The 116,724-nt window shown below is 44.5% G+C and overlaps 3 protein-coding genes across 3 annotated transcripts; all 3 read left to right on the forward strand.

The window, feature by feature from the left end:
* Positions 1–2,787: 2,787 nt before the first annotated feature.
* On the forward strand, positions 2,788–22,820 carry LOC311141474 (cell division cycle-associated protein 2-like). Its single transcript, XM_084176815.1, has 14 exons — positions 2,788–2,934; positions 3,262–3,496; positions 3,728–3,858; positions 4,125–4,290; positions 4,551–4,750; positions 4,985–5,209; positions 5,427–5,544; positions 17,178–17,497; positions 17,768–17,822; positions 17,924–17,995; positions 18,154–18,242; positions 18,518–18,595; positions 20,293–20,455; positions 21,310–22,820. The coding sequence occupies exons 2-14, from the start codon at positions 3,322–3,324 to the stop codon at positions 22,437–22,439; spliced, it is 2,922 nt and encodes a 973-aa protein (XP_084032941.1). The 5' UTR covers positions 2,788–2,934; positions 3,262–3,321; the 3' UTR covers positions 22,440–22,820.
* Positions 22,821–48,651: 25,831 nt separating this feature from the next.
* On the forward strand, positions 48,652–86,963 carry LOC311141935 (histone acetyltransferase KAT6A-like). Its single transcript, XM_084177451.1, has 16 exons — positions 48,652–49,505; positions 67,737–67,845; positions 67,967–68,082; positions 68,328–68,409; positions 68,778–68,892; positions 69,368–69,705; positions 70,165–70,277; positions 72,476–72,591; positions 72,732–72,873; positions 73,751–73,912; positions 78,578–78,671; positions 79,169–79,400; positions 79,641–79,824; positions 79,945–80,646; positions 80,805–81,048; positions 81,224–86,963. Exons 1-16 carry the CDS (start codon positions 48,849–48,851, stop codon positions 84,589–84,591), a joined length of 6,774 nt encoding a protein of 2,257 aa, XP_084033577.1. The 5' UTR covers positions 48,652–48,848; the 3' UTR covers positions 84,592–86,963.
* Positions 86,964–88,195: 1,232 nt separating this feature from the next.
* On the forward strand, positions 88,196–99,555 carry LOC311141449 (AP-3 complex subunit mu-2). Its single transcript, XM_084176786.1, has 9 exons — positions 88,196–88,276; positions 88,800–89,077; positions 89,327–89,498; positions 89,787–89,924; positions 90,066–90,151; positions 94,023–94,156; positions 96,917–97,124; positions 97,315–97,459; positions 98,136–99,555. Exons 2-9 carry the CDS (start codon positions 88,805–88,807, stop codon positions 98,234–98,236), a joined length of 1,257 nt encoding a protein of 418 aa, XP_084032912.1. The 5' UTR covers positions 88,196–88,276; positions 88,800–88,804; the 3' UTR covers positions 98,237–99,555.
* The last annotated feature ends 17,169 nt before the right edge of the window (positions 99,556–116,724 follow it).

The following is a 116,724-nucleotide window of genomic DNA, read 5'->3' on the forward strand; positions in this document are numbered from 1 at the left end:
TTATCTGATTTGTCTTACAATAATTTATTTCATTTCTTCCTTGGACATTATGTCTGATAAGTCATAAAACTGTCTTAGAATAAGGTTATCCATCAAACTCACAAAAGGGATGTTAGGCTAAAGCTATGAAAATAAATTTTTGCATGTGTGACCTGTGTGTAACAATTCTGGATCTACATAGGCAAGTTATTACACTATGCCTGTCAAAAACAATGCCTTCCACAGTCTTCTCAAGGATTTTGATTCTTCTGTTATTCAATATTATTATTATTATTATATTACCATTATTATTCATTTCTTCCTTTTTGGCTTTAAGTTACAATGGTTCCTCTGCATGTTTGTTCACAATCTTTTGTTTGTTTTTTAAAGGATGTTAAGTAACTTATTTCGGTTGTACAAACATGTCGATATTTATTATCATTGTACATATGTCCTTATTTTTTATATGTGTATATATATACATGAATAAAAGTAGAGATCTACTCAAATTGTGTATGTGTGTGCTGGTGGTTCATGCAAATGAATATCATCAAACCAAGAGTATGGGTATAAGCATAAACATCTCTGTTATACAACATTCAAGGGTACAACATTATACAAATTAAAATCTGAGTGTGCTTCAACTCATTAGTGAGATATCAGCCTGAGCATTCAGTGCATTAGAGGCAGAATCTGCAAAGGATGTAGTCGTATACTCTCACTAATTGAAACAAGTAGCTATGGGAAGTGCTTTACCAGCGGTAAAATATAATTAACAGGAAACAAACATCACACACATATTATGTAAGAACTCAAGTACGATACCTCATTAAAGATTCGTCTTTATCGCACAGGGGAATTATAATGATGATATAAGGGCTTCATAAAGAAGCAGAGACTATTTGTAACATCTCAAAGGAGGCCGACTGGCCCTGTCCTTTTGGAGTCCTTTTTGAACATTTTATTCTATTAGGCCTGATATTAGACCCAAGCCTATTATTATAATATTGTATTTAGCCTCTGGCACAGACTTGAACCTCACCTTGAGCAAAGGCAATATTATATTAGGCCTGATTCCATTTTATTAGGCCTAATATAAGGCCTATTCATCTATTGTATTAGGCCTATTCTTTCTCCAGTTTCAAGGCCTGCATTACCATGTCTAGCGTTAATCCGGTCTCCTCTTCCCTGTTCACGTTGTGCCTGCTGCTTGCCTGTACACCTGGTGCTAGCAAGGCCACATGCTCTCAGTGTGCCAGACAGATAGACCCAGCTGTGGGGAGGGGTGGGAGTGTGATGTCACGGTGTACACAGCTGGGCCACAGAGAACTGCTTTAATCTCCTCTTTATAGGTCACCAACCATGGCTATGTCATCTCATCACACTCACAGGCAACAGAGAGAGAGAGAGTGAAAGAGGAACAGGAAGGAGGTAGACCGTGGGTGTACTGTATATGGAGCGTCAGAGGGACATTTACATTTTAGTCATTTAGCAGATGCTCTTATCCAGAGCGACTTACAGTTAGTGAGTGCATACATACTGGTCCCCCGTGGGAATCGAACCCACAACCCTGGTGTTGCAAGCGCCATGCTCTACCAACTGAGCTACAGCAGGATAGTAGAAAGGAAGGACATAGTAGGCCTGCATCGTTTTTTCTGAAGAGATTTTTTTCAACCCTGGATCAACGTCCTTGGTCTTGGATTCAGACAAATACTACAGAGCTACACTCTTAGAAAAAAGGTTCTCCAAAAGGGTTATTCGGCTGTCCCCATAGGAAGAACCCTTTTTGGTTCCATGGAGAATCCTTTTTGGTTCCACGTAGAACCCTCTTGGGTTCCATGTAGAACTCTCTGTGGAAAGGATCCTAAATGGAACCTAAAAAAGGGTTCTACCTGGAACCAAAAATGTTTCTTCAAAGGGTTATCCTATGGGGATAGCCGAAGAACAATTTTAAGTTCTAGATTGCACCTTTTTTTCTAAGAGTTTAGGCACACAAACTCTCCCCTCCCTGTTTGGCGGTAAATAAAGATGCTTGTGAGGAGACTGCAACCTGTCTGGCTGACAGATTGGATGTTGGAGGCAATTATCAGGTCAATTGTCAACGAGGGGGAAAAACAGTGTTTGTATGAGTAGCAGCAGCAGACGAGTCTGAGTAGGGGCCTACCAACCAGAGTAGCCCAAAGGCCGTCTGACGGACTTTGGGCTACTACCAGAGGGTTCAATTAATCTAACCAATCCAGCTGTTTTTATCACAATTTCTTTAAATGTTAAAGTTATTTTTTTGAAGTTATTTTAAGGCTATGTGAGACTAAGTTTTAATACAAAGAAGAGCTTTGATTTGTTTTTGGGAAGAAGTTGGGAAACTTGGGAATGGATGAGCTGTTCCTACTTCCTACATCAGTCCGTAAGGATAAATATTATCGACAAAGACAATTTAGATAGAAAACTACGTTATATTCGCCTCTTCCTCTTTGCTAGTATAGGAACACATTTTGGAGCACTAAAACAGATGTGATTCATTGGATATTCTAGAGACACGTGACATTTGCTTTCACATTCATTGGCCAGTTCGTATGAAATTAGATGATTTTGTAGACATACGAAATAGTCCCCAAATGTCCATAACTATCGATTTTTCTCAGTATTTTGATATGTTTTAATGAAAATGTTTTTGAATTTGGTTTTGAGTTTGTTCAACGTACATGTAATGATTTTGTTGGACATTTTAACGTTAACCAACATTTGTTTAGGTCGCGGAATGATCTTCGTGCCACAGCTACTGTGAGTGGTGCGAAATTTGAAAATTACACTAGTGGGACTAGCTAGCAAGCATGTTAGCTGTCAGCTAGCTGGAAAACGTTTTTTCTCGTAGTCATTTAGCTGGTATGTTTAGCAAGGTCTAGTTGAATTCATAAGGGTGGATATTGTAGCGTTAATAAAAACATTCGTATTAAGGTAAGATGTTGTCGATTAAGTGAATGTTAGCTTACGTTAACTGGCCAACAAGCTAACGTTAGCCAGTTTGTAACGTAGGTAACAGTTAAATGTGAACGTGTAGTTAACTTCAGAGTTGGTTTATAAAGGTTTTAAGTGGCTTTGTAAACTTTGTTTTAATTTGTTTATCAATAACTTGCAAGCCACAAATGCCTGTCACATAATAAACCACTTGTTTCAGTGTGTGATCATCAGTTGTTGCTTGTTTTGTCAGCCTTGCCTTCCTTGAATGCGTTATCGATCCAATTTGATCGACCGTTAAGAGCATTTGGGTGATCTCTAATTTAGGTGACAGACCCCACTGAAGTCGCTTGGAATCCTTTCTGTTGTAGCTAGGTAAGTTATATCATGGCCAGTTCAGAGCTGAAAATGGACAGCGTTGAGGGAACTGAAAACTTGAATCAACTGGAGGCCTCTTGTCCTTCTCCGCTGAGCATCACAACACCCTTGGATTTCTCCCAACTCACACCCTCCCAACCGGATATCTCCCTCCAGAGCTTCACTCCATCTTCTAACGTCAAAGGTAATTCAGACATTGAAGAAGTTAGCCAATTCTGTTTATCATTCCACTGGGTCCACTGCTCTCTCTGACGTTACCCTGTAGCTAATCAACTCATTATTATAACCCGAAACACACATTTTCCTAGGCAATGTAACGTTATATGTTATAGGTCTACACAGTGTTTTGTCAAGATATGCAATAAAATGTTAGTTTTCTGAACCAATAAATGGTGCTTCTATTGTCTTTCCCCAGAAAAATCTCGCCTGGCTCAGCTGAAGGCAAAGCGGAGGTCGAATGTTGGTGTACGGGGTTCACCAGAGACCAACTCCCTTATCTGCTACATAGCCCAACAGAGGATGAAAACTCCCCCCACAACCACACAGGTGAGATGTTTGCTCATGCATGATCATACTCAAAGATTGTGCATAAAAAATACTGTAGGTAGTGCACTGCAGATAAAAGTTGCTCTAGGACTGCTTGTGTTAATCTGAGTTGGAGCTAGCAATGCTCCTAGCCTAGCCAGAGCCAATTCAGGCCTATAAACTGTCTCTCTTGCTACAATGTATCTGTCATTTGTCAAACAGCTTGGTTTGAAACAATGAATTAGAAACAATGTGTTTACCATGACTTTCTCTTTATCTCTTCATAGCCTACCCAAACCAGCTCCTTCTTTCCAAGAGTCCCCTCTACTCTAAAGCAGAAGATGGCTATTTTCCAGAGCATTATGGCTGTGGAGGAGAATGAGAATGAAACGGTGCCAAAACAGAACAATCACACCGGGGGATGCATCAAGACAAGAGATTTTCTGTCTAGTGGTGAGTCTGCTTCAGTGACAAAGGATAAATCATTTATTAATCACTTATTACGTGAACTGAAATTGGTGCTTTGTCGGAGTATACTATTTCAAAGTTTTCAACTAGTTAGAATTTGAGGGAAATGTTGAAGTTTTAATATATTTGTTATACTTATTTGAGGGCATGGAGAAACATCCAGATACTACATATTGCCCCTTATCTTCTATAAGGGTTTTCTATTCTGGGCTGTAGTTGTTGATGGGTGTTGTCGTAACTCTCAGATGGGTGGAGCTGTGATGATGGCAGTGGTGGGAAGGAGAACAAGACCCCAGTGAGCCAGCCTCCATCTCTGACTCCACCACCCAGTAAGAGGCGCTACACAGCAGGCCCCCAGGGGTACTGTGTGGAGGAGATTGGCGAGGCCAACACTCCTGTCCTTAAATGCACCAGCACCATACTGAAGCAGCAACAAAACAAGGAGGTAACCTCATCACACACTCACCAAACATTTCTCTGTCCATTTAATGGTAAATATAACTTGGCCAACCATTCAGAATCTGTTGGTGTGTGTTTTGTGATTTTGGCTTGTACATGTTGATCAACTGGTAAGAAATATTGAAAAGTGCTTATTAAACTAAATGTATTATTATTAACCATTTATACTGTGACCACAATGTTCTGACATCCACTAACCCACCATGACCCCCTACCCCAGGTTGCAGTTGTCCAGAACAAGGACCATCATCCAGCTATCACTCTAACACCCGGAGCACAGACACAGTCCCAGAATGACACTGAGTTCTGTGGTGAGGTAGAACACGCTAGTGTGTCCCTGCCACCAACCCTGCATACTAATGCTGTGTCCCAGATCACACAGGATGAGCCCCAGTCCTCTCCTCTAAAGCAGATTTGTACTCCCACCAAGGAGGAGCAGGACCAGGTAAGCTATAACCAGGCTTCATCTACACACACCAAGCTGTGTCCCAAATGGCACCTTATTCCCTATATAGTGCCATTTGGGACACAACCCAACACCCCAGCCTCCTCTCCTCTGTCTGTGAAGTCTTCACAGCTCTGCAGAGCACACAACTTCTATTCTCACCCCATGTTCCTGCCTGGCTCTCAAACATTATGTTTGGTTCCGTCTCACTCCATAGGAGTGCTCCTTTGAACTCCACAGCCCCAGCCAACTTCTGGTTGTGCATTCAGGACCAGACAGGACAACTCGGCCCCCGCAGTTCACCATGCCATCTCTTCTGGAGATGAATCCCACAGGTAAATACAGTATACAGTGCCTTGCAAAAGTATTCATCCCCTTTGGCGTTTTTCCTATTTAGTTGCATTACAACCTGTAATTTAAATGGATTTTTATTTGGATTTCATGTAATGGACATACACAAAATAGTCCAAATTGGTGAAGTGAAATGAAAAAAATAACTTGTTTCAAATAATTCTAAAAAATAAATAACGGAAAAGTGGTGCGTGCATATGTATTCACACCCTTTGCTATGAAGCCCCTAAATAAGATATGGTGCAACCAATTACCTTCAAAGTCACATAATTAGTTAAATAAAGACCACCTGTGTGCAATCTAAGTGTCACATGATCTCAGTGTATATATACACCTGTTCTGAAAGCCCCCAGAGTCTGCAACACCACTAAGCAAGGGGCACCACCAAGCAAGCGGCATCATGAAGACCAAGGAGCTCTCCAAACAGGTCAGGGACAAAGTTGTGGAGAAGTACAGATCAGGGTTGGGTTATAAAAAAATATCTGAAACTTTGAACATCCCACGGAGCACCATTTTAAATCCATTATTAAAAAATTTAAAGAATATGGCACCACAACCAGGTCGCAGTTGTAAATGAGAACTTGTTCTCAACTGGCTTACCTGGTTAAATAAAGGTGAAATAAATAAATAAAATAAAAAAAACTGCCAAGAGAGGGCCACCCACCAAAACTCACAGACCAGGCAAGGAGGGCATTAATCAGAGAGGCAACAAAGAGACCAAAGATAACCCTGAAGGAGCTGCAAAGCTCCACAGTGGAGATTAGAGTATTTGTCCATAGGACCTCTTTTAGCCGTACACTCCACAGAGCTGGGCTTTACGGAAGAGTGGCCAGAAAAAGCCATTACTTAAAGAAAACAATAAGCAAACACTTTTGGTGTTCGCCAAAAGGCATGTGGGAGACTCCCCAAACATATGGAAGAATCGATACGGTTGCATATCGGGATATTATTTTTGACGATCAATTATTTTGACAATATCGCAGTATTCTTTATTTTTGGCGCTAGTTGGTTGTACCTGCACCAAAACTCTAGTATTTTTCCTTCATAGCTTGTGCTCAATCTTTTTTTTTAAAGAGAGCCAATTCATTTTTCAGCACTTTTATTTCCATGACTAATCAAAACTAGTTTTCTTAGGCTCTATTGTCCCTCTGCAGCAGACATATGGTAAGCAATATGTTTGTAATATAGAATTGCAATAAAATCACAGTATCAAATCACAATACTGTAGAATCGTGAGAATCGCAATACATATCATATCGGCACCTACGTATCATGATAATATCGTGAGGTCCCTGGCAATTCCCAGCCCTAGTGTGACTGATGATTTATGGATGAATACCGTCATGAAAATAAAACAACCGTCATAAATTGTTAAAAACCTACTTCATATTGAAGTCGACAAACTTTACCTAAAAGCAGAAACGTAATCTGATTTACATTCAACGATATAAGGAGAGATGAGAGGAGGCAAAACTAGAATTTTAGAATTTTGTGTTGTGGAACAAACCGCTGACTGAAGATGGCTGCAGCAGAGTGTGGTTGAGCCCATTTCTGTGGTAACATTCCATGGGACTCTTTACAATGTGATGCAACTTTGTTTCTCCTTGTTTCAGCAAGATGTTGTAGCAAACCAGTTTTCGGTTGCCTAGGCAATGACCCCCCCCCCCCCCCCCCCCACACCAAAAAAATTCCCTGACCATCACCAGCTTTACTACAGATATTGACAGCGCACGATAGGGAGGCAAGAAAATACTTGTTTTTGAGAGCAGCAAAGGCTCTTGTTGTTTGATTCATTTGAAGCTAACGTACAGTTATGAATATAACTACTGTTCCCTGAAAGAGGGAAATGAGATACAACATACTATGGGGAGTCAACGACCGCTCCAATCACCTGAAGAAAACTAAAAACGCCCAACGGGCCAATGAATGCCCTCGGAAGCCCCGCCTTGCTGGCTATAACACTGGGGCTCGCATTCATAATCTCAGTTCGGTACCGCTCTTCAGCCAGCCCAAACCCCCTGATGCCGTGGTTCCAAAATATGTTATACCTCATTCCCTACTTCAGGGAACAGTAGTTATATTCAAAACTGTACATTCCCTTTATGTCAGTTACTCGGTGTAGCATACTATGGGGACATACAATCACGGCCATATATATAATACATACATACAGTGAGGGGAGAAAAAGTATTTGATCCCCTGCTGATTTTGTACGTTTGCCCACTGACAAAGAAATTATCAGTCTATAATGTTAATGGTAGGTTTATTTGAACAGTGAGAGACAGAATAACAACAAAAAAATCCAGAAAAACACATGTAATAAATTGATTTGCATTTTAATGAGGGAAATAAGTATTTGACCCCCTCTCAATCAGAAAGATTTCTGGCTCCCAGGTGTCTTTTATACAGGTAACGAGCTGAGATTAGGAGCACACTCTTAAAGGGAGTGCTCCTAATCTCAGCTTGTTACCTGTATAAAAGACACCTGTCCACAGAAGCAATCAATCAATCAGATTCCAAACTCTCCACCATGGCCAAGACCAAAGAGCTCTCCAAGGATGTCAGGGACAAGATTGTAGACCTACACAAGGCTGGAATGGGCTACAAGACCATCGCCAAGCAGCTTGGTGAGAAGGTGACAACAGTTGGTGCGATTGTTCGCAAATGGAAGAAACACAAAATAACTGTCAATCTCCCTCGGCCTGGGGCTCCATGCAAGATCTCACCTCGTGGAATGATCATGAGAACGGTGAGGAATCAGCCCAGAACTACGCGGAAGGATCTTGTCAATGATCTCAAGGCAGCTGGGACCATAGTCACCAAGAAAACAATTGGTAACACACTACGCCGTGAAGGACTGAAATCCTGCAGCGCCCGCAAGGTCACCCTGCTCAAGAAAGCACATATACAGGCCCGTCTGAAGTTTGCCAATGAACATCTGAATGATTCCGAGGAGAACTGGGTGAAAGTGTTGTGGTCAGATGTTCTTTGGCATCAACTAAACTCGCCGTGTTTGGAGGAGGAGGAATGCTGCCTATGACCCCAAGAACACCATCCAGTGCTGGAAAATGATGGTGGCCACACAAAATATTGACAATTTGGGCCCAATTTGGACATTTTCACTTAGGGGTGTACTCACTTTTGTTGCCAGCGGTTTAGACATTAATGGCTGTGTGTTGTTGTTATTTTGATGGGAAAGCAAATGTACACTGTTATACAAGCTGTACACTCACTACTTTACATTGTAGCAAAGTGTCATTTCAGTGTTGTCACATGAAAAGATATACTCAAATATTTACAAAAATGTGAGGGGTGTACTCACTTTTGTGAGATACATACATACATACATACATACATACATACATACATACAGCTGTGGAAAAAATTAAGAGACCACTGCAAAATTATCAGTTTCTCTGGTTTTACTATTGATAGGTATGTGTTTGGGTAAAAATAATATTTTAGTTTTATTCTATAAACTACTGACATTTCTCCCAAATTCCAAATAAAAATATTGTCATTTAGAGCATTTATTTGCAGAAAATGACAACTGGTCAAAATAACAAAAAAGAGTGTTGTCAGACCTCAAATAATGCAAAGAAAATAAGTTCATGTTCATTTTTAAACCACAATAGTAATGTTTTAACTTAGGAAGAGTTCAGAAATCAATATTTGGTGGAATAACCCTGATTTTCAATCACAGCTTTCATGCGTCTTGGCATGCTCTCCACCAGTCTTTCACATTGATGTTGGGTGACTTTATGCCACTCCTGGCGCAAAAATTCAAGCAGCTCGGCTTTGTTTGATGGCTTGTGACCATCCATCTTCCTCTTGATCACATTCCAGAAGTTTTCAAATGGGGTTCAGGTCTGGAGATTGGGCTGGCCATGACAGGGTCTTGATCTGGTGGTCCTCCATCCACACCTTGATTGACCTGGCTGTGTGGCATGGCGCATTGTCCTGCTGGAAAAACCAATCCTCAGAGTTGGGGAACAATGTCAGAGCAAAAGGAAGCAAGTTTTCTTCCAGGACAACCTTGTACGTGGCTTGATTCATGCGTCCTTCACAAAGACAAATCTGCCCGATTCCAGCCTTGCTGAAGCACCCCCAGATCATCACTGATCCTCCACCAAATTTCACAGTGGGTGCGAGACACTGTGGCTTGTAGGCCTCTCCTGGTCTCCGTCTAACCATTAGACGACCAGGTGTTGGGAAAAGCTGAAAATTGGACTCATCAGAGAAGATGACCTTACTCCAGTCCTGTACGGTCCAATCCTTATGGTCTTTTGCAAACTTCAGCCTGGCTTTTTTTTTTTTTTTTATAATTTTTTTAGCTTTGCACGACTTCAGCCCTGCCCCTAGGAGCCTGTTTCGAACCGTCCTCGCCATGCACTTGACCCCAGCTGCCGTTTGCCATTATTTTTGTAGGTCACTTGATGTCATCCTACGGTTGTTGAGTGACATTTGAATGAGTTGGCGGTCATCCCGGTCAGTAGAGAGTTATTTTCGTCCTCTGCCGGTCTGTAGCTTTGTTGTCCCCAATGTCTGCTGCTTGACCTTGTTCTTATGAACCGCCGTCTTTTACATTTTAAGGATGGAAGCAACCTGACGCTCACTGTTACTCTGCCAGTAAAGCCAGAATTGAACCCTTCTTTTCCTCACTCAACTTTCCTTTTCAACTCTTTTGGCATGGTCAATAGTTATTTTTTGATTAATATTGGTTCATGTGATCACCTAATCAGTACCTAATTCAGTATAATGAGGTGTGCCTGTGTTGGAATTCAACAGACACTGGAATGGAATGGCAGTCATACATGTAGAGATGCTGATTTAAGAAAAATGTGCAGTGGTCTCTTAATTTTTTCTATATATATATATATATATATATATATATATATATATATATATATATATATATATATATATATATATATACACACACACACACACAGTGGGGAGAACAAGTATTTGATACACTGCCGATTTTGCAGGTTTTCCTACTTACAAAGCATGTAGAGGTCTGTAATTTCTATCATAGGTACACTTCAACTGTGAGAGACGGAATCTAAAACAAAAATCCAGAAAATCACATTGTATGATTTTTAAGTAATTAATTTGCATTTTATTGCATAACATAAGTATTTGATACATCAGAAAAGCAGAACTTAATATTTGGTACAGAAACCTTTGTTTGCAATTACAGAGATCATACGTTTCCTGTAGTTCTTGACCAGGTTTGCACACACTGCAGCAGGAATTTTGGCCCACTCCTCCATACAGACCTTCTCCAGATCCTTCAGGTTTCGGGGCTGTCGCTGGGCAATACGGACTTTCAGCTCCCTCCAAAGATTTTCTATTGGGTTCAGGTCTGGAGACTGGCTAGGCCACTCCAGGACCTTGAGATGCTTCTTACGGAGCCACTCCTTAGTTGCCCTGGCTGTGTGTTTCGGGTCGTTGTCATGCTGGAAGACCCAGCCACGACCCATCTTCAATGCTCTTACTGAGGGAAGGAGGTTGTTGGCCAAGATCTCGCGATACATGGCCCCATCCATCCTCCCCTCAATACGGTGCAGTCGTCCTGTCCCCTTTGCAGAAAAGCATCCCCAAAGAATGATGTTTCCACCTCCATTCTTCACGGTTGGGATGGTGTTCTTGGGGTTGTACTCATCCTTCTTCCTCCTCCAAACACGGCGAGTGGAGTTTAGACCAAAAAGCTATATTTTTGTCTCATCAGACCACATGACCTTCTCTCATTCCTCCTCTGGATCATCCAGATGGTCATTGGCAAACTTCAGACGGGCCTGGACATGCGCTGGCTTGAGCAGGGGGACCTTAAGTGCGCTGCAGGATTTTAATCCATGACGGCGTAGTGTGTTACTAATGATTTTCTTTGAGACTGTGGTCCCAGCTCTCTTCAGGTCATTGACCAGGTCCTGCCGTGTAGTTCTGGGCTGATCCCTCACCTTCCTCATGATCATTGATGCCCCACGAGGTGAGATCTTGCATGGAGTTCCAGACCGATGGTGATTGACCGTCATCTTGAACTTCTTCCATGTTCTAATAATTGCGCCAACAGTTGTTGCCTTCTCACCAAGCTGCTTGCCTATTGTCCTTTAGCCATCCCAGCCTTGTGCAGGTCTACCATTTTATCCCTGATGTCCTTACACAGCTCTCTGGTCTTGGCCATTGTGGAGAGGTTGGAGTCTGTTTGATTGAGTGTGTGGACAGGTGTCTTTTATACAGGTAACGAGTTCAAACAGGTGCAGTTAACACAGGTAATGAGTGGAGAACAGGAGGGCTTGTTAAAGAAAAACTAACAGGTCTGTGAGAGCCGGAATTCTTACTGGTTGGTAGGTGATCAAATACTTATGTCATGCAATAAAATGCAAATTAATTACTTAAAAATCATACAATGTAATTTTCTGGATTTTTGTTTTAGATTCCATCTCTCACAGTTGAAGTGTACCTATGATAAAAATTACAGACCACTACATGCTTTGTAAGTAGGAAAACCTGCAAAATCGGCAGTGTATCAAATATTTGTTCTCCCCACTGTGTGTGTGATATATATATATATATATATATAATGTAAAGCGTTGGTCCCATGTTTCATGAGCTGAAATAAAAGATTCTAGAAATTTTCCTTAAGCACAAAAGGCTTATTTATCTCAAGTTTACATTCCTGTTAGTGAGCATTTCTTTTGCCAAGATAATCCATCCGCCTGACAGGTGTGGCATATCAAGAAGCTGATTAAACAGCATGATCATTACATAGGTGCACCTTGTGCTGGGGACAATGAAAGGCCACTCTAAAATGTGCAGTTTTGTGACACAACACAATGCCACAGATTTCTCAAGTTTTGAGGGAGCGTGCAATTGGCATGCTGACTGCAGGAATGTCCATCAGAGCTGTTGCCAGAGAATTGAATGTTAAATTCTCCACCATAAGCTGCTTCAAATATCAGATGTCAGACAGCGTGTATGGCGTCGTGTGGGCGAGCGGTTTGCTTATGTCAACGTTTGAACAGAGTGCCCCACGGTGGGGTTATGGTATGGACATACATAAACTACGGACAACAAACACAATTGCATTTTATCTATGGCAATTTGAATGCACAGAGATACTGTGACGAGATCCTGAGGCCCATTGTCGTGCCATTCATCCGCCGCCATGTTTCATCATGATAATGCACTGCCCGTGTCGCAAGGATATGTACACAATTCCTGGAAGCTGAAAATGTCCCAGTTCTTCGATGGCCTGCATACTCACCAGACATGTCACCACAGGAGGTTGGTGGCACCTTAATTGGGGAGGACGGGCTCGTGGTAATGTCTGGAGCGGTAAGAGTGGGATGGTATCAAATACATGGTTTCTCCGTTCCAGCCATTATTATGAGCCGTCCTCCCCTCAGCAGCCTCCACTGCATGTCACCCGTTGAGTATCTTTGGGATGCTCTGGATCGACGTGTACGACGGCGTGTTCCAGTTCCCGCCAATATCCAGCAACTTCACACAGCCGTTGAAGAGTGGGACAACATTCCACAGGCCACAATCAACAGCCTGATCAAATCTATGCAAAGGAGACATCGTGCTGCATGAGACAAATGGTGATCACACCAGATACTGACTGGTGTTCTGATCCACACCCCTACCTTTTTTTTTTAATGGTATCTGTGACCAGTAGATGCATATCTGTATTCCCAGTCATGTGAAATCCATAGATTAGGGCCTGATAAATGTATTTCAATTGACTGATTTCCTTATATGAATTGTAACTCAGTAAAATATTTGAAATTGTTGTTTATATTTTTGTTCAGTGTATAGACCCTGCCTCCACAAAGTATTCATACACCTTGACTTTTTCCACATTTTGTGTTGCAGCCTGAGATTTGTCACTGGCCTACACACAGTACCCCATAATGTCGAAGTGGAATTGTTTTCCTACATTTGTACAAATTAATTAAAAATGAGAAGCTGAAATCTCTTGAGTCAATAAGTACTCAACCCCTTTATTATGGCAAGCCTAAATTAGTTCAGGAGTAAAAAATAGCTGAACAAGTCACATAAAAAGTAGCACTGTCTGCAATAATAGTGTTTTGAATGACTACCTCATCTATCTACCCCAAACATACAATTATCTGTAAGGTCTCTCAGTTGAGCAGTGAATTTCAAACACAGATTCAACCACACAGATCAGGGAGGTTTTCCAATGCCTTGCCAAGAAGGGCACCTATTGGTAGATGGGTAAAAATAAATTAGAAAGTAGATATTGAATGTCCCTTTGGGCATGGTGAAGTTATTACACTTTGGATGGTGGATCAATACTCCCAGTCACTACAAAGATACAGGCGTCCTTCCTAACTCAGTTGCCGGAGAGTAAGGAAACCGCTCAGGGATTTCACCATGAGGCCAATGGTGACTTTAAAATCAATCAATCAAATGTATTTATAAAGCCCTTTTTACATCAGCAGATATCACAAAGTGCTATACAGAAACCCAGCCTAAAACCCCAAACAGCAAGCAATGTAGATGTAGAAGCAGTTAGAGTTTAATGGCTGTGACAGGAGAAAACTAAGTATGGATCAACAACATTGTAGTTACTCCACAATACTAACCTAATTGACAGTGAAAAGAAGGAAGCCTGTACAGAATAAAAAATATTCCGAAACATACATCCTGTTTGCACTAAAGTAATACTGCAAAAAAATTTTGCTAAGCAATTAACTTTATGTGCTGAATGCAAAGTGTTACGTTTGGGGAAAATCCAATACAACAGATTACTGAGTACCACTGAGTACACTGCAGTTGCTTACCAAGAAGACAGTGAATGTTCCTGAGTGGCGGAGTAACAGTTTTGACTTAAATCTGCTTGAAAATTGATGGCAAGACTTGAAAATGGTTGTCAAGAAATGATCAACAACCAATTTGACAGAGCTTGAAGAATCTTTTAAAAGAATGGGCAAATATTGTACAATCCAGGTGTGCAAAGCTCTTAGAAACGTACCCAGAAAGCTGTAATCGCTTCGAAATGTGATTCTAACATGTATTGACTAAGGGGTGTGTATACAGTGCATTTGGAAAGTATTCAGACCCCTTGACTTTTTCCACATTTTGTTACGTTACAGCCTTATTCTAAAATGGATTAAATTATTATTTTTTCCTCAATTTACACACAATACCCCATAATGACAAAGCGAAAACAAGTTTAGAAATGTGTGTACATTTATTAAAAATAAACAACTGAAATATCTTATTTACATAAGTATTCAGACCGTTTGCTAGATGACTCGAAATTGAGCTCCAGTGCATCCTGTTTCCATTGATCATCCTTGAGATGTTTCTACAACTTGATTGGAGTCCACCTGTGGTACATTTAATTGATTGGACATGATTTGGACCGGCACACACCTGGACAGTGCATATCAGAGCAAAAAAACAAGCCTTGAGGTCGAAGGAATTGTCCGTAGAGCTCCGAGACAGGATTGTGTTGAGGCACAGATCTGGGGCAGGGTACCAAAAAATTTCTGCAGCATTGACGGTCCCCAAGAACACAGTGGCCTCCATCATTCTTAAATGGAAGCAGTTTGGAACCACCAAGACTCTTCCTAGAGCTGGCCCCCCGGCCCAACTGAGCAATCGGGGGAGAAGGTCCTTGTTCAGGGAGGTGACCAAGAACCCAATGGTCACTCTGACAGGGATCCAGAGTTCCTCTGTGGAGATGGGAGAACCTTCCAGAAGGACAACTATCTCTGCAGCACTCCATCAATCAGGCCTTTATGGTAGAGTGGCTAGATGGAAGCCACTCCTCAGTAAAAGGCACATGACAGCCGGCTTGGAGTTTGCCAAAAGGCACCTAAAGAATCTCAGACCATGAGAAACAAGATTCTCTGGTCTGATGAAACAAGATTGAACTCTTTGGCCTGAATGCCAAGCGTCACGTCTGGAGGAAACCTGGCACCATCCCTATGGTAAAGCATGGTTGGTGCAGCATCATGCTGTGGGGATGTTTTTCAGCGGCAGGGACTGGGAGACTAGTCAGGATCGAGGCAAAGATGAACAGAGCAATGTACAGAGATATCCTTGATGAAAACCTGCTCCAGAGCGCTCAGGACCTCAGACTAGGGTGAAGGTTCACCTTCCAAAAGGACAACGACCCTAAGCACACAGCCAAGACAACACAGGAGTGGTTTCAGGACAAATCTCAATGTCCTTGAGTGGCCCAGCCAGAGCCCCGACTTGAACCCGATCGAACATCTCTGGAGAGACCTGAAAATAGCTGTGCAGCGACACTCCCCATCCAACCTGACAGAGCTTGAGAGGATCTGCAGAGAAGAATGGGAGAAACTCCCCAAATACAGGAGTGCCAAGCTTGTAGCGTCATACCCAAGAAGACTCAAGGCTGTAATCGCTGCCAAAGGTGCTTCAACAATGTACTGAGTAAAGGGTCTGAATACTTATGGAAATGTGATCAGGTTTTTATTCTTAATACATTTGCAAACATTTCTAAAACCTGTTTTTTGCTTTGTCATAATGGGGTATTGTGTTTAGATTGATGAGGAAAAAAACAATTTAATCCATTTTAGAATAAGGCTGTAACGTAATAATGTGGAAAAAGGCAAGGGGTCTGAATACTTTCTGAATGAACTGTATGTAAATTAGAAATTTCTGTTTTATTTTCAATAAATAAATTACTTTTTGTTATTATGGGGTATTTGTGTGTAGATGGGTGAGATTTATTTATTCAGGATGTAACAACAATGTGGAAAAAGTCGAGGGGTATGAATATTTCTGAATGCACTGTCTATATTTTGGGGTCTGGGGCCCCTAAGCGATCGCTTATGTCGTTTATGCCTGGAGCTGGACCTGCTTGAGCGGGTTTCCACCGCAGGAAAACAGGACTATCTTTTAATTTTCATTGTGAATTCACATGCCCTAGGGCATGGTCGGAGGTTCACATCCAAAGTGGTAGGCTTTTAGCAAACACAAATAGGAAGCATTCCAAATTTCTACCCAAATTGGAAGCATGGTCCTATTTTTCTCAGTTGGTAGAACATGGAGCTTTTAACGCCAGGTTAGTGGGTTTGATTCCCAGGACCACCCATACGTAAAATGTATGCACGCATGACTGTAAGTCGCTTTGGATAAAAGCGTCTGCTAAATGGCATATTATTATATTATAAGCATTAGCTACACAAGCAGAGCAGAAAGTAGTTGGCTTTTAGCAAACACAAAAACCGATACCAAGACCCAAAACTGGCAACATCTAGGGGGACAAGTACTCTCTCCCCACTAACAGACCCCTAAGTTGGAGCCGAATCCAGTAGTCTTTGTGTGCTTGTAAATTGTGACAAGTTCTCCTTCAGTCAAGCTGAAGAGCGACGAATTTAGGAAATTAATCAGAGCCCAGGTGTTATAGTCAGGAAGGCGGCGCTTCCGAGGGTGGGCTCTGCATTAATTGGCTGGTTGGGCGTGTTTTTAGTTCAGGTGAATGTGATTGCATGTCATACCGAGCGACCGACTGAAAGGGAACCACATTTTTCTGTACGAGAAGCAGTTGGTTCAATGGAGCTGTTTTGAGGAGGGTCAATTGATGAGTAAATATTTATTTTTCCTTTAGACGAAGCTGATTCCTTTGGTGGTAACGTTAACTCAACTGTGAAGAGGAAGAAGCAGGTGCGTTTCGGGATCCTGCTGCCCCCCGAGCTCTTTGACAAGAATCTTCCCCCCAGCACCCCTTTACGGAAGGGGGGCACCCCAGGCCGCATCCCAACGTCTGCCGGGGGGTCCCAGCTGAGGTCACTGCTGAAGACCCCCCAGAGGACCCCCCTAACCCTGGCCCAGCCGGACTTCAGCAGCCCCTCTCTGACTGGAGCCTCCCCATCCCTCACTATGGGGCCCTGCTGTGGGGAACAGGAGAGCACTGACACTCAGGGAAAGGTACAAATCACTCACTAACACAGTGATTGACCTGTCCCAAAATGATGAAGCAAGGGTTGTATTCATTAGGCACCAAACGGAAGAAAATGTACTGAAACAGGGACTACCTGAACGTCCAATAAGGAACTCTTGTTTTCCGTTGCCAAAACGTTTTGCTAAAGTGTTCCCTAATGAGAACAGACAATCATTTAATTGTTATTCTTGGTAATCCAGCATGTGGGTTGTTGTGTTTCACCATGTAAATAATGCAGTAATTCTCTATGCCCTCAGATCACCTTCCCGTCAATGGAAGAAGATGTTGACAGTTCATTGATGGACAATGCAGGTTGGTTGTGGAACAGTGATCATTGCTGAGAGGAAGCTATATTTCTAGTCAAGCTCTGTGTAAAACATGACATTGTTGTCACTTGCTGTATGTATTTACAGAGCTGGAGACTCAACCTCTCGATTTGAACTCAGCTTTCCAAGAAGAGGACTCTGTTTGTGAGGCACTGCCAGGTGAGATATAGTCACTTCAGTTGACTCCCACTTCATCCGCACATACCCTCTCTCTCCTTACGTAACAGCACCTCTCCTCCTCAGCCTCAAGTCATTGATTTACAGTGGTGCCAGTGAGTGTCAAATGAGATTCTAAAGCTGAGGTGTGTTTGCTGTAGATGCTGCCCCAGTGCCTGACCCTGCCCTGGACTGTGAACCAGAACCAGCCGCTCCTGCCACAGCCCGCTCTCGCAGCAGAAAGAGAAAGGTCTGGTAACACACCACTCATTCACTGAACAGGATAACCTCATTCCCTCCACTTACACACCAATGAGAAGATTATCTCTGGACTAATATTATCATAATATTAAAACTATCTTTATCTGTTGATCTAGGATTAATCTCAATGGAAGATCTTGTGTGTAATTAAATAGATCCTGTCCTAATGCCACCTCTCTCTCTCTCACTACCTATTTCTCCCTCTATTTCTCTCCATATTTCTCTCTCCATATACCTCACTTTTATCTATCTCTGTTCTTTCAGCAACCAGAGGAGGAAAGTAAGCCTGTGAAGAAGAGGTCTTCGCGTACGGCTGCCAAGTCTGCCTGTGGGAGGATGAAGGTCAGTCTGGGCTCTGCTCATCACTTTACTTTCTCGACAGAGACTTATAATATTACACGCTGTGGCGGTGGATAGTACAGTGAGCTAAGCCTCAGGGAGGTATTACATTCACCAAGCTACTTGCCTCGTTCTAACTTTTATTAAGCCACAGTCAATCTGCTTTCCTCACGCTCAAGCGATTTAGGTGATGCTTTTTTTATTCCAATTTTGAGCAAGAACCAAACTATATTTAGAAGGTGGTGTTTTGAGTACTTGTAGGATTTACTTTAGTTCTGAACACGAAAGGAATTAGCGTTTCAAGGGCCCAAAGAAGCAAGTCTACTGTGATTGTTGTAATAACTGTATCCTTCAGAGGTGACAGTAAAACAATATCAAAACCTAAATGAGAAGAGGTACAAGGTTGTAAGCAGGGATGCAAACTCTGGTGAGGGCCCAAAATGGTGACACTTGCTAGGGGGGGGGGTAAAAAATAAATATCAGCTTTAAAATGCAGGTTTTAACTAATTAAACAACAAAGAATATGATCTACATGATCAGTCTCTGTGTGTAAAATAAAAAGTGGTTAATGTGAACCTAACACACAGCTAAAAAATGTAAGGAAAGCAATCCATTATTATTTGGTGCCTAGACTTTACTGCAAATTACACTCAAGTCCAGAGATAAAACAGTACATTAATATTGCAGTTAGCCACGACAGCCTTTATAATAGAACGCTTGTGACCACCCACATCTATATATTGCACTTGGGAAAAAAACATCAAGTAGAAATAGAATGAAACACAGGCATTCTACTTTTTTCTCTATTATAGTGGCTACAACTATAGTGGCCACTATAGAAGACATTGATCAAGTGCACAAGGCCAAATGTGTGCAAAAATAACGTTCACTGAGTAAAAACTAAAATAATCCCCACTCACACACAACTGCATGTAAAGTTCAACACAACAAAATTAATAGCTTTGGGCTACACTGCATGTTTTTACCTTGTACACTTTCTGCCTGTGGACATCTGTTCTACAATGTGCCAGCAGCAGAGCATGAGACCCTTTGTTGGCATAATTTATCTCTTTCAGGCAGAGTAGACCTGGCATACCCCTTTTTATCCACTGTATTGAGAAAGAGGGAAATTGTGTGGTCTTCCTTTCACCTCTGGCATCCAGCTTAAGCCAGCTCCAGCTACACCTGATCCCTGAATCCACTTGTTTAACAAGCAACGCCTCATTTTCACCTGATTCTCTCATTCTGAAAATTAACCACATACTGTAGAGGGAAAACATTAGTTAATACGTGGTAGTTAGTTCGTTAGCTAGTTAACTAGCTAAATGATAATTCGATCCAGCTAGCAAGATGCTTAACAATGCTAACAATTCTTGTTCCACCACACTTGCTCCCTCACCTCAAACTTTCCAAATGCCAGTTGTTTTTCGGTTACAGCTCATGAAGTACGCTTCATCACCTTCTCACCCCAGTCTCCGTGGTCAGGCTTCTCTCACTCTTCGTTATCGTTGGATACAGCCAATATTGCCCCAAACGTGCATCACTCGTTCGCTTACAGCCAGTAGTTTCTCATTGGATCTATACAAATAACGTAGGTTGCCTATTTTGGATTCAAAACGGCGAATTTCGCCAAAAGGTGACTAGTTTGCATGCCTGTGTAAGGATGAGGCAAACCAGCTTGGGTGTTTGTGTTTCTCCAGAACTCAGCAAAGCGTGGCTTTGGGAAGAAGGCGGTAAACCGCTCTCTGTACGGGAAGAGAGACTACGCATCCAAGAACCCCAACCTCAGCCCCATCACGGAGAACCTGTCCTCCCTCAGCTGCTCCCCCAACCCTCAACACCCCCACACCTGCAGACACACGGGTAAGCACTTTGCTGTTAGGCTCTGTTTGAATACCCAGGAAGAAACATTCCTTCCTTGAACTAATCATTGATCAAATATGATTGGATTGGTGAGAGCAAGGCTTCCACTGCTGATTTCACGTATACCTACACCCCCACTCACTTATGAAGACACATATCTTGCATTACCCATCTCATATGTATATACTGTATTCTATATTATCTATTGCATCTTAGCCTATGCCACTCTGATAATGATAATGACATTACTCATCCATATATTTATATATTCTTATTCCATTCCTTTACTTAGATTTGTGTGTATTAGGTATTTGTTGTGGAACTGTTAGATATTACTTGCTAGATATTGCTGCACTGTAGGAACTAGAAGCACAAGCATTTCGCTACACTCGCAATAACATCTTCTAACCATGTGTATGTGACCAATACATTTGATTTGATTTTAAGATACACCACTAAAGTAAAGGCACTCTCCACTCTCACTGATTCAGACACTTGAAATACAGTAGTAAGTACAGTCAATAATAAATTAGAACGCTGCTACTGTGTAAGCATTCTCACAAAGCACATAGGCCATTCAATCTGACTCGGAGCATGTCCAAGTACAGACATTCAACAGTCTGTAGTAGTAGCTGTAGTCTAGACAGTATTATAAACTGAATGCTGATAGCAGTGGTATATCATACCGTATACCACGGGTATGACAAAACATGTATTTTTACTGCACTAATTACGTTGGTAACCTGTTTATAATAGCAATAAGGCACCTCTGGGGTTTGTTGTATATGGTCAATATACCACACCCTCGGGCCTTATTGCTTAAGGAACCCATGCTGTGTGTCCTCCCTCCACAGCCAAAGGAGACTCCAGCCTATTGGAAGATGTCATTAACAGCGACCCAATCACTGGAGTGGTCATGGCTGCAGCGCTGTGGCAAAGCCGCTTGTGCCCCGTGGACAGTGGGGACTCACCAGAAGACACCACCCCAGCTGCAGAGCCCTCTGATGGGCCTTCAGAAGACCGCCAGGCCCTTGTATGTTCCACCACAGGCCGCTCTGGGACTGGGAGAGCAGCACGAGCTGGGAGGAGACGGTCGGGTCCAACAAATACCTCCAGAACCAAAGAGCAGAAAGAACAGAGTTTTATTAGAGGAGATAGAGGGAAGGGCAGGAAGGTGAGTGTTCCTGTTGATTACTGTCTCAGTGAAGACCCAGAAGAGCAGGTAGAGAACACTGATGCAGAACAAGACTCAACAGAAACAAGCCAGCCAGAGGTTTCAGAGTCCAGCCCAGCCAAGCACACAGTACCTGGTGACAGAGAGGGTGAACCTAATGCACAGTGTACCTCATACCCTGTAGATACAGATACAGATCAATGCACTGGCACACTACCAGATGCAGGTAGGAGTGGGGAAAGTCCAGTTAGGGCAGACACTACACCCTGCCCTCCTACAGATGAGGTTAGCACCACAGTGGCTATATCAGAGCAGGAGGCAGTGAGCCGTGTAGAACAGAGACCAAACAAAGGCAAGCATAGAGGAGAAGCTCGGGCCCTGGGCCGCTCCAGGGGTAGAAGGAGTTCTATATACGCCAGATCAGTCATAGAGGAGGCGCAGGCACCCCAGTCAAACGGTCCAGAGGCAGTGGAGGAGAGCGGGCAGGAGGTGGAGAATGACAACCACAGGTCAGAGATGGAGCTGGGTAACATTACAGAACAGGCCTCCTCCTTCCGAGATTCCCTTCTTCCCCCCTGGGCACAAGAAGAGTTCAGCATCGATGACGTGCTGCGGCCTCTTCCCAGCAGGGGGCATCGGTCTGTCCGCCGCAGCCTGAGGAACCAGAGCCAGAGCAGCACCCTGGAGGCCAGAGGCTCCGGCCTAGCCTGGCTGCCCCACACCTCCCCAGACTCCATCAGGGCTATCCGCAGGAAGACCAGGGGCCGACGCAGCTCAATCCAGGCTCTACTGCCCCCTCCCCTGGAGTAAATGGACCACATGGACCTATGAGCCGCTCACACTGCTCCTAGCCTGTCGGCTACTGGACACTGGCTGTGTCTGAACTAGCGCCCTATTCACTATGTAGTGCACTACTTTTGACCAGTGTTGGTGAAAAGTAGTGCATTTTATAGTGAATAGGGTAGCATTTTAGATGCAAGCCTGCCTTTTGATACTGTTAGAGAAGATAATGGGATGTGGTTCTGAGTTAATTGGTCGTTGGGAGTTTTATAAACCTTCTAGTTTTTAGTAATTAACTAGTTGTGTAAATAGAATAAGATCTTCCTTTAATGTGATTGAACTGCCTGGCATATTTTTTTTTTTTATGTGTACCTCCTGTATCCATTAAATAAAATGGGGATCTTCCAAACCATTCATTGTCTGAATATTATACAGGCCTCTCTTGAAATACACATTTATAAAAACATGTCTAAATAAAGTTTAAATGATAAAATATACAGTATATCATAGGAGGTTGGTGGCATTGGTGGCAACTTAATTGGAGAGGACGGGCTCATGGTAATGGCTGGAGCGGAATTGGTGGAATGGAAACCATGTGTTTGATGCCATTCCATTTGCTCTGTTCCAGACATGTATTATCTGTCCTCCCCTCAGCAGCCTCCTGTGATTACTGTATATGTTCTAGTAAAAACAATTGTTTATTTCGTACAATAGATCAATCAGACTGTAGTTATCTGTTGCTGGTTTCACAAACCAAGCTTATCAATATATACACAGAGGAGCACAATTATCTACCAATCAATACTAAGGCACTCCAGTGGTAATCAGACTACATATTATGTCACCATTGAACACAATTGTAGTAAGTCATACTGTTCTACATTTCCCCTTCGGACAGGATGTTTCTCCTTGGCTCTTTTGACCATTACAGCCTGAGCTGAACCATGCTTCCTCCCTATTTTATAGACATGAAGTGGATGTTTTAGCTAATGGAAAGGAAAATAATGTGCTCTACATATGGATATACGCTCTGGTAAATGCAGAAATAAATAAAATAGCAGAGGCCTAATGTATGCAATAAAAACAGTCTGCAAGGATCATATACTTTAATAGGCAATTTAATTCTGGATGTTGGTAGTTGACCAGTAGAGGTCACTCTCCCCTCTGAACTAAGGCCCAAAGACCCTACAGCAGCACAAAAAGACCCAACCAAGACTTAGACCAATCATAGGACTAATATGTTCATTATCAAACCTTTGGTGAAATCCATATTTTCATAATAGGTAAGGAGAACTCAAAGAATAAAATGTAGTGTGATAGAACTGACTATACCTAACCCATCCAATACAGGACAAATATAGTTTATGGCTATATTAAGTGTGTAAACTAAGGGTAAAGCAGTGATTTGTCTAATTTCATTTCAAGATCCCTTTTGTTTTTCTCTGTAGAAGATAGATGGTTGAGCTGATAAGCACTGTATTGGCCAGGTGGGGACATGTCACCATCTGGTGAAGGCAATAGGACAATACACATAAACAATTGATCAGGCCTTCTCAACCACTTGATATTCAATCCATCATTGGATATTGTGCCCTTGTACTACTATGTGGAATAGTCTTTATTTTTAAAGATACTAAGAAATACTACAACATACATTCTGTTCAGTTTTTTTGTAAGTTTGTCTTTCTTACATGAAATCATTATTAATAGAATCTGATTCATTTACCAAGTTGTCTTTGTTCCATCCTTGTAGTTGGACTAATATAAATGCCTTAATTCCTCCTGTCTGTCTATAAAGGTGATTTGTGTTGTAATTGCAGTGTATGTCTGATTGTGTTGCCTCCTACTACTTTATGGGTTCATTGGGTCAGTGTGTGTGTGTGTGTCGGGGTGTGAAGACCCTGTCCCTGGGCCTGGCAGACGGGCATAGAGAAGACGGCTTAACACAAGAACAATGGAGTCCTTTGACCAAACCGACGCCCCCAAGACATGTGGCCTCCTGTCACTGTGGCAACCCCCCCCCCATGGGATAGCGAACGGGCTGACAGCTGGAGAGGGAGAGTTACGAAAATGTAGTCCATTTCTTTCCTCCATTTCCTCTCTCAATCATCACTCTCTGTGTTTGTAGTAGGCCTATATGTTACACTGCACTTTCCAGCTGTTTTAATGAAAATGCATGTGGCTCCACTTTGTGACCTATCTCAGGTTTTGATATACTGTGTAGGCCTGGCTGCCCTACCTATAAATAAAGTGAGTGTGACACCAAGTGATAAATCACGCAAATGTTATTTCCTGTTAATGGAATATGACATTTATTTACCGATGGGGTCATTGATACTTATGAGTGATTTACAAGATCTTACAGTAAATCTGTTTTTACACGTTGTGCAAAAGCTACTCCAACAAAATAAAATGTTCCTTAATAACAAAGTCACACTTGATTTATATAACGTTACATACATTATACACATCCCTTCTCTTCGAAGGTGAATGGGGATAACAGCTTTGTTCCTATATGCTCCTCAAGACCTTAGTGTTGTAGTAGGATGAGGATCTCTCTATTATTCATGCTCTGTGGCGTCACTCTCCCTCAGCGCTGCATGGGTTTCCTATAGAGCTAAGGACAGCAGGAGGATGAGGGCAACAAAGAGTGGAGGGGACTACTGCAGCACCAAGGGCTCCTAAGGCCCCAGCCTCCAATCTATTAGCGTTTTTCTCCTGATCTGTCCAGCTGCTATGCCTGTAGCAGTGTTAGCTGGCTGCTACCCCTTTTCTTTTGACAGGTGACTTGTCCCAAGTCTAATTTGAATAGAAGGTTAAGTGGGCTAGAGCTGTTCTGGTCACTTGATTGACAAGTGACTTGAGGAATGATAACAAGCCAACCAACATGCAACATGTTCAGAGTGAGGGACAACCATTGAACTGAAGAACAGTACTGCCAGTAGTAGTAACACACCTATAAGGAAAGATAGTTTCTGCCTGGGCATGTCTGGACTAGATGAGACACAATCTGACAAGGTGTGTCTTTGGGATGAGCTGAGGAACATAGTTCCCCTGTGTGTGTCTGTGTGTTTGAGGGAAGCTCATTCCAGTCACCCTAAGAGAGACGATCTGCCCAGTGGAGCCATTAAAGCAGGGGTGGGCATCTAGATTCAGCTGCGGGCCGATTTCTGTTCGAGTGGATGGTCGGGGGACTGGAACATAATTATAATAATTTGTCAAATGCAAATTGACCACAACTAAGCCCAAAAAGAGATAGTATCTGAAAATAACAATTTAATATGATCATGTCTCTTTTTTTTTTCTTTTTTCGTTGGAATACTTGGGAACAGATTTCCAATTTATTTTTTGCTGAATTCCTGGTGATTTGACTATTTTTCTTTACAAAAAAATGTAATCCCCCCCCAAATAAATACAAAATAAGTGATTTCTTTATCTTACTAAAAACTTTGGGGGCCTGTCATGCCAAATAATGTCCCCCTCTGCGTCACAATGGGATTCGATAAACTTAGCGTCCGTTGCTATATCAACGGTGTGATGACCTATGATTAGAATTTTGGAGATCATTACAGCCTAAATTACTTTCTTTTCATCATCGCTATGCAAACAAGGCTGACTTCCGTGACAATTTCACTGTTTAAACAAGTTTTGTTCAGCTAATAAAATAAAAACATTAATTCTAACTACTTTTGGGTACCTTGTTAACATTACAACATGAAATCCATGTATTAAACGTTGCTACGTTTCGGAAATGGCAAAGAAAACGTGGAATCTGCTTGACACATTAAAAAGTTACTTACCTTAGATCACGAAGTCAGCTAATTTCCACTCCATTCATATGCAAATCCATTTGATTCATACACTGGCTTGTCTGGCTGTCATGTTTTTATTTTAACATGCCCTTCCCTTATCTACACTGAAATAATATAAATTTCAGTAGTCCTATTATGATTCATTTTCTTCTATCTTGCATAGCTCATTAGTACACCCTTGTGGTTTAATATACAGTTGAAGTCAGAAGTTTACATACACTTAGGTTGGAGTCATTAAAACTAGTTTTTCAACCACTCCACAAATATCTTTGTAACAAACTAAAGTTTTGGCAAGTCGGTTAGGACATCTACTTTGTGCATGACACAAGTAATTTTTCCAACAATTGTTTACAGACAGATTATTTCACTTATAATTCACTGTATCACAATTCCAGTGGGTCAGAAGTTTACATACACTAAGTTGACTGTGCCTTTAAACAGCTTGGAAAATTCCAGAAAATGATGTCATGGCTTTAGAAGCTTCTGATAGGCTAATTGACATCATTTGAGTCATTTGGAGGTGTACCTGGGGATGTATTTCAAGGCCTACATTCAAACTCAGTGCCTCTTTGCTTGACATCATGGGAAATTCAAAAGAAATCAGCCAAGACTTCAGAAAAAAACATTGTAGACCTCCACAAGTCTGGTTTATCCTTGGGAGCAATTTCCAAACGCCTGAAGGTACCACGTTCATCTGTACAAACAATAGTACGCAAGTATAAACACCATGGGACCACGCAGCCGTCATACCGCTCAGGAAGGAGACGCGTTCTGTCTCCTAGAGATTAATGTACTTTGGTGCAAAAAGTGCAAATCAATCCCAGAACAACAGCAAAGGACCTTGTGAAGATGCTGGAGGAAACGGGTACAAAACTATCTATCCACATTAAAACGAGTCCTATATCGACATAACCTGAAAGGCCGCTCAGCAAGGAAGAAGCCACTGCTGCAAAACCACCATAAGAAAGCCAGACTATGGTTTGCAACTGCACATGGGGACAAAGATCGTACTTTTTTGAGAAATGTCCTCTGGTCTGATTAAACAAAAATAGAGCTGTTTGGCCATAATGACCATTGTTATGTTTGGAGGAAAAAGGGGGTGCTTGCAAGCCGAGGACACCATCCCAACCGTGAAGCACGTGGGTGGCAGCATCATGCTGTGGGGGTTCTTTGCTGCAGGAGGGACTGGTGCACTTCACAAAATAGATGGCATCATGAGGAAGGAAAATTATGTGGATATATTGAAGCAACATCTCAAGACATCAGTCAGGAAGTTAAAGCTTGGTCGCAAATGGGTCTTCCAAATGGTCAATGACCCCAAGCATACTTCCAAAGTTGTGGCAAAATGGCTTAAGGACAACAAAGTCAAGGTATTGGAGTGGCCATCACAAAGCCCTGATCTCAATCCTATAGAACATTTGTAGGCAGAACTGAAAAAGCGTGTGCGAGCAAGGAGCCCTAAAAACCTGACTCAGATACACCAGCTCTGTCAGGAGGAATGGGCCAAAATTCACCCAACTTATTGTGGGAAGCTTGTGGAAGGCTACCCGAAACGTTTGACCCAAGTTAAACAATTTAAAGGTAATGCTACCAAATACTAATTGAGTGTATGTAAACTTCTAACCCACTGGGAATGTGATGAAATAAATAAAAGCTGAAATAAATCATTCTCTCTACTATTATTCTGACATTTCACATTCTTAAAATAAAGTGGTGATCCTAACTGACCTAAGACAGGGAATTTTTACTAGGATTAAATGTCATGAATTGTGAAAAACTGAGTTTAAATGTATTTGGCTAAGGTGTATGTAAACTTCCGACTTCAACTGTATCTAATGTAGGTCCTAGGATACAACAATGAATAATGTGGAACAAATAAATACCATCAAAGGATACTTTACAACTTACAATAATGAACACCTTGTGAAACAGCTGTGAAAACCAACCTGGCAACCTGGCTTGACGACATGAGACAAACAAGACACATGAAAATGCTTGCTGCATCTCCTGCACCGGGCCACCTCCTTGCCTTCTCTCACGTATTTCCAACAGAAGCAGTGGACGCTGACCTCTGTTGTGTAGGGTGTGGACACCTTGGGAGGCCTGGACCCAGGCCGGGGACTGGAATCGGGACTGGGAAATGGTGCCAGGTGCCCAGCCTGAAAACAAGAGAAAATATGTTTTGTCATGGATTTCTGATGGTATCGTGCCATGGAGGGTTCCTCATCTCTGCAGAGAGTAAGACAGTTTGAAATAGCAGACATCCCACAATCTGTGCCCCCTTTCTGCTGCTGGACTGCCGGCCACTCCGCAGTCACAGAGGTCCCTGGAAAAGATAAGAGAGAGATGAGATGTAAGAGAAACTCTGGGGTGGTGTCATGACCACTGGAGTCATACTGCTTAACAGTACCTACCTGGCAGTGAAGGTTACTTACTGTGACCCAGTGGTTATCCTTGAGATTGACTATCTGGACAAACCCATGGGCCAGTGTTGGTACTGCTGACAGCATGGCGATGCTCTGGACAAACCCCTGGGCCAGTGTTGGTACTACTGAAAGCATGGCGATGCCGCCCACCACGAGGAGGCCTCCTACTTCTGGATGCTGCACCTGCAAAAGAGCTTGAGCATGATCAATTGTAAAATTGTCTAACCATGAGTGTGATGGAAGAATGCACCTGTTGGACACTAGTGATGAGAACCTCACTAGTGTCTTCTAGTCCAGTGACTGGACTTACCTGCCCCTGTTCCTCCAGTCCGACGCAAGCCACCTGTGAGAACATTTGATGGATTAGTGCAGTGTTATGAAGGGGAGATATGTACTTTTCAACAGTTTTTGAAAGTATAGCCTACCTCAAGCTGGTCCCCTTCCGACTCAGAGCACAGAGAATCAGACTGATCAATACTTTTTACCTGGTCAAAACCTCCACGTCCTTCTCAGCCCGTGCCTGAACGTGGTCCTCCAAGGCATTCTGATGGTTCGACAACTTCCACCACATCAGGTGGAGTTTCAGTGATCTGAAAGTATGTTGTTCAAAAATAGCAATAGACACACTAACACAGGGGTGTCAAACGTACGGCCCGCGGACCGGATCAGGCCCGCAAACTGGTTTAATCCGGCCCGCGAGATGATTTTGAAAAAAATAAAATAAAAAAATAAAATAATGTTTTGTAAAGTATACAAATGCGCTGCAATTTTTCAATAAAATAAACTGCTGTTCCAATTGCATCCACTGGATGGCGCAATAGCAATTGTGTTAAGCAAGCAAACTGTTTATACCGGGGCAGAGCAAGTAGGTCAAGCACATGCAGCCAATGAGCTACTTTGTTTTGCCCGCGATATTTATTACGGCTTCTACTTTTAACATTATGTGCTTTGGAACCCTCATTGCCCCAATATGTCTCTGTCAAAAAAGAGAAAAGTGGACGCAGAGTGCAGAGTGTTCCAAGAAAAATGGTCATCCTATTTAATCACGGAATTGAATGGGAAAGCTGTATGTTTGGTGTGTTCAGAGCATGTTGCAGTGCTGAAAGAATATAACCTTCGTCGCCACTATGTGAGTCTTCATGCCGACAAATATGACAACTTTCAAGGACAGCGGAGATGAGAGAAGGTGAATGAACTGTTGGCGGGTCTGAAGAAACAGCAGTCTGTGTTTACTCACAGCCGAAGACATCAGTGACGCTGCAGTGAAAGCTAGCTACCTCATTGCTAATGAAATCGCAGTGGCTTCAAAACCATTTAGTGAGGGTGAATTTGTAAAAACATGCATGATGAAGGCAGCGGAGATTGTGTGCCCTGAAAAGCGGCAGGCTTTTGCAAATATCAGCCTGACAAGAAACACAGTTGCAGACAGGATTTCCGATCTTTCAGTGGATTTGGACAGCCAGTTGAAGCAAAAAGTAAAGTCATTTATTGCGTTTTCGGTTGCAATTGATGAAAGCACGGACATTACAGATGTTGCACAACTGGCCATTTTTTCATCCGCGGAGTTGATGACACATTGACCGTCACCGAGGAGTTCGTGGAGTTGGTGCCGATGACAGATACAACGACAGCAGCTGATATTTTTACCGCACTCGTCGGCGCGCTGGACAGGGTCGGAGTGGACTGGTCCCGCGCTGTCAGCCTGGCTACAGATGGTGCGCCCTCAATGATCGGGAAAAAAGCAGGCGTTGTGACAAAGTTCAGAGAGAAAGTGCAATCTGCAAATGGAGGACGTGATTTTTTGACTTTTCACTGTATTTTGCACCAGGAGGCTTTGTGTTGCAAGTCATTAAAGATGGATAACGTCATGAAGGTGGTCATCCAAACTGTTATTTTCATCCGATCCAGAAGCCTGAATCACCGTCAGTTTGACAGCCTTCTCAGAGAGAAAGACCACATCTATGGCCTGCCATACCACACTGAGGTAAGATGGTTAAGCCGAGGTGCTGTGCTGAGGCGTTTCTTTGAATTACGAGAAGAAATTGAACAGTTCATGGAAGAAAAGGGCAAACCAGTGTTAGAATTTCATTCCGCAGAATGGATGCCGGACCTTGCATTTATGGTGGATGTTACAGAGCACCTGAATAACTTGAACAAACAGCTGCAAGGGCGCAACAAAGTTGTCACGCAGTATTATGACAGCATACGTTCTTTCAAGTTGAAGCTGTCATTGTGGGAGACGCAACTTGCCGGTGGTGATGCAGCTCACTTCCCCTGTCTGAAAAATGTGTGCGCGACCCAACATGTGGCAGACATGAAGCGGTTCAAAGATAAAATAACGGGACTGTTACGGGAGTTTGAGCAACGCTTTCAGATTTATGTTTATATGTTTTTATGTTGATGTGCTATTGTTTTTAATTGATTTTATTTTATTTGTATATTTAACCTATTCTTGACTCTGTGGTTCTTGCACTTGTTTGGGGAACAGGATTTCATTATTTTTATCTACATTTCTGCCTGAGAAATGACACCCTGATATAGTTCTGTGATCTGTGATATACTTCTGTGAATCACTGAGGCATTGTGTGTTTGTGTGTTCTTTGTCCTCAGAACTTTCAAATAACTTGAGGTGTTTTATGATTAATAGTGATGTTGTGCTTTTGGACACTGTCCTCAGGCTCCAGCTTTATGTTTATATGTTTTTATGTTGATGTGCTATTGTTTTTAATTGATTTTATTTGTATATTTAACCTATTCTTGACTCTGTGGTTCTTGCACTTGTTTGGGGAACAGGATTTCATTATTTTTATCTACATTTCTGCCTGAGAAATGACACCCTGATATAGTTCTGTGATCTGTGAAACAGTTCTGTTAATCACTGAGGCATTGTGTGTTTGTGTGTTCTTTTTCTTTAGAATTTTCAAATAAACTTGACGTGTTTTATGATTAATAGTGATGTTGTGCTTGTACTATTTTGGACACACTGTCCTCAGGCTCCAGCTTTATGTTGTATGTTGATCGTATTAAAACAAAGAAAACAATCTGAAGTTGTTGTTTTTAAGTTATATATACCATGATTTTTCCGGTCCGGCCCACTTGGGAATAGATTTTCCTCCATGTGGCCCCTGAGCTAAAATGAGTTTGACACCCCTGCACTAACACATTAAGTCAATCACAAATTTGAATGACTGCAGTATATGCAATCATTTGATATAATTGTATATACAATTGCATTGTTTACCTCAGTCAACAGCTGCGGCTCCCGTCCGTACAGCAGGCGATAGGGCGAGTACTTGGTGGAGGCCTGGATACTGCTGTTGTGTGCAAAGATATTTACCTTCAGGTTGTCCTCCCACCGTTCCTGGTACCCGTCTTGGGACTTGCCCATGGCAGTCTTGAGGGTCTGGTTTGTCCGTTCATCCAAACCTGGAGGAGGGGGTAGGAAAGGGATATCTATTGACAATGTAAGATATTGAAATCTGTCTGATTATGTACCATGGAAAAACAATACAAACTAATTGTAAAAAAAAAAAAAAAAAAAACGTTGGTCTGTGGATATGCAGCAGAGACCCGGTGCTTCACCCCCCAGTCCTCGAACAAGGCTCTGTTGGTCTAAAGAAAATCGCACATCAGTAAATAAACTTGGCTATTTATATAGTTGGTGACAGAATATAGCCTATAATATTATTACCTTGTTCCAGAGTTCATGACCTTGGTCACTCAAGATGACCTCAGGAGCACCGTGGGTGTTGAAGATGTCCATCATCGTCTTGGAGGTGGTCTCGCCAGTCTTGTCCTTGATGGGTATCATACAACATGAAAATCGCTTTTTTGGTTTCAAGCACTCTTTTTAATGGGTTACAGAAGGGAATTTAGAGTTAAGCACATTCTCTTCCTTTACTGACCTTAATGGGTATTGTCTCCACCCCCTTGGTGAAGTAATCGGTCGCCGTCAGACACCAGCGGTTGCCATTCTTGGATTTCGTGAAGGGTCCGATGAGGTCCACCCCTAACATTTAAAGTGTTAGAGATTAGATTACTTTATTCTTACCGGTATCTGTGTCATACAGCATGCAGTTTTCATATTTGTAAGGATACTGACACAAACATTTGATAATATTGAACTCTGCTGTGGTCAAATAAAGCAACCATTAAAAAACAACTTATCAATGCAATATTTGAATTGTGACACACTTACCGATCATGTGCCATGGTGAAACAACTTTGATGGGCTTCAACTCCAGTGCCACAGTCTTCACCCTCTCAAACTTCTGGCAGGCTAGACAGGTTCTGACCTATAAGCACAGTGACAAATTGAAACACTGTGTGCGCTCTGATATGACATTCATCGAAATCATAATAATTTCAGATATAATAGCATGTGATTGATAAACAAAAGGTTATTTCACTTGCCCAGCTGTCCACCTCCTTGACAATCCCACGCCAGAAGAAGCGTAGTTTGATTTTGGCAATCATGCGCTTCACTCCGAAATGTCCAGCATGCATCTCTGTCAGCAAGGCCTCCGACTCCTCCTTAGTGAAAATCACCCTCCTGTGTGGCTGGCCATCCTTCCCCCATCGGTACATGTGATTGCCTAACAAGTTGGAAGACAAGAGTTGTTGAAATACTAAAGTCTAAGTAAATTTGCACTGCTGTCTTTCTCTTTCTGTTTCTCTCTCTCTCCATCTTTCACTCTCTTCCCACCTGTCTCTCTCCCTCCGTCACTTTCTTCCTTTCTCTCTCTGTATGGGTCTCTCTCTGTCTAGCGAAGACACCTAGTTAAGGGCAGTTGGAGTTACCATAATTGCTTACACCTATCCATTTGATTGATCAGGGTTAATTTATCGCTAGATACCTCAATGTGACAGACATATAACCAAATGTATAGTTGAAGTCGGAAGTTTACATACACCTTAGCCAAATACATTTAAACTCTGTTTTTCACAATTCCTAACATTTAATCCTAGTAAAAATTCCCTGTCTTAGGTCAGTTAGGATCACCACTTTATTTTAAGAATGTGAAATGTCAGAATAATAGTAGAGAGAATTATTTATTTCAGCTTTTATTTCTTTCATCACATTCCCAGTGGGTTAGAAGTTTACATACACTCAATTAGTATTTGGTAGCATTGCCTACTAAATTGTTTAACTTGGGTCAAACGTTTCGGGTAGCCTTCCACAAGCTTTCCACAATAAGTTGGGTGAATTTTGGCCCATTCCTCCTGACAGAGCTGGTGTAACTGAGTCAGGTATGTAGGCCTCCTTGCTCACACACGCTTTTTCAGTTCTGCCCACAAATGTTCTATAGGATTGGTCAGGGCTTTGTGATGGCCACTCCAATACCTTGACTTTGTTGTCCTTAAGCCATTTTGCCACAACTTTGGAAGTATGCTTGGGGTCATTGTCCATTTGGAAGACCCATTTGTGACCAAGCGCTAACTTCCTGACTGATGTCTTGAGATGTTGCTTCAATATATCCACATAATTTTCCTTCCTCATGATGCCATCTATTTTGTGAATTGCACCAGTCCCTCCTTCAGCAAAGCACCCCCACAGCATGATGCTGCCACCCCCATGCTTCACGGTTGGGATGGTGTTCTTCGGCTTGCAAGCATGCCCCTTTTTCCTCCAAACATAACAATGGTTATGGCCAAACAGTTCTATTTTTGTTTCATCAGACCAGAGGACATTTCTCCAAAAAGTACAATCTTTGTCCCCATGTGCAGTTGCAAACCATAGTCTGGCTTTTTTTATGGCAGTTTTGGAGCAGTGGCTTCTTCCTTGCCGAGCGGCCTTTCAGGTTATGTCGATATAGGACTCGTTTTAATGTGGAAATAGATACTTTTGTACATGTTTCCTCCAGCATCTTCACAAGGTCCTTTGCTGTTGTTCTGGGATTGATTTGCACTTTTCGCACCAAAGTAGGTTCATCTCTAGGAGACAGAACGCGTCTCCTTCCTGAGCGGTATGACGGCTGCGTGGTCCCATGGTGTTTATACTTGCGTACTATTGTTTGTACAGATGAACGTGGTACCTTCAGGCGTTTGGAAATTGCTCCCAAGGATGAACCAGACATGTGGAGGTCTACAATGTTTTTTCTGAGGTCTTGGCTGATTTCTTTTGATTTTCCCATGATGTCAAGCAAAGAGGCACTGAGTTTGAAGGTAGGCCTTGAAATACATCCACAGGTACACCTCCAAATGACTCAAATGATGTCAATTAGCCTATCAGAAGCTTCTAAAGCCATGACATCATTTTCTGGACTTTTCCAAGTTGTTTAAAGGCACAGTCAACTTAGTGTATGTAAACTTCTGACCCACTGGAATCGTGATACAGTGAATTATAAGTAAAATAATCTGTCTGTAAACAATTGTTGGAAAAATTACTTGTGTCATGCACAAAGTAGATGTCCTAACCGACTTGCCAAAACTATAGTTTGTTAACAAGAAATGTGTGGAGTGGTTGAAAAAAGTGTTTTAATAAATCCAACCTAAGTGTATGTAAACTTCTGAGTTCAACTGTATAGCTAGCGACATGTAGATGACCAACTAACGTTAGCTAGATGGAAAATGGTTGTTAAATGGTTGTACATACATCGTTCCAGTTATCTAATAGTAACAGTAATAGAAATGAACTTCTTAACGTTACCCTGAATTGTGAATTTCTCTGCCCCCCTACGAATGTTGCGCCTCTTGTCGAGATCAGTGGTGCCTTCATAGTACTTCGCCTGGTTGGAAAGATACAATAAAATCTCCTCGAGGGATGCCATTAAAGTGCAAGCTACATACAAACAGAAAGCAGCTACAATAACAGTTAGCTAGCTAGATAACGTTAGCTAAATAAAACTGCTGACTAGGCAGGCTGAGGTAAATAAGTAGCTAGCAATGTCAATATAATGTCAATAAAACACCATATATTATTTCTTCCTATTTAGCAATATTTTCTTAAAGACAAATATATGGTAAAGAAAGAGTGTTCTCTTTCCAGTCCTCTGACGCAGCAGGTAGTCAGCAGGTAGTCAGCAGGTTGCCACCGTCAAAGACACCGTCCTTCGAGAGCAATTCTGAGGTAATAATTTTGCGCGGACTAAGCGAGCGCTTCTGAGGTGAAATAGAACTGCCGGCGTCCTCCTTCCTTCGCGACCACTACGAGGTAAAATAGAGCCAAGCAACCAGCATAGCAACGGACGCATTGGTTCATTACGTAATCCGGACAGATTTTTGCAAATTCTAGCAACAGAAGCTACAACTCATCGAATCCCATTGTGACGTAGAGGGGGACACTATTTGGCCGGGGGACACTATTTGGCATGACAGGCATGTGCCGCCTGTTGCGGACCCCTGCATTAAAGGATGTAGTTTTAGATGTGGAGAAACTAGAAGTGAACATAATCATGGTTCAGAACCATATGACTCTGGACAAGGCTCCATTTCAGAGATGACTAGCCCACCACAGGGATGATACTAACTAGGGGCTGTGTGACCTTGAAGAGATGATAGTAGAAGTAGGCGTATTAGGTTAAGGTTAGGGATAAGGGTTTGGTTAAGGTAAGAGTCAGTTTTAGATGTTGGTTTTATAGGTCAGGAGTGTCCTTATAGCAGGGCCGGCGTTATGGGCGAGCCTTAGGGGGCCTGGCCAGCCCTACAGTACCTCCTTGCCCTTCCAAATAAAATATTTAAATATTGATCATTTATTTCAATGGTTTCCAACCAGGGGTACTAGGACCCTTGGGGGTACTTGGCCTATCCACACGGGGTACTTGAGAAGACTCATGAGACCATAGACTTACTGGTAAAATGCACACGAGGTGGTACTTCAGTGGTACTCTGGGCAAAGCAACATTGGTGGCACACTAACCGAACAAATCAAATTAAATCAAATCAAATGTTATTTGCCACATGCGCCGAACACAACAGGTGTGTAGACCTTACAGTGAAATGCTTACTTACATGCCCTTAACCAACAATGCAGTTTTTAAGAAAAGAAAAACAGTGTTAAGTCAAAAATAGATACACTACCAGTCAAAAGTTTGGACACACCTACTCATTCAAGGGTTTTTCTTTATTTTTACTATTTTTTACATTGTAGAATAATAGTGAAGACATCAAAACTATGAAATAACACATATGGAATCATGTAGTAAACAAAAAAGTGTTAAACAAATCAAAGTATATTTTATATTTGAGAATATTCAAATAGCCACACTTTGCCTTGACGACAGCTTTGCACACTCTTGGCATTCTCTCAACCAGCTTTACCTGGAATGCTTTTCCAACAGTCTTGAAGGAGTTCCCACATATGCTGAGCACTTGTTGGCTGCTTTTCCTTCACTCTGCGGTCCGACTCATCCCAAACCATCTCAATTGGGTTGAGGTCGGGGGATTGTGGAGGCCAGGTCATCTGATGCAGCACTCCATCACAGATGTGTCTGTTACTTGAACTCTGTGAAGCATTATTTGGGCTGCAATTTCTGAGGCTGGTAACTCTAATGAACTTATCCTCTGCAGCAGAGTTAACTCTGGGTCTTCCAGTCCTGTGGCGGTCCTCATGAGAGGCAGTTTCATCATAGCGCTTGATGGTTTTTGCGACTGCACTTGAAGAAATGTTCAAAGTTCTTGAAATGTTCTGTATTGACTGACCTTCATGTCTTAAAGTAATGATGGACTGTCGTTTCTCTTTACTTATTTGAGCTGTTCTTGCCATAATATGGACTTGGTCTTTTACCAAATAGGGCTATCTTCTGTATACACCCCCCCCACACACACACACACACACACACACACACACCTGTTAATTGAAATGCATTCCAGGTGACTACCTCATGAAGCTGGTTGAGAGAATGCCAAGAGTGTACAAAGCTGTCATCAAGGCAAAGGGTGGCTATTTGAAGAATCTCAAATATAACATATATTTTGATTTGTTTAACACTTTTTTGGTTACTACATGATTCCATATGTGTTATTTCATAGTTTTGATGTCTTCACTATTATTCTACAATGTAGAAAATAGTAAAACATAAAGAAAAACCCTGGAATGAGTAGGTGTGTCCAAACTTTTGACTGGTCCTGTAAGTAAAAAATAAAAATAGCAAATAATTAAAGAGCAGCAGTAAAATAAAATAACAGTAGGGAGGCTATATACAGGGGGTACCGGTTAGTCGAGGTAATTGAGGTAATATGTACATGTGGGTAGAGTTAAAGTGGCTATGCATAGATAATAAACAGAGTAGCAGCAGCGTAAAAGAGCGGAAAGAATGGTTGGGAACCACTGATTTATTTGACCGAGACGCGTGCCGACAGAAAGACGCAGCATCTGATCGAGCGAAACAGCGCCCCTCTGTCTTAGTAACTGTAGACCAAGTACCTGATGCTGTCTGGACCAAATGAGTGTGGTATGTCATACTATTTCTGTCCAGACATCATCAGATACATGGGCTACATATAGATGGGCGCTGTTTCGCTCGCACGGATGCGTTCTCCGGTTTTATAGTTTCAGCAGAAAGGACGACGTGAAGCAAGAAGACTCACTCGCCAAAATCTGTCCAGTATAAACCCAATGCGTTTCTATGGGAATAATATGCAGACCTAAGCTTGTCGCCTGCCTTCCCGCCTTTGGGACAAAGACTCCCATTGTTAGGGCAGAGACATGAGCATCTCGTCATTATATTCAGATCTCTGGTTTCAGCCTCTTGCGAATTGGAAAGGAAAGTTTGCGGTTGCACGTTTTTTATTTTTCACCTTTATTTAACCAGGTAAGCCAGTTGAGAACAAGTTCTCATTTACAACTGCGACCTGGCCAAGATAAAGCATAGCAGTGCGATAAAAACAACAACACAGAGTTACATATGGGGTAAAAAATACATAAAGTCAAAAAATACAACAGAAAATATATATACAGTGTGTGCAAATGTAGCAAGTTATGGAGGTAAGGCAATAAATAGGCTATAGTGCAAAATAATTACAATTAGTATTAACACTGGAATGCTAGATGTGCAAGAGATTATGTGCAAATAGAGATACTGGGGTGCAAAAGAGCAAAATAAATAACAATATAGGGATGAGGTAGTTGGGTGGGCTAATTTCAGATGGGCTGTGTACATGTGCAGTGATCGGTAAGGTGCTCTGACAACTGATGCTTAAAGTTAGTGAGGGAGATAAGAGTCTCCAGCTTCAGAGATTTTTGCAATAGGATGCTGGATTGATGTTTCGCCAAAATTATAATTATTCCTGTCTAAATCAAATCATTAAAAATACTTCACCAGGGAGCATGACTTAGCCACATTGAATCATTAGCTTTTGAAAAATTTTTTTTACAAGTGTGTTTGGGAAGCCCGCAATTTGGGTAGTGCGCGTGGCAATAGGTCTAACTGATTGAGTTGCGGCTGTCAGTGAAAAGCGTCTCAAATATTTGTGAATATAATGTGTCTTGAGTATAATTTAAAATATTGCATCAAGAAGAAGGGGGGGTGGTGTGGCGAAGATTTGGTGCTTCTCCAGAATGCATGCATATGTAGGAAAGTGTCTATTTGGCAATGTATTATTTATTATTGTCTCAGCACATACACCACTAATTTTTTCTTCGCCTCACACAAGTCAACAAAATCTGTTTTTTTTTTTTACATCCATTGCAAATGATAGTTCCTCAGTATTTAAAACCTCTTTCCAACACTCCCGGCCTCGATAATCTTCAGGCCTCGGAGTGAAAGAGCAAAATATCATGATCTGATGATCCCATATATCCAGTGGAAACATCATAATAAACAGCTTTCTGTCCCAAGCTCACTGGCGCAGGAAACTTTGAGGGCCCGGAATAGGCTAGTTGGTACAATGTTGCAAGTTCGTTAGCGACAGCTTCGGCCGGGACCATGTGATGATTTGATCAGATGTTGAACTTCACTAGCAATAGCTCATGTCAAGACAGATAGAAAGGGAGGCAGACAGGTGGAGAAGAGAGATTCATGTGATTGAAAGTACCAGAATTTTCATCAGGATGTTTTTATTTGTGGGCTTTAGGCCTATGTATTTTACTTAGTTGATGGTGGAAGTTATAAGCCTACTGCTGCATTGGCCTATAGGCTATCTCTGAGTTCTATGCTCTCATTACTTTAGCCACCAACGGGATCACAGTGTATCAATGCTAGTGCTCTTGCCATAGTTGAGTTGTAACTTTTAGATTATCATTTTACTTCAGATTTTTATGATTAACAAAACGTTATTATTGAAATGAAACTGTTTCATGAAAATGTGCATATATAAATATTCATAAATGGCATGCAGATCGGTAGAAATGGTAGGATAAATAGTCATCTTCCCCCAAACTTGAAACTCATGAGCTGCCTGTGGTCTTTATTATTACACCCATTGAAAAAATGGTCTCGCCTATCGAAATCAAATACCCTCCAACTGATTCCTTCAGGCGCCGGGTCTCCCTTATAGCCTCTCCCCACTTGCCTTCTATGGCCTCTCCCCACTTGTCTTCTATGGCCGTGTTGCGGTGGACAGAGGGCCTGTAGATTAGCTGTGACATGCCAATTTCATGTTTATTTGTACAATTATACTATCTATGACATGATTGTAGTAGCATTATGGAAGACGTTAATGCATTTTATGGGAAAGGTAGCTATAAACTTCACAGGAGGTTGGTGGCACCTTAATTGGGGAGAACGGGCTGGTGGTAATGTCTGGAGCGGATTTAATGGAATGGTATCAAATACATCAAACATGGTTTTCATGTGTTTGATGCCATTCCAATTGCTCTGTTCCAGCCATTATTATGAGCTGTCCTCCCCTCAGCAGCCTCCACTGCAAACATACTGTATTTCTCTCCCATCTTTCTAGTTTCCCCTGGTGGGCACAGGTGGGAGACAAACATACAGATCTGTACACAAACCCAATCTTAATGATGTGCCATCTTGAATGGATGAATGAATAATGAGGATCATAGAATACTTACCAACGACTTACATTATGTGTTTAATGCAATTTATGACATAAGGAAGGGCTCAAAACTTCAAAGGAACCCAGTAGACTGACTTGTCTAAGTTTCGTACGAGTCATTATCTTGAATATGTAACAATGATATTAACAGGGAATATTCAACGAGAGAGGCATAACCACAGAACACTTAAGATATCAAAGAACTCTCCACTACCTATAGGTTAATTAATTGACAAACCCACATGCCCCAGCAGTCATTAATCCCGATTCATAATGAAGCTAATAAAGCAGAAAAAGTGGTAATACTAGTTCTTGAGAAGGAGATTATTGAGAAAGTAAATGTTGCGGGAATGAGAAAATGGGGGTATACTATGGGGGTCTGCAGAGACAGTGGGGGGGAGGAGCAGAGCAGACAATGAGTGGTGAGCTCCAGAGGTTAAGTCCCCAGCCCGCCAATAGGTCCCACAGGAATGTGAAAGGGTCTTGGAGGGGGCATTGTTGTCTGAGGTGCATCCTGCTCTGTAAATATGAGACTACACATTACAACTCAAGGTCTATGGACTGACTAGTCTATGGAAATACTCACGCTTCGTTTTCTAGGAACAAGACATAGACTACTGTAGAAGACATAAATCACATGGTATCTTCACAATATTGCAACTTCTTCTATGTGTGTAATGTTTGGTTTTTCTTCTGAAATAATCTATATGGATATGTAAATGAGCGCAGAAACACTGATCATCCAGGATATTGCGGCATTCTTCTCTGTATGCAGAACCTTCCGGATAAAGACAACTTGGGGCATTGATATCCCTTGACTGAGCCCTCTCAGGCAGAGGGGCTTGTGATACCACTGTGTATCAGTGACTATAGCCCCTGGGGAGGGTCCTAGCCCTAACCAAGCTTGTGTCTGGGATAGACAAAGGGGGTCCAACAACACACTGAATAGACTGGGGGCTGTTTATCCACCTAGGAAGATGCCCATGGCCGAAATGGATCTAAGCCAGAGTTCAACCATCAAATGTGTTTTACCACCAATAATGTTCCTCTCTTAACACATAAAATAGGAAGCGCTACATTATGACATTCATCCCAGTGGTAAGGTCTAGATTTGTCTGAGAATTCTGTGGTTTTGGGTTATGGCAAACTGGCAGTGGTTTGGAATGGTGCCTTGGCAAATGGATTGTCTCCAACAGGGTTTGCCTATGGTACCAGAAGGACCCCAATTTGCTCGTATAGCAATAGCAAATGGTATCTCACAGTAATGCCTCGTATTATGACAGAGTAATATTCATGTTTTGAACCAACAGGTTCCTTCATGGACCTGCAGACTTGTTACAGTATGTCAGTAGCTTCATTGCAGAGGAGGTACATTTCTGTCATTGTTACTGAATACAGAACTCCTCCACTTAGGATTAATTATATTAGAGTCAGAATTAGTTGTTCATGTTAATTACCTTGTCAGCAACACAGCTGTAAATGTACTCACGCTGAAAGGATTGCAAGGTACAGTCAGCAAGACAATTGATTTGTCAAACCTCCGTTTTCCACACAACCTCCTCCTTTGTCTTTCAATTGGGCACTGTCTTTGACAGAGAAGTGTACTTCAAGGCACTTTAAAAGTACTTTAAAGTACTAGTGGAGGAGTTTGTGTTTTCAGGGGGATTTCAGAAAAAGGAAAGCGTGGAAAGAGTTCTCCACCACTTTGTGAGTGTGTGAGAGGTGTCTGGCTTGACTTGAAGTTCCATCCTCAATCCCTGGAGTGTGTGTCCAGTCAGGCGGGGCCTTGCTCTGGGTTTCCAACACGATGCACTTCACCTTCCAGCTGCTCTCTGTCCCCTTTGGATTGAGGGAGGGAATAGGGGCCATGGGGGTGGGGATCCGGTGGGGGCATGTTCTTGGGTGGACAGTCCTGTAAATTTCCGTTGTATATTTCAGCAGCCCATTCCAGGATGGGAGGGGTGTGAGCTGTGGGGTTGGGGTTTTGGGACTTGGCTAGGAGCCAGCCACAGCAGGAAGCTTTCTAGTTCACACAGACAAAAGCAGTCCTGGCTGCTGCCTAGCTATCTGTGCAGGACTCAACAGCCCTCACAAAACAGGAACTCTGCACAGTTATATGGGTCTGGCTGCACCACTGAACAGATTGACTGCAGTCACTCACTCACAGCTACACTGACTGTTCAACACTCTAGTATATGTAATATCAGCAGTGTTTGTCTTCATTGTGTTTACAAAATTAAGTATACTTTTTGACTGTATGCAACAGGCATGGAAATATGTTCATTTCAAGTTCCATTTATGTTTTCATGTGTTATCTTTCTCTACTGCTCAAAATCCAGTTGTCTGTATTTTAAAGGCCTAGTGCAGTCAAAAACGTGATTTTCCTGTGTTTTATATTTCCACACTATGAAATTGGAATAATAGTGTGAAATTGTGAAAATTATGATAATGTCCTTTTAGTGTAAGAGCTGTTTGAAAAGACCGCCTGAAATGTCAGCCTGTTTTGGTGGGATGGAGTTTTGGCCTGCCTGGTGACATCACCAGGTGGTAAATTAGTTAATAGAACAATAAGAAAGAGAGTTCCAAACCTCTCTGCCATTAACAGCTAGTATTCAGTTTTCCCCTCCCCACGGAAAATTCTTGCTTGAGAAATATGATATTGAGATAAAAACGAGCCTTTAAGAATGACCCTCTTTATAGCTGACATGGCTTTTCTTCCATTCCTTCTAAACAGTCAACAGTCAGTGCCTCTCCTCCTGTCTACACCCTGCCTGGTTGTAACATTTCCTCTCAGGACCCCTCAATGGGCCAGTGTGTAAACAGCAGCATGGACCAAAACAAAAAAAGTAATCTGCTCCCACTGTTGATCAGTCTGGATAGAAAACCATACGTCCGCTTTACTACCAACTTTGAAAGTTTCTTCAAGTGCAGTCACAAAAACCATCAAGCGCTATGATCAAATCAAATCAAATTGTATTTGCCACATGTGCCGAATACAACAGGTGTAGACATTACAGTGAAATGCTTACTTACAAGTCCTTAACCAACAATACATTTTTCAGAGAGTTCAAGTAACAGACACATCTCAACATCAACTGTTCAGAGGAGACCACGTGTAATCAGGCCTTCATGGTTGAATTGCTGCAAAGAAACCACTACTAAAGGACACCAATAAGAAGAAGAGACTTGCCTGGGCCAAGAAACACAAGCAATGGACATTAGACCGGTGGAAATCTGTCCTTTGGTCTGATGAGTCCAAATTTGAGATTTTTGGTTCCAACCGCTGTGTCTTTGTGAGACGCAGAGTAGGTGATCGGATGATCTCCGCATGTGTGGTTCTCACCACGAAAAATGGAGGAGGAGGTGTGATGGTGTGGGGGTGCTTAGCTGGTGACACTGTCAGTGATTTATTTAGAATTCAAGAGTGATGGAGTGCTGCATCAGATGACCTGGCCTCCACAATCACCCGACCACAACCCAATTGAAATGGTTTGGGATGAGTTGGACCGCAGAGTGAAAGAAAAGCAGCCAACAAGTGCTCAACATATGTGGGAACTCCTTCAAGACTGTTGGAAAAGCATTCCAGGTGAAGCTGGTTGAGAGAATGCCAAGAGTCCCCAGCACAAGGTGCACCTGTGTAATGATCATGCTGTTTAATCAGCTTCTTGATATGCCACACCTGTCAGGTGGATGGATTATCTTGTCAAAATATAAATATTCACTAAGAGGGATGTAAACACATTTGTGCACAAAATTAGAGAGAAATAAGCTTTTTGTGTGTATGGAAAATGTCTGAGATCTTTTATTTCAGCTCATGAAACATGGGACCAAACTTTACATGTTGCGTTTATATTTTTGTTCAGTATAATTGATATGGCACTTGTAGATTCAGAGACCATGCAGTGAGATATCAAGAAATGTTGCCTAAATGACCTACCTTTCAGAATAATATGCAAATTCAAAATATTATATTGTTTCAAACAGGGTTAAAAGCAGCCTCCCTTCTGAAATGCAGAACATTCATGAGCGGGATAAGGTGTTAAAAGGGTCACCTGTCATTCCCCCTCGTGGTTGTGCCTCCTTCAGGCAGGTGATGTTGGTATTGTACCGAGATAAAATTAATTTTATATTGGATACTCGGTTCTCTCTCGTCAATAGCTATTGAACCAAGCATGCCATGACTATGAAGAAGGTATATTCTGCATCGGGTGGATGGAGAACAATCCACACCTAAAAATAAAATAATAGATTTCGGATTTCAATCTTTAATAACTGCTACACAAAGCTTGCCATGAATATGATAATGATATATTCTGAATCAGGGGAGGATGGACAAAAATCCACAGCTTTTTTGTTGTTGTTGAATTTTTTATTTTACTTTCAATATTCAATAGGTCTTACACAAAGCGTGCCATGACTATGAAATGATATATTCTGAGTGAGGGGAGGATGGACAAAAACCCACTAATAAAAAAAAACGGTGGATTTTTGTCCATCCTACCCTGATCCAGAATAGATAATTGTCATAGTCATGGCAAGCTTTGTGTAAGAGCTTTTGAAGATTGAATGCTGGAAGAAAAAAAAAATCTAAATTTCCTATTGAAGATTGAAAGCCTGAAGGGGAAAAAAAATCTAAATTTCCCCCAAATAATGCCGTGGATTTTTGACCATCCTCCCCTGATGCAGAATATATCAGTATCATAGTCATGGCACGCTTTGTGTAAGAGCTATTGAAGGTTGAAATCCAAAATCGTATTATTATGGTGTGGTTTACTGTTGCTTGGCATTGCGGGCAATTTACATAATCGTTTTTTGTAGGAGGATAATAGCAGCCCACGTATCATAATCTGACTGGCGGGGAATAAATGCTCAACATAAACAGATAGGCTTTGTCGAGTGTTAACCTACTAGCATAGTCGGATACATAGTAACAAGCCCTCAACATGTAGGCCTATTTTGAGCACTGTATAGTTGCTGGTTCATTCTCCTGCTCTAATAAATAACAGAGCTGCTACAATTGATTGCAGAACCTACCTGGCTGTGTGGAGGGCTCTCGCTTTGATCTTTAAATACCCTCTAAAATTAAAACCACACTCAGTTGCTTTGATTTTCCTCTTACGAGCCTAGCTGTAAAGCATACATTCAGACGTTCCCCTAAACGCCAATGTCCGTGTGCGCGCGCCCCATTTGAGAAAGCAAGAACACCTATCCCTTCACCATCTGTCCCTTTTATGTGTTCAACCAATATCCACCCCTCACAGCTACAACTCCGTTTCCCCCATCTCCTCTTACAGTGTATTTTCCTGTCCGGTCCACTCGGGTTTGCGTTTGAACGATGCAGACGGTCCCTTGCCCCGAATGTTCCCCCCTCCCCCACTAGCTGAGCTCCTGTTCCACTCAAAGATGGCGTCAGCTTTGGAGGCTCTGGTCTCTGGGTGCATTTTTGGGCTTGTTGTTGTGTCTGATTCGAAGGATTTTTGGCACATTCTACTAGGCAACTCGACACGAAATTACGGTGAGTAGCGGCTAGTGGGGAGAGGATATTACAAGGTCTCCGGGCTTCCTATTAAATCCCGAACTGGACCTGTCCTAGCTTTCTTAGAACCGCGAGAGCTAGAGGGAAAGGGGTACGGGAGATGAAGATCGCGAGGGGGGGCATGGTTGGTTGGGTTGGGTTGGTTGGGTTGGTTGGATGGATGGAGGGAGGGGGTGAGGTGAGCCGAGGCCTACTTCGCTCCAACGGCCTTGTCTTCACCGCACCGCAGGCACTAAGTGGGAGGGTGGGTGATGGAGGAAGTAGGGAGAGTTGAGGGTTATCTAGCGGTGTGTAGGGACGCGTCTTGCGTGGAAATATTTTCATCCAGAGCCGAGACGGAGAAGGAGGCCGAGCGGCCATAGAACATGTAATGTTAATGGGAAATTCTCCAGCACTATGAGATCTTCATTTTTGCACTTGCCGGATAGCCTTTATGGCCGTTTGTAATGTACATTGTGCCTTTGTAGGCCGCGATCTCACCGTGAATATCATCCATGACATTATAAATGGGATTATTCCTTGTGATGGCTGCGTGTTATTGTTTGAAACCTCGGGCGTTGTAGGAATCTGTCATTGTTGATTGTGTCAAAACACTGTTTTCCTTCACCAACAGACACTACATTACACGTTGTTACTGTTTTGAGCTATTTCGTTACTACTACCAAGCAAATAACTTCAGTTCGCGGGAAGGTTTGTAACAACATAATTGCCTAACAATTCATATCAGTGAGAGTGAAGTAAAGAGTCAGAGCAGTAAATGTTGGGAAAACGAGGCACTTGGGGCTGTTTCTTGGATAGCTAACGTTACTGTAACTAGCTATGCTAATCGTAACGTTAGCCACCAATCTATTTTGACTGAAATGGCTAACGTTAGCTAACTAACTAGACACATGCTTAACGTTAGCCAGGTAACGTTAACATACACAGCTACTAGGTCACAAAATAGTTTTTAAACGGTTTATCTTAATCAGTTACTGACTACATATATAATCAATGATCATGTTTATGTTGTGCATGGAATAGAAAGCTAGCTAGCTAACGTTCGCATGATTGCTGATATCAAGGCACTGAAAACAACTAACGTTAGTTAGCTAACTTAGCTATGAGAAGTGGCTCGCTGGTGTTCTGTTTATTTTTCTATTTCAGTTGATTTGTTCTGCTATTCAAAGTGACAACCATGTTGCTTGGCAAAATCATAATAACAAGTGTTCCTCATGTGGCTAGTTTTACATAATATGGGCTGTTGTGGTGTTATTACCTGTGATTAATGTCTGTTTTCTGACCCAATTCATGAGCCCATGTTGTGAAAAGTCGTATATGAAGATACTATACTGGTTATATAGCATGTACATGAGGAGTGGCCTTATCCACTAGTGTTTATGTTACTGTCATCCCCGTTATGAAAGTTGCTGTGGTTTTGGGGTTAAAGAAGTTGCATTTAGACAAAAACATAGTAAACCAGACTGAAGTTACCTCCATTATCACAGTGGCTGATGTTTACCTGCTCACAGACACTAGTCTGGGACTGTCCTGAGCTAAAGGTGAAGGAAGACAATGTTTAGATATGGGTTTATGCCCTCTTTGCTCAGGGTTTTCTCTTCCCCACCTAAATGTATTTTGTATCTCAAATCTTTAACCTTAATCTTTTAACTTTGCACATGTCCGTAATGTTGATCCAGACTTCAGGCAGCATGTATCCATCACATACAATGCATGTGGGTTAACTGTGTGTCTGTTGTGTTTAGTGGCCAAGCATGACTTTGTTTACATGCTGCTGCTATTTGAGGAGTGTGTTTGTACATGTCTTCTGAGGGGTGGCATTCAGTAACCTCTAAAGGAAGCAAATGTTTTGAAACCTCAACCCCAATACAAAACTCATTTGAAGAAGTTTTTTTATTAAAATGTTTGTCTTCCGATTGTGACCCAGTCTTACAGCTGTCCCTCTTTCACACCGTTTCTCTGACTCTGCCATATGTGTGTGTGTCCTTTGTTTCTGCAGGGTGCGTTTCCTGTTGAAGCGTAATTGGAATGAAGGTGATCAGCCCTCGCTGCTCCCTGGTGTGTAATATCTGTTCCCTTCCAGACCTTAGAACAGGTGGATACAACTAGAGAGAGGGAGAGAGGAAAGACAACGACTGGAGCCGCGTGGCTGAAAGACATTTAAGTCCTCCTGCACTTCCCAAACACTACAACTGATCTTCAACTCAAGATGACGGTCAAGGTTTCCACATCACGTTGAGAGCCTGTTATTTACATTGATTAGAGACTGAATCAACAGGTTCTATCTGTTTGTCCCTCTGTCCTTTGCAACAGGCAGTAGTGGGAGATACCTAAGTGTTATTGTGAAAGCCCCCGTATTGTGTGAGTCGGAACTCCACAGCTCCAGAGTTAGTCTAGTATCTGCTGCTCCACGACACTGCTCTCCCTCAGGCTAACTGACCCTACTAGGAGAGGGTAGTGGGTGACCAGGTTTTATTGGGGGGGGGGGGGGGGGGTGGGTGGGTTGGTGAGGTGGACTATGCTATGGTGAGCTGCTCCCTGCCGTGCTGCTCGTGCTCAGGCTCTGAGGGACTCTGTGCGGCCCGGGACAAAGGATAGTCCCCGGGCAGAAGGGCTAGGAAGAGGAGGAGGAGGAGGAGGCGGCTTAGGCCGCAGGACTCTTACCTTTTTCCCGCCACGGGTGTTGCCGTGTGTGTGTGTGTCGTCATCGTGACCTCCAGCCATAGCCATGGTGAAGCTGGCCAACCCAATGTACACCACCTGGATCCTGGAGGCCATCAAGAAGGTAAAGAAGCAGAAGCAGCGGCCGTCGGAGGAGAGGATATGCAACGCTGTGTCCATGACCCACAGGCTGGACCGCAAGACTGTGCTGGAACAGCTGGAGCTCAGTGTCAAGGATGGAACTATCCTCAAAGTGTCTAACAAGGGGCTCAACTCCTACAAGGACCCAGAGAATCCCGGCCGCTTGGCCTTCCCCAAGCCCCGCCTGGGCAGCGGTGGAGGGGGAGGTCATCATGTGCATGGGGACCATGGGGGGAGCCACCATCATTCTGGGAAGAAGCCAGGACTGGACTGGAACAAGCTGATCAAGCGTTCCCTAGAGGGGCTTCATGAGCTAGGCGGCTCCACCCTAAAGAGTGTTGAGCGCTTCCTCAAGTGCCAGGGTGACGTGGCGGCCTACCTGTCTGGCAGCGGCTCCATGGGGCCCGCGCTGTTCCACCAGCAGCTGAGGGTTGCGCTGAAGCGGGCGTGTGCCCACGGTAGGGTGGCCAAGAACGGGCCGCTGTTCCGCCTCGTCAGTCGCAGCTCCCAGTCAGATGGGACGGGCACTGTGGTGCTGGACTCCCTGCCGCCCGTCTGTCTCCTGCCACACGAGAAGGACAAGGTAAGCCACACACCGTCCCATACACCTACATTCGCTTTCTCAAATATAAACACAATGTAATGTCTCTATGTAAACATACAGTGTGAGTGTAAAGGGTTAACTGTTAAAGAGCAATCTGTAATTTATTTGTCCTCTGTGGCAGTGGGAAGAGGTAAACAAACAATCAAGGCTGAAGGCAGCACACACACCACACAATCAATCTTAGCAAGGCTGAACCTTTATTCTGAATAGTAGATGCCATGTGGTTGTAAGGCTGCCAGGGAAGACGTAATGCCTAAAATGTAACTTTATCACACGCAATTAGTAGCCAGATCGGGCAGCCAGGCAGAAGAGTTTGGCAAAACACAATGTCGAGCCTTGAACTTAGTTTCATTTTTACCCAGTCAGTGCACAGTCTCACAAAATCCCTTGTTCCTTCTAGGGCAATAATTTACAGATTGCATGATCAATACGTTTGCACATCATGGGTTGACTGATAATGTCTTTGTTAGAGTGAGTGGTCATTGGTGTCAAATGGTTTCATAATTTTCATAGATTGGAGTGTGAATATATGCACGGGAAGAGAGATGAGATGTGTTGCATGTCTCTGTGTGATTAACATGACCCTAAAGCCACACGCTGTTGCTAAATTGACAGTTGGAGAGCTGTGAAAGAGAGACCCTAGATGCAAGTGTGTTTAATCCCTATGTGAGCATACAAGATGTCGGTCCACATGTAGCACCATGGGGGGAAACGACTAGCGTATCATCGCTGTGGCAGTCAGTGGGTCGATTCGACCTGTGTGTGTTCGGAGCCCTGGCTTGGGCACAGAGTACCAGGGCTTTCAATGTCTCTTTCAGGGGGCCAGCCCTGGGTCTGGGCGTAGTGGTGTGTCGTGTGCTCCAGGAGGCAGCAGGACTGAGTGAAGCTCCGTGCGAGGCGGATGAACTTAGTGCTCTGTGGTCGGCTGCCAGGGGCGAGGGCTGCTCTCCAGCCCTCTGTCTCAGGCATGCAGCAAGAGGAGAAAGAGAGTGGAGGAGGAGATCAGGGAAGAGTCACGGGACGCCCAGCGAGCATCCTGCTGGGACGAGAGAGACTGGCGACCAGCTGCAGGGCTGCTCCCTGTCAGGAGCTGTCAGGAGATGAGAGGAAGAGAGGAGGGAGGCAGAGGAAAAGGCCTGGCTGACACATGCTCTGGGCCACCTTACCCAGTCAGGGAGAGGGAGAGAGAGAAAAGAGACTGAGACAGTGGCAGAGGAGCAGACATGCAGGCCAGAACGGAGCCAAAAGACACACCCACAGTGTAACCCGACAGACCGTAGCCGGATGGGCACTAACCTCTCCTACTACCAAGGGGCAGGGCCGCACATTGCTAACACGCATAATACACATTACATGCATTCATGCACACATACACATGTATGGCATGCATACACACACATGCATGCACTGTGAAAAAACAAGTGCATGCAAGCTGACATACTGTACACACTCATATACACAGACAACCATGTGCACACACATACACCCCTACACAAACGCATACAGTACACACACTTATCAGCCATCAGATGGAAATGTGGAAGGGTGGAAATTGAACTTTTTGATCCAGCAGCCGCAGTGGGTGGTAGATGACCAAATGTTACCAGCCACTCACATTTTGTACCAGACAAGCATGTTTTGTAACGTTAAAACAGCAATTAATGAATGTTTTTTTTTAAATAGATTGAAAGTGATTTAAAAGAACAACTCAGAATATGACAGACAGTAGTGAATATCAGTGTGTGTTATTGACCTGTTTCAGCTGGCAAGATCTCCATCTTTCTCTCTCTATTGTTTGAACCAAATATTGAACCTATGCTGCAGCTGTACCCCACCCTGCTTTCACCACTGTACCATTGAGATTCTCTCATTCAACTGACACACACGTTGTTGTTTTTTTACATGTGGGCTTTGCATTATAAAAAAATAAAATAAAACTGCACCCAACTGCTCTGTGTGACCAGCTGTCAGTGTGGCTGGTAAGAGTAGACATTTACCAGCATGTGGCTGGTGTTAATTTCCCACCCTGGATGTAGTGTATAGTGATCTGAAAGGTCCTGCCCTTGACCTCCAGACAGACTTTGTTGTGACTGGGGGTGTAGTAAATCTCTGCTCTACTCTGCCGTAGAAGGTGGCTTGTCTTGTGTGGGCTTCGGTTTATTCTGCAGGGGTCTCCAATGGCACCATATTCCCTACATAGTGCACTACTTTTGATCAGAGCCCTAAGGGCCCTGGTCAAAAGTGTTACACAATATAGGGAATAGGTTGCGATTTGGGACGTACCCTAGGATTAGAGTGGTGGGAGCAGCCAGGAGTCATATGCCTGGCTGACCGACCGGCTGGCTTGCTGGCTCGAGGGCTGAGTAGGCTAACACACTACAGGCCCAGATGGCCCCCACTTAAGACTGTGATCCCTCTGACTTAACTCACTATGAAAGTCATTGAACTAACGGGCTCTTTCGTTGTAGTGTTCATGTGTTGTTTGGAGGCGTTTGCATGGTGAACTCTGGGTGTACTGCTAATACAGCAGCTGCCGGTCTGGCTGGGAGTTATTTGAATGTTTCTCTTTGGCAGTCACACAACCTCCACAGATAGCTCTGTTCCTCTTATGCTTCTATTTGCTGCATTAAAGTCGCCGTCTCTCCATATCTCATCTATAGAGCCTCTCTCTCAGCCTCCTGTCCTCTAGCTAGCCCCACTGTTTGTGTGTGTGACTGGTGGGGTGTGACGCGACGCTCACGCTTCCCTCTCTCCTCTCACTCCTCTCACTCAGGCGAAGTCTCATCAGTGCCATATTGCCTGCATGATTGCTATGGGTTGTGATTTAGAAAGGGAAGGGGTGGGTGAGGGGAGAGGAGGAAAGGAGGGGAAAAAAAGCAAAACAAATGGATAAGCACCGGCTTTGACCCCATTGCAGAGGAGATTTGTGTACTCAACACCCGAATGACTGTGTCGCACGGCTCCATTCAAACGGGATTGCAGACCCACTCACTCACTCTCCCTCTCTCCCCCTAATAGGGGGTCACTGGCGGGCCAGATTGGGGGAGGCGAGGGGGGTGTGGAGTCATCCAAGGGTCACGGATATATACATGGGGAACCTCATTGCTTTTCCTGAGATGAGCCACCCGTAGCCGTCCGTAGTCATGAGCCTAGTGGGCCATTAGGAAACTAGTGGATGGGGATGGGCCTGACTCTGTTGTTGGGAAGAGAGGGGAGGTGAAGAGCGATCATGGCCCTGTGCTTGACCTTTTCACAGCAGCTGGACCCAGGTGAAGCAGAGTTCTCCTCACTGATGTTGCCGTGTCAGGGAAGGGATGTGTGAAAATATGATCAACTGAAACGACACTGACTGGGGTGATGGTGTTGTGTTCTCAATGACCTCATGGGCTCTGTTCCGTTTGCTGGCATGGTGGCTGTCTACCTATGAATGAGCTGTATTGTAGTTAGGCCTAATTGGAGTCTAATTGTATCTTTATTCCAGTCGCTTTCAAACCGTAATGGCATAGGCATGTACTGCTCGCCCTGTGGAGGTTAGGCTAATTACCAAAACCTCTCACATAGATATTAGCTGTCTTTCGCCTTTTAGCTAACATTACAACCATCTAGTGTTTTCTTTCTGCTCAAGGTGAAGGAAGAGCGCTACACAGGACATGAATACAAAATACCAGTAAACATTGATTATGTGCCTTGGGTCAGTGCAGTCTCCCCACCACTACCTCATTGTGTGTCTGTCTGTGGCCGTAGAGAGGCTTGGGCCAGGTCAGAGAGGTGGCTGGACAGAGTAATGAGACATTTCTCTCAGTAGTGGACACCACTGGGGTCAAGAGAGAGAGCCATTTTTCAGGGCCCTGATGACAATGTCTTTGAAGTCTGTTGGGTATTGGTTGACAATAGAGAGAGCACAAATGTGTTAACAGACTACTAAACCAATGGAACAAGTAGGGTTAAATAAATAAAATAAAAAGGGTTTAGGAAAGCATTCACAGCCAATACAGGGCTGATATTTGTTAGTAGACGAAACCATCTGATATTTACATTTACATTTTAGTCATTTAGCAGACGCTCTTATCCAGAGCGACTTAGTTAGTGAATACATATCTTTTTATACTGGCCCCCCGTGGGAATCGAACCCACAACCCTGGCGTTGCAAACGCCATGCTCTATCAACTGAGCTACATCCCCTGCCGGCCATTCCCTCCCCTACCCTGGACAACGCTGGGCCAATTGTGCGCCGCCCATGAGTCTCCCGGTCGCAGCCGGCTGCGACAGAGCCTGGATTCGAACCAGGATCTCTAGTGGCACAGTTAGCACTGCGATGCAGTGCCTTAGACCACTGCGCCACTCAGGATGATATGGAAGTGTATAGAGTCTAGGGAAGTTCAGGTTGATTTGCATTGGAGGCAGCTATTGTTTACGTTTTAACCAATGCATCACCTGGTGTCCTTAGATATGAGACATACTTTAAAAAATATATATTTTATTTTAGCAGGAAAGATATTACAATTCATACAACTCCCAGTAAAAATCAAATCCCTCATTGGAAAGGTTAGAATTGTAGCTTTCTAACAAACACACACATACATCTACACACATACCTGCTTATACACACAGCAACTGCACAGCCTCCCTATAATTAATTTCAGAATAATAATGTAGAGCGCTCTTTACTTGCACACAATATTGCTTGGTCGCCCCGCCCTGAGCCATAATTTGAATATGCTTCTACTCTGTGCTCAAAGTCCACGTCCATTGACCTATACTTCACTCAGGTTATGATATTTCCTTATGGACGTATTCTGCCTATGCATGGCCTTTAAATAGGGATGTATTATGAACAGGTTGTTAGTGGTGGTGTGTCACTAATGAAATGTAACAAAGCTCATATTTCACTAGCCAGGTGTTCCCACTTGCCCCAGTGACACCAGAGGTGCTGCAATTGACAGACAGACAGACACAGACACATCATCTGGACAGTAGTCTGGTGGAGTGCCATTATCAGGCTGAATGAAGATAAAGTGGCTAGGGAGGGAGAGAGTGATGAGAATGTATGTTGGCGTGAGAATGACTGGAACTATAACCCAGCAAATGGGGCCAATGTGTTCTCCATCTGGGAAGTCTTTAGCTGCCACGCACACCACACACGGCCAACTTGTACTTTTTTGATAGTTATTTAGCCTTGTTACCTCTTTAACCTCACTTCTGTAAGGCGCTTCACTGCTTCCAACAGCTAGACTGGCAGGAAGCATGTCTATTTGAACCGAAACCCCAACGCGTGTAATAATATGGTCATTTAGTTAATCCAAATGGATTTAGTCAGTAAAACAGCTATTCAGAATGGGGTCCACTGGTCCATGCAGAAATCAAACCCACTACTTCGGAAGAGCCATCGGAAGATGTTTAGCTACTCCCCATATGTTAAGTAGTCCACTCCATATTCCTGCTATGGCCTAGTGTGTGTGTGTGTGTGTTTCTCGTGACGTGCATGTGTGAGTGGCCGAGCACGCACCGTGCTGTGGAGCGAACGGTGTGTAACAGTGATCAATGAGGTTGTGGTAAGAGGGCTGGGTCTGTATTGGTGAGGGGGCTGCCCAGCACTACCTGGTTGGACGTTGAGATGGGTTTCACATGTTAATGAGAACCTTGACTTGAGAGGAGACAAGGACAACAGGACAGCTTTTCCCATTCGTTCTGTCTCCCACCTTTCTCTTTTGCGCTCTCTCATCCTATTTTACCCCCTTCATCCTCTCTTCATTGTTCTCTCTTTCATCATCTCCCTCCACCTCTGTCCCTTCTCTTTTACACCCAGTGCCACTGCAAATGGACAAGGAGAAGCCAGGACACTCTCACAGTACATCTCTCAGCTAGTGTATTGTACACTATGCACATCTGCCTCCGTAGCATGGGCCAGTGTATCTTTCACAATGGGACATCTAATCCGTGGAAAATGTAGTCCTATACTACAAACCTTTATCAGCTAGGCTCTGTTTTTGCTCAAGTGTAGGCCTTAGTAATACAGAGGGTTAGATGTGTCAGGACAGAGACAAGAAAATAACAGAATTCTTTAACCAGGGGCGGGGCCTTCGCCAGGGTTGCAATCTGATTCCTGCACTCTTTAATATTTACATTAACGAATTGGCCACTATTCTAGAAAAATCCCCAGTCCCTGGTGTTAGTCTCCACAATTCAGAGGTTAAATGCCTGCTCTTCGCAGATTACCTATGCCTACTGTCACCCACAGCACATGGCCTACAGCAGAGCCTGGACCTGCTAGAGCAGTACTGCCAGACCTGGGCCCTGGCAGTAAACCCCAAAAAGACTAAAGTAATGATATTCCAGAGAAGATCCAGATCTCAGGGAATTATACCAAAGTTCTCAATTGGTACAACATACAGTTGAAGTCGGAAGTTTACATACACCTTAGCCAAATACATTTAAACTCAGTTTTTCACAATTCCTGACATTTAATCCTAGTAAATATTCCCTGTCTTAGGTCAGTTAGGATCACCACTTTATTTTAAGAATGTGAAATGTCAGAATAATAGTAGAGAGAATGATTTATTTCAGCTTTTATTTATTTCATCACATTCCCAGTGGGTCAGAAGTTTACATACACTCTATTAGTATTTGGTAGCATTGCTTTTAAATTGTTTAAACTGGGTCAAACGTTTCGGGTTGCCTTTCACAAGCTTCCCACAATAAGTTGGGTGAATTTTGGCCCATTCCTCCTGACAGAGCTGGTGTAACTGAGTCAGGTTTGTAGGCCTCCTTGCTCGCACACACCTTTTCAGTTCTGCCCACAAATGTTCTATAGGATTGATGTCAGGGCTTTGTGATGGCAACTCCAATACCTTGACTTTGTTGTCCTTAAGCCATTTTGCCACAACTTTGGAAGTATGCTTGGGGTCATTGTCCATTTGGAAGACCCGTTTGCGACCAAGCTTTAACTTCCTGACTAATGTCTTGAGATGTTGCTCCAATATATCCACATCATTTCTCTTCCTCATGATGCCATCTATTTTGTGAAGTGCACCAGTCCCTCCTGCAGCAAAGCACCCCCACAGCATGATGCTGCCACCCCCGTGCTTCACGGTTGGGATGGTGTTCTTTGGCTTGCAAGTATCCCCCTTTTTCCTCCAAACATAACAATGGTCATTATGGCCAAATAGTTATATTTTTGTTTCGTCAGACCAGAGGACATTTCTCCAAAAAGTACGGTCTTTGTCCCCATGTGCAGTTGCAAACCGTAGTCTTGCTTTTTTATGGCGGTTTTGGAGCAGTGGCTTCTTCCTTGCTGAGCGGCCTTTCAGGTTATGTCGAAATAGGACTCGTTTTACTGTGGATATAGATACCTTTGTACCTGTTTCCTCCAGCATCTTCACAAGGTCCTTTGCTGTTGTTCTGGGATTGATTTGCACTTTTCGCACCAAAGTAGGTTCATCTCTAGGAGACAGAACGCGTCTCCTTCCTGAGCGGTATGAAGGCTGCGTGGTCCCATGGTGTTTATACTTGCGTACTATTGTTTGTACAGATGAACGTGGTACCTTCAGGCGTTTGGAAATTTCTCCCAAGGATGAACCAAACTTGTGGAGGTCTACAATTGTTTTTCTGAGGTCTTGGCTGATTTCTTTTGATTTTCACATGATGTCAAGCAAAGAGGCACTGAGTTTGAAGGTAGGCCTTGAAATGCATCCACAGGTACACCTCCAATTGACTCAAATGATGTCAATTAGCCTATCAGAAGCTTCTATAGCCATGACATCATTTTCTGGAATTTTCCAAGCTGTTTAAAGGCACAGTCAACTTAGTGTATGTAAACTTCTGACCCACTGGAATTGTGATACAGTGAATTATAAGTGAAATAATCTGTCTGTAAACAATTGTTGGAAAAATTACTTGTGTCTTGCACAAAGTAGATGTCCTAACCGACTTGCCAAAACTATAGTTTGTTAACAAGACATTTGTGGAGTGGTTGAAAAATGAGTTTTAATGACTCCAACCTAAGTGTATGTAAACTTCTGACTTCAACTGTATATAGAGTACTGCACACACTACAGTTACTTAGGTTTAAAAATAAGCTCAACTGGACACCTTAATGATGCAGTGAATGAACTGAGAGAGAAAGCACGCAGGGCATTCTACGCCATTAAAAAACAAATTCAAATTGAAATGCCTATTAAAAGTAGGTTAAAACTAATTGAATATGTCACTGAACCAATTGCACTTTATGGCAGTGAGGTGCGGGGTCCACTTGCAAAACAAGATTTCACCAAATGGGACAAACACCTCATTGAAACCCTGCAGAGTTATGTAAGATTATCCTACATGTCCAGAGGAAAACTACAAACAATGCATGCAGGGCAGAATTAGGCCAATATCCACTAATAATAAAAACTCAAAAAATAGAAATTACGTTTTGGAAACATCTGAAATACAGTGACCCCCTCTCATATCATATCATTACAAAGCCCTGCAATGCCAAGAGCTGAGCAAAGAAAAGAGTCCCCTCATCCAGCTGGTCCTGGGGCTGAGTTCACAAACTTGTTCTACTAACACACTGAAGCCTCAGGACCAGAACATCCAATCAATCAGAATAAACCAAATTACAACACAGTCAAAACAAAACTACATTGCTTATTGGGAAACACAAGCACAAAATAAAATGCAGTGCTATCTGGCCCTAAATCGAAAGTACACCTTGGCTAACTATTTGACCATGGTTACTGATCAAAGCCTGTCAAAGTACAGGCTCAGTGAGCACAGCCTTGCCATTGAGAAGGGTAGACACAGGAACACCTGGCTCCCTGTAGAGGAAAGGCTGTGCAACCATTTAACAAAATGTCAAAAATATAAAACAATTAGAGTGTAATTTCCCCAAATTTGAAACCGTTTTCAAAGACCTCTCTGATGAGAATAGGCTACCTGTCCTGTTGGGGGAGGGCGCAGAGAGCTGTGGGTTGGCAGCGCACTACATTGCTTCCTGCCATAAGATGAGGGACAGTGTCTGACAGACCAACCAACCTGCACATGTCCTCTATATTGTTATTGTTCAATGGTTATTTTGTTACTGTTGTCCCGTTGACAATATTGATTATTATTATTTTAATTATGTTAATAGGGTAAATATCCAAAGTAAGCTTTGGCAATATGTACATTGTTACGTCATGCCAATAAAGCTAATTGAATTGAATTGACTCTCCCTGTCCGTCTCAGTATAAAGGTATAAAGGACCTGAGCCCTCACTCTAACCCGAAGGACGTGTTTTGGTCTCTGTCTGTAGTTGTTGTTCAAGTCGAGCGGGTAGATTACTCTGTTGGCATGGTGAGATGTTATAGGCGTGCCTTTGTTGTGACTAACTAGTGTTTCCTGCTGAAGTCATCTCTCTTATCTAGTGTGCATACAGCATAGTAGCATGAAGGTCAACCACGAACACACAGGCTTAAAATAGGCCCAGCAGTAGTCAAGTGCTACCCTAATAAAGGAAAGAAAGAGGGAAATCTAGGGCTAACCTTACAATAAATGTTTGCTTTTGAAATAAAGAAAGCAAGCCTCATGAGGAATCGAAAGGAAATGTAGGCCTATTCCATTTCTCCCACACGTCTTGGAAAACGATTAGGTCTTCTTTAGTGTCTTTGGGATTATTTTACAGTCACAGTGAGTCAGTAATTGAGTCATGTCACAAATGAAACCCTGCACTGTAATGTGTGCATGAAACCCGATGCCTTGGCTCTGCCTGCACTAGCTACTCGTGGAGAAAGCAAGCGAGTGTGTGAGCACACACACACACACGCACAGGTCAACCCCTTCCCTCCCGGTGAACTGGCAGAAATGATTGGGAGTCTGCACAAAGGGCTGTTGCCTTATTTTCCCTCCTTCTCTCTTCCTCTTTTTCTCTCTCTCTCTCTCTCTGTCTCTCATCTTCTGTCTCTCTCTGGTGTGATGAGAGGCGTCCCTGCATGGAAGCGGGAGCCTGAGTCAGAGGGAAATTAACCCAATAAATCAAGTTATTCAGCCTGTCTCTCCTCCCTCCCTGCCTGGACCTGCTCCTTCCCTCTTCCCTCCCTGTGTTGAGCTATGTGCAGCTAGCCAGGAATATCTTTGCACCTGCCCCAGCCCACCGAGCCTCCCCCCTACCCTACCCCACAGCCCCAACCCCCTATCCTAGCGCCAGACCTATAGCCTAACCCCGACCCCAGACCCAGTCAAGGCCCCCTACCTCCCAGCCCCCTTTAGTCATCAGCAGGGCTGGCATCGGGAATGCACCGTCGATGCCCCCTTGTGTGGCCGTAATGCCCCTAAAAAAATGCATGCCTTGCGGCCAAAGTGGCTGTTCCCTTGGGCTGAATATAATAATTATAATTCCCTTCTCCCGACTGCCAATCGCCATAGCACCTTTCACTCACATGGCTCTCTCATATCTCAATTCTTATTAGCCAATACCCATCACGTGATCGGGTCCTTTCACAGGCATTGCAGCTCCTGATGTAGGCTACAAGTGAAGACAGACACATCGGGGATGCAACGGCGCGCGTCCTTATCAAATTTTGAGGGGCATATTGAAACTGTTAGAAGAACTGTCCACATTTTACTTTTCGTCAGCCGACAAGATGAGTAGGCCTAGCGAACAGCAAAAGCACTAGCCTATGTCAGTCTATTATCCCCCATAGTACAAAAGTTGACCTATTCTGTTGGTCAGCTTGTCCAAACATACTCTGGGACAGTTGTGGGATGCGATAGATCCCAAATTAATACAACCACTGTGTGTGTGTGTGTGTGTATATATATATATATATTTATTTTAAAGTAATTAGGCTGATCCAACATATCAGAAGGTTTAGCTTAAAATGTTGATAAACTATTAGGCTATTTCTTCACATTTATAAATGCAGCAATGCGCACATGGCAGTAGGCTATAAGCGCGAATGTTCCAAAATTCAATTAGCGGGAAAACAAAGTTCTCAAAAGTGCACCGCAAATGCAAGCGGTTTCATGACAGAGATTCAATTATCCTAAACAAATATAGAAAGAGGGAAGATCTAAAGAAGCAACAACAAGCATGGGTTGTTAATATGACTAGGATTGTGTCTTTGGCTGCTGGACAATGAAAGAAAGTTAAAATGACAACGTCCAGGTTTTAAGTAATTACGTTTATGGTTTAATGGTTTCAAAATGTTGACTGCCTCCGCTCCGATTGCAAGATGGGTGATGTTGCAGTGCGCAACAAGCTCTGGCCTTTCTCTCCTATCGGAACGTACAGTGCCTTCGGAAAGTATTCAGACCCCTTGACCTTTTCCACATTTTGTTAGGTTACAGCCTTATTCTAATAATGATTCAATAGTTTTTTCCCTGTGATCAATCTACATACAATACCCCATAATGACGAAGCAAAAACAGGTTTTTCAAAATTGTTGCTAATTTATTGCAAATAAAAAAACAGATCACATTTTCTTAAGTATTCAGACCCTTTACTCAGATCTTGAAGCACCTTTGGCAGTGATTACAGCCTCAAGTCATCTTGGGTATGACGCTACAAGCTTGGCACACCTGTATTTGGGGAGTTTCTCCCATTCTTCTCTGCAGATCCTCTCAAGCTCTGTCAGGTTGGATGGAGGAGCGTTGCTGCACAGCTATTTTCAGGTCTCTTCAGAGATGTTCGATCGGGTTCAAGTCCGGACTCTGGCTGGGCCACTCAAGGATATTGAGACTTGTCCCGAAGCCACTCCTGCATTGTCTTGCCTGTGTGCTTAGGGTCGTTGTCCTGTTGGAAGGTGAACATTCTCCCCAGTCTGGGGTCCTGAGCGCTTTGGAGCAGGTTTTAATCAAGGATCTCTCTGTACTTTGCTCCGTTCATCTTTGCCTCGATCCTGACTAGTCTCCTTGCCGCTAAAAAAGCATCCCCACAGCATGATGCTGCCACCACCATGCTTCACCGTAGGGATGGTGCCAGGTTTCCTCCAGACGTGACTCTTGGCATCCAGGCCAAAGAGTTCAATCTTGGTTTCATCAGACCAGAGAATGTTGTTTCTCATGGTCTGAGAGTCTTTAGGTGCCTTTTGGCAAACTCCAAGCGGCCTTTGTCATGTGCCTTTTACTGAGGAGTGGCTTCCGTCTGCTCACTCTACCATAAAGGCCTGATTGGTGGAGTGCTGCAGAGATGGTTGTTCTTCTGGAAGGTTCTCCCATCTCCACAGAGGAACTCTGGAGCTCTGTCAGAGTGACCATCGGGTTCTTGGTCACCCCCCCCGATTGCTCAGTTTGGCCGGGCGGCCAGCTCTAGGAAGAGTCTTGGTGGTTCCAAACTTCTCCCATTTAAGAATGATGGAGGCCACTGTGTTCTTGGGGACCTTCAATGCTGCAGACATTTTTTGGTACTCTTCCCCAGATCTGTGCCTTGAAACAATCCTGTCTCAGAGCTCTACGGACAATTCCTTCCACCTCATGGTTTGGTTTTTGCTCTGACATGCTCTGTCAACTGTGGGACCTTATAAAGACAGGTGTGTGCCTTTCCAAATCATGTCCAATCAATTGAATTTACCACAGGTGGACACCAATCAAGTTGTAGAAACATCTAAAGGATGATCAATGGAAACAGGATGCACCTGAGCTCAATTTCGAGTCTCATAGCAAAGGATTGAATACTTATGTAAATAAGGTATTTCTAAAAACCTGTTTTCGCTTTGTCATTATGGGGTATTGTGTGGATTGCTGAGGATTTCTTTCTATTTAATCCATTTTAGAATAAGGCTGTAACGTAAAGTCAAGGGGTCTGAACTTTCCAAAGGCACTGTATGTCACAGAATCTCGCCTTTTAGATATTAATAATTTTCCTACATTATATTTGTAAAACATGACTAGCCTACAAAAATATAAACGCAACATGCAACAATTTCAAAGATTTTACTGAGTTACCGTTCATATGAGGAAATCTGTCAATTTGGGAATAAATTAATTAAGCCCTAATCTATGGATTTTACATGACTTAGAATACAGATATGTATCTGTTGGTCACAGTTACCTTAAAAAAAAATGGGCCTCACAATGGGCCTCAGGATTTTGTCACGGTTTTTTTGTGCATTCAAATTGACATCAATGTTGATTGCCCATAGCTTATGCCTGCCCATACCATAACCCCACCGCCACCATGGGGCTGTCTGTTCACAACGTTGACATCAGCAAACCGCTCGCCCACACAACACCATACGCATGGTCTGTGGTTGTGATGCCGGTTGGACGTACTGCCAAATTCTCTAAAAGGACGTTGGAGGCGGCTTATGGTAGAGAAATTAACATAACATTCTCTGCCAACATCTCTGGTGGACATTCTTGTAGTCGGCATGCCAATTGCACGCTCCCTCAACACTTGAGACATCTGAGGCATTGTTTTGTTTCACAAAACTGCACATTTTAGTGGCCTTTTATTGTCCCCAGCACAAGGTGCACCTGTGTAATGATCATGCTGTTTAATCAGCTTCTTGATACAGTGGGGGAAAAAAGTATTTAGTCAGCCACCAATTGTGCATGTTCTCCCACTTAAAAAGATGAGAGAGGCCTGTAATTTTCATCATAGGTACACGTCAACTATGACAGACAAAATGAGCATTTTTTTCCCAGAAAATCACATTGTAGGATTTTTTATGAATTTATTTGCAAATTATGGTGGAAAATAAGTATTTGGTCAATAACAAAAGTTTCTCAATACTTTGTTATATACCCTTTGTTGGCAATGACACAGGTCAAACGTTTTCTGTAAGTCTTCACAAGGTTTTCACACACTGTTGCTGGTATTTTGGCCCATTCCTCCATGCAGATCTCCTCTAGAGCAGTGATGTTTTGGGGCTGTCGCTGGGCAACACGGACTTTCAACTCCCTCCAAAGATTTTCTATGGGGTTGAGATCTGGAGACTGGCTAGGCCACTCCAGGACCTTGAAATGCTTCTTACGAAGCCACTCCTTCGTTGCCCGGGCGGTGTGTTTGAGATCATTGTCATGCTGAAAGACCCAGCCACGTTTCATCTTCAATGCCCTTGCTGATGGAAGGAGGTTTTCACTCAAAATCTCACGATACACGGCCCCATTCATTCTTTCCTTTACACGGATCAGTCGTCCTGGTCCCTTTGCAGAAAAACAGCCCCAAAGCATGATGTTTCCACCCCCATGCTTCACAGTAGGTATGGTGTTCTTTGGATGCAACTCAGCATTCTTTGTTCTATTTTGGTTTCATCTGACCATATGACATTCTCCCAATCCTCTTCTGGATCATCCAAATGCACTCTAGCAAACTTCAGACGGACCTGGACATGTACTGGCTTAAGCAGGGGGACACGTCTGGCACTGCAGGATTTGAGTCCCTGGCGGCGTAGTGTGTTACTGATGGTAGGCTTTGTTACTTTGGTCCCAGTTCTCTGCAGGTCATTCACTAGGTCCCCCCGTGTGGTTCTGGGATTTTTGCTCACCGTTCTTGTGATCATTTTGACCCCACGGGGTGAGATCTTGCGTGGAGCCCCAGATCGAGGGAGATTATCAGTGGTCTTGTATGTCTTCCATTTCCTAATAATTGCTCCCACAGTTGATTTCTTCAAACCAAGCTGCTTACCTATTGCAGATTCAGTCTTCCCAGCCTGGTGCAGGTCTACAATTTTGTTTCTGGTGTCCTTTGACAGCTCTTTGGTCTTGGCCATAGTGGAGTTTGGAGTGTGACTGTTTGAGGTTGTGGACAGGTGTCTTTTATACTGATAACAAGTTCAAACAGGTGCCATTAATACAGGTAACGAGTGGAGGACAGAGGAGCCTCTTAAAGAAGAAGTTACAGGTCTGTGAGAGCCAGAAATCCTGCTTGTTTGTACGTGACCAAATACTTATTTTCCACCATAATTTGCAAATAAATTCATTAAAAATCCTACAATGTGATTTTCTGGAGAAAAAAAATCTCAATTTGTCTGTCATAGTTGACGTGTACCTATGATGGAAATTACAGGCCTCTCTCATCTTTTTAAGTGGGAGAACTTGCACAATTGGTGGCTGACTAAATACTTTTTTTCCCCACTGTATGCCACACCTGTCAGGTGGATGGATTATATTGGCAAAGGGGAAGTGCATACGAACAGGGATGTAAACAAATTTGTGCACAACCTTTGAGAGAAATAAGCTTTTTGTGCGTATGGTACATTTCTGGGATCATGTCTCATTTATATTTTTGTTCAGTGTGTGTGTGTATATATATATATATATATATATATATATATATATATATATATATATATATATATATATATATATATATATATATATATATATATATATATATATATATATATATATATATATGTGTGTGTGTGTGTGTGTGTGTGTGTGTGTATGTATGTATGTATGTATGTGTGTATATATATATATATGTGTATGTATATATATATGTATGTATGTGTGTGTATATATATATATATATATATATATGTGTATGTGTGTGTATATTTACATTTACGTCATTTAGCAGACGCTCTTATCCAGAGCGACTTACAAATAGGATATATATATATATGTGTGTATGTATGTATATATGTGTATATATGTATATATTTATATATATGTGTATATATTTATATATATGTGTATATATGTATATATTTATATATATGTATATATATGTATATGTGTATATATATATGTATATATATATATATATATGTATGTATGTATGTTTGTGTGTGTATGACCAAAAGTATGTGGATACCTGCTCGTCGAACATCTCATTCCAAAATCATGGCCATTTAATATGGAGTTGGTCCCCCTTTGCTGCTATAACAGCCTCCACTCTTCTGGGAAGGCTTTCCAGTAGATATTGGAACATTGCTGCGGGGACTTGCTTACATTCAGCCACAACAGCATTAGTGAGGTTGGGCGATTAGGCCTGGCTCGTAGTCGGCGTTCCAATTCATCCCGATGGGGTTGAGGTCAGGGTTCTGTGCAGGCCAGTCAAGTTCTTCCACACCGATCTCGACAAACCATTTCTGTATGGACCTTGCTTTGTGCACAGGGGCATTGTCATGCTGCAACAGGAAAGGGCCTTCCCCAAACTGCTGCCACAAAGTTGGAAGCACAGAATTGTCTAGAATGTCATTGTACTGTATGCTGTAGAGTTAAGATTTCTCTTCACTGGAACTAAGGGGCCTAGCCCGAACCATGAAAAACAGCCCCAGACTATTATTCCTCTTCCATCAAACTTTACAGTTGGCACTATGCATTCGGGCAGGTAGCGTTCTCCTGGCATCCGCCAAACCCAGATTTGTCTGTCGGATCGCCAGATGGTGAAGCGTGATTCATCACTCCAGAGAACGCGTTTCCACTGCTCCAGAGGCCAATGGTGGCGAGCTTTACACCACTCCAGCCGACACTTGGCATTGCGCATGGTGATCTTAGGCTTGTGTGCGGCTGGCCGGCCATGGAAACCCATTTCATGAAGCTCCTGACGAACAGTTCTTGTGCTGACGTTGCTTCCAGAGCCGGTTTGGAACTCGGTAGTGAGTGTTGCAACCAAGGACAGATGGTTTTTATATGCTATACGCTTCAGCACTCGGCGGTCCCGTTCTGTGTGCTTGTGTGGCCTACCACTTTGCAGCAGAGCCGTTGTTGCTCTTAGACGTTTCCACTTAACAATAACAGCATTCACAGTTGACCGGGGCAGCTCTAGCAGAGCAGAAATGTAACGAACTGACTTGTTGGAAAGGTGGCGTCCTATGACGGTGGCACGTTGAAAGTCACTGAGCTCTTCAGTAAGGCCATTCTACTGCCAATGTTTGTCTATGGCGATTGCATGGCTGTGTGCTCGTTTTTATACACCTGTCAGCAACAGGTGTGCCTGAAATAGCCACATCTACTAATTTGAAGGGGCGTCCACATATTTTTGTATAGATAATATGTGTATGTGTAATTAAAAGTCTTATTATTGCTTGAATATACCATGAGGTAAGGCTTAGCTCTCGCAGATGCGATATTTTCAGGAATGGGTTATTATAACATTTTCAGGCGCCTCCCTCATGTCAGCGTAGGTCTGGACATGACATGCTGTAGCCAAAGGCTATCACCTGCACGTCGACATGTAGGCTCATTCTTTATGTACATTTACATACACTTATGTAACAGAATAGCTACTGTTTTTCGGTTTTCAAATACATTTAATTGGCTATTTTGGTTAATGGCCTTGGTGCCCTGGCAGATGGCCTTGGTGCCCTGGCAGATGGCCTTGGTGCCCTAGCAGATGGCCTTGGTGCCCTAGCAGATGGCCTTGGTGCCCTGGCAGATGGCCTTGGTGCCCTGGCCTTGCCCCTAAAATCATGAAATTCCAGGCCAGGTCATCAGCTTCCCTCCACCACTGGCTACTCCCCTGGGCTCTGTGTAGCTGCCCTGCAATTGGGAGAGAGTGTGTGTGTGTGTGTGGATGAGTTTGTGTGTATCTGTTGATATGAGTGTGTGAGGATGCGTGTGCTCTCCTCCCGCTCCTTGCTGAAAGACTTATGGCGCCCCAGAAGTGGATGTCAGATGGCGTGCTACAGAATAAGCAACAGAACCGGGCCTTTGCCTTTAGTGGCGCTCACGCTGCACAGCGCAGAGCTGCTCTGGAAACGATATGGGAATCCAGTTGAGCAGCCATCCAGGCTGAGTCAAGGGAGGGATGGTTCATTCAGGTCATGTGAACAGAGCAAAGACCTCTGGGTACTGTAGTAACTATCACCTCTGGGCTCGTATGTATCAAGTGTCTCAGTTGGAGTGCTGATCTAGGATCAGGTCCTTGTGTCCATTCATTATAATCTAAAAGGCTCAACTGATCCTAGATCATCACTTCTACTCTGAGAGTATAGGCAGGTTTTCATCATCATCATAGCCTTTAATGGTCATCTGTTAGGTCACAACATCATCACCAGGGAAGAGTCTGCTGCCTCTGCTATTCACTTCACCTGATTGACAAATTAACTGTATTCATTTGCTTTTTGAGTGAACTGTAACTGCTGTCTCTGTGGCACATTGACAGTGATCTGAATGTGGGCACACAACGATACTGTCCCGTCCCCCCCCCGTCTGGTACAATGGAGCAGTTGAATGGATCTGTTTTGTGACTCTCTTTCTGTGTCCCTCTCCTCTCTTCCTCTCTCCACCCCCACCCCCCGTTTGACTCCCGTTTATCTATACATCTCACTCTCTGTCCGTCTCTCTATCGCTCAGCCTGTGGCAGAGCCCATCCCTATCTGCAGCTTCTGCCTGGGGACCAAGGAGTCGAACCGCGACAAGAAGCCAGAGGAGCTCATCTCCTGTGCAGACTGTGGCAACAGCGGTGAGTAGCACTGTGGCAGTACGGTTTATATATGCTGGGACATCAAGGCAGTGCTGCCTGCTACTTCTCGTGTGGTTGTCAGGATTATGAGTGTTTGACGTTGTTGATCTGTGTCCCATAGGCCACCCGTCATGTCTAAAGTTCTCACCAGAGCTCACTGTGCGAGTCAAAGCTCTGTGGTGGCAGTGCATTGAATGCAAGACCTGCAGCAACTGTCAGGATCAAGGCAAAAACGCGGTGAGTGTTTGTGTCTGTGTCACCCAGTGTGCCTGGTTGTGCTTCAGCTTAGTACGTCGGAATCCGATTTTTTTTCAACTAACTGAGAACTATTTTAGACAGCTGCTGCAAATGCTTCTCTCTCTTCAGAACGTCCAAGTACAGTACAGTACTGGTTGGAGGCAAATGGTGGAAATGTAAGTTCTGTGTAAACATGATGTGCAGGGAGTGACCAAATGTTTACTGACTGACGTGTGTGTGTGTAGGAGAACATGTTGTTCTGTGACTCCTGTGACCGGGGCTTCCACATGGAGTGCTGTGACCCCCCACTGATGCGGATGCCAAAAGGTAAACCCCCTCTCCCCTACCCCTCTTCTCTCCCACCCCTGACCCGTCTAATGTACCCAATAAAACCCACTTAAACATACACTGTCCCTTAAAAGTCCTGCCTCTCTGCAGTAAATCGATCCACTGTACATCTGAATGACTATGGCCATGATTTAATTGGTAACGAATTACAAAGCTCAGAAGGACCACAAACCCATTTTCCCCCAGTGTAATGAAATGGGTCTTTATTGCTGTCCTAATGCTGGTGTACTGTTTAGTCAGTGCATGTCAGTGAATAATAGTAGTACTGAAGAGGTTGAATGCCAGGCCAGCTAAGCTAATATACTATGTCCTGTGTTCTGATCGGTTCTGTTCTGCTCTCCCACCAGGCATGTGGATCTGTCAGATCTGTCAGCCCAGGAAAAAGGGAAGAAAGCTCTTACATGAAAAGGCAGCACAAATCAAACGGCGCTACAACGCACCACTGGGACGATCCAAGAACAGGTTGGTAACGACATGGAGAGAGCGGCCGCTCGGCAGCACCGTCTGGTAGCTAGCAGCTCGGCACGACGTGGCGCTGGACCTGTAAAACACAGCAGGCCACTTCAGATCAGCCCCACTACAGTTTCACTGGCCAGGGCAGACCATTTTTAATGACTACAAACTGTTTTTAATGACAGTGCCTAATAGATAACAAGGTCTGCTGTGTTTCAGGCTGTAAATGAAGCTTTGTTGGAGCATAGAATCTAGCTAAATGAAACTCACTGATCAACGTTTAATGTCGGGGAGTGGGGAACCTAGCCTTAATCTTTTGTTGACACTACTTGATCATTGGAAACACAAATGCCGATCTGTACAAACAATCATTCATTTAGCTGTTCCGTTTTGGCTGTGTTGCTTCCAAATGACCAGTCCATAGTCTATATAGTGTGTGGCTGTTTCCTGTTGGGTGTCTGACCAATCCTGTCTCCCGTTGCAGACCAGGCCGGCCATTCAAGAAGCTGCGTGGGCCAGGTGGGCGAGGCCGGCGGAAGGGGGACCGTCGCTCGCAGGGTTCCTCCTCCCCGCACTCGTCGTCCAGCTCGTCCTGCGAGGGTTACCCTGGCGACGATCGGCTGCTGTTCTCCCTGCGGGAGGACTCGTCGGAGCAGGGTGGCCTGCGCTTCAACAAGAAGACCAAGGGCCTGATTGATGCCCTCACCAAGTTCTTCACGCCCTCGCCCGACGGACGCAAGGCCCGGCACGAGGTGGACTACTCCCAGCAATACCGCATCCGCAAGAAGGCCATACGCAAGGGAGAGGGGGACGACAGGACAGGTGAGGAGGGCAGGCTGAATAATGCATTAAATACTGAGGGTGAATGTATTTGTATCAGTCAAAAGCTGCACTTCATACTATGTCCTTCAGTTAGACTCAGCACCTACATACTGGCCTACATCCCACACATTGGTCTACACACCTCACGGCACAACATCTCTCCCCTATTTGACCAAGATAGTTTGTGTATGTATTGATATGTAGGCTACGTGTGCCTTTTTTAAATGTATGTAGTTCTGTCCTTGAGCTGTTCTTGTCTGCTAATGTTCTGTATTATGTCATGTTTTGTGTGGACCCTAGAAAGAATAGCTGCGGCTTTCGCAACAGCTAATGGGGATCCTAATAAAATACCAAATACCATTTACAAGTTCCAGCACTTTGTGTCTGTCAGAACCTTAAAACATGACTGTTCTGTCCGCTTTCTGTAAGTATCCCACTGACGGTTTCTGTCCTCCACAGACAATCAGGACAGTAGTGACTGGCGCGAGGATGAGGACAAGCTGCCAGGACATGAGAACCTGACAGAGAAAGATGTGGAACTCTTCAGACGCATCCAGGAGCTGGCACTACAGGTAACCACAGACTGAGAAGGAAAGAAAGTGTGTGTCTCTGTGTGTGTGTCTCTGTGTCTCTGTGTGTGCGTCTCTGTGTCTGTGTGTGTCTCTGTGTGTGTGTCTGTGTCTGTGTGTCTCTGTGTTTGTGTGTCTGTGTCTCTGTGTCTGTGTGTGTGTCTCTGTGTGTGTGTGTGTGTGTAATAATAATAATAATAATTAAATAATATGCCATTTAGCAGACGCTTTTATCCAAAGCGACTTACAGTCATGCGTGCATACATTTTTGTGTATGGGTGGTCCCGGGGATCGAACCCACTACCTTGGCGTTGCAAGCGCCGTGCTCTACCAGCTGAGCTACAGAGGACCACTGTGTGTGTCTGTGTGTGTGTGTGTCTGTGTGTGTGTGTCTCTGTGTGTGTGTGTCTGTGTGTCTCTGTGTGTGTGCGTCTCTGTGTGTGTGCGTCTCTGTGTCTGTGTGTGTGTGTGTCTGTCTGTGTGTCTCTGTGTGTGTGCGTCTCTGTGTGTGTCTCTGTGTGTGTGTCTCTGTGTGTGTGTCTCTGTGTGTGTGTGTCTGTGTGTCTCTGTGTGTGTGCGTCTCTGTGTCTGTGTGTGTCTCTGTGTGTGTGTGTGTGTGTGTGTCTCTGTGTTTGTGTGTCTGTGTGTCTCTGTGTGTGCGTCTCTGTGTCTCTGTGTGTGTGCGTCTCTGTGTGTCTGTGTGTGTGTCTCTCTCTGTGTGTGTGTGTGTCTCTGTGTGTGTGCGTCTCTGTGTGTGTGTGTCTCTGTGTGTGTGTGTGTGTGTGTGTCTCTGTCTGTGTGTCTCTGTGTGTGTGTGCGTCTCTGTGTCTCTGTGTGTGTGCGTCTCTGTGTGTGTGCGTTTCTGTGTGTGTGTTTGTGTCTCTGTGTGTGTTTGTGTCTCTGTGTGTATGTGTGTGTGTGTGTGTGTCTCTCTCTCTGTGTGTGTGTGTGTGTCTCTGTGTGTGTCTGTGTGTGTCTCTGTGTGTGTCTCTGTCTGTGTGTGTCTCTGTCTGTGTGTGTGTCTCTGTGTCTGTGTGTCTGTGTGTGTGTGTGCGTCTCTGTGTGTGTGTGCGTCTCTGTGTGTGTGTGCGTCTCTGTGTGTGTGTGCGTCTCTGTGTGTGTGCGCGTCTCTGTGTGTGTGTGTGTGTGTCTCTGTGTGTCTCTGTCTGTGTGTGTCTGTGTGTGTGCGTCTCTGTGTGTGTGTGTGTGTGTGTGTGTGTGTGAGATAGAGAGATTGAGGGCATTGTGGTTCAGTGCATTGTCAGAGCAGAGCTGATCAATCGGTGTCTATTCCGTTGCGATTCCTCACTGGTACAGACGGAGCAGAGCTTCAGAGCACTGCCATACATCACAGGAGAAACTCTCAATGCCAACGTTGGGTTTTATTCTTCTGGTGTTTTCTCTGGTCTTGGTCTGTAGGAGAATAGGAAAGGCTGGTGAAAAGTAGAGGTGCAAGCTCAGCGATAACATTTCAACTTTGTATTTTATAATTGATGGCTTCCCTTTTGTGTTGTGGTTTGTTTACAAATAGTGTAGACTAGACTCATTCTGGTACTGCTTGCATTTCTCTTCGAGTGGATCCTCTCTCCCCTTTCATGGCAGTCAGTGAAAAAGATCAAACACACACCTGACACTGTAGGCATGGGTGAGGGGCCTCTAGTGTGTGTGTGTGTGTGGAAGCGTGTGGTTACCAGCGTGTGTCAACAGAACCCAGTGGCAGATGCCTAGAGTTTCCACTAATAATAATCCTATAAGCAGGTGACAGGGAGCAGCACAGGAGACTGTGTTTGTGTGTGTGTGTTTGTTTCTGTTTTACTGTGCCTGTGTGGGTGTGCCTTAGCGTGTGTGTATGTGTCTTCCTGTCACTAAGTGTGTGCGCGTGTATGCTGTGTTTGAGTGCCAGGCCCTAGTGTGTGTCAGGCACAACCACACACCGTGCTGGGTTAGGCAGGGGGCAGTCAGAGGCCCAGTAATCCCTGGTGTGTAATCTGTCTGCTCCATGCTCTCCTCTTAATCCCCTGTTGGCAAACCTGGCCTTAACTTGATACTGTAGCTCCAAAACGGAACCCTCTCGCTCGCCCTCGCGCTCCCTCTGTCGCTCCCCTCGCTCTCTGCCCCATCCCCCTCTCTCCCCCATCCCCCTCTTTCTCTCGCTCTTTCTCTCTCTTTTTTTCAAAATATATATTTTTTTGCCTTTGCAGAAAGTTGGGGTGACCGGCCCTCCAGATCCTCAAATGCGTTGCCCGTCTGTCATCGAGTTTGGCAAGTTTGAGATCCAGACTTGGTACTCCTCTCCGTACCCGCAAGAGTACAGCAGGTAAACAAACAACATGACCCACAGTACTTTTCACACACTCCACTCTGAGTCAGTCCACTGTTAGTTTGTGTTCGTATAATGGATGTCTGTTTTGGTCCTCACCATTTTCCCTCAATCTTCTCCCTCCTTTCCTGTCCCAGACTGCCTAAGCTCTACCTGTGTGAGTTCTGCCTGCGCTACATGAAGAGTCGCAGCATCCTCTTCCAGCACATGAGAAAGTGTGCTTGGTTCCACCCTCCAGCCAATGAGATCTACAGGAAGGACGGCGTCTCCGTGTTCGAGGTGAGACAGACCGAGAGACAGAAAGAGGGATACAAGATGGAGGAAGCGAGATGAGGCCGAGGCCACCCTCCCTGCCACAAATCACACTGCTCCTTCTACTTCCTCTGCTAAGAGTGGCAGTGTCACACAGGCACTTGTCAAAGACTCTCATTTCCTCTGAGGCTTCAACTGTTCTCTAAACCACCTTGTTATAATATTGACCCACAAGACAGCCCTGTGTGACGCTACAGTACCTAGGTTGCTGTCTAGTACAACTACTACTAGTTTTTTTTGGTACCTGGAACCCGGGTCTGCTTGTATTAAAACTATCACTTCAGAACCAACTACATTGGTGTCAGCTAACCATCTGAGTTCCTGTACAGAAGGTTGAGAGCCACTGTACCAGTAGGCCACATACTGCAGGCCTCTAATTGAGGGGCAGTCAGTCTATGTCCGTCTGTCTGTCTTGTAGGATAGCGTCTGCAGCTCTGGTTTCACTGCCTCTGCAGCAGCAGAGTAGGATAGCTGGGATGTCTGGCTGCATGCCAGGGAGCCCCTCTCTCTCCCAGCCTGGGACACCAGAGATGCCATGGCTCACATCATTGGCATCATTGTCTGAGACTATAAAAGCAATCGACTCCCCTCCCATATCCCATGAGTGTCTGTCTCATAGTTACTGACATTGCGGTTCGGAAATGGGCTGAACGGTGCACTCAAGACTGCCCTTTTGGATCATTGTAGTCAAACTCATGTGTAGTACTTGTATTTGTTATATTCAAATGTGCATGTCTGCCTTGGTGGTTGCTGTCTGTACTCATGATGTGCAGATCAAATTCCCTTTGGGGCAATACAGGTTTTCATTAATTTCATTCATGTTGTGTGTGTGCTGTGTTCTCAGGTGGATGGGAACGTGAGCACAATCTACTGTCAGAACCTGTGTCTGTTGGCCAAGCTGTTCCTGGACCACAAGACGCTGTACTACGACGTGGAGCCCTTCCTCTTCTACGTCCTCACACAGAACGACAGCAAGGGCTGCCACCTGGTGGGCTACTTCTCCAAGGTACGTCTAACCACCAAATCATCCAAGGAAATGCATGCATAAGCAACATTCCGTCACATTTTTTGGGCACTGAGCAAATTGTAGGTTTTGTGAGCGGAAACTTGAACGTTGTGAGAATTTTGTGTAACTTCAGGCGCACATTTACAGTGAACACTGAGGCTGTACCCTTAGTTTTAGACAGTAGCCAATAGGCTATTGTAGCTATTTGAGCATAATGTAGGCCTACCAACAAAACCAATGGAGCAAATCCCATAACATTTTCACATGGAAATAGCTTTTATATGTGGTGTAGCCTATATGTGGTGTTCAATGCAGGCCTACATTGCATGAGACTTTTAAAAATGTTTTTACATTATGAAGGGCTTGACATTAATTATTGATTTTCTACTTGGTCTGTAACACCATGGGCCAAATAGTTGACTGTAATTTGCATTGTATTGTGTTGTACAAAATACAATTAATTATTATTACCATACAGAGATTTAGACAATGTAGGCTACCCTCTGCCTATTGGCTTATTTGCATATTCAAGCCTGTCTCAAAATACAACACTGCCCCTTTAATTTAGACATAAGCTTTTTTTTTTTTACCTGACTGGCTTTTCATAGACAGCTTGAAATGTAGCCTACATGTTTTGTGCTCTTGAAGGAAGCAGTAACTCCCCGTTGCTGACCTACACTTATCTATAACTGGGCTAATAACGCACTGACTTGCAAAGAATATCAACAATTTTGCACACGTGGGGCTCTGATCTGAAAAGCGCATTCACTCACGGGTGATTGAAAGACCACTTGTGGGCTATCCCCGCCAATAGAATTCTACTCCGTTGCGCTTTGGCTCTGCCTAAAACAAAATCAGACTTCATTTTGCCAAGTTAGATTTGGTTTGGTTTGTTGCATTGAAAAGGGGCTGATATAATGTTGATTCGATCACAGAAAAAACGTTGATCTATATTGTGCAAACTAGTGGGGCGAACTCAATCTCTTGCGTCTCTGCGCGGCATAGCATTTCTTCTGCCCGGCAGTCCTAGAAGAAGTACATGGCTGTGTACGCGCGCAGCTTATTGGGAACATTGTACATAAGTAAACACAACAAGGTGAACCCAAGGTACAGATCTAGGACCAGCTTACCATTCCAAAATCCTAACCTTAACCGTTCGAGTGGAAAAGCCAAAACTGTCTTTAGATCACCGTCTTTACTCTAGTGAATACCTCAGTATGCAGAGCAACAACCACTGCTGCTTTGATGCTCTCTGTCTCACTCCTGTCTGTCTGTATGGATGCTCTCTGTCTCACTCCTGTCTGTCTGTATGGATGCTCTCTGTCTCACTCCTGTCTGTCTGTATGGATGCTCTCTGTCTCACTCCTGTCTGTCTGTATGGATGCTCTCTGTCTCACTCCTGTCTGTCTGTATGGATGCTCTCTGTCTCACTCCTGTCTGTCTGTATGGATGCTCTCTGTCTCACTCCTGTCTGTCTGTATGGATGCTCTCTGTCTCACTCCTGTCTGTCTGCATGGATGCTCTCTGTCTCACTCCTGTCTGTCTGTATGGATGCTCTCTGTCTCACTCCTGTCTGTCTGATGGATGCTCTCTGTCTCACTCCTGTCTGTCTGTATGGATGCTCTCTGTCTCACTCCTGTCTGTCTGTATGGATGCTCTCTGTCTCACTCCTGTCTGTCTGATGGATGCTCTCTGTCTCACTCCTGTCTGTCTGATGGATGCTCTCTGTCTCACTCCTGTCTGTCTGTATGGATGCTCTCTGTCTCACTCCTGTCTGTCTGTATGGATGCTCTCTGTCTCACTCCTGTCTGTCTGATGGATGCTCTCTGTCTCACTCCTGTCTGTCTGTATGGATGCTCTCTGTCTCACTCCTGTCTGTCTGATGGATGCTCTCTGTCTCACTCCTGTCTGTCTGTATGGATGCTCTCTGTCTCACTCCTGTCTGTCTGTATGGATGCTCTCTGTCTCACTCCTGTCTGTCTGTATGGATGCTCTCTGTCTCACTCCTGTCTGTCTGTATGGATGCTCTCTGTCTCACTCCTGTCTGTCTGTATGGATGCTCTCTGTCTCACTCCTGTCTGTCTGATGGATGCTCTCTGTCTCACTCCTGTCTGTCTGTATGGATGCTCTCTGTCTCACTCCTGTCTGTCTGTATGGATGCTCTCTGTCTCACTCCTGTCTGTCTGTATGGATGCTCTCTGTCTCACTCCTGTCTGTCTGATGGATGCTCTCTGTCTCACTCCTGTCTGTCTGTATGGATGCTCTCTGTCTCACTCCTGTCTGTCTGTATGGATGCTCTCTGTCTCACTCCTGTCTGTCTGTATGGATGCTCTCTGTCTCACTCCTGTCTGTCTGTATGGATGCTCTCTGTCTCACTCCTGTCTGTCTGTATGGATGCTCTCTGTCTCACTCCTGTCTGTCTGATGGATGCTCTCTGTCTCACTCCTGTCTGTCTGTATGGATGCTCTCTGTCTCACTCCTGTCTGTCTGTATGGATGCTCTCTGTCTCACTCCTGTCTGTCTGTATGGATGCTCTCTGTCTCACTCCTGTCTGTCTGTATGGATGCTCTCTGTCTCACTCCTGTCTGTCTGATGGATGCTCTCTGTCTCACTCCTGTCTGTCTGTATGGATGCTCTCTGTCTCACTCCTGTCTGTCTGTATGGATGCTCTCTGTCTCACTCCTGTCTGTCTGTATGGATGCTCTCTGTCTCACTCCTGTCTGTCTGTATGGATGCTCTCTGTCTCACTCCTGTCTGTCTGTATGGATGCTCTCTGTCTCACTCCTGTCTGTCTGATGGATGCTCTCTGTCTCACTCCTGTCTGTCTGTATGGATGCTCTCTGTCTCACTCCTGTCTGTCTGATGGATGCTCTCTGTCTCACTCCTGTCTGTCTGTATGGATGTTTTCTGTCTCACTCCTGTCTGTCTGTATGGATGCTCTCTGTCTCACTCCTGTCTGTCTGTATGGATGCTCTCTGTCTCACTCCTGTCTGTCTGTATGGATGCTCTCTGTCTCACTCCTGTCTGTCTGTATGGATGCTCTCTGTCTCACTCCTGTCTGTCTGTATGGATGCTCTCTGTCTCACTCCTGTCTGTCTGTATGGATGCTCTCTGTCTCACTCCTGTCTGTCTGTATGGATGCTCTCTGTCTCACTCCTGTCTGTCTGTATGGATGCTCTCTGTCTCACTCCTGTCTGTCTGATGGATGCTCTCTGTCTCACTCCTGTCTGTCTGTATGGATGCTCTCTGTCTCACTCCTGTCTGTCTGTATGGATGCTCTCTGTCTCACTCCTGTCTGTCTGTATGGATGCTCTCTGTCTCACTCCTGTCTGTCTGTATGGATGCTCTCTGTCTCACTCCTGTCTGTCTGTATGGATGCTCTCTGTCTCACTCCTGTCTGTCTGTATGGATGCTCTCTGTCTCACTCCTGTCTGTCTGTATGGATGCTCTCTGTCTCACTCCTGTCTGTCTGTATGGATGCTCTCTGTCTCACTCCTGTCTGTCTGTATGGATGCTCTCTGTCTCACTCCTGTCTGTCTGTATGGATGCTCTCTGTCTCACTCCTGTCTGTCTGTATGGATGCTCTCTGTCTCACTCCTGTCTGTCTGTATGGATGCTCTCTGTCTCACTCCTGTCACTCACTCCTGAGTGGCGCAGTGGTCTAAGGCACTGCATCACAGTGCTAACTGTGCCACTAGAGATCCTGGTTCGAATCCAGGCTCTGTCGCAGCCGGCCGCGACCGGGAGACTCATGGACGGCGCACAATTGGCCCAGCGTCGTCCAGGGTAGGGGAGGGAATGGCCGGCAGGGATGTAGCTCAGTTGATAGAGCATGGCGTTTGCAACGCCAGGGTTGTGGGTTTGATTCCCACGGGGGGCCAGTATAAAAAAAAAATATGTATTCACTAACTGTAAGTCGCTCTGGATAAGAGCGTCTGCTAAATGACTAAAATGTAATGATGATGTAAAATGTATGGATGCTCTCTGTCTCACTCCTGTCTGTCTGTCTGTCTGTATGGATGCAGGGGCTCTTATTAACTGGCTGCCAAAACACAGCAATTATCTTACTACACACTCTCTTGCTCTGCTCCCAGAACATCACCGCCACGCTGCACCAGCTGATAATGCTGGAGCAGTGAGACACACACACACTACCAGTCATAATCATGATACCATCACAAATTCAACGAAACGGTGTCTTTAGGTCAGTGTCTACATCAGGCCTCTCCGACCCTGTTCCTGGAGAGCTACCCTCCTGTAGGTTTTTGCTCCAACCCGATGTAACTGACCTGATTCCGCTTATCAACCAGCTAATTATTAGAATCGGCTGTGCTAGATTAGGGTTGAAGTGAAAACCAATTGGACGGTAGCTCTCCGGGAACAGTGTTGGAGAGCCCTGGTCTAGACGCACTTTCATTCTACTTCAGTGAATCCCTCTGTATGCAGAGAAACCACTGCTGCTTTGATGCTGTCTCACCCCTGTCTGTCTGTCTGTCTGTACGGATGCAGGTGCTCTTGGAATCTGCCAAAACACAGCAATTATCTTACCACACTCACACACAGACTCCTACTGTATGTGCTAGCACAGTCTTGCTCTGAGTACGTTTCCATGCCTACTCTCTCTCTCCACTCTCCCCCTCTCTCTCTCTCTCTTTCCCTCTCCAGGAGAAACACTGTCAACAGAAGTACAACGTGTCCTGCATCATGATTCTTCCCCAGTACCAGCGCAAGGGCTACGGCCGCTTCCTCATCGACTTCAGTAAGGAGCTCCGCTCAGGCTCAGCTAGGCTTTTCCTCCGCTCCCCAGACCTCATTGATGCCGAACTAGTGGTTCTAAGCTGCTGTAGAGTTATTGGTCAATGCCATCGGAATAGCAGTCAGTCCCATTGAATTGAACTAGCAACATGTTGGAATCTGACTCAAAGTGCCTGTAATGAATAATGTCCGGTCCAATTCCTTGTTGAGCTTAATAATCGAAACCGCATTGGCCCTTTCCTACTCTGCTTAGCTGGTTGAGTTGGATGTTTTAGAAGGTGGAGGTTATTTTGAGGAAAGCTGAACCACTATCATGTAGTAATAGGACAAGTAGTGGTAGAAATAGTAGCATTCATTTATTTAACACAGTCAGACTGAATTGTATACACCAACAGTCATAGACTGAATTGTCCACCAATGTAAATGGACCTTGTATAGCCTACTGATTTTAAAATTAACCTTGTTCTCAACCCGCTCCCTTCTCTCTCCTCTCCCCTCCAGGCTACCTGCTGTCCAAGCGGGAGGGCCAGCCTGGCTCCCCAGAGAAGCCCCTGTCAGACCTGGGTCGTCTGTCCTACATGGCCTACTGGCGCAGTGTGGTGCTGGAGTGTCTCCATGAGGTCCGCGACCGCCAGCTCTCCATCCGACGCCTCAGCAAGATCACAGGCATCTGTCCGCAGGACATCACCGCTTCGCTGCACCACCTCAACATGCTGGAGCAGAGAGGGGAGCGGTGAGACACGCACTCACACCATAATCATGATGACAACACAAATTCAACGGTGTAGAAATTAGCAACAACATGCTGACTACCAAGGCCAATGAAAGCTGACAAGACTATTCTACAGCATGGAACACACGTCTGTTTAGGAGCTGTCATTTGTTCAAAGTACTTATTCTCTCCCTGTGGAGTTTTACCCATCTGTCTGGACAACATTCTGACCTTCCCTGTGTCTGTCCCCCTGTCCTGTAGGCTAGTCCTGGTGCGTAAGGAGAAGCTGGTATCCACCCACATGGCTCGTCTCACCGCCAGGCCCCGGCTGCTAGAGGTGGACCCTGACTGTCTCCGCTGGACCCCCGTCATCGTCATCAACACTGTGGTGTCAGAGGAAGAGGAGGGAGAGGAGGAAGAGGGGGAGGAGGACATCTGCAAGGAGGTGAGGATAATGATGCTTCAGGTTCTAAAACCTTTTTAGATGAAAGACATTACAACAATGACTTGTATAGATTAGAGTGGTAAATGAAGGAGTTATTGAGATCTTTTTTTTTTTCAACAGATCAAGCCTAGCCACAAGGTGTCTCCATTCTCCTGGCTCGTCCGAGGAGGAGAGGAAGAGGAGGAGAGAAAGTGCTTCCCAGGGTTCCCCACCAGCCAAAGCTCTCCGGCCTCCTCCCCAGTCCGCTGCCCTCTGCCCATCCCCGACCACCGGCCCCCTCCCTCCGCCAACGGAGAGCGCCGGGGCAGGGGCCGCCCGCCCAAGAATTGGCCCTGGGGCAAGGTGAAGGATGGGCCGCGGGCCGAGAGGCGGCCAGGCCCGGGACGACCCCCAAAGATCCGGGTGGAGATGCAGGATGATGATGATGATGATGATGACAGGGCTGAGGGCACTAAAGCTAGCCCCTCTTTCGGCAGCAGCCCACCCTCCCTCTTCTCCTCAGACAGGCAGCAGGCTGATTCTATAGGCACCATCAGGCCCCTAGAGATGCTTGGCAGGCAATCTGTTGTTCCACCCCCACGTAGCAGAGGGAGACCTCCCAGGAAGAAGAGGGGCCCCAAGTGCAGGCTGAGTGAGGGGTCCGGGGAGGCCCTGCCCCAGTTGCCCCTGTCGCCCAGGCTCAGCGACCCACCGCCGGTCAGACGGAGCTGCTTCAGTGAAAGCAGCGAGGAAGAGGAGGATGATGATGATGATGATGACGAGGAGACGGGGGCTCACTCCCCACCCATCCTCACAAAGCCCACCCTGGGGCTCAAATGCAAGGTGAATGGAAAGAATGTGGATCTGCTGAACTGCTTGATACAGGTCACTCCAAATGATGAGAACGTTGTAACCTCTTCCAAAATAAGAAATTCCCACTTTCTGTTTGCTTGCAACGTTTCACTGTATTATATTTCAATAGCTTTTCCATGTCTCCCCAGAAACCGTTGAGGAAGAGACGCATGCATCAGCGCAGCCACAGCAGCGTGGTGACCGAAACCATCTCAGAGACCACCGAGGTGCTAGATGAGCACTTCGTGGACTCCGACTCTGAGAGGCCCATGCCCCGGCTGGAGGAGGAGACCCCCCTGAGGCGCTACCCCCCGGCCCGCTCCGCCCTCCGACACACAGACCCTACGCCCAAGAGGGGCAGACGAGCCAACCTCACAGAGTCTGAGGAGGACGGTGAGTCCACAGGAGCACACAGGGCTAACAGAGCAGTTATTTATATAGCAAGGTATTGGTGTACAGGACATGTTGGAGCAGAGCTGTATGTTAGCTAGCCATTGAGATACAGTACTTGCTTGAGTAGATCTGTATGTGTAACAATGGATTTCTCTCCCGCTCTGTTCTCGTATAGAATCCACTCCTGTTTTGAAGTCAGTTGCCTCCCTACGGAACCCAGAGCCCACGGCCTCCGCAGACACCCCGGCGGCCAACCCAGAGTCCCCCGTCAAGAAGAAAAAAGGCTGGCCCAAGGGCAAGCCCCGCAAGCCCCTGCACTTGAGGAAATGGCCGGTCAGACCACCTGGCAGCGGGACTAACCAGAACGCAGGGGACACCAGCCTGACCACCTCGGGGGACCCTCCGCCCCCCAAGATCAAGATGAAGCCGGGCCGTAAACCCCAGAGCTGGTACCTACAGCGGGCCCAGGAGGAGGCCGAGAGGCAGGAGGCAGAGAGACAGAGGCTGTGTCTGGGAGGGGGGCAGCAGCTAGACAAGCCCCCCCAGCAGCTAGAGGACAGAGCCTGCAAGAGGGCCTCCAGAGCCACAGCTACCGACAACGACAAACACAAAGACTCTGATGAAGAGGACGACTACCACCCCAAGCCCGTAGAGCAGAAGATCCCCAAGAGGCGGGGACGACCGCCCAAAAACCCAGCCCTGCAACAACAACCCGTCCCTAAGCCGTTCCCGGTCTCGGAGCCAGAGGAGGAAGAGGAGGAGGAGACAGAGAGGGGCTGGGTAGAGGACAAACCCAGCCGTCCACCGACCCGCTCCCTGCTCTCCCCGTCCTCTACCGGAGGCCCCAGTGCCCCCCAGCCCAGCAGGCCAGACACGGACAGAGACATGGCCGACAGGGAAGAAGACGAGGATGAGGAGTTTGCGAGCCTCGGCAGCAGCAGCAGGAGGACAGCGGCCATGCCATGCCCGGGGAGCAGACGCAGTGACGACCACGATGCAGACGACGAAGGAGACGGACACCTGGAGGACAAGAGCAGCAGTAAGAAGAGGAAGAGCCAGGACTCTGAGGAAGAGGAAGATGAAGAGGAGGAGGAAGAGCCTGCCTCCCCCGCCTGCTCTCCGCCCGTCAAAGAGGAACCCCAGGGCGGGGAAGGTTTTTTAGACATGCAGGGAAGCGTGCAGGCCAGAGACTCCTACGTCAGCAAGCAGGAGGAGGACGAAGAGGAGGACGAAGAAGAGGCGGAGGAGGAGCTGCAGGAGGTGAAGTGCCGGCCGCTGGACGCAGCACAGGACGAGAGGAGGCGGCGGCGAGAAGCGGAGGAGTCAGCAGCGGCGGCCGCGGCGGTGGAGACGGTGACAGCCATCTCAGTCCCCTCCGAGCCCCTGGAGCTGCAGACTCTGCAACCCGAGGACAAGGCTGTCACGCTGCTGATGGATCCCCAGCACCCCCACCCACACCCGCATCCCCACCAGCACCCCCACCAGCACCCCGACTCCTTCAAGGAGGAGCTGACCCACCACCACGGATCCCATCACAGCCAGCACCACCACAGCAACGAGCTGGACCTGGAGACGGTACAGGCGGTCCAGTCTCTGACCCAGGGAGAGGCCCAGGACGAGGAGCCAGAGAGCCACGCGGTCTCCCACGGAGCCTACCAGGACTGTGAGGAGACGCTGGCCGCCTGCCGCACCCTGCAGAGCTACAGCCACGCCGGGGAGGCCGAAGAGGAGGGGACCCACCTGTCCCTGGTTGAGGAGTGTGGAGCCTCCCAACAAAGCAGCCCCCTACCCCACACCAACCCCCCGATACCCCCCTTACCCAGCCAGTCAGTCCGCTCCGTCAACAGCCCAGCAGGCATGACCCCAGGAGGGGTGATGGAGTCTGGGCTGGGGCAGCAGAGAGAGGGCACGCCAGGCCCTACTGGGGGAACGGGAGGAGGAGGAGGGGGGTACACCCAGATCACCCCTGAGCACCCCAGCTCTCTGTCAGCCCCGTCCCAGCAGAACATGGAGACCAGTCCCATGATGGACGTGCCGTCTGTGTCGGACCACTCCCAGCAGGTGGTGGACAGTGGATTCAGCGACCTGGGCAGCATCGAGAGCACCACAGAGAACTACGACAATCCCAGCAGCTACGACTCCACCATGGGCAGCGGGGGCAACGGGGGAGGGAACAACAGCGGTAACCATGCGGTGGTGGCGGCTGCGGTCGCCTCGACCTCTTCCTCGTCGGCGGCGGGCTCTTCCTCTAACTCGGCCACGCCCTCCTCACAGGGCAACAGCTGCTCCTTTGTCCCGGCGCCCGGTCTCACGTCTCCCAGCGGTGCCGTGACATCACAGCTCGCCATGGGCAGCTGCAGCCTCATCCAACAGACTGGGCCAGGGCCCAATAATGGTCTGGGAGCCAACATGGGTGGCAACAACAGTGTGCCCCAGCCTCCGCCGCCACCCCGTCCACCGTCTGCCAACACCCACCAAGGCATCAAGTCCCCTCAGAGCTTTGTTAATGAGAGGCCGCCCAGCACCAGCCAGCAGTCCCAGAAAAAGGTGCAGCAGCCACCACAGCAGCAGCAGCAGGCTCCCAACCCCCAGCCCACAGCCCCTCCAAACCCCCACCCCCACCCTCCCCAGCAGCAGCAGCCCCTGTCCCAGTGCAGTATGGGGAATGGCTTTGGCTCTACATCCATGATCATGGAGATCCCTGAGAGTGCCTCCCAGGGAGGGGGCCGCAGCCTGTACGAGCGGATGGGCCAGGACTTTGGTGCAGGGGGTTACCCCCAGCCCTCGGCCACGTTCAGCCTGGCTAAGCTGCAGCAGCTCACCAACACCATCATGGACCCCCACGCCATGCCCTACTCGCACTCGGCCTCCGTCACGTCCTACGCCACCAGTGTTTCTCTGTCTAACCCTGGTCTGGCCCAGCTCTCCCCCTCCCCACACCCTCCCTTAACCCAGGGCCAGGCCACCATGACCCCCCCTCCCCAACTGAGCTCTGGCTCCATGAACCTGGGCTCCCTGCAGCTGCAGTGCAACATGCCCACCAGCAACATCGGCCTTCCTCCCCCGCCTCACACCCAGCGGCTGCAGGGCCAGATGGCCACAGTGAAGGGACACATCTCCATCCGCTCCAAGGCCCAGCTGGCCCCCGCTCCATCCCCGCACCAGCAGCAGCTGTACGGCCGCAGCTCTGGGTCCGTGGCCATGCAGGGCTCGCCCCGTACCCTGGCCGTGCAGCGCAGCATGATGCCCAACCTCATGCCCACGCCGGCCGGCTACAACACCATGAACATGAACCAGCTGAACGCCATGTCGGCCGGCTACCGCATGCCACAGCCCATGATGAACAGCGGTTACCACGGGAACCCCCCTTACATGAACCAGCCCGCCCAGTACCCCATGCAGATGCAGATGGGCATGATGGGGGGGCAGGGGTACCCGCAGCAGCCTATGCAGCCCAATCACCACGGCAACATGATGTACACGGGCCCAACCCACCACAGTTACGCCGGCGTCCCCAAACAGTCGCCTTACATGAGCAGATGAGTAGAGCACCACAGAACAACGCCACAGCTCTAGAGAGATGGGAGGGACACTCTGACCCGACACACTCTGATGGAGAGAGGGACTCTGCTGTTGCCTCTCTTTACTGTATTACTTGGTGTTGTATCCACCCTCTCCAAAGCCAGAGCGAGCGTAAAGGGAGAGAGAGGGAAGACTGTTTTCAATGTTTTGTATGTGTCATTTTGCTCCATTCAGTTGGACTCATCCCCCCCCCCCCCCCCCCCCAAGCTGGCTGTGTAGGGAGTGCGCTGGCGCGATACATAACGTGTAAATGGACCTCTGGTACTGTATGGCAGACTACACTAGTCTAGTCAGACCTACACGACACACTCCTCTGGCACGGTTTCTACGCTAACGGAAGGCTCCCCTCCACTGTTTACTGGGAGGAGAGTGGATGAGGAAGATGGGCTGAAACACGGACTTTGGAGGACCTTACATTGTCAAAACTGAGAAAGGAAAAACGAAGTGGTTAACTAAATATATGAAACCACGCACACAATATTTTAATTGACATAGGAAGCCTTACCTTTAAAAAAGAGACTATTATAATTGTAGATGGACTTTTTAAAAAATATAATTTTGAATACTTTTGTTGTTTTGTTTTTATTTTGACAACCGTTAAAAATAACTTGTGTGCAGTCCAACCTCTCTGCTTTGGTCTTGATGTTGTGGCATACTGAAATGGTGGTTCACCCTCTAGCTCCGACATGCACTCTCTCTCACACACAAACACACACCCAAATGCACATGCGCACAACCTTCTCCATTGCCAGTTGGTGAGCCGGGGCACTTCAGTCTCGGAGTTGAGATCAGTGGGGCCTCAGTGGAGAACAACATAGTAACAAGTGTTAGGAGTCTGTCTTCCTGGTAGGATGGTGTGTATCAGGCCAGAATAGAATAATACAATGATGGAGAGAGGGGTCACTGTCCATTAGTATGTCCATAAATAAATAAACCAGTAGTGTTCTCGGCACCACCCAGGATGCTGTAGCTGTTCGTTCTGGAATGTTTAGATGTAAATATTCTAGTACTTCCTGTCGATTCACAGCACAGTCCAGCATTGTCAGTCAATCAGTCAGCCAGTCTCCCCTCAGTGGCAGGCAGAAGACATTGCAGCACTAATGTTTTTTTGCCACACTCTACAGAAGGCTATTATTAGGCCTTTTTACCCAATTGATGGTGTATGTCTGTCATCCCTTGCAGTTTACCTTCCAGGGAAAAAGATATGAGGTCTGCCAGGTGGAGTAACTCACTGCTTTTAAGGAAAACCAGCTGTTGGAAATTAGCTGAGCCACTTCATTAAGTGGTAGTAACCCACAAACAGAGGTCAAGGCATCCTCTCTGAACACTGTTTTCTGTTAAAACTAGTTCATCTGTGCAAGTCTGCAGTGCACTTCCATTGACTAGTAGAGATGTCTGCGCTCTATGGACCATCAGCATACGGAGAGGTGGCCAATGCCAAATACTGTGCATTGTGTACGCCTCGCCCCCCACACACAGACATCTGGATGGTTACTGTGTTATGATGGGAACGGTGGTGGAGGAGTTGACCCAGTTGTCTCAATTTTCCAGTATTCAAAGTCAAAATGAGGATACTTTTCTTACAGACCTGACGTTTCATATATTATTTGTGTTTTATTTTCTCTGAATTTTATCAGACTGGGCAGCTTTCTTTTATGACACAAGCTGACTCTTTTTGACTTTAGAAAACCTATTGTAGAGAATGTTTTTTCTATAATATAAAAAAGAAAAATTCTGACATTGATATTGGTACTGTCATTTTTTCCACTTCTGTTTCAGGAAAAAAAATTATACATATTTTTTAGCTCGACTCTTGAGGTAAAATTATTAAGAAATTCAAAACAAAAAAAATTACCACTCACTTTTAGTGAATTTAAGATGCCTTTTAACCTCTCCATTCCATCTCATCTCTAGAGTTTTCTATCTTTGTGTAGTATATTAATGCTATTTTAAAACAAAAGGAAAAAACATATCTGAAGGTCACTTAGCCGTTCTTTTCTTTTGTTTAGATAATTTTTTGTGTGTATAGGACGACTTCCTTACATTTAAGAGGCATGTAAAAATGAGCTCAGTATATTTGTCTGTTTACATCGCTTCCCTTTTTGTATCCTTTGTAATTGTACATGGTGCGTTGTGAGCTAAGAGCGTGCAAGATATAGAGAGAAGTGGGTCTGGCTGGGTGCATAGCGAAGGTTGATAGCACCCTGCTGCCTCGGTCTCTCTACTTTGTCCCTGTATGTATTTCCATTTGTTTGTTTTTCTTTCTTAGCAAGTACTTTCAAAGAACTCTGTACATTTTAACATAAAACAAAAATAAATTATGTTGAGCCATGTATGTTGTCATGGTATTTCTTGATCTATTGTTCTGACTTCTACCAATTATAATAATTGCTGCTCCTTGGGGGTGATATTTTCTCACTTTAAACAGAAACTCATTCTGATTTACATTCTAATTTGTTCTTTGCTGATAGAAAGACTGTAAAGATTGCTATGTGAAGCTGGCTCATATATATACTGAACAAAAATATAAACGCAACATGCAACAATTTCAATGATTTTACTGAGTTACAGTTCATATAAGAAAATCAGCCAATTGAAATAAATTAATTAGGCCCTAATCTATGGATTTCACATGCCACACCTGTCAGGTGGATGGATTATCTTGGCAAAGGAGAAATGCTCACTAACAGGGATGTAAACAAATATGTGCACAACATTTGAGAGAAATAAGCTTTTTGTGCATATGGAACATTTCTGGGATATTTGATTTCAGCTCATGTAACATGGGACCAACACTTTACATGTTGCGTTTATATTTTTGTTCAGTATAAGATCCAGTGCACAGAAGAGTGGATCAGAAGCCAGTCCATGACGGCAGAAGGTCAGACTGATTGCAAATACATATTTGGCTTCCATTTAAGGGATCCATTTGAAGAAAATTGGCAATCACCCCCATAAACAGCTATCTACTTGATAACATACCTGCTACATCTTCAATATGAGCGTGAGTCCATTATCCAATTTATCATATTTACAGACTCATATAGAAATACTATCAAAGGGACCAATTATATTCTGATTTAACACTAGGCCTATTTATCTCTGCCATATTATTGGCAAATTATGTAAATTATATATATACATGTATATTCAAATAGCCTACACTTTAAAAAAAAATAAAAAATATATATATATATTACCCCTCCCAGGGGCTATGGGTTTGCTAGATTTGATACATGGTGGTTTCAATGTAACTAGGTAAATGGTTTACCATTCTATTTCCAATGCATAGACTGTCTCCACAAAATGTATCCACAAGATGAAATCTGATACGATCCGTGGACGATGTCTTTACACAAAATGTCAGACACGACCGTGCGGTTGAGCCAATCAAGGTGCATGTTCAGCCTGTGTTTACTGGGCGCTGTCCAATTACAATTGAGTTCCGAGTGGTACTGACAGGCACGAACATCCGCGCTATGGACCAATCACTATTTGGAAGACGAGGGCATTCTTGCTTTTTTTCCGTCTCCGATTGGTCCTGCATGGTGTCAGATTTCTCGTCATTCAGCCAGCTAACGGAGAATAAGGGACGGCCTTCTCTAATCTTTCATTGAAAAAAGGCGAAGGCGAGACGAAAACACCGGTAAGTAATTAGAGGTTATAAATGTAAGGAATAGCACTAAAATATTGAGCGCAAACCATGAATAATTCCGTTTTCGGTATTCATCATCGCTGTATGACGGTGCTCGCCTGCTGTCACAAGACAACCGTGAGGAGGGGGGGTCTGATGTACGGATGTTGTAAGGTCGTAAACAGAGGCAGGCCTATCTTCCAGTAAAATACCATATATTACCATCAACTATAGTCATCTTATTACACAGGTTTGTGTGCATGCAGGTAACCTACCGATAGTACGGCCGCCCACGGCGGAACTTGATAGCACAGCCGAATATTTAATGAAATGGTGTCGCCTGTGACCGGTCCTATACCTTTCTCCACCTTACAAGTTACATTGTCACTCCTCATAGATGTATGTAGATATTGAGAGTACCACAAGCGTTGTGTAACTCAGATTATATTGTATTCCAACTGCATGGGATGGTATAGCTAGAACCGTTTTAGAGTCGCTAGCTAAATATTTGTTATTTTTCTGTTTCACCCTCCAGCCAAAATGATCCACAGTCTGTTCCTCGTGAACTCCTCGGGGGACATTTTCCTGGAGAAGCACTGGAAGAGCGTTGTGAGCCGCTCCGTGTGCGACTACTTTTTCGAGGCGCAAGAGCGTGCTAGCGAGCCGGAGAACGTGCCCCCTGTCATCCCGACCCCCCACCACTACCTAATCAGTGTGCTCAGGCACAGCATTTACTTTGTGGCAGTGATCCAGAGCGAAGTGCCACCACTCTTTGTCATTGAGTTCTTACACAGGGTGGTTGATACATTCCAGGTTTGTACTTGGACTTGGTATACTTACTTTTCATCCATTTGCTTTCACATGTTCAGGCAGTTCATCACCACCAACTAGGTCTACCTTGCAATGTAAAAATCTGTTTCTTTGAGTTACTGATTGTCTTATTGTTAAGTTACCAAGTGTTGTAACTTTTTAAATGATGTAAGTCATTTATCTTCTCACTCTCCATTCCCTCTACTGATCCCTCCTTCCCTTGCCTCTAACTCCCTTCCTCCCTGTTGTCAGGACTACTTTGGGGTGTGCACGGAGGCAGCGATCAAGGACAATGTGGTGGTAGTATACGAGCTGCTAGAGGAGATGCTGGACAATGGTTTTCCCCTGGCCACAGAGTCCAACATCCTCAAAGAGCTCATCAAGCCGCCCACCATCCTGCGCACAGTGGTCAACACCATCACAGGTACCTGAACATTACGAAGTCTGCCTCACTATGTCATCACTTTTTCCTGACCATAACAACCTCAACACCCTAGTACTACACCAGGCAACTTGACCAGAAGAAACTCAGGCCCCTAGTCATGACATATAAATGTTCATCAATAGTTATATTTATTTACAGATTATTGGCAGCGGGCATTGGCTATGATATGTTTTTAAACTTTGCATTTAGACACCTGTCACTGTACACAACTATCTGAATGTATACATCCTGTTTGTCTTTCATTATGTTTGACTGTTCTGTTTGTAGGCAGCACCAATGTAGGGGAGCAGCTCCCTACTGGACAGTTGTCCGTGGTGCCATGGCGACGCACTGGAGTGAAGTACACCAACAACGAGGCCTACTTTGATGTAGTGGAGGAGATTGATGCCATCATCGATAAATCAGGTATAGTATGCATACTGCCCCATCATGCTCTCCATTAAAATCTGTCCTGACTCATTAAAAACAACAGAATCACAGAACTTGACATTCTGATTGACTCGTTCTCTTTCTCCATCTCTCTCTATTTCTCTCATACACTGTTAGGCTCCACTATCACAGCAGAGATCCAAGGGGTGATTGACGCCTGTGTGAAACTGACAGGCATGCCTGACCTCACTCTCTCGTTCATGGTGAGTCCTCTCTTTCTCTCTCTCTCTAGCCCAGGGGTGGGTAATCAATTTGGCTCGAGGGCCACATTGGGATTTCAAAATTCAGCGGAGTGACGCAAATATTTTTTGGGGGGCCAATTTGTTTTGGCAAAAGCATTACGGCCCAGAAAAATTGCAGTTATTTTAAAATATAGGTCCATTATAATTTTTGCATACTTTCTATCTGTACTGAACAAAAATATAAACGCAACATGTAAAGTGTTGATCCCATGTTTCATGAGCTGAAAGAAAATATCCCCGAAAATGTCCATACTCACAAAAAGCTTATTTCTCTCAAATGTGAACAAATTTGTTTATAACCCTGTTAGTGATAATTTTTATTTTGCCAAGATAATCCATCCACCTGACAGGTGTGACATATCAAGAAGTTGATTAAACAGCATGATCATTACACAGGTGACCTTGTGCTGGGAACAATAAAATGTGCACTTTTGTCACACAACACAATGCCACAGATGTCTCAAGTTTTGAGGGAGCGTGCAATTGGCATGCTGACTGCAGGAATGACCACCAGAGCTGTTCCCAGAGAATTTAATGTTCATTTCTCTACCATAAGCTGCCTCCAACGTCGTTTTAAAGAATTTGTTAGTATGTCCAACCGGCCTCACAACCGCAGACCACGTACAACCACGCCAGCCCAGGACCTCCACATCCGGCTTCTTCACCTGTGGGATTGTCTGAGACTAGCCACCCAGACAGCTGATGAAACTGAGGAGTATTTCTGTCCGTAAGAAAGCCCTTTTGTGGGGAAACGCTCATTCTGATTGGCTGGGCCTGGCTCCGAAGTGGGTGGTAAATAATGTATTGTGTCATTTTGTAATCACTTTTATTGTAAAATAAGAATAGAATATCTTTCTGAACACTTCTACATTAATATGGATGCTACCATGATTACGGATAATTATGAATGAATAATGATGAGTGGGAATTACAGATGCACAAATATACTACATGACAAAATGCTTGTCGAACATCTCATTCCAAAATCATGGGCATTAATATAGAGTTGGTCCCCCCTTTGCTGCTATAACAGCCTCTACTCTTCTGGGAAAGCTTTCCAGTAGATGTTGGAACATTGCTGCGGGGACATGCTTCCATTCAGCCACGAGCATTAGTGAGGTCGGGCACTGATGTTGGGCGATTAGGCCTGGCTCGCAGTCGGCATATCAATTAATCCCAAAGGTGTTCGATGGGGTTGAGGTCAGGGCTCTGTGCAGGCCAGTCAAATTCTTCCACACCGATCTCGAACAAACCATTTCTGTATGGACCTCGCTTTGTGCACGGGGGCAAGTCATGCTGAAACAGGAAAGGGCCTTCCCCAAACTGTTGCCACAAAGTTGGAAGCACAGAATCGTCTAGAATGCCATTGTATGCTGTAGCATAAAGATTTCCCTTCACTGGAACTAAGGGGCCTAGCCCGAACCATGAAAAATAGCACCAGACCATTATTCCTCTTCCACTGAACTTTACACTTGGCACTATGCATTAGGGCAGGTAGTGTTCTTCTAACTTCCGCCAAACCCAGAATCGTCTGTCGGACTGCCAGATGGTGAAGTGTGATTCATCACTCCAGAGAACGCGTTTCCACTCTCCAGAGTCCAATGGAGGCAAGCTTTACACCACTCCAGCTGACGCTTGGCATTGCGCATGGTGATATTCGGCTTGTGTGAGGCTGCTCGGCCATGGAAACTCATTTCATGAAGCTTCCGACGAACAGTTCTTGTGCTGGCGTTGCTTCCAGAGGCAGTTTGGAACTCGGTAGTGAGTATTGCAACCGAGGATAGACAATTTTTACGCGCTTCAGCACTCAGCGGTCCTGTTCTGTGAGTTTGTGTGGCCTACCACTTTGCAGCTGAGCCGTTGTTGCTCCTAGACGTTTCCACTTCACAATAACAGCACACACAGTTGACTGGGGCAGCTCTAGCGGGGCAGTAATTTTAAGAACTGACTTGTTGGAAAGGTGGCATCATATGACGGTGCCACGTTGAAAGTCACTGAGCTCTTCAGTAAGGCCATTCTACTGCTAATGTTTAGCTATGGAGATTGCACGGCGGTGTGCTCGATTTTATACACCGGTCAGCAACAGGTGTGGTTGAAATAGCCGAATTCATTCATTTGAAGGGGTGTCCACATACTTTTGTGTATATATATATATATAGTGTATCATGCCCCAAAAACATGCAAACCTCCTACCATTACCCATAACAGCGGAGGTTAGAGTTATTTTTTTTTGGGGTGTGATATTTATGCCTCTAACTTTCTCACTCATCGTTATTCTGGATTTGTTCACACACACACACATACATACATACACACACACACACACACACACACATACAGTTGAAGTCGGAAGTTTACATACACCTTAGCCAAATACATTTAAACTCAGTTTTTCACAATTCCTGACATTTAATCCTAGTAAAAATTCCCTGTCTTAGGTCAGTTAGGATCACCACTTTATTTTAAGAATGTGAAATGTCAGAATAATAGTAGAGAAAATGATTTATTTCAGCTTTTATTTCTTTCATCACATTCCCAGTGGGTCAGAAGTTTACATACACTCAATTAGTATTTGGTAGCATTGCCTTTAAATTGTTTAACTTGGGTCCAACGTTTCGGGTAGCCTTCCACAAGCTTCCCACAATAAGTTAATTTTGTCCCAATCCTCCTGACAGAGCTGGTGTAACGGAGTCAGGTTTGTAGGCCTCCTTGCTCGCACATGCTTTTTCAGTTCTGCCCACACATTTTCAATAGGATTGAGGTCAGGGCTTTGTGATGGCCACTCCAATACCTTGACTTTGTTGTCCTTAAGACATTTTGCCACAACTTTGGAAGAATGCTTGGGGTCATTGTCCATTTGGAAGACCCATTTGTGACCAAGCTTTAACTTCCTGACTGATGTCTTGAGATGTTGCTTCAATATATCCACATAATTTTCCTTCCTCATGATGCCATCTATTTTGTGAAGTGCACCAGTCCCTCCTTCAGCAAAGCACCCCCACAGCATGATGCTGCCACCCCCGTGCTTCATAGTTGGGATGGTGTTCTTCAGCTTGCAAGCATCCCCCTTTTTCCTCCAAACATAACAATGGTAATTTGACCAAGAATGATGGAGTGTTGCATCAGATGACCTGGCCTCCTCAATCACCCGACCTCAACCCAATTGAGATTGTTTGGGATGAGTTGGACCACAGAGTGAAGGAAAAGCAGCCAACAGGTGCTCAGCATACGTGGGAACTCCTTCAAGACTGTTGGAAAAGCATTCCTAGTGAAGCTGGTTGAGAGAATGCCAAGAGTGTGCAAAGCTGTCATCAAGGCAAAGGATGGCTACTTAGAATCTCAAATATAAAATATATTTTGATTTGGTTAACACTTTTACAATGTAGAAAATAGTAAAAATAAAGAAAAACCCTTGAATGAGTAGGTGTGTCCAAACTTATATATATATATATATATATATATATATATATATATATATATATACACACACACACACTCCCCTACGTATTTATTTGGACTTCTACATGAATGTGGATGCTACCATGCGGGCCGGATCCGCTCTATCCAATCATTTATCTCCACTCCTGTCCCCTGCAAATAACCGATCACTCTCTGCCTCTCCGTATGAAATACTCATATTTTTCATATTTTTGATCTTTTATATAACTGTAGATTTCCTGTCCGTTTCTTTTTCTTCCTCTTTCTCTGTCTTGATAACAGTTTTTAAACTGTGTTGTATTGAATAACTGTGTCAAAATGGTCCTGTCTGTTTCTCTGTCAATCCCACTCTCTTTCTCTCTGTCTTGATACCCCTGTTTGATCCTGTCACCAGAACCCTCGTCTGCTGGATGATGTGAGCTTCCACCCGTGTGTGAGGTTCAAGCGCTGGGAAGCGGAGAGGATCCTCTCCTTCATTCCCCCAGACGGAAACTTCCGGCTGCTCTCCTACCACGTCAGCTCCCAGAAGTCAGTAGCTCTGTTCTCTTCTAGTCTTCTGCTCGGCTTTCTCAGGCTTTACAGTATTATACCACATACAGTGCCTTGGAAAAAGTATTTTCCCTGTTTATGATTTTCTCTATTTTTGCATTTTTTTTTTATACTGACTTCAACCAAAACCTAATATTAGATAAAGGGAACCTGATTTTACAAATAACAAAAAAAATGATACTTATTTAATTTAGTTAATTAACAAAGTTATGCAACACCCAATTCCTCTGTGTGAAAAAGTAATTGCACCCTTACACTCAATAACTGGTTGTACCACCTTTAGCTGCAATGACTGCAACCAAATGCTTCCTGTAGTAGTTGATCAGTCTCTCACATCACTGTGGAGGAATTTTGGCCCACTCTTGCATGCAGACCTGCTTTAACTCAGCGACATTTGTGGGTTTTCAAGCATGAACTGCTTGTTTCAAGTCCTGCCACAACATCTCAATTGGGATTAGTTCTGGACTTTGACTAGGCCAGTCCAAAACTTCAAATTTTTTGCTTTTTAACCATTTCCATGTAGACTTGATTGTGTGTTTTGGATCATTGTCTTGCTGCATGACCCAGCTGTGCGTCAGCTTCAGCTCACAGATGGATGGCCTGACATTGTTCTGTAGAATTCTCTGATACAGCGCACTCACTACCAAGATCCAAACTGCCTCTGGAAGCAATGTAAGCACAAAAACTGTTCATCAGGAGCTTCATGAAATGGATTTCCATGGCCGAGCAGCCGCACACAAGTCTAAGAACACTGTGCGCAATGCCAAGCATCAGCTGGAGTGGTGTAAAGCTCGCCGCCATTGGAGCAGTGGAAACACGTTCTCTGGAGTGATGAATCACGCTTCACCATCTGGCAGTCCGATGGACGATTCTGGGTGGATGCCAGGAGAACGCTACCTGCCCGAATGCATAGTGCCTCCTGTAAAGTTTGGTGGAGGAGGAATAATGGTCTGGGGCTGTTTTTCATGGTTCAGGCTAGGCCCCTTAGTTCCAATTAAGGGAAATCTTAACGCTACAGCATACAATGACATTCTAGACAATTCTGTGCTTCCAACTTTGTGGCAACCGTTTTTGGGAAGGCCCTTTCCTGTTTCAGCATGACAATGCCCCCGTGCACAAAGCGAGGTCCATACAGAAATGGTTTGTCGAGATCGGTGTGGAAGAACTTGACTGGCCTGCACAGAACCCTGACCTAAACCCCATCGAACACCTTTGGGATGAATTGGAATGCCGACTGCGAACCAGGCCTAATCACCCAACATAAGTGCCCGACCTCACTAATGCTCTTGTGGCTGAATGGAAGCAAGTCCCTGCAGCAATGTTCCAACATCTAGTGGAAAGCCTTCCCAGTAGAGTGGAGGCTGTTATAGCAGCAAAGGGGGGACCAACTCCATATTGATGCTCATGATTTTGGAATGAGATGTTTCACGAGCAAGTGTCCACATACTTTTGGCCATGTAGTGTACATTTTTGCCTGTCTGCCCTAAAATGCAAAGTTTAAAAACATATCATAGCCAATGCCCGCTGCCAATAATCTGTAAATAAATATAACTATTGATGAACACATACAGTATGTCATGACTAGGGGCCTGAGTTTCTCTTGGTCAAGTTACAGTACTGTGAAAAAGTATTTGCCCCCTTTCTAATTTTCTCTACTTTTGCATATGTTTTATACTGAATGTTATCAGATCTTCAACCAAAACCTAATATTAGATCATGGGAACCTGAGTGAACAGTTCTTGTGCTGACGTTGCTTCCAGAGGCAGTTTGGATCTCGGTAGTGAGTGTTGCAGCCGAGGACAGATGATTTTTACGCGCTTCAGTACTCGGCGGTCCCATTCTGTGAGCTTGTGTGGCCTACCACTTCGCGGCTGAGTCATTGTTGCTCTTAGACGTTTCCACTTCTCAACACTTACAGTTGACCAGAACAGCTCTAGCGGTGCAGAAATTTGACAAACTGACTTGTTGGAAAGTTGGCGTCCTATGACGGTGCCACGGTGAAAGTCACTGAGCTCTTCAGTACGGGCCATTCTACTGCCAATGTTTGTCTATGGAGATTGCATGGCTGTGGGCTCGATTTTATACACCTGTCAGCAACGGGTGTGGCTGAAATAGCCGATTCCACTAATTTGGAGGGGTGTCCACAATTTTGGCATAACATGCACACACCTCTGCTTGCTTCCCAGTTTTTTAATGTTTACTTTTTCTTGTTATTGTCTTAATTTTAGTCTCCACCCATTAAGGTCAACAAGGTATTTCAAAGTAAATTGACATTGTAGTTGTGGCTCAAACCTAAACTAGTTTTAAAATGTTAGCTAGATGAAGACCTGTGTTTGGTTGGATGTTACATGAATGATTGAATGGATGTTTTTATTATCAAAACATCCATTTGACAAAGCCTTAAGATGTAAGTAGTATAGTGTCAGGAACATAGTGCAGTACCGTACGTGTTTATAGATTGGATTATTATCCCTTCTGGTTTTGCTTTGGAAAACCCAGGAACAATATTTGGCACCAACGCCAGTATGGCCCTGACATTTACATTATATATCCACATTTTTAGTTAGAAGTTTAAAATGTTGAAAGTTGTAATAACAATGTAACAAACTGACATCTGAGCAGAAAATGATTCACTTGTTTTATTCAGTACTAGTCACTCGCACACTTTGTGTTCAGTGTGCTCTGTGATGTTTTTCTCTCGGTGTCTGTCCTAGCTGTTATTCTGTGTCTGCCCCTCAGTCTGGTGGCCATCCCAGTGTACGTCAAGCACAACATCACGTTCAGGGAGGGTAGTTCTCAGGGCCGCTTTGAGCTGACCCTGGGCCCCAAGCAGACCATGGGGAAGGGAGTAGAGGCTGTTCTGGTCAGCAGCCAGCTGCCCCGCGGAGTCCTCAACACCAACCTCAACCCTACCCAGGGGACATACACCTTCGACCCTGTCACTAAGGTAAGGTGGTGGGAAAGGGAGTGTGTGTGCAGAGATGGACTTAACCGACCAGTTTGTGGTGTATGCTGTGAACTGAAGGGTATGTAATCATACATTCCGTGGGATGGTTGATTCCTCCCCCCACCCACCTCTGTGTATTCATAATAATACCCTTCTCCCTGTGTGAGGATATTGTGTTGTCCCTATGCAGCTCCTGTCGTGGGACGTGGGTAAGATCAACCCTCAGAAGCTGCCTAGTCTGAAGGGCTCTATGAGCCTGCAGGCAGGGGCCTCCAAGCCAGACGAGAACCCTACCATCAACATCCAGTTCAAGATCCAACAGTCGGCCCTCTCCGGTAAAACACACACACACACGCACACACAGACAGGTAGCCTCGAGGTTAGTGTTGGGCCAGTAACCGAAAGGTCGCTGGTTCGAATACCGGAGCCGACAAGGTAAAATATCTGTCGCTGTGCGCTTGAGCAAGGCCCTTAATCCTAATTGCTCCAGGGGGGCTGTACAATGGTGACTCTGACCATGACCCCACTCCCCGCAGGAGTCTCAGGGGGAGTTGGGATATGCAAATAAAACATTAACAGGACGAATATAAGCACCCCCAAAAATTATTATTATTAGTATTATACAGACACCTTATCATAATTGGTTATTACACTCTAGAGTAGAAGTTGCCACTTAGCAGCTGATTTAGTATCAGTTTACTTTACCCATATTCTTAGCCGTAATCATTTTAGGGAATAAAGAAATATCTAACCCTAGATCAGATCTTTATTAATCTTCTATCTACTAACTCCATATTACACAGCATTCTCAGCAGACAGTCACATGACATCCACACAGCTCATTCACAGTGACAGCTTTTACCATTAGATGGAAACAAGATACTTAATCTCTATTTAATCTATATGATCCTCAGAGGTTTGCATCTGTTTCCAAAAGGGATATACATGTAGGTTATTTCCCTTGCAGTGGCCAAATCAATTTTTTATATGATTTTACTTGTTCTTCTCCAGGACTGAAGGTGAATCGGTTGGATATGTACGGGGAGAAGTACAAACCATTCAAAGGCATCAAGTACATGACCAAAGCTGGCAAATTCCAGGTCCGGACATAGAGGCTGGGCTCGCCACTCTCTGGCCTCTGCACCACAACCACTACTGTACAACGGAGAGGAGGGGGGGGGGAGAGAATAAATATAGGGAAGGGGGTGGCTATGGTACATTCCCTGTGTAAATGCATTTCAGGATTTATCCACACAAACTGTGGGCTCTGCTGTCTAACTGAACTACTACAGAATGTGACACGACACACAAAAGCCTCTTTAATGGAGTTGTTTGCACAGTCAAATGTGTTATTTAAGTGGCCACCAGTCTCAATGTAGCTACAGCTCTTGTAGTAGGCGTAGAATGGGTATCTGTGTTGTATGTCATTTCTGGTTCTCTTTCCAAGCTCTTTGCTGTCCTTTGAGTTCCTCTTGTGAGTGAGAATGGCAGGCAAAACGGTTTGTGTGCTTCCCTCAGGTGTGTTACTACTGTCTACTGCTAGAACCTCTCTTCTCATGCTTCCATCGATTCCTTATAATCAACAGCCCAGAGTTTCTTCTGGTCAGGTCACATGACCAGGAAAAGCTCCTGGCGCTACTTATATTACATTCCTTATGTTATCCCTCTGTCCCCTTGGTATTTTCTCCCTTCACTTATTCCAAAACTCCCCGTTTCCTTAAATTTTCTTCTAAGTCCTCTGAACCATATTTATTTATTTGTCTGTCATCAACACTGAAGTCAACACACTGGAGTTTGAGAATGTGACATGAAATCCCTTCCCCTGAATCATGCACTACCATACTCATTGTTCTATCAACAGTTAGTACTGTATGTATAACCATGTCCTTCCAAATCAAATCTAATGGTTGTAGTATGTTACTGCTTTTCTCTCTTTATATCATATAAGGTGTCATGTTGAGCACCTTGCTGTGGCTTACCTGAAGTTTTATCCACCTTAATCCCTCCTGATTACTTTTTAATTATTATTTATTGACCAATGATTGATCAGCGACTGAATCCTGATCCAAGCACCAAATCTTATACTGTATAGCCCTATTAAATAATGCAGCACAGATTTATCTTTTTTACTCTATAGTGAATTCTACAGAGGCTTGTATTTAAGACCACCATAAAGACCAATAAGATGAAACATGCTGGCCCTTTATTATGTTATTGAAGCTGTGACACACAGTGGCCTGGCTGGCTTTCCTCTTTGTAGGTATGTTCTCTATACTGACTGACATACTACAGTTTGATGGTAACGATGGGTTACCCTATCAAGAATGTTAAAGGTTTGCGTTTGTGTTTACAGCTTTTGTGTGTCTGTCAAATGCATTCAAACTGAGTTTTACAATGGTATGATATTAAAGATTTAAGAATTTATATGATATACCCTGAATTATCCAGTCCATTTTTGTCCTCTCAGTTAGTGGATACTTTGTAACTACTACAATGTAGTCAGTGTAGATCTGGCTGTTACCAACTTAAAGAACCACATTTTTCTACATGTCTGTAACAACAAACACATTGAGTATTATAAGAGCCCATTTATGAAGATGTATGGGAGGTTTGATGTTTTTGGTTTGATGAACTAAATGATGAACAAATGTTGTGGGGTGTGGTTCTTTTCTACCCCACATCATAGGTAGGCTACAATGAACATTACTCTCAAATTATTATATCTTTGAGAGATATTCCAAACTTAACATTTAGACAAATAGCCCACACCAATTACTATTATGGACTAGGCTGTGGAAAATGCCATCATGGCAAAAACCAATCATAATTTTGATTAGGACATAGACCATCTCATATTTGTTTTCTTAGCATCTGAAAAGTAATCCCATGATTTATAATTGATGTCATTTCATGTTTAAATTTTATTGAGGGTTTGTGTAAAACGTAAAAAATGTGTCCTATCTGAGATGAGAATGACGTCATGGGGAGAAGAGTTAACCCTGTCGTTCCACTGTTTGTATCGAACTCCATTCCGTAATTTGCTGATCACTTTAACCTCCACAACGTTTCTGCTCTCCTTTTCTTCCTTCTCCTCTTCGTCTTTTAACTCTAACCAGACCTCGGACCTTCAACGAGTCACTAAGTGAAAAACTGTGTCAAATAAGTTTTAAGACAGTCGCGCATTTTCTCTGAAAGTTTATTGGCTACATTTTGTTTTTATTCTGGGAGTTGAGTTGCTTTTGATGTTACTTTTCCATTGCAATTTTTTGTACAACCTTTCTCATTATTATCATTCACCTTCGAATAACTTTTCAATAATAATATCTAGAGCTAAGCCTTTGAAGAGGGAGTTTATGCTGTTTTTTTGTTGTTTTTTTAAACTTTATCTAAGGTGAAAAATCGAGGCATTTAAAGACCCACCCGTCAAACGTGGTATGTATCCCATCTCTTGAGATATTTCTCTATTTCATTTCGATGGCCATCAGCCTTTCCAATAGCCTAACAGCTTGTTGTCAAAATAAATATGGATGTGTATTCCACCTAGTGAAAGTGAGTAGTATCTCACCAGTAAAGCAATTAGTCAAATACACATTGGGGCCACTGATAAACTCCATAATTAGTTGTGTTACTTCACACATGCCTTAACAGATTTATGTGTTCTGTTTGACAGATAAGGTTTATGTAAATGTGATGATCCCATCTAATTGTGTATTGTTTTATCTTATGTTTTTCTCACTTTCATCCTTCAATCATTGTTCTTGTCTATTAGCTACCTGGGGTGATGTTTTAAAAGTCTTTATTTTATGTTTTTTCCTCTCCAACACCTTTCACTGACACTTCAATAAACTATAGAAAAAGTGTTTAATACATGAGTTATAACCATCATTGTTTATAATAACGGATTGTGTAACAGTCTTGTGCAGCGCTTGCGTTTGCCTCCAGTTAAAGCAACCGGTATAAATTGCTGAATAAGCCATGTGCTTATTTGGGAAGTAGGGTAGTGGAGCGCGTGTTGCATTGTGGCAACGTTCCATTGTATCTGATTCTGCACAATACTTTCACAGGAAAGTTGCCTAATTAATTCCGGTTGCCAAATACTGTCTAATTTTGTGGCTAGACCTACATTTGCGAACAGGTGGCATTGGATAGCCTATATTTAGGCTTTTTCCTAACGATTTTTCCATTCCAGCATCATTCTGTTTTGTTGTGTATAGGTTTTTGCACACAACCAAACAAGACAAAAATAAACTAAAATATTGCACAATTCACCCTTTATTTACGCTCAGTATGCATGGTTACACAGGCCTATATAGGCTTATCCTATATTGTCCTAATATACCTGTTGTTCACACCTGTCCATAGGCACTTCATTGGACATCTATATATTTGGGTTGATGATGCATAGGCCTACTAAAAAGGTTGTAGATGTATTTATTTATTTATTTGGACAACAATAAGGGTTGATGTAGCCTAGGCTTGGATGTAGAAGATTGACACCCAATATGCACATTTTTAGGTCTCTATCATGCCTACTGAATGAAGTCAATGTTCATGTGGTTGGTTTGTATCAGAGAGCTTGGGACTAACGTTATAAGGTTCATTTTGCAAAACGATGATTCTGACATAATTGGCTTTACATTCCCGAATGGTTTGAATGGTGTCAGCAATTTTGATCTTGTATTCTTTTGAATTTAACAACATGAATTGGGTTATTTAAAGTACTATACAGGTAGAGAACATTGAACCAAACAAGGCAATGCCAATAACTCATTTTTTAAATAAAAATACAGATAGTCCCAAGGTCTAGTAATGGCAATTTCGGACACTGATCCGTCTGAATAGTGGTTGTGACTAATGTTGTAATAATAACGACTTTGTAACAATGTTTGGGACGATTGATAATATTGCTAAACTAAAGTAAGAAAGAAACTAGTGGGTTCTCTATTGCGCGAGAAAAGACTTCACCTCATCTGCGGATTTGCACAACGGAAAAGAATCTTCTTCATGTCTTTCGAATTTCAGACACGTTGACGATATATATTAGTCGGCCTAATAATAATTCGTCAGAGCACATTCAATTAGAAAGTGTAATGACACATTTCTGAGTGTATCTTTGTATCTGGACAATATGAAACGAGATGCTACAGCAGTGATTCAACATGAGTGTGATTCAACATCAGCGTAGGCCTACTGCCATGGAGAAACAATTTGGCTACAGCGGGTTTATCCGCACAGTTAAAACATTTCAGTTTAATGAGTCTGACTACGGAACAAAGAACTCCGTCGCGGGCATCAACGAAACCCCCTTTCTCATTCATAGAGGACAAACAAAGCCCCCTCCTCGTGGGGAGGGATCGCCATTATAGAACTCGCAATAGGCCCATATCGACCCATGTGCATTTAATCTGCCTGTGAAAGAGTGTCAGCCAACATAAAAATAGACTGGCATCCCCAGACCCAGCCATTTCTAATGACAGGTCTAGACTACTAATAACTGTCATGATGTGTGATTTATGTATTTCCCAGTAAAGCAGTAATTGATAGATTTGTGTGGGGGAAAATGACAGGTGAATTTTGTATTCTCATATTTTCTCAGTTTATTGGCCTACATGGAACACACACATTGCTATTGTCCATTGTAAGTAACTGTTCTCTCTTCCACATTTCTCTCCATGCTGTCTATTCCCACTTTCAGACAGCTACCAGGTAGGCAACTGCTGGACAGGCGAGACCAGACCATGTCTCCTCTCACACCTCCTCCCCTGCTGTGGTTATGGCTGACCCCTATCTGTCCCTCTGGGTAGCTGGGAAAGATGCCGTATCACCAACAACCAATCTCATCCAGCAGGCCAACCAGGAGACTGACAGGACAGGATGGACTAGACTAGCATCTAGAAGTAACGTACGCCTCAGCCCTTCTCAGCTCTTCTCAGCTCTTACAACAACTACCTTCCCAACTCCAGAACTCCCATTAGACTACACTACTCTGTGTTGCTGCTGTTCTGTTTTTATCCCTCACATTGCTACCAGGACTGCAGCTAGGCTTTAGACTGGACTGTCTGTCAGCATGCACAGGGCCAAGGGAGGGCCTGGCCCCCCACCCTTCCAGGACATCTATGAATTCTCCATGGACAGTGACGAGACCGGGACCCAGATATTTCTGCGTGGCCCGAGGGTAGCCATGGAGGGCCCAGGGGTGCTCCTCTCCCCTCACTCCGAGTATATCCAGACTGAGCACCAGCAGGGCGGTCTCTTCTCCCTTGGGCCCCCCGCCCATGGAGTGCCCCACGCGGCCCCACAGGGTAAGAAGAGGAGGCGGTGTGGCGTGTGTGCCCCCTGTATGCAGAAGGAGAACTGTGGCACCTGCAGCAACTGTATGAACCGTAAGATTGGGAAGCAGATCTGTAAGCTGCGTAAATGTGACCAGCTGAAGAAGAAGGGACAGAAGGACTGGGAGGTGAGTGGAAATGACTGACCAAACTTCTAACTAACGCACATTTTCATGATATAGTCCCAGTGCCTATTTCTCCTAGGTCAGTGTGAGACTGATTCCCAGTGGCTATTTCTCCTAGGTCAGTGTGAGACTGATTCCCAGTGGCTATTTCACCTAGGTCAGTGTGAGACTGATTCCCAGTGGCTATTTCACCTAGGTCAGTGTGAGACTGATTCCCAGTGGCTATTTCACCTAGGTCAGTGTGAGACTGATTCCCAGTGGCTATTTCTCCTAGGTCAGTGTTAGACTGATTCCCAGTGGCTATTTCACCTAGGTCAGTGTTAGACTGATTCCCAGTGGCTATTTCTCCTAGGTCAGTGTGAGACTGATTCCCAGTGGCTATTTCACCTAGGTCAGTGTGAGACTGATTCCCAGTGGCTATTTCACCTAGGTCAGTGTGAGACTGATTCCCAGTGGCTATTTCTCCTAGGTCAGTGTGAGACTGATTCCCAGTGGCTATTTCTCCTAGGTCAGTGTTAGACTGATTCCCAGTGGCTATTTCACCTAGGTCAGTGTGAGACTGATTCCCAGTGGCTATTTCTCCTAGGTCAGTGTGAGACTGATTCCCAGTGGCTATTTCTCCTAGGTCAGTGTGAGACTGATTCCCAGTGGCTATTTCACCTAGGTCAGTGTTAGACTGGGTAGAGCTGATTGAGGGAAATTGAAGTTCAACATTTTTACTAGAAAATGTCTCTCTAAGATATAGGACCCTAAAATGTAAATGTCATGACCCATATCCATTTAACAGTTTAAACATTAAAGGGTTTATAGGTTTAGTTTTGTTTACAGATAATGGCCATATGTGGACATACCACAGCAGAGGAGGATTGTATTTGGGTTCCATAACTGATTAATCACATTAATTTAAAAACAGCTAACTTTTCTTTTTGAGTTTTACAAATACAGATTTTAAAGTCCATGTAGCTGGCTGTCTTAGAAGGTTTTCATCAGACCACCTAATTCATGACAACCTGACGTTAATGCCCCTGTCTGGATCCCCTTGGACATTCTTTAGTTGTCAGGTCTGGAAATGCATCACCCAAGGCCTGGTTAAAGGAATAGTCCACCCAAATGACACATACAGTATACTGTACCTCATCTTGCCTATACCTTAAAGTTGACCTAGGAACAGCTTACCATTGTCATTGTTTAGTGCAAAACAATGGCGGAGATAGGGACCTCTGAAGGCGTCTGCATGCTTCCCATCCGAAACAGTTCGGAACAGTTTGTGCATATATTATGACATTTTGTTTGTTTTGGTCTTCGGCAAGGGTTTTTTCAGCTGTTCGTGCACATTTTTTTCTCGAGGCAAGCCGAAGTTGGAAGCCGAAGTTGGACGCCCTTTCGTCGGTCATTGTTCAACAGTAGGGATTCTTCAATTAAGTGTTTGTTGTCATTCAACGATAGCCGACTCGTTTTCATGCAGATTTTTTCACTTGAGAAATACTGTACCAAACATCTTAGTTAGATGTAAAATTGTGTGACTAAGATCTCGGCAAAAAAATGTCAAAATTAATGACAGATTTCTTGAGTTATCTTAGATTAATTCTGACTATTTTGGCTACGCTGTCTCAAGATGGACAAACAGTACTATTGCCGTTTTTTTCTTGTTTTTCAAGCGAAGGTCTTTTAAGGAAGTATGCGAGCACACTTGTTCGGTTCGCCTAGACGATTTCGGCTAGGCACCAGCCGAACCGAAGTATGCGGAAGCCTTTAGTGTGCTCCAAATAGCATGTCTGAATGGACTCAGACAAAGTTGTTGAGCAACTAGAAGACCAGTCCTTGTCCCAGACAGACATTGTAAATCAGCTAGGGTAATTCTTTCTCAGCAGATTTCCAGCCTGTTTGACCAGCGGTTTTCCATTAAAGGTAATGGAAACAGGTGAGATATCCACTGAAGTGTGTGTGTGTGTATATGCGTTCATGTGCGCAATGTGCATGTGTGGGTATAAAAAATTGCAGAAGATTTGACTTCTAGAAAGCTCAATACATTCCATTTTGGTTTGACCAAGAACTGAGGTTTTATGCCAACGTAAGCAACCATCATAACTGTCTCCATTAGCTCTGTTTGTGGAATAATTGAGATGAGTGTCGTGTTTGGTTCCTCCTTCCATTCAACAAACAGCAGTAGTGTAGAATTCCTTCCAGCGCCCTCTGCGTTTTCTCCCCTGACCCCTGAGGCCCCGCACTGACACTCAGGGTGGGGGTTGACCTTAGGGCCAGGGCCACGACGGGAGTAGGGGAGGGAGGGTGGGGGTTGACCTTAGGTCCAGGGCCACGGAGGGAGGAGGGAGGTAGGAGGACAGGAAGAATGTAAATAAATAGTCAGCAGTGAGGAGGAAGGGAGGAGGGCTCAGGAATAACTCTGTGAACTGACTAGGCAAGGCCTTTTTCCCTCTCTGTGTATGTTTTAGGATGGGGGGGGTGACCCTGTAGACAGGGACATGGATGACAGTTAGGACATGGTGGCCTGTAGCCTTGGAGACAGGGGGAAAGGTCTGAGGAGGGGGGAACAGGTTCAGTCAATCACAGGAAATCTTGGCTGCCCTTCTGGACTGCCCTCCCCTGCTCTGTCACTCTGTCCCCTTTGTTTTCAGACACTCACTGTCCCAGTCTGTGATTGGTTACCTAGACCTCACATGTGGTCATAGTTGAAGATGAAGTTCTTGGAGAGGAGTTGTAACCCAGACATTTCAGTAGTCCTGAGTGGGAATAACTTACGTTTATGGATTTATCCTAATTTACTGTCTTGCTTTCACTTACAGTAACTGTACAGTGGGGGAAAAAAGTATTTAGTCAGCCACCAATTGTGCAAGTTCTCCCACTTGAAAAGATGAGAGAGGCCTGTAATATTCATCATAGGTACACGTCAACTATGACAGACAAAATGAGAAAAATTTTCTCCAGAAAATCACATTGTAGGATTTTTAATGAATTTATTTGCAAATTATGGTGGAAAATAAGTATTTGGTCAATAACAAAAGTTTCTCAATACTTTGTTATATACCCTTTGTTGGCAATGACACAGGTCAAACGTTTTCTGTAAGTCTTCACATGGTTTTCACACACTGTTGCTGGTATTTTGGCCCATTCCTCCATGCAGCTCTCCTCTAGAGCAGTGATGTTTTGGGGCTGTCGCTGGGCAACACAGACTTTCAACTCCCTCCAAAGATTTTCTATGGGGTTGAGATCTGGAGACTGGCTAGGCCACTCCAGGACCTTGAAATGCTTCTTACGAAGCCACTCCTTCGTTGCCCGGGCGGTGTGTTTGGGATCATTGTCATGCTGAAAGACCCAGCCACGTTTCATCTTCAATGCCCTTGCTGATGGAAGGAGATTTTCACTCAAAATCTCACGATACATGGCCCCATCCATTCTTTCCTTTACACGGATCAGTCGTCCTGGTCCCTTTGCAGAAAAACAGCCCCAAAGCATGATGTTTCCACCCCCATGCTTCACAGTAGGTATGGTGTTCTTTGGATGCAACTCAGCATTCTTTGTCCTCCAAACACGACGAGTTGAGTTTTTACCAAAAAGTTCTATTTTGGTTTCATCTGACCATATGACATTCTCCCAATCCTCTTCTGGATCATCCAAATGCACTCTAGCAAACTTCAGACGGGCCTGGACATGTACTGTCTTAAGCAGGGGGACACGTCTGGCACTGCAGGATTTGAGTCCCTGGCGGCGTAGTGTGTTACTGATGGTAGGCTTTGTTACTTTGGTCCCAGCTCTCTGCAGGTCATTCACTAGGTCCCCCCGTGTGGTTCTGGGATTTTTGCTCACCGTTCTTGTGATCATTTTGACCCCACGGGGTGAGATCTTGCGTGGAGCCCCAGATCGAGGGAGATTATCAGTGGTCTTGTATGTCTTCCATTTCCTAATAATTGCTCCCACAGTTGATTTCTTCAAACCAAGCTGCTTACCAGTTGCAGATTCAGTCTTCCCAGCCTGGTGCAGGTCTACAATTTTGTTTCTGGTGTCCTTTGACAGCTCTTTGGTCTTGGCCATAGTGGAGTTTGGAGTGTGACTGTTTGAGGTTGTGGATAGGTGTCTTTTATACTGATAACAAGTTCAAACAGGTGCCATTAATACAGGTAACGAGTGGAGTACAGAGGAGCCTCTTAAAGAAGAAGTTACAGGTCTGTGAGAGCCAGAAATCTTGCTTGTTTGTAGGTGACCAAATACTTATTTTCCACCATAATTTGCTAATAAATTCATAAAAAATCCTACAATGTGATTTTCTGGAAAAAAAATTCTCAATTTGTCTGTCATACTTGACGTGTACCTATGATGAAAATTACAGGCCTCTCTCATCTTTTTAAGTGGGAGAACTTGCACAATTGGTGGCTGACTAAATACTTTTTTCCCCCACTGTATATTCAGGGACTATACCATTTGTATAGCCTAACATTGTAGACATGTCCAGCTATATCTAACATGACACTCATGATGACATCTTCTATCTGTCTCAGAGAGGAATAGAGAAGCAGCCCAGCTAGTGTTTATGGATTGGATATATGACCCTAATTGTATGGCGCATGTCTATTCCAGAGGTTCTCACTCAGTCCCATTGTTGTTAGAATTAGAATGTTTATGGCCACCATAGATTACACCAGTGAACTCTAGGGGAACTCTTCCTCTATTTAACCTGCTGTTCAGTAGCTAGGGTCTGAACCATAGTAATAGTAACACTGATATGTAGCTGTCTATTTCTGTATGTTACTGTAGCTGTCTTTTTTAGCTTTGTAGGTCTAGTTAAAAGTTAGACAAAAAGATAAACAGTATATATACAGTGAGGGAAAAAAGTATTTGATCCTCTGCTGATTTTGTACATTTGCCCACTGACAAAGAAATGATCAGTCTATAATTTTAATGGTAGGTTTATTTGAACAGTGAGAGACAGAATAACAACAACAAAATCCAGAAAAACACATGTCAAAAATGTTATAAATTGATTTGCATTTTAATGAGGGAAATAAGTATTTGACCCCCTCTCAATCAGAAAGATTTTGTTGTTGTTACTCTGTCTCTCACTGTTCAAATAAACCTACCATTAAAATTATAGACTGATCATTTCTTTGTCAGTGGGCAAACATACAAAATACTTTTTTCCCTCACTGTATGTGACTAATAATGTCTTGTCTGTCTGATACCTGAGAATCCCCTCACAGGGAGAGAGTGTGTGGGCGGTGGGTGATTGTATGTATGTACATGTATGTGTACATGTGTGTTTGTGTACGTGTGTGTACATGTGTGTTTGTGTACATGTGTGTTTGTGTACTTGTTTGTTTGTGTACATGTGTGTTTGTGTACATATGTGTGTTTAAGCATTAGACTATAAGGCCATGCTATAACACAAACTACACTGAAAAAACATATTAACGCAACATGCAACAATTTCAAAGACTTTACGGAGTTACAGTTCATATAAGGATATCAGTCAATTGAAGTAAATTCATTAGGCCCTCATCTATTGATTTCACATGACTGGGAATACAGATATGCATCTGTTGGTCATAGATACCTTAAAAAAAGGTAGGGGCGTGGATCAGAAAACCAGTCCGTATCTGGTGTGACCACCATTTGCCTCATGCAGCACGAGACATCTCCTTCGCATAGAGTTGATCAGGCTGTTGATTGTGGCCTGTGGAATGTTGTCCCACTACTCATCAATGGCTGTGCGAAGTTGCTGGATATTGGCGAGAAGTGGAACGCGCTGTCATACACGTCGATCCAGAGCATCCCAAACATGCTCAATGGGTGACATGTCTGGTGAGTATGCATGCCATGGAAGAACTGGGACATTTTCAGCCTCCAGGAATTGTGTATAGATCCTTGCGACATGGGGCAGTGCATCATCATGCTGAAACATGAGGTGATGGCGGCGGATGAATGGAACGACAATGGACCTCAGGATCTCATCACGGTATCTCTGTGCATTTAAATTGCCATTGATAAAATGCAATTGTGTTCGTTGTCCGTAGCTTATGCCTGCCCATACCATAACCCCACCAGCAAACCGCTCGCCCACATGAAGCCATACACGCTCTCTGCCATCTGCCCGGTTTCAACTTTGTTGAAACTGCAGTCAGGTCAAGATCCTGATGAGGATGACGAGCATGCAGATGAGCTTCCCTGAGACGATCCTGCAGGTGAAGAAGCCAGATGGGGAGGTCCAGATGTGGAGGTCCAGATGTGGAGGTCCATTTTAGAAAAATATGCTTTTTGTGTACATGGACAATCTATGAGATCTTTTATTTCAGCTCATAAAACATGGGACCAACACTTTACATAATGCGTTTATATTTTTGTTCAGTGTATATTTACAGTGTAAGATTGTAATGGTTAGCCAGCAGTGAGTAGGATGGACAGAGAGAGGAAGCTGTAGCTGTGCTCTTTAGGTGTACTGTATTGAGCAGAGGTCAAACAACTCCCTCTCCTCCCCTCCTCCCCTCCTCCATCCTCTCCTCCCATCCCCCTCTCCTCTTCTGTCTTCTCTGACCCCTGTGTGGGTGCACCAGCTGTGTCCCCATCACCTTGGCAACCACATCCCATCATCTCCATCCATTATTCTACTCTACAGACAAGAGGGCTGGCAACACATCTCATGGTGTTCACACCTCTATTGCCTCAGTCACGGAAGACCAGGCTTATCATTTGGAAGGATGGCCACACAACACTAGTATAGCCTATGTACATTACTCTATCTTTAAAGATGTATATGGTGTTTATACGTCTACTGCCTCTTTTATTTAGCCTGTAGGCTAAATAAGCCAGGTAGGTCATTTAGAAGAAAGTTTCCTACAGTAACCATGTGGCAGGTTTTGATCTCATATCTGACTGTAAACTAGGCCTAATACAATAAACTGTGAGCAGTGTGAATACATCTGACAGGAGCGATCACACTTCTCTTAGTCCTCTGTAGTCTCCCATGGAGACGGGTGACGGTCAGCGTGAGTGTGTGTGTGTGCATGTGTGCCTCTGTGTGTGTGCCTCTGTGTGTGTGTTGTTGCATAGGGAGAGGAGTGGGTGTTATTAGGGATTAACTGGAGGTACTAGAGACCAGAGGCATTGTCACAGGAGAGGAGAGGAGAGGAGAGGAGAGGAGAGGAGAGGAGAGGAGAGGAGAGGAGAGGAGAGGAGAGGAGAGGAGAGGAGAGGAGAGGAGAGGAGAGGAGAGGAGAGGAGAGGAGAGGAGAGGAGAGGAGAGGAGAGGAGAGGAGAGGAGAGGAGAGGAGAGGACAGGACAGGAGAGGAGAGGAGAGGAGAGGACAGGTGGAGAGGAGAGGAGAGGAGGAGAAGAGAAGAGGACAGGAGGAGAGAAGAGGACAGAAGAAGAGGACAAGAGGAGATGAGAGGATAGGAGAGGACAGGACAGGAAGAGAGGAGGAGAGGAGAGGACAGGAGAGGAGAGGAGAAGAGGATGGGAGGGGAGAAGAGGACACCACAGGAGAGGACAGGAGAGGACAGGAAGAGAGGAGGAGAGGGGAGGAGAGGAGAGGACACCAGAGGAGAGGACAGGAGGAGAGGAGAGGAGAGGAGAGGAGAGGAGAGGAGAGGAGAGGAGAGGAGAGGAGAGGAGAGGAGAGGAGAGGAGAGGAGAGGAGAGGAGAGGAGAGGACAGGACAGGACAGGACAGGACAGGACAGGACAGGACAGGAGAGAACAGGAGAGGACGGGGAGGGACAGAGTCAGAGTGTTAGTTAATTAATACTGTTAATAGTGTTGTAATTACAGCTGGCCACTTCTTTCCACGCCTCCCCCTCCCCTCCACACTCAGAGTTGCTGATGTTTACAACTCATTGTTAAAGTGGTTGTAATGAGTCTCCCTCCCCCTGATTCTTGTCCTACTCTAGAGGGGTGTGTGTGTAGGTGTGGGAGTGGGGGTGGGTTGTCACAGGCTGGGTGAGTGAGGAGAGTGTTGGAGGGTTGCTTGGTTGGTAGCTTGGTTACACCAGACTGAACACTACTCATTCTTGCTTCACTTGTTCAATCTGTTTTAACCTGTTGGAAAGGAGGATGGTGAGGTCTTGGGTTACCAGGCACTAATCTGTCATTTGTGTTGTGGGGGTGAGGGAAACTGACATACAGGGTACGTGGGAATTAGCTGAGATTGAGTTGGGGGGTTTATTTATACAACAGGATTACAGTAATGTCATTGAGCAGATGGGATTTTATGTGTGTGTGTGTGTGTTTGTTTGAGTGTGTGTGTGTGTGTGTGTGTGTGCTAGCACTGACTTTGCTGATAGCGACTTTATTGATGAAAAATGTATTTACTATGACTGAAATATGTGATTGTCCCACCTAGATATCTTAAGATGAATGCACTAACTGTAAGTCGCTCTGGGTATGAGCGTCTGCTAAATGACTAAAATATAAACTACAGTGCCTTTGGAAAGTATTCAGACCCCTTGACTTTTTCCACATTTTGTTACATTACAACCTTAATCTAAAATTGATTAAAAAATAATAATAATCTTTGATTTTTTGCGCTCTCTCTTTTTCAGTCAGTTCTCTCTCTTTACCATCTTCTCTTCTCTCTCTTTTGCCGTTTCTTTTGGTGATTTCTTCGACTAAATTACTGTTTAAAATGTTTTACACTTCTCTCAAAAGAGATTGACAGTAAATGGGTGTAACTAACAACACTGTATCCAGGTAAGCCCATAGACATCGTCGCTACAGTTGCCTGGAACTCTGTGACGCTTGGAAATTACAACAACCACTTGTCCTTCTCCATCTAGACTTAAAAGTATAAGAAACTGGCAAACCCCAGATACAATTTTGTTAATGCCAATAGTTTACTGGCATTCTCAGGCACATTACTAGTGTCAGTGAAAACTTAATAGAGAGCATATTTTACCTGCGTCTGAGACGGTACTAGCAGATCTCTCTCTCTTAAAATTGTTTTCCTCAGCAATCTACACACAATACCCCATAATGACAAAGCGAAAACCGTTTTTTATAAATGTTTATAAATGTATTAAAAATAAAAAACAGAAATACCTTATTTACATAAGTATTCAGACCCTTTGCTATGAGACTTGAAATTGAGCTAAGGTGCATCCTGTTTCCATTGATCATCCTTGAGATGTTTCTACTACTTAATTGGAGTCCACCTGTGGTAAATTCTATTGATTGGACATGATTTGGAAAGGCACACACCTGTCTATATAAGGTCCCACAGTTGACAGTGCATGTCAGAGCAAAAACCAAGCCATGAGGTGGAAGGAATTGTCCGTAGAGCTCCCATACAGGATTGTGTCGAGGCACAGATCTGGGGAAGGGTACCAAAAAATTTCTGCAGCATTGAAGGTCCCCAAGAACACAGTGGCCTCCATCATTCTTAAATAGAAGAAGTTTGGAACGACCAAGACTCTTCCTAGAGCTGGCCGCTCGGCCAAACTGAGCAATCGGTTGAGAAGGGTCTTGGTCAGGGAGGTGACCAAGAACCCGATGGTCACTCTGACAGAGCACTAGAGTTCCTCCTTCTAGAAGGACAACCATCTCTGCAGCACTCCACCAATCAGGCCTTTATGGTAGAGTGGCCAGACGGAAGCCACTCCCCAGTAAAAGGCACATTACAGCCCACTTGGAGACTCAGACCATGAGAAACAAGATTCTCTAGTCTGATGAAACCAAGATGAAGCTCTTTGGCCTGAATGCCAAGCGCCACGTCTGGAGGAAACCTGGCACCATCCCTAAGGTGAAGCATGGTGGTGGCAGCATCATGCTGTGGGGATGTTTTTCAGCGGCAGGGACTGGGAGACTAGTCAGGAACGAGCCAAAGATGAACGGAGCAAAGTACAGAGAGATCCTTGATGAAAACCTGCCCCAGAGCGCTCAGGACCTCAGACTGGGGTGAAGGTTCACCTTCCAACAGGACAACGACCCTAAGCACACAGCCAAGACAACGCAGGAGTGGCTTCGGGACAAGTCTCTGAATGTCCTTGTGTGGCCGAGCCAGAGCCCGCACTTGAACCTGATCAAACATCTCTGGAGAGACCTGAAAATAGCTGTGCAGCAACGCTCCCCATCCAACCTGACAGAGCTTGAGAGGATCTGTAGAGAAGAATGGGAGAAACTCCCCAAATACAGGTGTGCCAAGCTTGTAGTGTCATACCCAAGAAGACTCGAGGCTGTAATCGCTGCCAAGGGGCTTCAACAAAGTACTGAGTAAAGGGTCTGAATACTTATGCATATGTGATATTTCAGTTGTTGCTGTTTTTTTAATTAGCAATAATTTCTAAAAACCTGTTTTTGCTTTGTCGTTATGGGGTATTGTGTGGCCTCCATTCTTAAATGGTGAGGGAAAAAACAATTTAACCAATTTTAGAATAAGGCTGTAACCTAACAAAATGTGGAAAAAGTCAAGGGGTCTGAATACTTTCCGAAGGCACTGTAAATGTGTGTGTGTGAGTGTGTGTGTGTGGAAATGGTGAGGGCTGTATGGGTTTGCCAGGTGCAGTGTAATCAGATCAGTCAGTACTGAGTATTGAGATGAGTTGGAGATATAGACTATGCTACGTAAGGCAGAGTAGTCCACGAACTTCCGCGTTAGCCTCGACTCAGACATGCGACTCTATCAGACTTTATTACAGATATTTTTATCACTAATGTTGGAGCGATAATTTAAGCTTACCACACAACGAAACCATGATACATGACGTTGCTCGGTCACCACCCATAACACAAACACGCTGTGCAGCCGCTCTCTCTCTGTCCCGCTTACTACAAACACACCCCTTTACGCACTCACATTCCCACACTCTCACATTCTGAGTGACGTCAGAGCAGGGGATTTCCACGCCAGCCACATGAGAGGCTGAGGCTCAGACAGGCATCACAAACGCTGTGTCACTGACTAGCTGCTTGCTTTACTATTTACTACCACTCCAGTCTTGCTCTCTCTCTTTTCATGTTCTCTCTGTCGTTCTCTCTCTCACTCTCAAAATGAACTCGTTCGCTCCGTCTCTGACTTTTTGCCCTCTGTCTTTTTCAGTCAGTTTTCTCTCTTTACCATATTTTCTTTAGTCTTCTCTTTTGCCGTTTCTTGTGGTGATTTGTGCTTTTTCTTCGACTAAATTACTGTTTAAAATGTTTTACACTTCTCTCAAAAGAGATTGACAGTAAATGGGTGTAACTAACAACACTGTATCCAGGTAAGCCCATAGACATTGTCGCTACAGTTGCCTGGAACTCTGTGACGCTTGGAAATTACAACAACCACTTGTCCTTCTCCACCTAGACTTAAAAGTATAAGAAACTGGCAAACCCCAGATACAGTTTTGTTAATGCCAATAGTTTACTGGCATTCTCAGGCACATTACTAGTGTCAGTGAAAACTTAACAGAGAGCATATTTTACCTGCGTCTGAGACGGTACTAGCAGATCTCTCTCCCTTTAAACTGACATAAACAAAACACTCCCCCCCAGACCTCCTAAATATGATTGGTATGTTAATCTCGTAGGGTCAGTTTCCTAATAGAGAAAAACTCCTCAGCAGAATGGAGGGGAAATGATTTTATTGTACAACCTTGGGGGTTATTGTCTCTACTATCAGAATTATACTAATTAGGCAGTGTGTTTTCTTTAATTTCATTTGAACTTTTCTCAATGACCTGTGCAACACAGTGTTCACGCAGTACAAAAATAAGATTAATATTCTACCTTGTGTTCAATTTTCACAAATGTCCATAAATTTGCACAATTCAGAAATGTTTGCTACATTATGTCAGGTGTGTGTGGATCTTGAGTCAGCATGTTTAAATGGATGCGGTGCTGTGTAAGTGTCTGTTCGCTGCTACACAGGGAGAGTGTCCGTGAGTGTGTGTGCACTGTGCATTGCAGTCCAGTCCAGTTATTGCAGGCAGCCCTGACACAGATGGTCCTCAGCGATACCACATACCAGAGGCATTGTTTAGGGAAGCCGAGCTCAAGGAGATAATTGACAGCCATAGAGAGGTCCCATCCCCCAGTCCACCTTCCGTCTATCTCTATCGTTCTCTCTCTCTCTATGTGTTATTCTCACTAACTCGTTATAGGGCTGCGTGTGCAAGCAAGCACACACAGATCCCCCCCCCCCCCCCCCCCTCCCCCCTCCCCTCCCCTCTCTCTCTCTCTCTCTCTCTCTCTCTCTCTCTCTCTCTCTCTCTCTCTCTCTCTCTCTCTCTCTCTCTCTCTCTCTCTCTCTCTCTCTCTCTCTCTCTCTCTCTCTCTCTCTCTTTCACCCTAGCAGCAGAGCTCAGGCTGGCTGCTGATTGGCTGCTTGACTCTCTTTGTGTGCTATGTGTAGCGTGACGTCTCGCCGGCCATGTGTGTGCGTGCGTGTGTTCATGCGAGTGTATGGTTGAAGAGGGGGTAGGGGGGGGAGTATTCACATCACGATTGCAGTTAGCTTTACTCGATGGAAAGACTGAGAAAGAGAGGAGGGAGGAGGGGTGTTTAAAGAAAGGAGAAGGAATGGTGGGAGGTAGTGTGTAGTGCAGCAGTGAAAACGATCACAGAGGCATGTGTGCGGTAGACCTATTAGCATAGGGGAACGAGGGAGGGAGAGAGGGAGAGGGAGGAAGGGAGGGAGAGAGAGAGGGAGGGAGAGAATGTGTGTGTACTAGGGCTAATGTAAAACAGGATTAAAAACACAAGATGGCTTCCTGAATGGGTTGGAGCACAGACTAGAGCGAGAGAGAGAGAGAGAGAGAGATAGTAGAGGTAAGACGAGAGGGAGCTTGAGTCTTCTGATGGGCATACGGCCATCCGACGGAGAGAGAGAGCAGCACACCAAGGCAGATTGGCTCACTGGGTAAATATTAATTACCAGGCAGAATGCCGGACAGCGACACAGAGAGCCGGGAGAGAGAGAGAGGGGAGTCTGGGGGGGTATATTTGGGATAGAGGAGAGGGGGGTGGAGAGACCAGGAGAGTTAGCTGGAGACAAAACACTGCCGGCACTCTAAACAGATAGAAGTGGTTAGGGGGGCATATCCAATGTAAACTGCTGCTATTGTGTGTTCATTGTTTCATGACTTCAATTATTACTGCTGTTACTGTTACAACCCCTTTGTAGTGTATTGGAGTTGATTCTTTAACGTGTTATTATTATCGTAC

This window comes from Coregonus lavaretus, assembly GCF_964263955.1.
Source record: "Coregonus lavaretus genome assembly, chromosome: 14".
In the NCBI taxonomy this organism is placed as follows: domain Eukaryota; kingdom Metazoa; phylum Chordata; class Actinopteri; order Salmoniformes; family Salmonidae; genus Coregonus; species Coregonus lavaretus.

Excerpts from the sequence above, each read along its gene's own strand:
- LOC311141474 (XM_084176815.1), top strand. The coding sequence starts at position 3,322 with ATGGCCAGTTCAGAGCTGAAAATGGACAGCGTTGAGGGAACTGAAAAC. Across the intron at positions 3,859-4,124 it reads CTCCCCCCACAACCACACAG|CCTACCCAAACCAGCTCCTT; the intron begins GTGAGATGTTTG and ends ATCTCTTCATAG. Across the intron at positions 4,291-4,550 it reads AAGAGATTTTCTGTCTAGTG|ATGGGTGGAGCTGTGATGAT; the intron begins GTGAGTCTGCTT and ends CGTAACTCTCAG.
- LOC311141935 (XM_084177451.1), top strand. The coding sequence starts at position 48,849 with ATGGTGAAGCTGGCCAACCCAATGTACACCACCTGGATCCTGGAGGCC. Across the intron at positions 68,083-68,327 it reads AGGATCAAGGCAAAAACGCG|GAGAACATGTTGTTCTGTGA; the intron begins GTGAGTGTTTGT and ends GTGTGTGTGTAG. Across the intron at positions 81,049-81,223 it reads CACAGAGTCTGAGGAGGACG|AATCCACTCCTGTTTTGAAG; the intron begins GTGAGTCCACAG and ends GTTCTCGTATAG.
- LOC311141449 (XM_084176786.1), top strand. The coding sequence starts at position 88,805 with ATGATCCACAGTCTGTTCCTCGTGAACTCCTCGGGGGACATTTTCCTG. Across the intron at positions 90,152-94,022 it reads ACCTCACTCTCTCGTTCATG|AACCCTCGTCTGCTGGATGA; the intron begins GTGAGTCCTCTC and ends TCCTGTCACCAG. Across the intron at positions 97,460-98,135 it reads CCAACAGTCGGCCCTCTCCG|GACTGAAGGTGAATCGGTTG; the intron begins GTAAAACACACA and ends GTTCTTCTCCAG.